The following is a 140,705-nucleotide window of genomic DNA, read 5'->3' as shown; positions in this document are numbered from 1 at the left end:
TTATGAAAGGTAAAAATCCATACATATCCCTAACAGACTAGATGACAGAAAGGACACCACACACAATAACGAAGAATTAAATCGTCATGTGTTATGCTTTTTATTCGAAGTGCCAAATCACTGATTGCAAGCACACAAAATGTATACTTGGGACGAAATTCCACACGATTGATGGTAAAACACAAGGATAAGCACTAAGTGAATGAATCCTGAAAGTGGCTGAATCAAATCTCGTGGAAAACTTTCATGACATAAACTCTTAACGGTCTCTAGAACTAATTACGTAAAACATACCAATGTCTGACTTTCAATATACAGAGTGTAATGTCAGAAATAGCGTTAGTGGAATCTTATCCTTTTTCACATTAAACATGATTGTGACCGAACTGTTTAACATAATTTATGCATTAATATAAAGATTTCAATAGATCATATGCTATGATGTCACCGCACCAAATTGGATCTAGTCTATTTTAATTTGTTATCAGACATCTTCGTCTCTTTACAAAAAAAATCTCAAGTCCCCTTGATAACTTTTAAAGTAATTGAGGGCACCAAAAACCTCAGGTCCCCCGTTTTTCTAACCCCACCCCGTCATCTAAGGAGAACTTATTATTCTGATTTGTCCTTTGCTACATTTCTACAACAAATTTGACAACATAGTCCTAACAGTTTCTTTAAGACATAGACCATCACTCCAAAGGTAAGTAATAAAACTAACATAACATCTAACAAAAAATACTGGAATATATTGAGTTGAAAGGAAGCTGGACGAAGATGATGACCACCATGTTTGATAACATGTTCAATCCAGAAGGCAGCAGACTCTGAGGGCGCCATTGGTGAATCTCTGTGAATTGCGGATAATCTCATCGCATTCTCTTTGTAACTGTAATATATCAAATAGGTCAAAGGTGATCTATTATATTTAGATTTATTTGGATTCAGGTAAAAAACCCTAAACGTTGTAACAGGTAAAACGTCAAACAAAACTGTAATATGTAACCAAGATTATGAAACAGGCAAACCAGCAAGCAAACAAACAAACAAACAAACAAACAAACAACAAAAAAACAAACAAACAAAATTAAACACAACTTGTTAGTATTAAAATAATATACACTACCTTTCATCCTGTATTATCGTTGTAACTGCATTATAAATCTTGTCCTGTGTTAGTGTCGTGACATCTATTGTAAGACACATCCCCTTATCAACTAGCCGTGCAAAGTTATCATAATGATCACCAAATATTGGAACTCCTACCATTGGTACACCGTGATAAATGGCTTCATATACACCATTCATACCACCGTGGCCTATGAAGGCTTTCGTTTTAGGGTGTCCTGTTTGAATAGAACGTTCCTAGAATTAGAGATACTTCACCTCTATTGAATATAATTAAATTAATTTAGACTCAAGCATTCAATATTGCCTCTAAACGAATATCAATTTGAAGAAATCTGAAGAAATGCGATAAATGAAGTTATTTGTCACCAACAGGAAGTGATAGTTCGCCATGTTGTGTGGAAATTATAATGAATGCTTAATTATAATCTCTTGCAACAGTTTGAATATTATGTTTATTCCCTTTCAAGCAAATGATAATAAAAATAGAATGTTTGTTCAATAAAATAATCATTTCAATTCTACCTATGAGATCATTTTGAGGCAACCACTTTGCAAGTTTGGTATTTGATCCGAGTCCAGGTGGGGGAGGGCCATCATAATGCATTATGACTTTCTGAGGAAGTCTAGCAAATGCTGTCACAAACATTTCAGCCATGCCCATGTTATATGCCAGGTTGGTCGTTGATCCCACTGCAAACACCACAATGCCATGCTCAGCTGATTGAACATATTCATCAAATTCCTATTACAGCAAATATAATTTAAATATGTTAATATCTATTCATGCTGACATTGTGTATGATGTATGTCAGAATCAAAGTACCACAAGCTGAGTTTATAAACCTTTTACTTAGTACTCCAATCTGGGAAAGATTCAAGAAAAAATAATTTTGAACAAATTTGATTTCGTAATGTTGTCTATTTTGGCATATTATGCAGTCCGAGTGTTGAACGTTTATTCCAACAACACCCTGCCCTGTAACAGTCACATCATAGTTATTAACATTGTGAAATTTGAATGGCTAGACTAGGTTAGTCATGCATTTATTAGTAACTATTTTATAGTGTCTCATACACTCTTAGCTTCAAACCATATTTCTTTTTCCTTGTTTTCTACTCTAGTGAGTGAACGAAAATTAATTTCATTTCAATGTTTATTTAATTAACAATTAATTTGCGTAATAGATGGATTTCTAATAATGCATTCAAGAAATTGGACGGCTGCCCTCAACGCTCATTCGCTGCTAAACTCTAATATTGGCTGACGTAGTTCAATTAAACTATACTAATCGATTTTACATTAATTGATAAGTACATCGTAATTTTCCTCTAACCAGCTGTTCAATTGTTACACTTTACGGGAGACATTCAGATAAGATCTGATTTACAAAGATCATAACATACAAGCAGTTCATAATAGTTGTTAGCAATTAGCTTTCGATCTGTATTTGTCTTCGTTGGTTGACGATCTTCATCAGAATGACAAATTCTATATAACTGGCCACTAGGTGGCGGTATGATCAGCCGATTGTAGGTAGTTAGTGCCCCCCCCCCCCCCCGTCTCTGTTGATTGTAGCGTCTGATGTTGATATCCTCCCTGATCTACACCTCGAAAAATCATGTGGGGATGTATCAATAATGTAATCAGAGTCCCAGTCGATATTATGATTGCAGCTACTGGCGTGTTCTGGTAAAGCCGATACTACGAGGAGTAGAGACGAGAGTCGGGGACGGGAGCAGCCACAGGCACTTGAATCAATGTGTATGATTTAAAAAAGTAAGTCTTATTTACATACATATTTTTTTTTAAATCATACACATTGATTCGAGTGCCTGTGGGAGCAGCGAACTAAACCTCTACAATCGGCTAATCATACCACCACCTAGTGGTCATTAGCTGTTCTGAAACTTTGGACTCTTTGTGTGTTGAAATATAACCTTTGTAAATCATTAGATTATTGGTCAGCTGTGTCAACATCATTAACACAGTATTGATCAGTATTCAACATCGTTCATAATGTTACCTTGTAATAGAGCGTAATGGTTGGTTTTTAAATTGATAAATATCACACGTGTGAGGAAAACTCTTAATAATAATATGGATGAGAAACGTGTAATGAGTGAGCTAAAATGTTCTCTGTCAGTAAATATCTGAAATACGAGTACAAGGCACTATTACATAAACACATAGCTACAAACCTCTTCAAGACGAGATGCCGGCTTTGCAAGTAGTCCGCCAATGTACTTGGTGCTTGGCATCAAGGGACGCGGGAATTCAAAGGCGAAATCAAAACAAAACAGAGCCACTTCAAAAGTTCCTAATAGTTCATGTAACGTTGCATCCGGTCTGATATTATATTTGATTTTCAAGTTTTCGAATGGCGCCGAAAGTACGTAATTGAAAACTAGATAAGACATAACATAGTGTCCAAAGTTGTTAAGCCGCTGTAAAAAGTTCATCTGGTCTGGTAGGCCTGAATACATAGCTGGAACATAGGATGGATAGGATGGAATATGATGGAGTGAACTATCCATCATTGGGAATATCCGTTGTGTTGAAACAGAAACAAACGGCAAACCAAGCTTTTGAATAATCAAAATATGACATAGGTTGAAATTGTTGGCCAATACAATGTCATAGTTGGAAGATCTTAACTGCTTGAAAAGCTCATCGTCCTGTAGAAGCAAATCACAATCACGTGACAAAGTTTGGATGATATCCAGTAGGTCCCAGATGGTCGCTGTGCCGTTTAAGGTACCTCCCATTGTCGATCTATGCGTTTCCTTAATATATTCGTCAGTAAAAGTGCCTTGGTACTTCACGAATGAGAACTTCGAATCGTCAGCTTTGATTTGCTTTGCTTGCATTATTTCGAATCCTTCATTGATCAACATGGTAGCATCGTGTCCCTTATCGACCATCGTTCGCCCTAGCTTTGACATAAACATGTAGTGGCTGCCTGGAGGAAACCCTGGAAGAATCAGAAGTTTACTACATGACGATATATGTACCAGTGACATACATAATAACAGGAATCCGAAAGACAAAACGTGTGCCATTTTTATAAGAACACAACTAAGGAAAAGGACATGAAAATGACCCGTGGGTACAAAGTATTACAAAGAGTTCATTAACTTCATTAACAGTACAAACTCATACCACTAACTACCAGGCAATAGTTCAAAGGTCATGCTGCAAACTGTGTAGTACGTACCTCATGGCTGTAAATGTGTATGGTCATTAAGTTAATTAAAAGTTTATTCAAACAGAACACTTGCAGCAAATGTAACTCAAGAAACACTCAAATCTCGAAAAATGTCAACAATAGCGCCAATAGTGTTATAGCACAACTCTAAATTTGTGATAATTTTAAAGAAAATGTTCATCCGCACTCCAATCCATTCATGTTGTTATTTTTGCAATATACATCACAATGTCGCTGTTGCTATGGGCGTGGTTTTGTTGCTAGACATCTGTGCATTCACTTTTTGGATGTTTTGCTGTCCACTTATAAACTAAACATTCATAATTTGTTATCTTTGCAATACACACCGTCATTTGGCTGCTGGTCTTGTTGCTAGGCACAATTGCATACATATTTTGAATCTGTGTTCCCTTGCCTATTAATCCCTGTTGATATCTTTGCAATACACAAATCAATTGACTGGGCCGGTTTTGTGGGTAGGCATGTTTGCATACATTTTTTGAATGTTTATTCACTTGCCTATTAATCCTTGTTATCGTCGCAATAGATGCCCTCATTTGGCTGTTTCTATGGGCGTGGTATTGTTGCTAGGCATATTTGCATACACGTTTTCAATGTATATCAACTTACCTATTAATCCCTGTTATCTTTGTAATATCCATCATCATGTGACTTTTGCTAAGGACGTTTGAACAATGTCTGCAGAATAACACCTCCAAAACATCCCTGCCAAAGTCAGCCCCATTCAACTTGATGTAGTTTTGGAATTAAAGATTTTTTACCAAAAAGGCACATTTTAGCCCTATGTTGTATGTCACTGATGGAATCATTATGTCATGTCATGAATGTGCTTTCATCTACACATCCCAAGATGCAGTTCCATTAATTTTTCAGAAATTAAAGATTTTTGACCAAAATACACATTTTTAGATCTAATTTCGATATTACTGATGAGATCATCGTGTCATAAGCATTTGTTAATCTGCACATTGCTAAGAATGTTCATGCCAAATTTTAGACCAATAGTTTTGGAGGTTACGTTTTTGACCAAAACCGCACATACCTGATGTGATCATTTCCATTTGAACAATTTTCCATCTACATATAATATTCCCACTAAATACCAAGGCATTTGGTCTGGCGGTTTATGACGTTTACACACACACGCGCACACACACACACACACACACACACACACACACACACATACACACACACATACATACATACATACATACATACATACATACATACATACATACATACAGATATATACACACACACACACACACACACACACACACACACAGATGTTGCAGGTTAAACTTGAACTGATCTAATTTCTCTCGAAATAAAAAAAAAATACAAAACTTTGTACATTGAAATTGCGTGTACACAAAAACTATGCTTAAATCTATCAACTTAAGAGTACACTTGAAAATTGTTGATGGCTGGTTGTGGCAAACATAACTACTGTACGTTCGCTGTTTAAAAGTCTCTTTTGCCTTGAAGTTGTACCGAATTGGTGTAATTGGAAACACTGTTGGCACTGCAACACACACAACTAGTGGATGATCTTGTCAATTGTTCTAAATGTAAAGCACAGTTCCACACAATTTATCACCTACTAACATTAGGCGTAAGTGCAAATCAGATTGAATCCGTAATAAGAACGGTACTTGCATATCTCTCTCCCATGGATTTAAAAGATGTCAATTTACCGAATAGATGTGCAGAGAATGAAAAGTGAAATTGGTCAGCTAGCCACATTGAGAGGATTAGTGGAATTGTCACACAGAGAGAAAATAATGATGTTGCATACATGACAAATAAAACTACAAAGGGTCAACTTGAATGGCTAACTCATAAAGTGGTTATGTCACCCAGCAATGATGAATTTGAGACAGGCTCTCGTAGCGTATTCACACTAGGTCTCATACAAATTGCAGGAGACAAGGCTAGTGATGCTGCAGATGATCTCCAGAATTTGCATTGCTGTGTGAACTTCAAAGGCTAGAAACAGAATTGAATGTAGAACAGGTTGAAGAAACCTACAGTATAATTGACTTTAAAACAAGAATGTCAGACAGAGCAGCAACAGAGGGAAAGCTAACAAAACTACAGTATGAAATGGAAACTAAGGCATTAGAACACCTGCTACCAACATTGGAATGAAATGAGCCAAGATGAAAGGAATGAAAACATTAAAGTACATGCATTCACATCTGGCAATTTTTATTTCAGGAATTTATTTATAGGTAACTATCTTCCAGTTTATTACAAAATAAATCATTTGGAGTCATTTGAACAAAATATATGTGATCCTAAAGTAGCTAACTTGTCTTGTTTGACACTTTCAGAGATTTTCCGGAAATTACACAATTCTTGATTTTGAGTCCAAATGTTCGCACATTTGTGGGTATTCTAGACTTGAGAATTACATTGAATTTACATTGATTTGTCCATAGTATAGACATAATAACAAGACAGTGTGAGTCAATGGTTCAATAATCTTATTATGTAAACTCATATGTGCAATTTTGTCTTGTTTTATACTCAAGCCATGGGCCTCCCTAGTATCATGCAGCTTCTAAAATGTTATGAAAATTGGCAAACCTGGCTGAGAAGAGATCTGCTATGCTTCATTGGAGTGAGGTATTCTGGGGAAACAAAAATGTTGGGAGTCTCTAATCTCTCTCTAAACACTAACCTCAGTTCTGTAATGAGTACCTAACTTCTGAGTGCCAATAACAGGCTAGCGTTTACCCATCTCAGCCAAATTCACCTTTTTATCTCCTTTTTATTTATTTAGAGGTTACATGATGTAAAGTTGCTAAATGTGACTTTTCTTGGTTGAGTACAATGAAATATAGCTAATATCAAATCCACCTGTTTTTCCCCTTTTACAAAAATGTATAAGTTTGGATGTCAACTTTGAAACAGAATGCTCCAGTTTATTGCAGAAGTGGTTTATTTGCCCCAAAATAGTCCCAATTTTGACCCAAGCTTTTCTTTGGTGATTTACATCATGTAAACCTTGTGTCATGTTTGATGCTCAAAAAATGAAGCAAAATGAACAAATTCAAGTCTCTAAAGGTACTGGAATTTCCTGACCCCTTTCTCATTACACATATGTTTGCAATGTGTGAAATGGTTTGATGAATAGCAGTACATACTATTCAATCATCTAAATCTAAACCAAGATTGCCATTTGCCAAAGAAAAGAAATAGGTTAAGGTGTCAGACTTTCTCATGCTTAACATTTGTTTTCCTTAGATTAGCCTTAATTTAATACATTTCACATAGAGCAAGTTATCACTTTAATTAGTAAAACACTGTAAACTCTTGAATGTACTTTATGAGCATATTCCAATGTACCACATATGGAAATACATAATTGTGAATAAACGCAAAGGAAAATGATAATTTATTGTGTTTCTCCTTTTGTACAATTAACGCGAATATAATTTTTTCTGCATGAAACAGTTTCTGATAAAACAGTACATCATTTTTCAGATCTTAAAGAATCATTGGTGTGCATATGTGTTTTGACATTATAATTCCGCCTCATGTTATAAACATCCTTTGATGTGAGAAAGTATCTTCTATCACCCAAATCATTTATACCCTTCTCTTCATTTCGCTTGATAATGCTAACCAGAATTCCGCTCGATGTTTTACCTCACCAAGTGTTCAGTGAAAGAAATCACATCAGGACCTAGCCCGCACAAACACCTTTCAGTTGGGTCAATAAGCAGGACAAGAGTTTACTCTTGTTGTTTGAGGGTCTCCATTTGACTGGTCACGTGGTTTGTTGCACCTTTCACACAGATATTGGAAAGACATTGTGTTGTTTTTTTCAGAGTAAGAAAGGTACCATTTCCACTGTTATCCAGGCCAGCCACATGACTTCTGATGAATCCTTCTTCACTCTCTTACAATAAAACAATATCACTGACATACATTGTAGGAATGTAATTCCAGGGATTGAATTTAACATTTAGACCGGGTAGTCAGATAGCGAGGTGAACTATTTGAACTACAAAAATGTAGTGTTCCTTAAAAAATTATTTTCTAGTTGGCCTAACAGACTACCATCTTTTGAACTTGGATGACAGGATACAATATTTGGTCGTCATATATATATATATATATATATATATATATATATATATATATATATATATATATATATATATATATATATATATATATATATATATATATATATACACACACATAGAGATATATATTGTGTAAGTGAAATGAACTACACATACCACCAAACAGACATCCAATGAACACCGCAAAGGCCACATCACGTGCCCATCATGGAGTGTTTGATAAGAAAAACAGTGTTGAGTATGTTGACTCCAAGAATTCTAGAAAAAATAAACTATTGGATACATGTAATTGCCTTTTTCTGGCCTTTATAACACACGAATACTGACAGAAAAAAAATACAGGAGGAAAGGTCATGTAAGTAGCAAAAGTTTGAAAATTCATTTTTTACACAATTTTGAGTGATGAAGAAAATTATTTTAGCCAGATCCACCGCGAGAGGGCGCGATTGCTGATGAACGTTTAAAAGGACCAACACACCAGTATAAAATTGACAGATTTATATACTAGTATCAAACCAAGGGTATTTTAGAATTATAATCGCCAAATTTCTATACCACAACGACGGAAATACGACAACAAACCACACAGTTTGTCATGAAAATTTTTAAATTTTGTACAGTTACCGCCGCTATTAAAGACATAAGAGTGTAATACTAATTGATTAACCCATCATCAGAGCGGATATCCCAATGGTGCACTAAATGTTGGTAGAGTTTTAACGTTTGCGAAAGAAACTTTGAGAAATAAATAGTAAACAGAGGCATTATAAACATTAATCCACTACCTCAGTCAAAAACGTTCGATTTGATGGAATAACGACATCACGTGATATATAAACAACTACATTCATTACGTCATTAATAAAAAATAAAAAATGCTTGTCAACGGGTAACCTAACCCATCACATTGGGTAAGTAGGTCGATTTCATTTTTTCACAATGCTTGACAAGGATAAAACAAACCATATATAATGACAGCAAAATATTTCAGGTCGAGTTTAGATAGAACTTATTCAGTCATCTTGATACTATCTCATATAATTTGTCTGCATAGCTACAGTTAGGAAATGTACACTATTTATGGTTAAACAAATGGTGTAGTTCCTCGCACCCTCTCTTCTCAAAAAATGTTAAGCCCCGCCAATTGAAACTCAAGCATTATTTTAGCCACCCCTACTCAAGCAAATTTACGAAATATAATGCGGAAGTGACTTGAATTGGAAATGAAAAGTATAATTTAAATATTGAAAGCGAATATTCAAATCGGAATTCCGTTTCGAATTACAGTCACTTCATCTTTATACTTCTAACCTTATAAACACTCATCTCTATGGGGTTAGACAACGCCAACAACGGCTGCTCTGTCAGTCTATGTGTATTTCTGCTCAGCAAAAAAAATGTAAACCGTGCTTTAGAATTATTTCTACGTATTCAGTTTCTCCAGCCGGGGGGGGGGGGGGGTTGCCATCCCATCTGTAAAACCAAAATGAGGCTGACCCCCATCACTTAATTCTAAAACATGATGACCCCCCCTCCATAACATATTCACATAGCAGGTATGTTTTTGATCGTGACTCAGTGTGGACTGCTTAACTGTCTCACAAATACTTTACAAGATCCTGGGATCATTATTGACATATAATTATTGACAACACAAGGTAAGTATATTCAAAGTGGAGTTTAATAGCATCTAGACCGTGAAAGATAGGGAAAGCTTGAGATGGGAATATGTACACCTCTCGTGGGGGTCCTAGGGGGTCTCCATAGAAGCTATACAGGTCTTTTTACCCTTAAAGCCCATTTGTAGCCTATTCAGAAACTTTCAGTCAATAATTTCCAAGCTTTACAAGACAACACCACATGTAAAAAGCAAATTCATAGGTTGAAATACTTTTAAAATAAAGTTTAATAGCATCTTGACAGTAAGAGGTAGGGGAAGAGCTTGAGACTGGGATAAATTATTTCCACCTCTTGTGGGGGGGGGGGGGTCTCCCCCCAGAAGTTCTGGAGGTTTTTCTTACTCTTGAAGCCCATTTTAGGCTATTACGACACTTTCAGGCAATAATTTCCAAGCTTTACAAGACAGCACCATCAAGTATCACAAAGTATCATCTATAACTTACATACTTACTTACGTGTCACTTACTTACTTACTTACTAAAGAGTTGAAATATGTTCTTAATCATTATAAAAAAAGGTCAGCACATCTAATGGTAATATCATTAGTAAGTGAGTTTGGAGTTTTAAGGCAATTTTTGACTATCTTGGCAAACATTTCACATCTTAAAAGACAATATTATCTCAAATTAGCATAGGGTGAAAATCCTTAAGAAAGTTTAATACCATTATGACATTAAAAAGGTTGGTTCGTCTGATTGTTGGTTGAATGCATGAGTGACCTCTGGAGGTGAGGGAGTTCTAGTGGTCTCCTCTAGCAGATCCGGAGGATTTTTGGTTCTATTAAGGCAATTTGTAGGTTATTCATAGCCTTTCAGGTAATATTTCAAAGCTTCGAAAGTTTTAAAGTTAATGTAAGTTCCAAATGAGTTTCCCATGTCACATAACAATGGGCCCGTAACATTGGTACAGTGGCATTAATATTGCATGTATAGTATTAAAAGTCACTGGTATGTTACAGAACTTTAGGTGGTCATACCTAGTGCATAATACTTAATAGAAACTGGAATCTGATGAGATGTGGTGTTTTATAGTGTCGATAACATGTAGTGTCTAAAATAGAAAGTGCATCTACTCTTTATACTGAAGAGTAGAACGATTTAGATAAACTTCTTTTATAAACTATCTCTGAAGTTTACTTACCATTACGAAACCTTCAAGTTCATTTTTGCCCTAAAGTGCAATATAAGTGAAGAATTAATGTGAAACAGTCAAGCATTTACATGACATGTTCTGTAACTATTGTGGTAGCTAGATAATACATGTATATGTATATATGTAGAGGTATGTTTGAACTCTTACGTGATCTGAAGTAATATATTAAAGAATTTATGTAAGAAACAGGGACAATAATAAATCATACATGTACCCAGTCAATTCAGACATTCAAGGCTATATATCATTGTAGAAAAGGATCGTCTTCTTCCATCACAATCCAAAACACAATGACCCCCCCCCCCCCATCCACAATTTTCAAAACAGCATGACCCCCCCCCCCCCACCAACTGCCAATTTCAAAACAGGGTGACCCCCCCCCCCCGGTCCCTTAATAATTTCTTTGATCTATGAACGTCTTCACCAAACCTCAGACCACTATAGAAAAATTTCCATGATAGTGGTCTGAGACGAAACTTACGTAAACAAGAAAATTGTAAAGGAGTGGTTTCTATAAAGAACGGGACAATATATCTGTATAGACATGCGTGTCTGTTTTGTATAACACATATGCATATACCGATGAATACAACTCTTGACCTTTGACCTGGGGTTATTCACTCACAAAAAATACTATACTTCCCCCTTGGACCCTGCATTGTACTTAGACCCTCTAAGTTTGTGATATCGGATATACTTTATCACTTACTGTATTGTTCCTGTATGCACTATTTTGATATCCTGTTGAGATTTATTAACAACAAATTAAGGTGCCTTATTGAAGCCCTATTATACGATTTGGTTGAGTCAACAAAACAACAACATGGCAGCGGCAGACGAGGCAGCTATTCTAGAAGAGATCGGTGAGGATTTGTTGTGTTGTACTATCTGTCTGGAAGAGTTGAAGACTCCCAAAATTCTACCATGTCTGCATACATTCTGTCAGCATTGTTTGATACAGCAATTCAGGAAGACGGGTTTACTAGTCTGTCGACTTTGTGGTTCTCGGTGTAAACTGCCAATTGGAGGAGTGCCAAAATTGAAATGTGACTGTTTTTTGAACGACTTGATTAACATGTATCACCGACTACCAAAAAACTCCGAGGCAACTCCTATCAGATGTGAAGATTGTAAAGATAACACAGCAATCCGCAGGTGCGTAGAATGTAAACATTTTCTCTGTGGTATTTGTGTGAGGGCACATCGGCGCTTTCCTTTGACAAAGTCGCATAGATTTCTGACAGTTGAATCACAGAAAGGAGCGGAGTCGAACGGAACAAGATCAAAACAAACACTTGAATATTGCCGTGTCCATGCATCGAATAAAGTCGAATTGTACTGTGACACCTGTGAAATACCGATATGTCTAGCATGTAAAATCGTAAAGCATCGCGTACGAGAACATAGTCATAGGAAACTGAAAGATGTGGCAGATGAACACAAGATAACACTACAGGATATTGTCTGGAAATTGAGAATCAAGGTGACGGAAGTCGATAAGAGTAAAGCTCTTGCTAAGCAGAAGTACAGTGAATTAATAGAACGACGGATGGGCGAAGATAAGAAGGTGAGAACGAAAGCGGATGAAGTAGGTGACAATGTGAAAAGTAAAGAAGAGCGACTAGTCGACGCGATGAATGTAGAACATGACAATAAAATGAAAACTGCTGAAGTGGATATTGCTGATTTGGAAGTAAAGCATGCTGGTATCAAAAGCACTTGCAGATACTTAGAAGCGTTATTGCGCTACGGCAGTGATAACCAGGTTATATCCACCAAAGGGTGTGACACACAGCGACTCAAATCACTGACTATGATGGACACCAGTTCAACCCTTGCCAATACAGTCATAGAGTTGCAGCCAAGTGACATTGTTATTGGTGATGGGATACTTGGAACAATAAAGGAACGACCAAAAGTATGTATATCACAAGGAACAGTTGAAAATATTCCTAAACATGTGGTGAGAGGGGAGTCTGTAAATCTAGTGATCACAACCAGAGATTCCAGAGGAAAGAAAATGGTCACAAAACAGATAGTTGAAGCTCAGTTAAGGAAACCCGATGGAACCCCTGAAGATGTCAAAGTAGTCGACAACAAAAATGGTACCCATACAGTGACAGTGCATGGACAGATGGTCGGTAGATACGAAGTTACCATGATGATAGGAGGCCAGGTATTACCCGGATGTCCAGTCATACTGACGGTGGTAGACAAAATAGTTAAGGCCGTATGTGGGAACAGTAGTGAAAGGCGGAATGGCAGTGTGAATAGTGTACAAATGAATACACCAAAACCTATCGGGAGACTGGTGAGGACCATCAATAGAAGGGGAAGTAAAGGGGCGAAGTTTTCTAACAGTGATTTATTTGGTGTAGCTATAAATCAATCTGGAAACATCGTGACTGCAGACAGAGGGGACAATAAACTTCTGATAACTGCAATCCATGGTAAAGCAGAGAAATGTGTACAATTTCCGCATTTTCCGAAGACATTTCGGCCATGTGATGTAGCCATCTCTAATGGGAACATATATCATTGTTTAGATGATGGTAATAACCAAGTTGTTGTAAGTGATGAGAATGGACAGATCATTAGATGCTTTGGACAAAATGAACTTAAAGACCCATATGGCATCGCAGTGAGTCCATTTAATGGCACTGTGTATGTGACAGACAAAGTAGGACATTGTATTCACATGTATACACAGAATGGAAAGTACATCAGGTCATTTGGGTCAGAGGGGAAAGGTCACGGTGAACTCGATTTTCCCTATTCCTTAAGCATTGAGATTTGCCAAGGACTGGTCTTCGTAGCTGACAGAAACAACCATCGCATCCAGGTGTTCATGGCTGATGGGCAATACTCATATACCTTTGGTAGTCATGGTGATAAAGATGGTCAACTCAAGAACCCTAGAGGAGTTATCGTCAGCGATGATGGAATCGTATACGTAAGTGATAATCATCGTGTAGTTAAGTTTACCAGCAATGGTCACTTTATCGGCCGTGTTGACAGCGACCAAGATGGGCTGAGCACACCAATTGGTATTGCATTAACCATAGATGAACCACCAAAGGTGATTGTTGCTGACCGAGACAACTGCTGCATTAAAGTGTTCGCACAGTAAATCTATGCAGTGTTTGACAGAGAAAAAAACAATATGCTCACAACTTCAATGTATTACATCACTTCTTATAAGTGAACAGTGACAGTTGTCATATAAGGCAATGCACAGTTTCGATTACAACATTTGGTGTAATGTCAATCTGATTAAAATCGAATGTGTTGAAAGCAGCTAAATGTCTTTCTTTACTTCCATTTCCATCCTGTCGTGACGTTTGTTTTGTTCCGGAACAAAACAAAGCACACAAAACGATGGAAATAGAAGTATTAAAAGAAAGACACTTAGCCGATGTAATGTCATCTTCCTAGATGTCACTCTTAAAAGTTTAATAATAATCTCAAATCACGACATAGTTTCTTCCTAATAGCTGACACATACAGTAATTCATTGAAATACAACGTAGAGAGTCAATGAACTTCCCCAATTCAGTCACAGTGTACAATGGGTTCCCAACCCATATCTGCTTCTTAACCAAGGTATGTTACATAGATCAAAGTCTTGTTAGCGTTTTATCACAGATTATCTGCAATTCAAAAGGTTGTAGACTATGGCTTACATGTTTGACAGAAAAACAATTCTCAATTGAATTCCAACACTTTCGTAATACAGTCTAGATCTATTGTCGATTTTTGTTATTTGCCAATATTAGTTATGTTTACAAATAGTATTGCCGTTCATCTTTGCCGGTTACCAAACTGCTGTAATTTCAGCGTTGTGATCACCTGAGAATCACACAGACCACCAATCTCAACAAACCTCAATCTGATGTGGTGAAATCGGCTAGATATGTTATTTACCTCTATTTCCATCGTTTTGTGTCGTTTGTTTTGTTCCGGGTGCATGATCGCCGCGGAAATTGATAGACCACAATACACTCATGATGACCACAGTCGTTTGTGGTCTAATATTTCATTCAAGGATGGTTGTAATACAAAATACATTGACGGTATAATTGACTATTTCAACAATTACCATTACAGGTATTACACGTAAAAACGATTTGTATGTGCAAACACCGGTGATGGTGGTTTTGTAAATTCGTAAATACCTGATAACGCGATTTATTTTGTATTACGACTATCCTTGATGAGAACATTAGCCCACAAGTTACTGTGATGATGACATTGCAGAAAATAGCCTCCGTCCAAGTTTTAAACTGCTGCTGCATTTATCCATCATGCATAGACGTCGGAGAGAGACTATCTCCAATGTCTGTGATATGAGATATATATTTTGGCATGGATTTCTAGAATTAATAATGTCAAATCTTACAGATTCTAAAAACTAACAAATGTCACAATAGAACTTGCATTTGTGTGTTTTAATACATTTGCTAATATTTGCATTTTAGAATATTATGTTGATATCCAAGTAAAAATGTTTGAAATCACAAACCTAACTGACTAAATCAAGTATCATTGTTTTAATTACACATTAAGTTTTTCAGCAAATTACTGACAGAGCTATTCACAATATCCAGACTGACTTGTCATTCTATTTCCATACAGTAGAATTAGTACCTTGCAGGTGCATCTTTCATTAAAAGGAATAAAGACAAATATTTTTTGTGTGTGAAATAGTTATTAGAATGTATATGTTGGCATGACTGGCATGAATGTGACGTAATCACGTGCATCTATTAGATATAGACTAATGATATCAGTCACTCGGAAAACCAACCAAACCTTGTATGTAACAATTGTATTGATACTACCACGGAAAGCATGTTATCAGCAAAATAAGATAGGCACAAAGAAGTAAATCTGTAATTGTTACATGAGGTAGACTACCAAGGTGGTTGATAGCAGTGCCTTGGTCATATGGATATTATTGTATCACCCTGTAATCATCATAAATTATTCTTAACTTATAATAAGCCTAGCCTGGGAGAGAAAGAAAACATCAGATTATTCCACCACCACCACATAAATCCCAGTAACCAATTTGCCAATTCTCGTATTAAAACGTCAACCATATTGATACGGTATTTATTACAATCATAATATATGCCATAAAATACGGTATTTATTACAATCTTAATATATGCCATAAAAATTCCTAGTAAACCAAATAAATTGGTCCTTAACGTCAACTCGGCACTTAATTCACGTAACTGTCAGACGTCGACTTTAGTTAAGAACAAATCAAAGCACCATTACAAGTGCGGACACTAAAGTTATGACAGGCTTATTATGAAAAGACCATTGTGGTGGCATACTGATAATTCCACTGACTCCGGCTCACATTGAGTTGTGTTGGTCTCTATTATGTAGATTAGTTCGTTGAACTGGGGATTGCACCAGACACGTCAGAGCTATGCATGTAAAATACTAGACTGACTTCTCTCTTTCTATTGGTATGCATTATACAAGTTTCAGTTTAGACGCGGCTGTAGAGAAACTGAAAAATGGAAAAAAATTACACAAAATATATTTTTAGTTTGATTTGCATGTTCGCAACGACGAGTGTTAAAATGATGTGAAAGCACTAAAAACATGTACAAGGAACCACAATTGAATAAAAATGAGTTTATCAATAAGGAAGTAACCCTTCAAAGTTCTCTATAGTGGTCTGAGGCCTAGGTCAGCCGAGACAGACACTGTTGCTATTTATATACATACGTATACTGTACAGTAATAATTATGTTATATGTATTGTCGATGAATCAAATGTAACAGTAATGTAATCTTACACCAAGAGAAGGAAAATAAAAACAGTAAAATGTTCTTATTTTTCATGAAAACATTATTTGTTCAGTTGTTTAGATACATATTTACATTGGATAATACTGTTGTCTTGTGTGGTTGTATCATAAATACGACTTTAAAATGTCAGACATGTCAAACTCGGGCCCGAGTGGCGGTATTACAATTATTTATATGCCGTGAATATAAGTGCCCTACACTACAGTCGTTATTAGGCCAACTTTATGTTAGTTATTAGGTACTTATTTGCTTTACCTTGAAAAGGGTCAAACCGGCATTATGAATGCAGAAAATAAATTACGACACTAGCATAGTGTTGTATTGTGGTGACATACTATAAATTCATGTGACTCACAAAAGGTAGACCTGTGTTATCTTTTAACAAAGGGAAATTGTCGACTGATCGATTTGGTCGTTCAAATTAGGTGATATCAGGGTACGTCATACTCGGATATGTCAGCGTGAATGGATTTGTTGACATGTACTAAATATATGATAATCAGTATAGTATAGACACGACCCACCACAGCCCTTACAGATATGTCACAAAGTTAAGTAGATTTATGTGTTTCTGACTGTGTTGGCCACGACATCGTGACTTTTTTCTCTGGATTGGATGGTAGAGTGATCATCTGGTTGAAATTTAGCATGACGACACATAGTGAATGGCGGGCATATATTGAGAAGACATTGAAAGCTAGCTTGATGTATTGGCTCGCTGATCGGATGTTATGTGAAAAAAAAACACCACGTGTATTTAGGCGTCTGTCCGTCCTCCGCTATCTAAGATCGGGATGAAAACAGGAGTAATGCCGTCCTATGGAAATATATTGTTAGACACACTATTCTTACAAGACAGACATGCATGCATTCATACATACATATATAGTACATACATTCATACATACATACATACATACATACATACATACATACATACATACATACATACATAGAGACATGCATACATACATACATACATACATACATACATACATACATACATACATACATACATACATACATACATACATACATACATAGAGACATGCATACATACATACATACATACATACATACATACATACATGCATACATACATACACACACACACACACACACATACATACATACATACATACATACATACAGAGACATGCATACATACATATATACACACATACATGCACAAAGTTACAGCTTGAAACATTCGTATTGATCATTCATACTAGAATGTTTCATTCTACCCCTGACATGACAGACCTATCACTGCATGTCCCATCCTGTCTCTCTCTCTCTCTCTCTCTCTCTCTCTCTCTCTCTCTCTCTCTCTCTCTCTCTCTCTCTCTCTCTCTCTCTCTCTCTCTCTCTCTCTCTCTCTCTCTCTCTCTCTCTCTCTCTCTCTCTCTCTCTCTCTAAAACAATAATAAAACTTATCTGCAATGTATGAACTCCAATTATAGTGACAGTGTTTATAACGACAATCTACTAATTTTCATGTAGTAATACATAATGAAATCTAATAAAAGTGGAACAAGCCAAAGCTGATTTTTATCCTAGCTGTATTCCTTTATATTGAAGGGACAAGCTAAAAAGTAGTTTTTATATATCCAGCATTACGCGACCTGTTCGGCAATAGAATTATAAAGTTAACAAATCTTACTTATTTACGGTCGGGGGGGGGGGGTCGGAGGAATATAATGAATAATTTGAAAATATGGGTAACCCAACCCCCTCATTTTGCTCAAAAAATATAACAACAACCCCCATCTGATATTGTAAATTTGAGTGACCCCCTCCCCACACACACACACACACACACACACACACACACACTCTTATACTGCATATACACGTATTAATAATATAAAATTATATCTTTTTAGAAGGCAGTGACACTTTGCTCTTTGACGTCAACAAATGTGATTTTTTCACAAGAGGGCTTAGACAGTATATGTTTTACTCGACCTGCTATGCTAGGTCGGCGCGGCTGGTAATGCGACGGCAGGGGGGGGGGTCAGGAGGGGGTGTACCCCTCCTGCTGTAGAAGATTTTTAACATTTTGTTCTGAAATGACAGCATTTAATGACACTTTTGCAACTGTTTTTAGTAACCATCAGTTCCCAAATACTTTTAAAATATTAATATCAACACTAGATTAAATACAACATTCTGTGAATTGTTTTAAGGAGGAAATTAAAAGTTGTGTTATTATAATTTATATACCATAGTAGATCGTAGATGCAGTACTGGTAGCGGTTTCGCTAGAACCGCGGTGTGTGTGTGTGTGTGTGTGTGTGTGCGTGCGTGCGTGCGTGCGTGCGTGCATGTATGTATGTATGTATGCTCTGTATGTATGTATGTGTGTGTGTGTGTATGTATGTATGTATGTATGTATGTATGTATGAATGTATGTATGTATGTATGTATGTATGTATGTTGAAGTATCAGTCATAGCAAGGAAGTTATGTAAATTACACAAAACATCGTTCTGCATGTAACTGTACCTGAAAACTACACTCATAACAACATTGTTAACATAAGCAATACATGTTATAGTAGGTAATAATATTCCAACAGACACTCTTTAAACTTACAAAACAACAGAACAGTTGACAATCGTAGTGAAAAGTGACGAGACGATTACTGGCAACATTATCAACGATTTTATCACCGACGTAATGGACTTTGGTAACACACGGACTAAAATTAACGACATTTTATCGAAATAATTATAAATTTAGACAGCACATCAGTGTACAGCTCTCATTATTGAACGCTGTATCCAACACTGAGGTATATCTCGTAGCAACGACAGCCATTTGGAAATGTTCATGCCCCAACAACGAGGGAATTAAAGCGATGAGTCACACCAGTGACAACAAGTTGCATATCCTATAGGAGTCACAACTAAGGAAATATTCCGGAAAGATTCAGGAGGTGTTCACGGTTACACCGATATTAAACAATCCCGACTCGTACAGTCCATCGCGAGTTTTATGGGAGCTAGTAGCAATCGCCACGCGAAATTGCACGTGCAAATGAAAGAGGCGCCCATTCCAGAGCGCATTCGATTTCTATCGACATTCTCTCGCTAGGGTCGTCGACTTGAAAAGTAAATGAATTTTCGAACACGCGTGTATGATTGTGGAAACGTGGCAGTTGGATGATTTCTACCAGTCGCATAAAAAGTTGGAAATGACATTATCTATTCAGTAACCGTTATGTAACACCTCATGAAAGAAAATATCAAATTATACATTAAATCACTTCACTTCGAATTCACATTAATAACGTCGCCATCGCATACCAGAACGACGTCCCTGAGTTAAATAATTTATACAACAACGGAAATGTTCGCGAGTGTTTTATACGGAGGTAAGTGATTCCGGGCATGATTTTATGCAATTTTAGACTATTTCCCTTGTCTGTGGCTGGGTACGGTATAGGTATTTATAGTCGTCAAGCACTGATTACCCACGACTACTGGATATGTTTTCTACTTCAATCGGTGATGTAATAATTCGATTGTTCTCGAGTCAGTGAATGATCATGTGCCCCATGAAATCATCGTGAAAACGTTTGATTTATTCTGAGATTTACAATAAAGGATTTGGACACATTTCTAGCGATAGCAAAATGTGTTAAGTTTGTCTGTAAATGGAGATAATGTTTATCCAAACTAATTTCTAAGCGGATGACATTATGACTGTGGTCAAAAAATAGACAGCGCCGTCAGCGGAAATGGACCATTGACTCACTGCTAACTGATTTTATTGTATACCAAACAAACAATGAGGCAGATGTAAAGTATCAGGGGGAAAATTATAATGAAAATATAAGTGACATGATTCAAAATTGATACTTCCATATGTAGATGGGCCTTTGAGAAGCGAAACAGAACACGTAATTTATCATACTCACAAAAAAGTACCGTGACGTAGTAGTGAGATACAACATTGGAAAACGATGTTCTCAGACTCGTGGAAATTCTCGTAGGAATATAATTAATCTAAATTTAAACACTACGTCGGTCATTTTGGATTAAATAAGGCCCAGAGCAAACAATTTACATCAACTGGCGGAAATACATTGAAATAATACACCCAGCGAGTAACAATGAATAGCGCCCTCTATCTCAGCTGTGGTTCACAACGTGGTGTATTTGGTATCATGGTAAGAATACTGACTGACATATCTTATTCAGTAGGTACAAAACCAGAGTCGTCAAAATAACTTGTGTGCTTCCAAGGAAACAAACACGGTCAATATTAGTAAATTGACGTCAATCAAATTTGTATCTACTTTTATTTCTTAACATGATCAATAGCCAATGAAAATATAACAATCGCACAATGTCGCACAGGCTCAACAAACGAGCTTCGTTTATAAAGGACACCCCCCCCCCCTCCCTCTAAACGAACCTTCACAAGTGCAACATCGACATGTTTATATATGATGTAAACCATGATGAAAATTGTGACGGTCACACCACTATGATTGATTGCACTGTAAAAACATGACTGTAAACACATTAAAATACTACCGGAAATCCAGCACTTTAACTCACATTAGAGGTAAATTTTAATCAACTTATCAACATCTCAGTAGTAAATACATAAGCTGTCATCATTGAAAGGCATGACAATTTTCGAAATTTGGTCAGAAGTGTGAAAATGAAGTTCATCAATCGGATTGACGTCAGACCTCCTGCTCCCGGCACCAAACAAGCGAAGTTCGTTTATTGAGCTTGTGTGACATTGTGCGATTGTATACGTACCTACTAGACGTAAAAAAGAGTTAATTCCTTACCGACCATTTACATAGATGCCAAAGTCAATAGATGTAGTGAAAGTTGCATTTTATGTGAAGACTTATTTAGAAAAATAGTTAGCACTGTTTTCACTTTCGTCTGACGATGATGTAATGTTCATTTAATACTGACAGACTGTCAGCGTTTGCTAATCAACATTCAGTGTGGTGCACGAAGTGTGATGGACTATGTCCTGGACCAATTGGAAGAAGACGACTGGGATGATAACAGTAAGTTTATGTGTAGAATGTAGAGAGTTGACCTTTAACCTGTAACCTTTAGAATTAGTCATGACAGGTATCGGTTTTATACTACCTTACCCATACTATTAGTAGCAATTGTATGTCCGCTACAGTTCCTGACTGTTTGTCTGTCTATCTGCCTTCCCATCTGTCTGTATGACTGACTGTTTGTTTGTTTGTTTCTTTCTTTCTTTCTTTCTTTCTGTCTGTCTGTCTGTATGTATATATGTATGTATGTATGTATGTATGTATGTATGTGTGTGTGTGGATGTGTGTGTGTATGTATGTATGTATGTATGTATGTATGTATGTGTGTGTGTGTGTGGATGTGTGTATGTGTGTATGTATGTATGTATGTGTGTGTGTGTGTATGTATGTATGTATGTATGTATGTATGTATGTATGTATGTATGTATGTATGTATGTATGTGTGTGTGTCACAAGGGACACAGGAACCGTGTGACAAACAAAGCAAAACAAACAATCAAACTATCAAATAAATGACAAATGAACAAGCAAACGAATGACAAGCATAGGGACAAATACATTAATTAAATAAACCAGCAAATAAACAGATACTCATGGGGGTATACTAGATATGTTTTTTTCTATACGTATACCCATCACTATAAAAATTATACATACATTTATACATGCATACATACATACATACATACACACACACACACACACACACACACACACATACATACATACATACATACATAATAAAGTGAAGTCTATTTTAATATAATATAATATAACAGTTCATTCATGGTGTTCTTGATTCCAATTGTCTACAGCATTGATAGATCTTGCTGACGAAGACGGACACTTGAAATACCTGCTATACCAACCCCCAATGTTAACACTTAGTAAGTTAATCAAACCTCGAAGTACACTCGTAGCGATCAAAATAGAACGTAAGTATCAGTGATAGAGGAGCATGGTATAAATACCCCCTCCTACTCCACCTCCCACTCCTCCTCCCCTTACACAGAGTTGCGTTGTGGTAACTGAAATGGATCATTTAGATACATCTTCTAATACGTAAGACGAGAAATATGAATAATTCCGGGTAGTGATTTCCATACAATTGAATTTCAACAGTAACGTTTACAGGAAACTACAATGTTTGGTAATACATGTAGACCGTAAGATACGTCTCAGTGTCGCTTCGTCCTCATTGGTGTCGGTAGGCCGATGAGTGAGGGCGCCCAACAGGACGTATCTTCCACACAAAGAAAATGTATAATAAATTAAACAGAATAGTTCCACCTTTTGAGGCGCGTTTTCTAGCACTTTGGTCTGAAATAGTGTCTGGGTTATTTTTCAAGCTGAAGAGTCTAAAGTGTATAGTAGTCCATTCTATATTATTTTCGTTTTTGCTTGGCCCAGTCTAAACTGTGGTCCGGTCCATTGACTTCTCAACTCTGCCATTAATTGCCCCGAAAATCTTGCCTTCTCTGGGGAAAAAAATACAAGAGTGAAAACTACATTTTGTGATCTACCATTTCCTTAGTATGGAACGACAATGTACTACAACTGTATTTTGTACTACAATCTGTAATGGTCTAAAACGTGGTATCAATTTTTGGTCAAAATGGGTATGAAATGAGGTGTGGAGTTGGCAGTATTGGCCACACACCCCTAACAGAGCTGGTTAGGGGTAACGCCCCTGGGAGTCTCACTCAGCAAAATCTTATAATGCTATATATTTTTTTTTACTTTGGAAAGAGAACGATATCGATCGAGAATGATTTTGAAATTCATGAGAAAATGACAAATTAAAAGCTACTGTTCGTAGTGGTCGGGTCCAGGCAAAATGAAAAAAATATATGCTGATGGAGTAATGGCAAGTTAGAAATAAAGACGTTAAATGCCATGAATCAAAACATTACCACACATTTAGTCTTATTTTCAGATTTTATGAGTTGATTTTTCCAGTCATTGAATTGAATATTTTTATCCTTTCAACCCCTACAGGTAATGAAGATGGTAGTTACAAACCGTTTGTTCCATTGACACAAAACATACCATTCAAACCAAAGTTTATGGGTAAGTTAGACACTAAACATACCATTCAAACCAAAATTCAAACCAAAATTTATGGGCAAGTTGGAGGATAAACTTATATAAGGCATACACGACATTATCAAAAAATCCTGAAAACTGTACGCTACAATGATCTTTATAATGGGTTGGCCATCGCGTGAGGGCGCACCTTATCAGCACATCTAACAGACTATTAAAGCAACTCAAAAATAAAAGTCTGTTCTATTTTGATGCTTTGATGTGATCTATAGGGTATTGTCAAATCAAGGCACTTACAATTAGCACATATATACATGATTGTATTGTTAATGTTGTTGATGTTGTTGTTGTTGTTGTTGTTGTTGTTGTATATCATTTTTTTCAAAAACATCCTTATGGGAATTTACATTCCTATTATCATTGTTTTCCCATTTACTTTTAACTTTAAGTTATTAGACTCTTCCAAATTGTGAAAGGAAGTGCCACAACCCCAACACCCCCTATGTCTCCCTATTTGGTGACTTCACAACCCCAACATCCCCTCTGTCTCCCTATTTGGCAACTGCAACCCCAACACCCCCTCTGTCTCCCTATTTGGTGACTTCACAACCCCAACATCCCCTCTGTCTCCCTATTTGGCAACTTCACAACCCCAAAACCCCCTCTGTCTCCCTATTTGGCAACTGCAACCCCAACACCCCCTCTGTCTCCCTATTTGGTGACTTCATAACCCCAACATCCCCTCTGTCTCCCTATTTGGCAACTGCAACCCCAACACCCCCTCTGTCTCCCTATTTGGTGACTTCACAACCCCAACACCCCCTCTGTCTCCCTATTTGGCAACTTCACAACCCCAACATCCCCTCTGTCTCCCTATTTGGCAACTTCACAACCCCAACATCCCCTCTGTCTCCCTATTTGGCAACTTCACAACCCCAACATCCCCTCTGTCTCCCTATTTGGCAACTTCACAACCCCAACATCCCCTCTGTCTCCCTATTTGGCAAAAGCATGCATTTCTTCACCAACTGCTTTTACTGTCATAATTATTTTAAGTTCACATTTCCTTTCCCTTTCAGAACGGCTGCGATTACAACGAGAGAAAATGGAAAAAGCCCGACTTGAAAGAGCAAGGAAAAGAAAGGAACAACAACTCCTGATGAGTAAGCGCCACCTAGAGTCAGTCAGAGAAACATCTGGTTCAAAGAAAACAAACTACGTCATGATCGGGGCTATCATACATAACGTGAAAAACGTTGGAAGTAGCAGCAGTTCACCAAAACAATCTACAGCCAAGGGATCAAAGAAACAATGAATCCGACTGACTGTGTGCATGAATTGAATCATGACGTGTTAGACTCTGTCACGTAAAACTTGAACTTGCAGATCACTGAGTGGACAAGTTTTGTGAATATTTTTTACACACTTTGTGATGTGAAATAACGTGAACAAAATGTAAAATTGGATTTCGTGTCTTTACTTTGGCAAGAATAAAAATTTTGACGTGATGCTATTCATCTAAAATAAATTGGAATAGACACAGTAAAACTTGAAGGCGAGGGGTTTGTCTTTGGTGGACTTTATATTGATCAGAAGTATATATTGTACCTTAGTACCAGAAGTTGGAGAAAGGGTTGCTTAGAGTTGCTTAGACCTGTTATACACAATTAAAAGATGTGCATAAAAGACTTGCCTAAAATTCAAAGCATCAAAAAACGAAAAGTCGATAGTTGTTCCTTGGTGACAGCACTTGGACTGAAGCCCTCAATGATTTTGTCATTACTGTACAGCTCCCTACAAGAGCGCCCTCAATGTGCCACAGGAACAGTAAATTCTGTCTTCACACTGTAACTCTAGAAATTACTAATGGTATGTTACATGGAGTGTGAAATCATTACTTTAGAGTTATATTAGATAAGGACAGAATTGGGTTAAAACTTACGATGGAAATCTCCTCAAGTCACTTGCACTAAACATAAAGTTCATATATATCATATATTTCAATGAAATGTGTTAATATGTGAAGTTATCAAAAATATTAATTGATCAAGGAAAGTAATGATTCTTAATACAAATGTTATATGAATGAATTTCATAAAGTTTTAATAAAGAATATTATTTCAATGAATGGGAGATAACAGCTGGTCTCAGTAAAGTAACACTATTAAGTTGACTATATCATATTTGATAATCACAAAAATATTAACATGTTGTAACATATTTCAGTGGCCATATGCAGCACTCACTACCTATGGCGTACAGAACCAGTAAAAATGACAACCTTTTTCAAGTTGACTGACCTCGTCACAAATATGTTTAGACTGGGAATTGAGTATTTTATCTCTATGTGAAATAAAATTGACATGTTTTCCAGAATGATGAAAATAGATGTAAATAAAGCCATCTTGCCACTTTCACCACATCAGATTATAATCAGATTGGACTTTGTCTACACTGCAGTTTTTGTAAAATATTCTCAAATTTTGGATATCTAACCACACAGAAATCATAGTTATAAAATCAATATACATTTATCACCATATAAATGTTCAATTATCAGTCAGCATGTAATAAAACTATTATGACCCAACACTGTGTTTGCATCTTCAGATCTAGAGGTTATCTTGCCCACCTCGTCAGGATGTTAGCTATAATTGCAAAGTTACAATAACCCTGACATTTCTTCATGTTACAATTCAGCTTATTGACAGTTTTTTCTTAGAAGACTTTCTTGGCGTTTTGACCTTCGGTTTTTTCCCTTCTGTTTTCTTGGACTTCTTTTGAGATACTGGTAATACAGTCTGCTGTGTTTGTTGCGCCATCATAAAGTGACTGGGTTCATCACACTTTGTCCACAGTTCTTGCATCAACATGGCTTCAAGTTCTGTCAGAGAGAAAGTCATAATATGAAACAATGCAAGCTTAGTAACATCTCAAATAGACATTTTGTTGGTTCTGAAAGCTTCACAAAAGGTCACAAAATAAAATGATGATAAAAATTACTTTGCTCACTACTTTTGTATGAATATTACCATTTGTGTCTTTGCATTATGCATGTGTGCAGTGGGAAGGGGGGAGGGGGTGGAGGTGCACATGCAACAGTGCTAAGGAGAGACTTGTCAGCTGACTGTAACTTGGATGTATGCACAAACAATTCTACAAATTCTTCTCAATTAAACAATAGACAAAAACATTCACATAATTATATCGTCATCATTTCAGGATGGAAATGTTATTGAAATATAATAAATACAATTAAGCAAAAAATCTCACAAAAATACCAATAATGTATACTTGTATGATTACAGTGACTCATTGACTTCATCATAATAGTCACAACAATCTATTTCTAGGTTCTGGAACAACTTCTGTGAGACAACGTCATTTTGTGTTGTTGATTTTGTTTGTTTTATCCTCATTACATTTAAAATAATATTCATCAAAAAACAAACAAAAAGATAAGTTGATCTCTTTAATTGACAGGAATAATGTACAAGGAAGACTAAACACTATAAATAACAAAAACAGTTTTTACATGTAAATCAAGGCTACAATCAAGTGACAACAATCCTCCTGAGTAACGTGTGTACACCCCTTAATGCAATACATAGCGTTGTATAGGGAACTGCCCAATGCAGCTTGGAACCGATAACAGGTCAATATGATTATTAACCTACCTGTTGATTTATGTACTTCTGCACTCTCTGCTGCATTGTGGGAAAACACTTTCAGGTTTATTGTGTATACATCATTCCTGATCAGAGATCCAAATTCTCCATACTTGTCTTCATTGGTTGGTAACATACAGTGCTGGGTTAGGTGCCAAAAGACAGCATTCAGGGTATTGAGAATATCATTGCAAACAATGGATTGTTCCTGTGTAAGGCTGTCTGATTGGAATGATTTCTCAACTTCCTCCTCTATTGTGACATCACTTCCTGTCACATGACTTGGTACATTAAACATACGACCCAACGTAAATGAGTAGACTTTGAGGAGAAGACTCACAAGGTCAGGTTCAACCTCTTTCAATAATAAATCCTTGACATCTTCAGAGTTTCTAATAATGTCACACATCCAGATCAGCTGTTGTAACATACACTGTGTCTGTATTTTGATATTTGACATTTCATATGTCCTCTGCAATGACCATCGTAGCAAGAAGATAACAGACAAACTTGGAAGCTGAGATTTTGTGAAACTCTGTGACCCTAAACAGTAAAGAGTTTGTAACAAGTTCTGTAAACACTCGTTCTGTAGATCACTACAAATCTCTTCTTCATCTGCTCTCTTCTCATCTTTATCTCCTGATTGCTTCTTTCTTTCCTTTCCAACGTTCTTTCCCTGTGACTTTCCTATCAAACCACTGGATTCTCCCTTCAAGTTTTCCAGTATTTCCTGGTCCTGGAATATCCCTCCATATTTATAGAGACATACAACAAAGTGATCTGGTTTGATGACATGCCATGTAACAGTGTCTCCATAAATCTTGTGTTGGTAGGACATCACTGAATGTATCAAGTCCATAAGACTATGTAAGAATTGTGGTGTAACCCTTTCTCTGAAAATAGAAGATAATTAATGTCAGTACAAGGATGTGTTGGTTTGAAATATACATAAAATATCAGTTTAAAGGCCAGGGTTTCAATACCAGGTTCTCACATTAGTGTTATCTTATCAGTTAAAGGCCAGGATTTCAATCCCAGGTTTTCACATTAGTGTTATCTTATCAGTTAAAGGCCAGGGTTTCAATACCAGGTTCTCACATTAGTGTTATCTTATCAGTTAAAGGCCAGGGTTTCCATCCCAGGTTCTCACATTAGTGTTATCTTATCAGTTAAAGGCCAGGGTTTCAATACCAGGTTCTCACATTAGTGTTATCTTATCAGTTAAAGGCCAGGGTTTCAATACCAGGTTCTCACATTAGTGTTATCTTATCAGTTAAAGGCCAGGGTTTCAATACCAGGTTCTCACATTAGTGTTATCTTATCAGTTAAAGGCCAGGGTTTCAATACCAGGTTCTCACATTAGTGTTATCTTATCAGTTAAAGGCCAGGGTTTCAATCCCAGGTTTTCACATTAGTGTTATCTTATCAGTTAAAGGCCAGGGTTTCAATCCCAGGTTCTCACATTAGTGTTATCTTATCAGTTAAAGGCTAGGATTTCAATCCCAGGTTCTCACATTAGTGTTATCTTATTAGTTAAAGGCCAGGGTTTCAATCCCTGGTTCTCACATTAGTGTTATCTTATTAGTTAAAGGCCAGGGTTTCAATCCCAGGTTCTCACATTAGTGTTATCTTATTAGTTAAAGGCCAGGGTTTCAATCCCTGGTTCTCACATTAGTGTTATCTTATTAGTTAAAGGCCAGGGTTTCAATACCAGGTTTTCACATTAGTGTTATCTTATCAGTTAAAGGCCAGGATTTCAATCCCAGGTTCTCACATTAGTGTTATCTTATTAGTTAAAGGCCAGGGTTTCAATCCCTGGTTCTCACATTAGTGTTATCTTATCAGTTAAAGGCCAGGATTTCAATCCCAGGTTTTCACATTAGTGTTATCTTATCAGTTAAAGGCCAGGGTTTCAATCCCAGGTTCTCACATTAGTGTTATCTTATCAGTTAAAGGCCAGGATTTCAATCCCAGGTTCTCACATTAGTGTTATCTTATCAGTTAAAGGCCAGAGTTTCAATCTCAGGTTCTCACATTAGTGTTATCTTATCAGTTAAAGGCCAGAGTTTCAATCCCAGGTTCTCACATTAGTGTTATCTTATCAGTTAAAGGCCAGGGTTTCAATCCCAGGTTCTCACATTAGTGTTATCTTATCATTGGAGCCATGAGGATTACATAGGCTAATTCTTCAATATTCTGGACCACCCTTTTCTATAACTTTGTCAGACTAGTTTTCAAACATAATGTTTTCAGTTAATACCCTAAAGACCGTAAAGAGGGTTAACTTTCCCCTTTTTGTCCACTTTCTCCCTCACCTTAGTCATCGCACTTTCCATTTATTTTTTAGTCCCCCCCCCCCCCCCCCCCCCGCCTATTGTCCCCTTTCCCTTGCAAGCTAAGTGGCCATACTACGTTTCTTTTTAAGCCCACCTAAGGCTACTCTCTTCATTCATATTCAGTTTACCATCCAGAAATACGTTCGAGGTTAGTGAGATCTTTTCACCCTGTAGTCATATTTTACTTCCATATCTGTAGAATTTTATTCCGACACTTTTATCCTGTATTCATTTTTAGCATTTTGTGACTTTCGTCTTTATCCATTTTATCTATTAGTTTTACCCTGAAGAAGACAACTGTTACATTGCCGAAACATTGGTTTTAATAAAGATCATCAGAAGATTATAGTGACTGGTCGAGACATCTTTAATTTCTACCTAACATTAGTATTATAAAACATTATTTAATTATTATTATTATTATTATTATTATTATTATTATTATTATTTTAAAACAAAAAGGATTTAAGTTCAGTGGGAAACAATTACAATGAATATTTAAGTAATTCTGACATAAAGTACTCATCTTATGAAAGTGCATATGTGTATGTATTACTGACAAACCGGTGATATTGTTTGGCGATTATACAAACCATGGTGATATTGTAACCATGGTGATATTGTCTGGTGATCATACAGACCATGGTGATATTGTAACCATGGTGATATAGTCTGGTGATCATACAAACCATGGTGGTCTTGTAACCATGGTGATATTGTCTGGTGATCATACAGACCATGGTGGTATTGTAACCATGGTAATATTGTCTGGTGATCATACAGACCATGGTGATATTGTAACCATGGTGATATAGTCTGGTGATCATACAAACCATGGTGGTCTTGTAACCATGGTGATATTGTTTGGTGATCATACAAACCATGGTGGTCTTGTCTGGTGTTCCCACTTTTAGTAAATATCTTTAGGTAATTACTCACTGTAATTGTTGGATAACTGCTGCACATATCTGTAGTACACCAACAATAGTACGTAGAGACACTGTACTCTCTTGCTTTCCCTCTCTTCCTGTATCTGTGTTGGTTTGCTTCCCTGGAGATGAAGACATTGTCAACCAGAATTTTGACACAATTGTCAGTGTGTCTTCTAAAAGGCTGCCATCACTGCAATGATAAAATGTGAACAGTGAAGTTATAACGCTCATTTCTCAATTTATCATATTCTATAAAAGTACCAATTATGCCATTTACTTTTAGGTACAACACACTGCAATACTTCTTAAATTCAAAAATGAAGCATTCTCCCTAAACAAAGTAACAAGAGTGGTGCCAAGAATAACAATTAGGCTATCTTGTAATTTCTAAGTACCCACTCGGTATATTATAACAATTAGGCTATCTGGTAATTTCTAAGTACCCACTCGGTATGATATAACAATTAGGCTATCTTGTCATTTATCTCACTGAAGTGTCCAATTCTATGTAGAACACTACAATGTATCTCACTGAAGTGTCCAATTCTAGGTAGCACACTACAATGTATCTCAGTGAAGTGTCCAATTCTATGTAGAACACTACAATGTATCTCACTGAAGTGTCCAATTCTAGGTAGCACACTACAATGTATCTCAGTGAAGTGTCCAATTCTATGTAGAACACTACAATGTATCTCAGTGAAGTGTCCAATTCTATGTAGAACACTGCAATGTATCTCAGTGAAGTGTCCAATTCTATGTAGAACACTGTAATGTATCTCAGTGAAGTGTCCAATTCTATGTAGAACACTGCAATGTATCTCAGTGAAGTGTCCAATTCTATGTAGAACACTGCAATGTATCTCAGTGAAGTGTCCAATTCTATGTAGAATACTGCATTGTATCTCACTGAAGTGTCCAATTCTATGTAGAACACTGCAATGTATCTCACTGAAGTGTCCAATTCTATGTAGAACACTACAATGTATCTCACTGAAGTGTCCAATTCTATGTAGAACACTGTAATGTGTCTCAGTGAAGTGTCCAATTCTATGTAGAACACTACAATGTATCTCACTGAAGTGTTCGATTCTTTCAAAATTTCATATTCCTATGTTAAGGAATCTTACCCTCGGATGATATTTGAGTGTAACCATGGCAACAAACCCTGATATCGACCAAGTTCCATAGCACCAGATCTGATAACAATTGCACATTCAAGAATCTTCAAGATTTGTTGCTGCATTAAAAAATGGAAAGAATAACATTGATGTTAGCTTACATCCCTGTAGAATAACATTGATGTTAGCTTACATCCCTGTAGCATGACATTGAGGTAAGCTTACATCCCTGTAGAATGACATTGATGTTAGCTTACATCCCTGTAGAATGACATTGATGTTAGCTTACATCCCTGTAGAATGACATTGATGTAAGCTTACATCCCTGTAGAATGACATTGATGTTAGCTTACATCCCTGTAGAATGACATTGATGTTAGCTTACATCCCTGTAGAATGACATTGATGTTAGCTTACATCCCTGTAGAATGACATTGATGTTAGCTTACATCCCTGTAGAATGACATTGATGTTAGCTTACATCCCTGTAGCATGACATTGATGTTAGCTTACATCCCTGTAGAATGACATTGATATTAGCTTACATCCCTGTAAAAGATACTGCAAACTAGACAGTATGCAAAATAAAAGTTTCCATAAATTGAATGAAATAATAGTCAATGCTGATTGGTGACAAGATTGCTTGAAACGGCAATTCTTCCAAAGACATTACAGACTCAATGCTAACATTGCAAGTTCATCAACTCATCAACAACAAATATGCTAAAAATATTCATTTCATTTACATATTTAATATTTCATTTGACATCAATCATCTCACCTTTGTTGCTTTGTTACATGTAGGTGAATTGTAGAAAGCCATGATTAATTTAAATAAATGACACTTCTTATTATAAATGTAGAAATCTGTATGGTCCTTCAAACCAGCCTCACAAAGTTGTAGTATCCAGGTATGCTGCTGTTTGTACTGAGATTTAAACAAATTATTAGAAGAAATAAGTGTTAACACTAATAAAGGAATGCCTTGTGAATTTAAGGCAGCCATCTTGAATTTAACAATGTTGTCAGATGTTGACCTTTGACATGAAGTGTCAGACTTGAATAAAATGCATGTAACTGTACAGTGTAGCAGGTTTTGACAATGACAATGTCTCTTCGAGTCCCTACTTTTACTTTTGTGAATATTTATAATTTAATATCTGGTGGAATATTATCGCTACATGATTGGTAAAGAAGTTGACCAGATTTACATTTTCCTTTTCTTGACTTTGCTTAAAATCAACACTAAAAGCACTTTTAATGTTATACTAGATAATACTGCAGAAACCATGCTGTCGACTGAGAGAGAAACGAACTACAACTACAACTATTGTTGTTTCATGTCTAGACTGGACAAGTAGGTGATTCTGTTGTGTGGATATAATCACACTGTAATCAAGATAGTGTTAACACAGGAAGTACCCAAACAAATAAACTGTATTCATGGAAGTCATAAGAAACGCCACCCTACTGTGAGTAAAAGTTTCAATAGCTAACATCAACATATTGCAACAACAAAAAAACAGTTTTAGTTTTTGTCTATCCTAGTTTAAAGTGAAAGCTTGGTTTCTGATGTCATAAGAGACAATAATGTCCAACTTACTTCCATGTCAGAACTGAACAGTAATCTCTGTAATTGTGGAATGGTATGAAGATTAAACTCAGGTTTGATGAGAAGAAACTTCTGCACCATAGAATACATGGCTGATTGTGGTGTCAGGAATAATTGGATAACCTTGGTGATAAAAATAGTCATAACGCTAGAAATCCTGGTGTTAGGTTCAGTGATGGAATTCTTCAAACAATTCAACAGATACAGAATCTGAAATAAATATCCAAAAATATGAAATCATGTCAATTTCACAGACAGCATTCATGAAAGAACAGACTTAAATGGTTTGAAAATTGTACATTTTGTACATGTATGTTGAGTCTTGTAAACTTTTGATAATAGTAATAATAATAATAAAAAAATCTTTATTTATACTGGATAGTTCTTTAAGTATATAAATACTTGTCTCCCAAGAAGTCCAGTGAGGGCCATCTCTCATGGGTTCAGTGTTAATGCAGGAGGAAACCGGAGTACCCAGGCAAAACCTGTGCTGTTTGGTAGAGTCAAACTGAATGACACTCTTCTTACTTACAGTGTGGTAAATTTAATCGAACCCTGAATGAGTTCAAACCCTTACTACAGTGGTAACATGCAAGTGGATTAACCACTCAGCCACCGACAACCCTGAATGGGTTCAAACCCTGACCACAGTAGTAAGAGACAATAAAAGCCCACGCACAGTCAGTCAGTCTTTTTAGAACACCCTCTAAACTATAATGTTCTCAAAAGTGTTCTTTAATCTCGCATCATAGGTGTTTTACTTGGTCTTATACTAAGTAGGTCTGTATTGTTATTGTTTGGTCGGAATACGTCCCTAACCCTAGAATTAAAGTATATAGAAATACATCATTACACTTTTGATGAACTGTGGTAATCCATTATGTAGAATGTCCACAGTGCTTGAGCTGTAGAGATGGTGCGGTTACACCTCCAGCACTGTGGACAGACTTGCTAATGGATTACATACAACTTATAACTCTCCCAAGATGGCATCCTTACCTGTCTTTGTTCATGAAATCTAGCACCTTCTAGATGGTGAAAGTAAGACATGATCACATGATAGGCAGCAGCTCTCATAGCACTGTCAATACTACTAAGTGTAGCCACTGCTAAACCAAGACCATGCCATTCTATAAACCGTTTACAGTCAACCACTGATTCTGTAGAAAGATTGAGTTAAAACTAATGTCATACATACGTACATACAATATTCCACACATCTAGTTTCTAGATGTGCAGTGATCATGTCAACTTTGTAGTATACCTATTGTACCACGTACTACTAATAGAGTTGAAAACATTCAGATTGAGATACACTTAAAGACTTAAAATCAAAATAAAAGAAATACTACAATGACATCTCTGTCTTTATTCTGGTGTCAACTAAAATGTGTAAGGTAATCAATGAAAGCCTAACCTTACCTGGTGTCAAAAGATGGCTGAACAAGGGCAGCAGGAAAGATGGATCATAGACTGATGAGTCTACAACTCTGTTGTCATGGTGACTAGCTTTCAGGGTCCGTCTCCATGGAAACTTCATCACTGTTTCATACATCTTGTCTTTATCAAGTAAATTCAAGATATCTCTCATATTGGGTTCATTCCATAGACTTCTACCAAATTTCTTCCTATTACTGTGATGGTCTAAGGCTGATGGTCCCCAGATATAAGGTCTGTATAATACACAAAATGTACACAAGCTATCAACATAACACTTAGTAGTCATACTTATGGAATTGATAAAAAAAACTGATATTTTGTTGTTATTGGGATGGTACAAACATAGAATTCAATAAATTCTTGTATTCTTGAATCAATAATACTTAGGTATCACACATTGCATAATGAATATTCATAAACTCTTACACCTGAGAACATTGTATTATCAACAAGAATAACTAGAGGTCTGATGATCAGGTTTAAGACATTTGATGTATCTATATTTATGATATTTGTAATTTATTCATTGGACAATTATCATCTTCTTGCAATGCCGTGGAAAAGACTCCCTAACTCATTAGAAATTAATTTAATAAGTACAAAAAACAAATTCTGTACCACTACAAATACTATAATGATGTGAAATAGCTATCAAATGACAATGAAACAATTAAGATTGTCATGTGATGGTCACATGTTAGGTAACTGTCACGTGATCATCATGTTACTTACCTGAACTCCCACATGATAGCATCATTATTCTCATAAATATTCATGAGGTACAACAGTAATTGGTCTGTTTTACTCAATGTAGCACCATAGGCACTTAGTAAGACACCAAAGTGAGCTGTTTCACAACAAACTGGATTTAAGTCGGCCATCAGAACTAGGAACTTCACCAGGGTTTCTACAATAATAAAGTTACATACAGTAAACAATTACTGTTTTCAACAACTGTGGTACATTTTACATCAGGTAACAGACAAAACTGGACTTTCTGGAAAACTTGTGAACTTTGATGTGAAATACTTTTCATCACACGTACACATTTTAGCAGGTTGACATATAGTATAACAAATATATCCACTAGTGACTTTCAGTATTCAAGACTATGAATATCCAACACATTTGAACTCATCTTGTCAATACTCACATGTGGGTGGACAGCGCCCTCTATGGTAGACAAATCTCATACACATAAATTTGACACACACATACCGGTACATACATAACTTTTTAAAATGAATGGAAAGGTTCTGGTTGTAGCTGCAGTAATGAAATAATGTTGATACAAAACATTCATGAAATGACCTATTGCTGCAGTCATTCAGATATATCAACTTGCTAAAAGTGACATGGGCCAACTTTAGACACAATATTTCATTACATGTACGTTGCTAAACACCAGTACATCTAATTGTCAGATTCACTCACATGTACTTCACAGTTCCAGGCTACAAATACCTAACCAGTAACTAGGGACACTGAAATAAAACTTTGTTTCTGGACAAAAGTTTTGGAGATTTATGAAAAGCTTTTCCCCAAAGTGTATTCACAGGTGTTGATATGGCTCTGACAGCTTACCTTTGATGTGACACCTTACCTTTCACTCTGACACCTTACCTTTCACTCTGACACCTTACCTTTCACCCTGACATCTTACCTTTCACTCTGACATCTTAACTTTCACTCTGACACCTTACCTTTCACTCTGACATCCTACCTTTCACTCTGAAATCTTAACTTTCACTCTGACACCTTACCTTTCACTCTGACACCTTACCTTTCACTCCGACACCTTACCTTTCACTCTGACACCTTACCTTTCACTCTGACACCTTACCTTTCACTCTGACACCTTACCTTTCACTCTGACATCTTACCTTTCACTCTGACACCTTACCTTTCACTCTGACACTTTGTTGTTGATGTTCTTCTGTTGCTAACATTGTTGATAAGAACTGTGAGTGACTGAGCACCATTTGATAAATTGTAGGTAGATATACCATGCCTCCTGTCTTGTTGTTATGGTTACTGTGGTACACTTTAGGAACCATTAACATCAATGTCTGTAGAAGTCTTTCATTTCGATAGCGACATTTCAATCCGGTCTTGACAAATCTGTTCCATACTGGTGCAAACTCCTTGCTGCTAGAGATAGCGTCCAATTCCTGTCAAGAAGTGAAATGGTTACCACTAGTAATGAATAATATCACCATGGCAATTACTAAGTTAAAGCTGATAATCTTTATCTATTATCAGTGCACTCTCCAAAATGGTTAATCTTGTGTTTTCATATTGTCTTAGAGTAGTGTCATTTAAAATGACAAGTGAAAGTAAGAGAGGGAGAGAGAGAGAGAGAGAGAGAGAGAGAGAGAGAGAGAGAGAGAGAGAGAGAGAGAGAGAGAGACAGACAGACAGACAGACAGACAGACAGACAGACAGACAGACAGTCAGAGAGATAGACAGAGACAGAGACAGAGAGACAGAGGCAGTCAGAGAGATAGACAAGACAGACAGAAAGAGACAAAGAGACAGAGAGAGACAGAGACAAAGACAGAGAGACACAGAGACAGAGACAGAGACAGAGACAGACATGGAGAGAAAGACAGATGAGAGATGTATCAACAGTAGAAACTGATAGTCATACAGTCAGTTGCATGCTTGTATTGTCCACATAATTTGAGACAATTCTCAGATAACGTAAATACTCACCATGGCAACAGTACTGACAGACTGATATAGTATACTCTCAAGTTGATCATCTTGTCTTTCTGCTTTGTGTTGAACATTCAGACATTGTAGACAACCAGTGATAAAAGACAAGGACATTGTAGGTAGCTTTCCTTTTGTAGATGATGACGATGATGATGACTCCAGACTTTGAAGAATCTTAAGAGAAGCCTCGACTTGATATCTGCATTTTTATGAAATGAACAAAGTATGATAGATCCTCTTTACTTTAGTTTTGATGAGTGACAACACTTGAGTTAAATTTTATTCTCTGCAACCTATCACAACTAACGATACGAATTTACTACAGTGCCCATATCTCCTTGAAATAAACTTAAGCCATAACTTCTGACATGCACCTTTAACACTTCTGTTGATGATAAACACAGGTTTGAAATGATGAAATAGAGAAAAGGCCCCCTAGTTACCTGCTCCATACTTGTTTAACTGTCACAGGTTTGAGATGATGAAATAGAGAAAAGGCCCCCTAGTTACCTGCTCCATACTTGTTTAACTGTCACTTTGTGTTGTAGTTTACGAAGAATTTCAATCTGAGTATCGGAGTCTGTACATTTCAATAGTTGACACCAAACTGTAAACTTAATATCATTCTCACTGCTGTTACCATGACTACCATCTACCAACCATGTACTCAACCATGTCTGGTATATTCTGTTAAGTTTTTCAATGACATCGCTTTTCTTCTGCTCTGTGAAAATGAAGAAAACAATTGCATGCAATTAATCAGTATTAACTTCAACATGGTGTACACAAGTAATACACATCTCAGATGCTAGACATTTGGTACCAATAACTGTCATAGGGTCACATGACTACAGGTATGATGTCATTCAAACTACTGGCATGATGTCATTCAAACTACCAGTATGATGTCATTCAAACTACTGGTATGATGTCATTCAAACTACTGGTATGATGTCATTCAAACTACCGGTATGATGTCATTCAAACTACAGATATGATGTCATTCAAACTACCGGCATGATGTCATTCAAACTACCGGCATGATGTCATTCAAACAACTGCACAATGTATCCCAAACATAAAAGATTGTTGTTCAAATGTACAAAGCAACCTGCAAATTAGATAAAAGTAAATGACAGACCAATCAATGGCAAAGGTGATTGTCACAAACTGAAAGAAAGTATGATGATGCATACGGTCACAAGTAGCTGTGTATATAAAGTGTTTAGAAATTATCTCTCAATTATTATCAATTTTTCAGTGACCACCCTCTTCTTCTCTCTTTAATACTGTCTTTGACAATGGATTATGAGGTAGTAGATCTTAAACCTACACTAACTGTAACAATGGATTATGAGGTAGTAACAATCAGACAACCAACAACATTTTCACTGAAAATTGCTAAAATATTTTAGCAAAAAGATGAAATCAGGATTTATTGAGGTTGCTCATTTTGGGTGTGGTCCTAAAAATCAATTTGCTTGGATATATTACAAGATACTATGTCATGAGTATGTGTATAGAGCTCTGCAGAATTATGTTTACCTACAGATTATTCAATAGTGTAAAGGGTGCATAGGACAGTACAATTAAATTATTTTATCTAACAAAACAGTTTTAACAAGCCATTGAGAATGACATAGTCCCCGCTATGATTGGGTTTCAAGGAATTAGCGCTACTCTGATCACGCAACAACACTTGTGAACCTAAATCAAACAGACTTAGATATGTTGTGTCTGCTTGTCGGACATGGAACATGCCTACAACAATAAAGGATTGGTCGGGTATGGGGGATCATATCAATATGAAAATGGATATGCAAATGTATGTCATAGAACACTGTCCTAATACCAACTTTGAATGAGATCTGTTCAAGCATGTCTGAGTTATGGCTTTGGACATGGAAAATTTGCAAACAAAATGGCTGCCAGGCAGCCATATTGGATCGTATCATGACGAAAATGGATATGCACATGTATGTCATAGAACACTGTCCTAATACCAACTTTGAATGAGATCTGTTCAAGCATGTCTGAGTTATGGCTTTGGACATGGAAAATTTGCAAACAAAATGGCTGCCAGGCAGCCATATTGGATCGTATCACAATGAAAATGGATATGCACATGTATGTCATAGAACACTGTCCTAATACCAACTTTGAATGAGATCTGTTCAAGCATGTCTGAGTTATGGCTTTGGACATGGAAAATTTGCAAACAAAATGGCTGCCAGGCAGCCATATTGGATCGTATCACAATGAAAATGGATATGCACATGTATGTCATAGAACACTGTCCTAATACCAACTTTGAATGAGATCTGTTCAAGCATGTCTAAGTTATGGCTTTGGACATGAAAATTCACAAACAAAATGGCTGCCAGGCGGCCATATTGGATCGTATCATGACAACAATGAATATGCACATATATGCCATAGAACACTGTCCTAATACCAACTCTGAATGAGATCTGTGTGAGCATGTCTGAGTTATGGCTTTAGACAGGGAAAATTCGCAAACAAAATGGCTGCTAGGCGGCCATATTGGATCGTATCATAAAACAAATTGACGTGCATATGTATGCCATAGCATGTTGCCCCTGTACCAAGTTTGAAAAAAATCGGTACAGGCATCTCCAAGAAACGGCTGCGGACGGACGGACGGACGCACGGACGGACGGACAGACGGAACCCAATCCATAAGTCCCCATTCCGGACTTCGTCCGCGGGGACTAAAAATGTTCCAGTGGCAGCTAGTGCAGCTTTAACCCTTTGTACAAGGTGGTCTTTATTACTAGAAATGTATGGACATCAAACAAATACTGAAATCAAGACATTAAATGAATGAAACATAAGACTATGTGATTACCTAGTGGAGTAGAAGTAGTTGCCCTCCTCATAAAGACACAGACAAGTGGTAGATATACATCTTTGTGATTGGTCATGTGATCATCTTCAGAATCTTGTAGAGAACACCATTCTTGGAACTTGATGTGGTGTGCCAGGCTGTGCGTCAGCAGTAACACGGCTAGTTGTATTCTGACCTGTAACATAGCGACAAGAATAAGATATTGTCATAACGATATGATATGGAACATGTAGGATAACAATCTGACAGATATAGTAGTTACATGTAACAAATCGTTGCATCAATGCAGAAAGGTCATATCCGTTATGCAATTGTATAGGCAGATATGACCTTTCTGCACTGACACGTTGATTAATGTCAATGCACTGGGAAACAACCATGGTCAGTGCATCATCTCAGCCAATTTGACATACCACTAATACACACCAACTTCTTGTAATATATCAATGCTATGATCCCCATAGTATCCTCAACTATGAAGTAACCAACCAGAAAACTCAGTTTAATCATTATGACTGACAACAAAATTTGTCATTTATTTCTGGACACATCGCTTACAACTTGCTCTAACTCTGCCCCATTCTAATCAAGAAGAAAGTTAAGATAATCCGTGACAACAGATGACTACTTTAATGATGATTCTGAACTATGAGGGCACAAAACATATTTTGAAGGATTATTTCAAAATAACCCATACTAACTTCTAACTGTATGCAGGTAAATTTCTGTAAAAGTTGTACATTTTCACATTTAGTTCCATTCATAAATCTTCAAACATTTCTATCTAAAATATTAGAATGTATTCATTAGATTGGTGAGCAATCCAATTCTGTTACAACCAAGACTTTATTACTACTTGCTAATAAGTTTCATTTATTTTTGTATCAAATCACTTTATCCAATAAAAGCATAATGATAAACATTTCAAAATCTAATGATTTCTATATATTATACATCCTGTACTATATAATAATCATGTTCTTTGTAAATGTTCATATCTCCCTCAAAGTGTATTTGTACAAAACGCTACAATAAAAGTTTACCTGTGATGGTGATTGCAGGCAATACTTCATAGTTGTCATGGTAGTGTTGAACACTAACTGTGGATTATTGTTGATCATGTTGAATACAGCTCTGTCAACTTCTACACACTTAGATCCATGCATCAATGTAATCAGCTTTCTGAAACTTTCACTACTGATATGACAAGACTCCAAAAATGTCAGCAGCGTTTCTCCTAGTACTGTGACCTTTGACCCATCATCAGTTACTGACACTAGCCTATCATGTGACATCTGTAGACACTTGTCAACCAATCCCTGCACATCACTAGCAGACCAAAACTGTTGTAGTGTAAGGAGTACTTTCAATCCTTGTTCAAGTTCAAGTCCATCTATATTTTGGCCTTTCTTGTCCTTCTTGCCAAGGTTCTGTATTGTATTTGAAACAAATGCAACAGTTGTCGTGATGTATGGAGACATAATTCTGGTTATCTCTGATTGTGTAGACTTATCTAAGATGTATTTGAGAAAATCAAACACAAATTCTGTGATTAGTGCACTCAGCTCACTCCTTTCTTCGGATGACATCATCACAGTACTGTTTGGCACTGAGTCAACACTAGGAAGAAACCATTCCAAGCAGAGGGGGTGTGAGAGAACAACTTCCAGCACTTGAGGAGCTTCATGCTTCTTCTTAGTTTGGGTTAATTCATTCAAATTAAGTTCACCTATAAAGTCATCATTCTTAGACTTCTCTATTAAAACATCATCATCATGATCTGTTTCATGAGTCTCATTCATTTGAAGATTTTCAACTACCTTGAGTGAACGTTGGTGAAGTTTTTCTACAAGTAGGAAATAAGTCTTTAGAAGTGTTTTCTTCTTGGCAATCTATAAATAAATCATGACATATGAATTACACATGAGTTCAAAATGGACAATTTTATTTCTAATCATGTTTTAACACCAAGGGTGTGGATAATGTTCAACAAACCAAGTATACTGTAAACCTGGTAATTTTCACTAAAGACTTATTTTTTGCTTATTTCCATGGACACCAAAAATACAAAAACAAGTAGAGACTAAAATGCCTTCTTCTTGTACATGAACATACTGTACCAGTCTGGTATATATATATAGAGAGAGAAAGTAAAAATTAGTCTAGCTGGAGACTAAAATATATTGGTTTACAGTATACAATGTGACATTTAGTCAGTCACTAATGCCATTATCATAGAAATGTAAAGGCCAATGTTAGATTAGGATTAAGGTTTGGGTATGAAAGGGACATGGTCTGCAACTTGTAAGTATTCTTTGTCATTATTGTTTTCAAATAAAAGGTTACTTATATTTTACCCTTCACTGTCACTTCTGTAACAACAAGTAGTCACTGACAAAACTCTCACTGTATCAACTACTGTCACAGTGATACTGTATTCTCACACTATATGAATGAAATGATGTTATTTTATTCTGATATATTACACTACAGTATCACAGCAGTTTAAACCGTGGGAGTTTTGCCAGTGGGTACTGGATTTTAGAAAAGTGATAGTGAAGGGTAAAATCTACTAAGTAAACTTTTATTTGGATACAAAAATGACAACAACTTCCAAGTTGTAGACCATGTCCCTTTTACTGGCAGGGGCTGTATAAAAAGTTGTAGACCATGTCCCTTTTACTGGCAGGGGCTGTATAAAAAGTTGTAGACCATGTCCCTTTTACTGTCAGGGGCTGTATAAAAAGTTGTAGACCATGTCCCTTTTACTGGCAGGGGCTGTATAAAAAGTTGTAGACCATGTCCCTTTTACTGGCAGGGGCTGTATAAAAAGTTGTAGACCATGTCCCTTTTATTGGCAGGGGCTGTATACAAAGTTGTAGACCATGTCCCTTTTACTGGCAGGGGCTGTATACAAAGTTATAGACCATGTCCCTTTTACTGGCAGGGGCTGTATAAAAAGTTGTAGACCATGTCCCTTTTACTGGCAGGGATGTATAAAAAGTTATAGACCATGTCCCTTTTACTGGCAGGGGCTATATAAAAAGTTGTAGACATGTCTCTTTTATTGGCAGGGGCTGTGTAAAAAGTTGGTTCTCAAATAAAAATAATCTGATTTTAATCAATCCTTATGGCTTCACTGATAAGATAGTAGCAATCCAAGACTATGAAATTGAACATTGGACTTACTACAAGTAACTGACAGAAGTTTGATTTTTTTTCTCAAAATGTATATACTGGTAGTACAGATAGAAAATACCTACACAAAATACAGTATACTTACTTTGTGAATTGTTGGACAAGTGATAACTGAATTAGCATAGAGTAGGACTTGTTTAACTGCTAGTATGATGTCATCAATAGATATTATCTTATCAATACAATTCTTTACTTCCTCTGTATTACAAAGTATTCCATCTCCTTGCCTTGTCTGAAAGCCATCATATATAATATCACTAAACTTCATCTCTTGGTCAAAGTTGGTTTGATGTTTCTCAGATTTCTTTTTCTTTGGAGTTTTCTGAAAAAAATCAAATAAACTTTGACAGAATTGTGAAAAAAAAACAATTTGGTAGCAAATGGACTCCATTCAATGTTATTAATTGAGTCTTTGCAATCTAAATGCAACTATTTAGCTTTCAACCAAATCTGTCATATGTCATTTAACGGTTTGGCATCTGGTCAAGTGACATGTCATGTCATACCACTGTGCCCTGCTGTGTCATGTCATACCACACTGTGCCCTGCTGTGTCATGTCACACCACACTGTGTCATGCTGTGTCATGTCATACCACTGTGCCCTGCTGTGTCATGTCATACCACACTGTGTCATGTCATACCACACTGTGCCCTGCTGTGTCATGTCATACCACACTGTGCCGTGTTGTCATGTCATACCACACTGTGCCCTGTTGTGTCATGTCATATCACACTGTGCCGTGTTTTGTCATGTCATACCACACTGTGCCATGCAGTGTCATCTTGTGTTGCACTGTGCCATGTTATGTCATGTCGTGCCACACTGTGCCATGTTGTGTAGTGTCGTGTCATGCCGTTATGTGCCGTGCTGTGTCATGTCACACTATTTGGCAGCACGCTGGTTAAGGATGAATGACATGACATATCTTGCAATTTAATGAACTGACAGCAATTTAAAGAACTGACAGCAATGTAATAAACTGACAGCAATTTAATGAACTGACAGCAATTTAATGAACTGACAGCAATTTAATGAACTGACAGCAATCTTGAAATGTTTAACTAGTGTTTCAATCTCTGTATGTAGGTATAAATATGCAATGTTGTGATGCAGAACAACAAGACAATATATCTTGTATTTTCTGTTCAAACACTTACTACTTGGCTTGTATGTGTTGTAAAGTCAATAACATGACTGTATTTATTTATTGCCAAAGAAACACCACATGTACGACAAACTCAATAAGAGAAAGAGCAATTTAATCAATTCAATTTAATTGCTATATCTAAATCTGTTTACATCATTCTATAAAATGTCTCACAGAAATCTGCCAACTTTATTTCCCCTTACCTCTACCTTCTTGTTACTTGGAAGGAACATAGCAGTGTATGTTAATAATTCTTTCTGATGGTTGGATAGTGTGGGTGGTGGTGCTTCCTGGTCAGGATTATCATGAGTAAAGATTTGTTGAACCAACAAACACAATGGTGCTGGGTTGAGCTGACCATGGAGAATGTCTTTGATAATCTCAAAAAGAAATTTATCAACACAACCTAAAAAGATTTAAAATATTTCCAGATAAGTTCAACATAATTATTAAAGTGGCATAAGTTGAGTGCATCAGTTTTTTTACTCATTGCAAGTAAAAAATAAAACCACATCCTAGTATGTTAATGTCAATGTATTATCTTCTAGAACATTATAATTGTATTCTGACATTGTCAGAACAGTTGATTGCATAGTTGGGATTTCCTTCACATTTCTTGATACATATCATAAATTATGTCATCAGATTGTTATATCTAAATACCATATTTGAATTCAGTCAATTGTGAGTGGCAGTTAATGTGTGTCAGTAAGTACAATACTGTGTGTCAGTAAGTACACTGTGTGTCAGTAAGTACAATACTGTGTAAGTACAATATTGCAAGTACCTTTTAAATATGCAGAAAACACTACACCTATACACGTATAAACTCAGTTTGTGCCCCTTTAATCATTGCATATCCTAACTGCTTACTGTGATAACTGAAGTTTATTACCAATTCATAAAATCTTGATACAGTGACAGTTCTATAAACACTTGGACCACTACTAGTATTTTTCTCTCCATTGACAAAGTCATAGTTTCACAACTTTGGTAAAGTATAGGCTAATGCAATCCAATTATCCTCCAATCAAAGACTCTATGTCAGAAATGGCGATCTCACCTGATTTGATGTTATCACTACCACCAACCCAGTCCTGTAACACTCCTACCACTAGAGGGCTGAATGGAAATGACTCTGAACACCATGCACTGCTCTTATTGGATAGTTCAGGTGATGACATCACACCACTTGGACCTGCTTCCATGGAAATATCTCCCATACTGAGAATAGCTAATCAGATAATAGAGAGATGATGAGTGATAGTGGTTAATTTTTTAGGAGGAATTTATAAGAATTTGTATGAATTTATACGAATTGCTTCAACAAAATTTGCTGTGATATAAACATGGACAGTATAAATTATCAGTAAATTGCTAAAATTTTTACAACAGCAATAAAATCAGAATTTTGAGTACATCTATCATCTAAATAGGTGAGTTGAACAACATAATCTCTTTACTTCCTAGAGTGTTTGTTCCCACCAAAGGTAGTGTTTTCTTTGCTTATGTTCAAATATATATTTACTACTATGGTGGTGCTGGTCTCATTGATCAAACTGGATCCACAGTATGACAAAATATTTATTTGACGACAGTTTTACAAACTACCCTGTGACTGTAACTGTGCTGTCACTTTAAAACCATAACACTGTAACTGTCTGTTAGAATAAATTTATCCCTTCATTTTGTTAGCCTAGTTTGAACTGAGTGTGGAAGATATGATACATGTGTACATGTTGTAGAGATACAGTTGGAAATGATGAAAACTGAGATTATAAACTTTTTCACTTGGGTGAAAATACTTTGGATAAAACCTTGATTTAACCCTTATTCTAAGTGTAATACTAACTGTCAATGTAAGACTTTGATAGCATTACAAATTGTCTTCCTGTGTTATTAAAAGTCACATAGCAGTGTTTCACTGACATTTCAGTATTCTACAGTATACGTATACCAGTAAATTGTTAATGAACTATATTATATACATATAAACTCAGTTTATGTTTCTTTAGCATACATACCAGTAAACTGTTAATGAACTATATACAGACATACCATCAATTCCAGATTCTCCAACACTGTGAGTATCGTCTCCACTATCACTATTCATAGTATTAGCTTCTGATACAATATCTATAATTCTATCTGTCAATGGGTATGGATTGAATACCACTTTGATGAGTAATCTCTCCATATAATCTATCAATACACTGGTGTCACTTTTATCTTGTCTTTCCAACTCTGACAACCATATACTAATCTCATCCTGAGTCAGTTCAAAGATTCCTGTTTCTTGTAAAACCTGGAAAGATCAAATTGGAAAGAAAAGACATACATATATAACCAAAAAAAAATTGATATCAGAAAAAAAATCACTTTTGTCTACATTTCAGAATGACAAAAAATTGAGGTATTCAAATAGTTATAAACAGACACGAAACTTGTCTGACAAAGTTCAGTGGACAAGAAGATATGAAAATAGTTGTTTAGCAGTGTTAAGTATCAATTCTACAGACCATGACTGAAACAGGATAGAAAGGCTTTCTTTGGATTTTCCAACTTTTGACTATCCAGCACCAGGGTCTGAATCTGACAGATTAAAGTGTTATACAAAGCCATTTTATTAAGATACTATTTTTATTACCATTCCTATAATGTCAGTTTACATATTTTAAAAAATCAATTCTGGTCTAATATACTTAGTATTCCATTCATGTTCCACTTGTAATTTACAAATTTCCTTCAATCATCATCCTTTTTTCTGTTTTTTTAATAATTAGCTCAGTTCAATTTCCTTTTCTTTCACTTTAGAGTAACAACAACTATACATACTTTATCTATTAGCTGTCTTGTGATTGACTTCAATTGTGGATGTTGTGTTGTAACTAGCAACTCTAATAAAATTGATATCCCTGTTCCTTGACCTTTCACCTGAAAACAAACAAACAATTCTTTTGTTATCTCCAGTGTCTCTCACATTTTAGCAGGCACATAGTATACAAAATATCACACTCAAAACATGGTAACATGTAGCCTTAGTATAAATAACTTTATCTTTCTCCATATGACAAATAACTATCTGAATTGAGGGTACAGTATCAAATATACTAGCTTATTGTCCAATAAATTAATTGCTAGATAAAAAAACATTTATATATCATTTGAATTCAGTACACAGTAAAGTTCAAAGATACTGAACAAGAAAACATAATAGTTGTTTTAAAGATGCACTGACTGCAACTACAACATTTGCTGAAAAATGTTTTGTTAGGTTCACATAACATCATACACTGTGAACATTATTGCATCACCTGTAGGTTAATATTTTTGTAGCTGTATACACAATAAATCTAATTAAAATGATTTTTGCAAAAATCGGTGCCCTCAGCAATCATCACTATTTCAACCTGTTTCTGTACTGCTAATGGATAATATCGACCACTGGTTAATGATTATTGGTATTTTGAACAATTTTCAGTGAAAATATGGAAAAATGATGTTCCAGTTACAACTACTAAAGTTTTAACAGACCCAAAGCTGAGCTTTTACTTAAGATTTTAATCTAGTCACTGCGCTATTTACTGGATGTAGTTCAACAGGTAGACTGGCAAACTTACATTTTTAAACCATCGAAATTTCCCAGGTGCTGAATGTAGTAATAATTGAAATGCAAAATACTGCACTGTAAGATGTGATGTATCATCCGTCATGTCTGTATGTGTGTCTGTACTTATCACACCATATAGCAATCTACTGAAATCATAATCACACTGGACAAAACTTTCAGGAAAAGTGTGTTGGTAAGAACACAAGACTTGAAGAATTTGGGCTTTCAGCACAGTCACTGGTGGTGCCTTCTCATCTGAAAAAGGTATTAAAAACACAGTTCTTATGTTTTCCATTCATCAATGCTGATATCGTTAAATTAATTTGAAATGAATCACAACTTAAGATGCAATCTTGTCAGTATTGAGATGAAAAACTGTGTATAAATACAATTTATCCTTTTGTTAAAGAGTGCTGGTCCATACTACATAAAGAGATAGTGACAGACAGCTAGACTTACATTTTATAGACAATCAGAGAATGATGAAGACACATTTACATACAAACAGACAGACAGACATACAAAGAGATAGTCAATAGATTTACACACACACACACACACACACACACACACACACACACACAGACTAACTGATTGACAGAAAGACATTGATTGATTGACTGACTGACTAACTGACTGACAGACAGACAGACAGACAAGACAGACAGGCGACAGACAGACAAACAGACAGACATAGTGAGAGAGTAAGGTGTTAGACAGAATATATCAAAAGCAAATGAGAATGAGACTTAGAAAACAAGAGAGAGATATTGACATGTTGCCTTATGAAAATAATGATGAGAAAAGGAGGAATTTATGTCTTTATTATAAATAGAGCATGTCTACATTTAACATCTTATAAGAGTACATGCTTGAAATAACAGGGTGCCAAACATTTTGACAGACAGATATAAGCATAGCTTAACATAGGCATGTACAATAAAGAAAGATCAACTATACCAGTTTCAGCTCCTTCAGGCTTTATTCCTGCTTTCGTTTCCATAGCAACATCCTCATGTACTCCAGTTTCCATGGAATTCTCCTTTTTGTCCTTCACTCCTCTTTGATTTTTCTTTGTCACTTTTTGCCAACAACTTGAAATGATATGTATTTCAGGTAAAATCTTTGTAAAAAATAAAATGATACACATTATGTTAAAAATATTGCACTTGCTAGCTAACAAAGAGATTTCAAATTTTCCATTGTCTATATTGATATAAATAGATGAAGACATTAACATCTGGAATAGTTATCACCCGACAACATACATTGAGATATTGTCAGTCACTGTGAGTGTTCCACACATTACTGTTACTTACAAACAAAACACTGTACATGTACATAATGTAGAGCACCACAACGACGAATCTTGCAGTCTATTGGTATGAACATTAAATGATTCTTACCTTGCACAGTGATTCTTGGTAGAGTTCAATGAACTTTTGTCTCTCCTCACCATTGTATACCGTACAGATCTTACTACTGTCTGGATGCTGGCAGTGTTCTAGGGCTGATTTCACTCTCTTTAATATCATGGACATTAGTTTTAAAGTGATGAATTGAACACGTCTACTAACACTCTGTGGACATATTGAAAATAAAAAGTTACTGAAACAAGTAAATAATGTTTGTAAATTTGCTGTTTTTGATCATTTAGTGTTCATTTAGTTGGTTTTTTTTTACCATTTTATGGTCAATCATTGGCAACTATTGCCATGGTATCATTCTTTATGATGTCATTGATACCATGGTAACCATTGCCATGACAGCCAAGGTTTTTAAGCTTTAATGAACCATGTACAATTGTAGTAATGTTGTCATGATGAGGTTTATGGTGTCACTGATACCATGGTAACCATTGCCATGACAGCCAAAGTTTTTAAGCTTTAATGACCCATGTGCATGTAGTAGAGTTATCATGATGAGGTTTATGTCATTGGTACCATGGTAACCATTGCCAAGGAATCTTACCTTTATTCCTTGTGACAGCATTGCTCTAGTTGCAACCACTGGTACTGTGGTAACCATTGTCATAGTAACAAGTTTTGATACAGGTACTTTGTCTGTTACTTGGAATGATGGTGGAACTTCAGGTTGGTTTTGATAAACCTGTTGGAGACAATTATTTTTAACATAATGACTCCCCATTTACCCTTCTCTCTTTTGATTTTTTTTTGTTAACAATATTTTGTAATCAATTTTATACGCTTGGGTAAATAAATTAAACTTATAATAGAATTTCAACTGTATGAAAAATTTGAAGAAACAACACACACAATGCATATATTTTTGGGCTGTTAATAAGTGGATTGAAATTTTCCATCGCAAATAACAACACACTGATTAATTTAATCAATTAATTAGTGGATCAGAAAAATACAGTTTGTAAAATAAACAAATTTTGACCAAAATATATGAAACTTATGAATTATATACTGCATATTATATTAATTTTTAAAAAATTTAATAAAATACCCTAGGTTCAGAAATGCAATAATTTTCAGAAAACTAGAAAAAAAGTGAACCTTGAACATCATTGATGATTTTTAATGAGATATGTAGTATGAAATATATCTGATAAATCTGACTTACTTTCATAAGTAGATCCATGTTAGTCAGCCATCTTTCTGATAGTCTTGGACTAAATGATTGGTCACTTTGTGTCAAATATTTACTAAGTAAATCAGGACAAGCTGTAAGGATTTTAATAATCAAATCTACAACCAACGGATCACTAGTAATGGATTTCAGAGACAGAAGGAACTTTAATAAGATGGTGTTTTGATTCCTAAAAGCAAGAAAAGGAAAAAATTTACAACTGTATGTTTATAATTCGATATAGTAAGAAGTGAATCTCAAATTTTTGCTGACATCACATCAGCATCGTCAGGGGTGTACTACAATGGGCTACGTGGAAACAGCTTGAAAGAAACAGCTGGGATCTCAATGCCTGCATCCTGGTTTAGGGTGGGCTTCTGTTGGTGAATATGGCTTCCTTCAATCTGCATCTGTAAAGTTGTTCTTCCTTATCCAAGATTTTGACATTCTTCATATCACATTTATGTTGTGTCTTCTTCAAGTTCTAAAGTGTGAGGACGGCAACTCTGACTATATTGGTGAGATGGCTTGTCCAATGGGCATTCACTTAAGAGGACATGTTAGTGGCTGTTAACCATTATAGGAGAACACATATGCAGGTTGAAGGAAGCCATATGTATTCACCAATGGAAGTCCAATTTAAACCGAGATACAGGCATTGAGATCCAAGCTGGTTCTCTCAAGTTCATTTCACAGGTCTCTTCTGAGATATATGACAAATAGCCAAATGCAATATACCCCTGACAAGACGTCATACACCCCTGACAACGCTGACAAGACGTCATACACCCCTGACAATGCTGACAAGACGTCATACACCCCTGACAACGCTGACAAGACGTCAGCAAACATTTGGGATTCATGTCCAAAAATGTTTTAACTGTGAATAGAAATATCATAACTAAGTTATTAAATATGAACATTCATTCTCACATACACTAGAAAAAAGGCACAAGATTAACTTGATGTTTCTCTGAAATCACAAGTAATTGTAGGTGATATAAAATCATGACATGACTCTTCAGAACCCATAGTTTAGGAAAATGACTTCATTTCCTGGACTGATATTCCCCTTTAATTGAATATTTACATACCTTCCAGATGTACCAATACTTCTGTCATAGAAATTAATACCAAATTTGTATGAACAGGTTAAGGTGATAAGGAAGTCCTGAACTAAATTACGTATGATACTCAGTCCTTCCACTCCTTGTATGTCTTCATTATCATCATCATCGTCTGTCTGTACAAAATAACATTTCACAAAGATGACATTTCTATGTATGTGAGCAGAGAAGTTTCACAACAAAGTTGAAAACCAATGCTGGTTGGCATGGCAATGGAAAAAAAGTGGAATTGAACGTCAATGTACACATCTTATGGCCTCTTTGATAACTACATGTATTACAGTATTACACCTAGTTATTTTTGCCACTAGAAAACTTTGTGATTTCACAGATTCCAACTTGTTCTTAAAAACTCATATTTATAAATTTCTAAGCCTGGTGCACTGTGCACTGTCTCATTTTTTGTTTTCGAAATAATTGAAAATGAGTTTTTAAAAGGGAAAATCTCCAGGTTTACAGTATATATAATAATAACTCCAATTATAATATATGGGAGTTTTGACTTATTAATCTGTCTGACATGCAAATGGTGGATAAAGTACTAAACCAAAATACAAATGCACACATTGGAATTGTAATATTTTATTTGCATGGATAGGTTAAAGTTTGTTTTGTGGCAGATATATAATCTATTTTTGTTGTAGTGAGTTTAGTCCAAATATATTGCTGTAAGAGTATTATGCACAGTTGCAATTTTGATTGGCACTACGTTCTCCGTTATATTGCCAACAGACAATATAAGGATTCACTATGCTGGCTGTTCCTACATGACTGCATTCACTATGCTGGTTGTTCCTACATGACTGCAATCACAAGATGTGATGTGTATATCGAGGCATCTTACATGAAATTCACTTGCACACTATCTTCCTTATTTTTCTGTTTTCATTTTTATGCATTGTGAAGCACCTCTGAACAATTATCATTTTGGATATTGGCACTATCTTTGTTTCCCTTGAAACATTGGCATGGTAATATGTGTATATTGAGATATGTAACCTTTGAATACTAACCTTGTTTTGGTCAAGTTCAAAGTCATACTGTCCTTCCCACTTGTACAAACTAACTAAATTCTGTAGTGTGTTTTCACTGAATAATCTCATCTTAGATGTCTTTGAAATGGCTGAATTATTGATAACCTGAAAATAAGAACAAACATCATTATATACATGTATGTATGTATGTACCAGAGACTACTTGTTGCATTGGTGCTTGTGCATACTAGTGGTAATATTACATATGTACAAAATGTACCATAGACTACTTGCATCGGTGTGTGCGCATAGTAGTTGTATCTACACTGCAGTGAAATCCAAAAAAACATTATTGCATACCTGTATGCAAATGATATGCAAATGATGGTATTTGTATCATGTATCAACGTTTTAAAGTATAGTTTAGATATATACCACATTTACTATGTACAGTACAGATTACAATCCAAGTGTATAGTGGAGGCTCTGTAGTACAGACTACAACCCTGGTGTGCAGTGGAGGCTCTGTAGTAAAGATTACAACCCTAGTGTATAGTGGAGGCTCTGTAGTAAAGATTACAACCCTAGTGTATAGTGGAGGCTCTGTAGTACAGATTACAACCCTGGTGTGCAGTGGATGCTCTGTAGTACAGATTACAACCCTGGTGTGCAGTGGAGGCTCTGTAGTACAGATTACAACCCTTACCTTTTCTTTCAATGTTGTAAGTAGTAAGTGTACAGTGGAGGCTCTGTAGTACAGATTACAACCCTGGTGTATAGTGGAGGCTCTGTAGTACAGATTACAACCCTAGTGTATAGTGGAGGCTCTGTAGTACAGATTACAACCCTGGTGTATAGTGGAGGCTCTGTAGTACAGATTACAACCCTAGTGTATAGTGGAGGCTCTGTAGTACAGATTACAACCCTAGTGTATAGTGGAGGCTCTGTAGTACAGATTACAACCCTGGTGTATAATGGAGGCTCTGTAGTACAGATTACAACCCTGGTGTATATTGGAGGCTCTGTAGTACAGATTACAATCCTGGTGTATAGTGGAGGCTCTGTAGTACAGATTACAACCCTGGTGTATAATGGAGGCTCTGTAGTACAGATTACAATCCTGGTGTATAGTGGAGGCTCTGTAGTACAGATTACAACCCTGGTGTATAGTGGAGGCTCTGTAGTACAGATTACAACCCAGGTGTACAGTGGAGGCTCTGTAGTACAGATTACAACCCTGGTGTACAGTGGAGGCTCTGTAGTACAGATTACAACCCAGGTGTATAGTGGAGGCTCTGTAGTAAAGATTACAACCCTGGTGTACAGTGGAGGCTCTGTAGTACAGATTACAACCCTGGTGTACAGTGGAGGCTCTGTAGTAAAGATTACAACCCTGGTGTATAGTGGAGGCTCTGTAGTACAGATTACAATCCTGGTGTATAGTGGAGGCTCTGTAGTACAGATTACAACCCTGGTGTATAGTGGAGGCTCTGTAGTACAGATTACAACCCAGGTGTACAGTGGAGGCTCTGTAGTACAGATTACAACCCTGGTGTACAGTGGAGGCTCTGTAGTACAGATTACAACCCAGGTGTATAGTGGAGGCTCTGTAGCAAAGATTACAACCCTGGTGTACAGTGGAGGCTCTGTAGTACAGATTACAACCCTGGTGTACAGTGGAGGCTCTGTAGTACAGATTACAATCCTGGTGTACAGTGGAGGCTCTGTAGTACAGATTACAATCCTGGTGTATAGTGGAGGCTCTGTAGTACAGATTACAATCCTGGTGTATAGTGGAGGCTCTGTAGTACAGATTACAACCCTGGTATAGTAGTGGAGGCTCTGTAGTACAGATTACAACCCTAGTGTTACTGAGTATAGTGGAGGCTCTGTAGTACAGATTACAACCCTGGTGTGCAGTGGAGGCTCTGTAGTACAGATTACAAGCCTGGTGTATAGTGGAGGCTCTGTAGTACAGATTACAACCAAGGTGTATAGTGGAGGCTCTGTAGTAAAGATTACAACCCTAGTGTATAGTGGAGGCTCTGTAATACAGATTACAACCCTAGTGTATAGTGGAGGCTCTGTAGTACAGATTACAACCCTGGTGTATAGTGGAGGCTCTGTAGTACAGATTACAACCCTAGTGTATAGTGGAGGCTCTGTAGTACAGATTACAACCCTAGTGTATAGTGGAGGCTCTGTAGTACAGATTACAATCCTGGTGTATAGTGGAGGCTCTGTAGTACAGATTACAACCCTGGTGTATAGTGGAGGCTCTGTAGTACAGATTACAACCCTAGTGTATAGTGGAGGCTCTGTAGTATAGATTACAATCCTGGTGTATAGTGGAGGCTCTGTAGTACAGATTACAACCCTGGTGTATAGTGGAGGCTCTGTAGTACAGATTACAACCCAGGTGTACAGTGGAGGCTCTGTAGTACAGATTACAACCCTGGTGTACAGTGGAGGCTCTGTAGTACAGATTACAACCCAGGTGTATAGTGGAGGCTCTGTAGTAAAGATTACAACCCTGGTGTACAGTGGAGGCTCTGTAGTAAAGATTACAACCCTGGTGTACAGTGGAGGCTCTGTAGTACAGATTACAACCCTGGTGTACAGTGGAGGCTCTGTAGTACAGATTACAATCCTGGTGTACAGTGGAGGCTCTGTAGTACAGATTACAATCCTGGTGTATAGTGGAGGCTCTGTAGTACAGATTACAATCCTGGTGTATAGTGGAGGCTCTGTAGTACAGATTACAACCCTGGTATAGTAGTGGAGGCTCTGTAGTACAGATTACAACCCTAGTGTTACTGTGTATAGTGGAGGCTCTGTAGTACAGATTACAACCCTGGTGTGCAGTGGAGGCTCTGTAGTACAGATTACAAGCCTGGTGTATAGTGGAGGCTCTGTAGTACAGATTACAATCCTGGTGTATAGTGGAGGCTCTGTAGTACAGATTACAACCAAGGTGTATAGTGGAGGCTCTGTAGTAAAGATTACAACCCTAGTGTATAGTGGAGGCTCTGTAATACAGATTACAACCCTGGTGTATAGTGGAGGCTCTGTAGTAAAGATTACAACCCTGGTGTACAGTGGAGGCTCTGTAGTAAAGATTACAACCCTGGTGTATAGTGGAGGCTCTGTAGTACAGATTACAACCCTTACCTTTTCTTTCAATGTTGTAAGTAGTAAGTGTACAGTGGAGGCTCTGTAGTACAGATTACAACCCTTACCTTTTCTTTCAATGTTGTAAGTAGTAAGTGTACAGTGGAGGCTCTGTCAGTCTTTATCCCTCTCAGGATACCATTGAAAAAACCTGCCAAGAAAACATAGAGGTGTATCTGATGGGGGTAAACATAACTTTATTTGTGTATGGCTGTCATTTGCTGTTGTTGACAATTTGACACAGAAGGTGCTGTGGGGAGGGGGGGGGGTATTAAATGTAGGTTAATGTTCATGTATATGTCAATATACAGGGGAAGATGCCAGCAAAGACAATGATACAATTGTTGACATTTATAAACAAACTAATACTTTGGTAGATGTGGAAGAGTCAATTTAAATAATTGGATGATAGCAGTATCTTTAGGTGTGTGGATATAATCACCATGCTATCTCACTGGCTGTCAAAATGTCATTACCAAGAAAAATTTGTTTAAAACCACTCTTATTATACCATCAGCTGTGGCTAATTTGAATGTAATGTAACCGTTTCAAATGTTTGTTTATTTTACCAGTATGCTATATTTAATGCACTATTCTTTGTTTTCATCAATGTACAACAGTTGCATATATTTTTCTAAAATATCTTTTGACAATTTTCTGTGGTTTTCATATGCAGACAATAAAGTGTTTGAATTGAATTAGTTTTCCTCCTGTTAGGACTATGCCATTATGTAACAAACAATGGTTGCTGTTAGGACTATGCCATTATGTAACAAACAATGGTTGCTGTTAGGACTATGCCATTATGTAACAAACGATGGTTGCTGTTAGGACTATGCCATTATGCAACAAACAATGGTTGCTGTTAGGACTATGCCATTATGTAACAAACAATGGTTGCTGTTAGGACTATGCCATTATGCAACAAACAATGGTTGCTGTTAGGACTATGCCATTATGTAACAAACAATGGTTGCTGTTAGGACTATGCCATTATGTAACAAACAATGGTTGCTGTTAGGACTATGCCATTATGTAACAAACAATGGTTGCTGTTAGGACTATGCCATTATGTAACAAACAATGGTTGCTGTTAGGACTATGCCATTATGTAACAAACAATGGTTGCTGTTAGGACTATGCCATTATGTAACAAACAATGGTTGCTGTTAGGACTATGCCATTATGTAACAAACAATGGTTGCTGTTAGGACTATGCCATTATGTAACAAACAATGGTTGCTGTTAGGACTATGCCATTATGTAACAAACAATGGTTGCTGTTAGGACTATGCCATTATGTAACAAACAATGGTTGCTGTTAGGACTATGCCATTATGTAACAAACAATGGTTTCTGTTAGGACTATGCCATTATGTAACAAACAATGGTTGCTGTTAGGACTATGCCATTATGTAACAAACAATGGTTGCTGTTAGACGATGGTTGATGTGCCATTCACTGAAGTACATGTACATAAATCCTCAACATACGATTAGTCGCTATTTATAACAGACTCCTCCTGGATGTAGAATCAGTTCCACACCACTCCAAATGGGGAGTAAACAATATCGATAAACTGTACAGTTGCAGTTGAAATGTGAACTTGAAATCTGCACAGGCGTGCACCAAGGAATGACATCACATTCTGGTCCTGCTTACCAATTTGCATGCACAACCTGTGGGCTTGCTATACTGATAGCAAACCTATGCTGTGTGATGAAGTCATCAAAACAGACTCTTCTCTTCATAGTGATCATCTCGTCAAGAAAAGCACTTTCAAATGAGACAATGATTGCATGACGATCAAGCAACAAAAAACAAAGGAATTTTCAGCATATGGCAAGTATATTTTGATTGCTCATATCTGATGAATGCTTGAATCTAATGAGCTGAAAATCAACAGATTTATAAAGCTGTCCATCATTGAGATGTTTATGTTCTAACAATGTCCAAGATATGTCTCTAGAGCTATGGACCTAGGCAGAAATGTACTCATAGCAGAACCTTCCTTAAGCTAAGTTCAAGACTTCCATATTATCTCATTAATATTTCTAAGTTCAGAAAATCTCCAACTTTGGAGAGATTGTTTCTTCCCATTTTGGAGTGGTGTGGAACTGAGAATATTCAATAGTTAGTATGTTTGAACAGATCATCGATTTGCTAGTTTCATTGGCAGTTACTTTTGTTCTCCTGCCTCCTGCCAGACTCAGTACTAAAGTCCCTCACTTCTCGCGGCTTCGTCGCTTGGGGTACACTTCATGTGCTTTACAGAGGGACAAACTAAAGTCCCATACATCTCACGGCTTCGCCACTTGGGGTGCACTTCATGGGCTTTACAGAGTGACAAATGTCACTAAGTCTGGCAGCGAGACTACCTACCTACTTACCCTCCCACCTACCTACCTACCCTCCAACTTATCTACCTACCTACAAAGTACCTATCTATCTATCTACCTACCTACCTTCCCTCCCACCTATCTACCTACCTACAATGTACCTATCTATCTACCTACCTTCCCTCCCACCTATCTACCTACCTACAATGTATCTATCTACCTACCTACCTACCTACCTACCTACCTACCTACCCACCTACCTACCTATCTACCTACCTACCCACCTACCTACCTACCTATCTACCTGGGTACCTACCTACACAGTACCTATCTACCTAACACCTACCTAGCTATTTATAAACTATCTACACACTGAAATAACAACCTGCAATGTACCTATCTAATGTGCCTGCCACCTCCCTATCAACAGTCAGAGACAGACAGACAGACAGACAGACAGACAGAGACAGACAGACAGACAGACAGACAGATAGATGGACAGACAGTATTTCAATACCATTCTTTGCACACAAGGATGTGTCTATACAGTGTATGGGCACTGTACATGTAGATGGTATAGATTTCACTATAAATCATAACATGTGTGAGTTTCGAAAAGAAAGATTATTTACACTCGTCAGTTTCCTGTCCTTGTTTGAGACAAATGTAATTGAATAGCATATGCAGCTTTACAGCTGGAGATTTTTGGAATCAATTTTTAGAATCTGGAATGGCACTTAATTATTTAATTTGTTTACTGCACAGCTAGGCAGTGAATTTACCGGTACTTGACTATTTCCACAACACAGTGAAAGCCTAGACACAATGTAATGCAAATGGTTTTTAAGTATCAGTACTGAGAGAGGTTGACCGATGTGTGAGGGCGCCCCACTACAGAGTATCTTATAGACTACACTGACAGTGACTATTAATAACCTTGGCATTACACAGAATACAGGAATGTATAGATGAAGTAAATTTAAGGCACATGAATTATTATACATGTAGAACATAAAACAATAGAACATATTACACAGATTTCCATAATTTCTACATTCTAATTTGCTGGCTAAAAAGTCTGTTTGTTTTTGAGTGCTATTTTAGCCCAACTAAACTCATAACTTCATAAGGTTCAGTACTGTTATACTTATAGGCACAGTACGGTGTCTGTCTGTCTGTCTGTCTGTCTGTCTGTCTGTCCGTATCTGTGTTGACAACTTTACCTCAAAAACCACCAGACCGATTGCCTTCAATTGGTATTTGGAGGGGACATTACTTTTGGTGTCTAGTTTTGAAATTGTTCAAAGCAAAATGATTGCATCACAGATATGTGATTTGGGTCATAAATGTCATTTTGGTCAAAAAACTTAAACTAAAAATTGTTTACGCAGATTGGTCTGAACTTTGGTAGGAACGTTCTAAGGGGTGTGTAGATTAAGATTTGTTCATGACATGATTCCATCATTGGTATGCAAATTAGGCCTAAAAATGTGTCTTTTTGGTAAAAAGATTTTAATTCCAAAACTTCTGAGCAGATTGGGCTGAAATTTAATGGGGATGGATCTGGGGGTGTATAGATTAAGAATATTAAGCATACTTAACATCGATCAGCATGTGGATAAACATTGAAAAACTGAACAGTTGTGCTACAACACCACTTGTGCTATTCTTTCAATTTTTTTAAACCATGCGATATTTTAGCATTGTTATCTCCTTCCTGTTCTATCAAAATAAAGTTACAATGTAATTTAATCACTACCCCAATATGCTCTGACACTGACAATGTTCTTTGCTTACTTTAAACATGATACATGTATGCCTACGAACCATTTTCCAGGCACTTAAAATTGTTCTGAAATCCTGCCGAGACTAGCTACTGTTGAAAGTAAATTATATGTATTCGTTGTTCCTCTTTATTGTACTAGTAGATTTTCTGACAAAGATAGCATGACCCAGATAAAACATGATATCTGTATTGCAATATGTAAATTGTTCTCAAGTGTTCAGTAAAAACAAATTTGCATAATTTTACCGAGTGGGAAAACATGGCTAAATATGGTCACAAAAATTAAATGAACTTTCTTTTCTTACCCATTGTGGGAGTTGGCACATATTAATATTAATCAGAAACACATCTAGTGCACACAGCCTGGGTTACATTCAGATAAGAAACTGACCAAACATATTGCACAACTTTCTTTCCAGCTCTCACACACTGCTTGACAGAGTTTGGGGAAAAAGACACGTAGCTCAGAGACACAGCGAAGATGAAGATGTCTATGTTACTAGTACTAACAATGATGGCAGTCTCAGTGAGTTGGATCACTGCTCAAGATTCACCCTGTGTTCAATGTTGTGATTATCAACCAACAACTACACCAGGAGTCTTTAGTGTTATCAGAGGAGAGAAAGGTAAGACAAATTCTACGACTGTATTTAGTTACCTTAGTTAGAGTGTATCTTTGAATGTTGCAAGTCAATTTATTAGAAATATCAATTCTGTGCAAGTAATTAAAGGTCTTCATAGAAGACCCCCCCCCCCCCCAAAAAAAAAAAAAAAAAAAAAAAAAAAAAAAAAAATTACTTCTATGTGACTGAATGGAGACATGATTTAAAAGAAATTTGTGGCAACAAATCAAAACTGTAAAGTGTCTGATAATGCAGGAAGTGGCTGAATTTTAACAATCAAACCTGAAGATCAGAGTTAAGGTCAAAGGTCAATGTCTCAAAAGAAAGTGTAAACCTGGCAATATGGGTGTAGACACTTGAATATAGTCTCTATGTATTAACATTTTTGAGTTATGTGGTAAATTATGATTATTCACTACAAATATGGCTTCCATTGAGTAAAAAGTGATATGAGCGCCAAAAATAATGTATGTGTATGTTTTATCTGGTTCTGCATTATCTATAGACATTAGCCACACATAATTGCTACAAAATGTCTGCAATATGTAACAGCTTAATTTTAATGATCTACTCTGTAGGTCAATATAAAGGTCAGTGGTCATTCCTACAAGAAAGATTGCAAGTGATTATATGGGTTAGACGCTTGAATAAAGCTTTCGAGTTATGCAGTAATATAATTTTACTATCAATATGGCTGCCATTCAGTAAAAATTACATCAGCACCAAATAAAATGCTTGTGTATAGTTCTTTTTTTCAATATTACTTGTAAACATGATTTAAAAGAAATTGGCAATATGTAAAATATTACAATATGTCTGTGATAGGCAGGAATTGGCTTGATTTTGATAATTGGCCATGAAGGTCAAGGTCAAATGTCAAAGGTCTCCAAAGATAGCTTGCTTGTGATAATATGGGGGTAGACACTTGAATGGCATCTCTATGTATTACAGTTTTTGAGTTATGCAGTAAATAATGATTGTTAACTTCAAATATGGCTGCCATTCTGTAAAAATGATATGAGCACCAAAATTAATGCTTGTGTATAGTTCTTTTCTCTAATACTGTATTACTTGGAAACATGATTTAAAAGAAAGGAGTGTCTAGTGACCGGCGCCTGTCAACAGCATGACGTGCTGGTGACAGGTCTGAGATTTTTACGGCATCAATTCAATGTGTATTGCCTATGAAAAATATGCACTTTGAAAATGATTACCTTCTAAAATACACTGAATTCACTGAACTCTAAATCTTGAGCAAGCGTGAAACTGAGATAACAGTTACATCTAGGGGTTACATGTCATTGGTCATAGTCATGCTTGCAGATGGTGTATGGGTCCAGATCACTGACATGACATGGGGAATGGTTACATTTCGTTGGCCGATACAATGTAGTATGACATATATACATTGTACTGTATTTTTTTAAACTAAACCAGTTGTTTTAAATCACTTTCTAACGTTGTTATTGTTGTTGTAAATATTCAGTTATATAAATATGGCTACCATTTGGTTAAATTTGCATGTATCAAAATATAAATTGATGAACATATGTCCCATATGATATGTCATCTTTGTATCAGGTTTGAAAGAAATCGGATATTGCATGTCTGAGAAATGACATATTACGGACACATGGACAGACAGACGGACGGACAGAGTCCATCGCAATAGTCCCAACTTCAGGGGCTAAAAAAACAATTTAAGTCATTCCTCATTTGATTTGTTCCTGTTCAACTTTTCAGGAGATACTGGTGAGCCTGGAATAAGGGGACAAATGGGCAAAGCCGGTCCTAAAGGAGACAGGGGATTTGACGGTGAAAAGGGAGCTTTAGGATACCCTGGCTTACAAGGTGAAAAGGGTTCTAATGGTGAAAAGGGAGCTGAAGGAAATCCTGGTATGCAAGGTGTCAGGGGACTCAGAGGTGAACAGGGATTTCAAGGTTACAAAGGCCAAAAAGGAGAGCGATACAACTTTCAGAATTGGCCAGCTTTTTCAGTTGCCCGTAATAGCAGGGTAGAAGGTCAAAGTTCACATATAACCATGACCTATGATTACACATTTGTAAACAATGGGAATGACATGAACATCAACACTGGCATATTCACTTGCCATACTCCTGGAATATACTTCTTTACTTTCACAACTTTGAAACAAAACAACAAATATGTTGCAGCATTTATAATGGTAAACAGTCAAACAAAAGCTCGAATATATGCCGACAATAAAGACTGGCAAGGTATGGTTAGTCAAAGTATTACAGTTAGTTTGAATAATGGTAATACTGTATGGGTACGAGTTGACAAACATTCAGAATATCAGAATGTTATGCTGGACAGTAATGATAAACATCATACAACATTTAATGGTCATTTAGTAAACCCAACTACTTAAAGGCCAATGTCAGATTGTAAACCCAACTACTTAAAGGCCGATGTCAGATTGTAAACACAACTACTTAAAGGCCAATGTCAGATTGTAAACACAACTACTTAAAGGCCAATGTCAGATTGTAAACCCAACTACTTAGAGGCCAATGTCAGATTGTAAACACAACTACTTAAAGGCCAATGTCAGATAGTAAACCCAACTACTTAGAGGCCAATGTCAGATTGTAAACCCAACTACTTAAAGGCCAATGTCAGATTGTAAACCCAACTACTTAAAGGCCAATGTCAGATTGTAAACCCAACTACTTAGAGGCCAATGTCAGATTGTAAACCCACCTACTTAAAGGCCAATGTCAGATTGTAAACCCAACTACTTAAAGGCCAATGTCAGATTGTAAACCCAACAACTTAAAGGCCAATGTCAGATTGTAAACCCAACTACTTAAAGGCCAATGTCAGATTGTAAACCCAACTAATTAAAGGCCAATGTCAGATTGTAAACCCAACTACTTAAAGGCCAATGTCAGATTGTAAACACAACTACTTAAAGGCCAATGTCAGATTGTAAACCCAACTAATTAAAGGCCAATCTCAGATTGTAAACCCAACTACTTAAAGGCCAATGTCAGATTGTAAACCCAACTACTTAAAGGCCAATGTCAGATTGTAAACCCAACTACTTAAAGGCCAATGTCAGATTGTAAACCCAACTACTTAAAGGCCAATGTCAGATTGTAAACCCAACTAATTAAAGGCCAATGTCAGATTGTAAACACAACTACTTAAAGGCCAATGTCAGATTGTAAACCCAACTACTTAAAGGCCAATGTCAGATTGTAAACCCAACTACTTAAAGGCCAATGTCAGATTGTAAACCCAACTACTTAAAGGCCAATGTCAGATTGTAAACCCAACTACTTAAAGGCCAATGTCAGATTGTAAACCCAACTACTTAAAGGCCAATGTCAGATTGTAAACCCAACTACTTAAAGGCCAATCTCAGATCAGGATTAATATTTGGATATAATAAACAATTCTTTGGAAGTGCTATAAAAGTTTAAAGTCCTTATGTGAACACAAGAATGATCCGATGTATTTCTTACATCTCCACTGATAAGATAACACTAATCCAAGTCTGTGAGATTCAAAAGTTAGGGTTTCATTTTAATACAGAATCAGATTCCTGACTAAGAGATTGATATATTAAGTGAATGTAGTACATGAAGTTAGAACTTGTAAGTCTCTGCTGACACCATTTCAAATTGAAAACGACTTCAATTTAGAATTGACACATCTAACTCTTTGAAGTGACATATTTTGATATTTGTACGTTAAATCTTGATATTGTCATTAATATTACAATAATCTGTTGGTTTTCAGCTTTCATTTGTGTAACATTGTAACTTGATACTAATTTCAATAGCAATGTACTATGTGTATACCTTCATTATGTAGCACAAGCAAAGTGAAATCACTTGCATGTGCAGTTACATCACCAGTTTATGTAGCCACATTAGTGACATCACCAGTTTATGTAGCCACATTAGTGACATCTTCTAGGGGCGTATTCAATTTGCACAATCATGGGGTGTGTTCGATTATGCAGCCCAGGGTGCCTTGAGGCATCTAAAGTTGCCCCAAGTTGTGTTCAATTACTACATGACGTCACACTTGGGGCGCCCCAAGTCGACCCTTCTCATGGAGCAGGGGCAGCTTGGGGATTGACCTGACCTGACTTGACCCAAAATGGGGACGACATGTGATTGGTTATTGTTATCAATTCCGTAAGAATTATACCGTATTTTGAGGATATCTTTCCACATTTAGTGAGGAAATAATTTTTCACTTCAAATTGTCTAAAATATTTTTGAAAGACAGACCAAATTATTTATCGTGAATCACGGATTTAATTATGGGTTCCCAAATGCAATAAAATATGTTCGATTTTCACACGACCTGAGGTGCCCAAGTGACGTCACTTACCCTGGTCTGAGGCTCCCCTGGGACAAATAATCGAACGCACCCCTGATTGTGATTAACCTGATGTCATTTTTCAAAACGAGGTTGTAAACAAAACGCTCAATCACGATCATGATTACTTACATGTAAACTTTTTTTTAAAGTTTCGCACATTTCTTAAAAATTAAATGATTTCAAATCGTCAAAATGATAACAATGACAACAAATTACCAATCTGACCAGACACAATTTATTTACACAATTTATTTACATCATGCTTTCCATCATTTCTAACTTGCCATTAGTCATACGTGTGTTCCCCTCATGATATTACATTGTCTGCCATTTTGTAATCATGACAGTCATGGTTCAGGGTTTGATTACTGTGATTACCAATCATGTCAATCATTGTGATTGACACTTATCAAACATGAAATCCTGATTGTGATTGTGCAAATCGAACACACTCAAGTTTATGTAGCCACATTAGTGACATCACCAATTTATGTAGCCACATTAGTGACATCACCAATTTATGTAGCCACATTAGTGACATCACCAATTTATGTAGCCACATTAGTGACATCACCAATTTATGTAGCCACATTAGTGACATCACCAATTTATGTAGCCACATTAGTGACATCACCAATTTATGTAGCCACATTAGTGACATCACCAATTTATGTAGCCACATTAGTGACATCACCAATTTATGTAGCCACATTAGTGACATCACAACTTTATGTAGCCACATTAGTGACATCACCAATTTATGTAGCAATATTATAGTGACATCGTCAATTTATGTAGCCACATGAGTATCATCACCAGTTTACATGTATGTAGCCACCATTTTGATGACATTAGCAGTACTTTCTTGAATGCAGCTATTATCAATTTGCAGTTAAAATAATAAATTACATGTAGCGTATCACATTGCAGTTTTACTTATTCTTGATATACATGTAGCGTATCACATTGCAGTTTTACTTATTATTGATATACATGTAGTGTATCACATTGCAGTTTTACTTATTATTGATATACATGTAGTGTATCACATTGCAGTTTTACTTATTATCAATATATATGTAGTGTATCACATTGCAGTTTTACTTATTATCAATATACATGTAGTGTATCACATTGTAGTTTTACTTATTATTGATATACATGTAGCGTATCACATTGCAGTTTTACTTATTATCAATATACATGTAGTGTATCACATTGCAGTTTTACTTATTATCAATATACATGTAGCGTATCACATAGCAGTTTTACTTATTATCAATATACATGTAGTGTATCACATTGTAGTTTTACTTATTATTGATATACATGTAGTGTATCACATTGTAGTTTTACTTATTATTGATATACATGTAGTATATCACATTGCAGTTTTACTTATTATTGATATAAATGTAGCGTATCACATTGCAGTTTTACTTATTATTGATATACATGTAGTGTATCACATTGCAGTTTTACTTATTATTGATATAAATGTAGCGTATCACATTGCAGTTTTACTTATTATTGATATACATGTAGTGTATCACATTGCAGTTTTACTTATTATTGATATAAATGTAGCGTATCACATTGCAGTTTTACTTATTATTGATATACATGTAGTGTATCACATTGCAGTTTTACTTATTATTGATATAAATGTAGCGTATCACATTGCAGTTTTACTTATTCTTGATATACATGTAGTTTATCACATTGCAGTTTTACTTATTATTGATATAAATGTAGCGTATCACATTGTTGTTTACTTATTATTGATATACATGTAGTGTATCACATTGTAGTTTACTTATTATTGATATACATGTAGTGTATCACGTTGCAGTTTTACTTATTATTGATATACATGTAGTGTATCACATTGTAGTTTACTTATTATTGATATACATGTAGTGTATCACATTGTAGTTTACTTATTATTGATATACATGTAGTGTATCACATTGCAGTTTTACTTATTATTGATATACATGTAGTATATCACATTGTAGTTTACTTATTATTGATATACATGTAGTGTATCACATTGTAGTTTACTTATTATTGATATACATGTAGTGTATCACATTGTAGTTTACTTATTCTTGATATTATAGAAATAAATAGTATAATCAAGGAATCATAAAAAGGTTGTAAAGTTTGTTACTTTGTATCGTTCCTACCAAAACCCCTCCAAACAAATGACAATATATGTAACATTGTCTTCCTAACATCTTGCCATAATGACTTCAATAATTATACACTCACCTCTAACTTCAATAAGTTTCTGAATAACTTGGTCATCACTACTTATAAGGAATGAAGTAGCAAACCTTGCAAAGCATATTCTGACATCCTCTGTTGCCTGAAATAGAAAAAATAGACAAACAAATATAAATACAATATATGAAATGTCAGTGTCCTCTGATGATGGCACAACTGATACATACATATATGTACATGTACATGGTGATACAATAACATACATGTACACATGGTGATACATCATGGTGATACTCATGGTGATACATGAAAAGATATCAACTCTACTCACCATCCCCAGCTTATAGTTTAAAAGCTTACTCCAAAAAGTTCTAGTGGCCAAAGTATATTTTGTCTTTCCAGATAGCACTCCTAGTGGCCAAACTACACTATATTTTGTCTTTCTAAATAACACTCTTGGTGACCAAAGTATACAATCTTTTGTCTTTTCAAATAGCACTCCTAGTGTCCAAACTATACAATCTTTTGTCTTTTCAAATAGCACTCCTAGTGGCCAAACTATACAATCTTTTGTCTTTTCAAATAGCACTCCTAGTGTCCAAACTATACAATCTTTTGTCTTTTCAAATAGCACTCCTAGTGGCCAAACTATACAATCTTTTGTCTTTTCAAATAGCACTCCTAGTGTCCAAACTATACAATCTTTTGTCTTTTCAAATAGCACTCCTAGTGGCCAAACTATACAATCTTTTGTCTTTTCAAATAGCACTCCTAGTGGCCAAACTATACAATCTTTTGTCTTTTCAAATAGCACTCCTAGTGGCCAAACTATACAATCTTTTGTCTTTTCAAATAGCACTCCTAGTGGCCAAACTATACAATCTTTTGTCTTTTCAAATAGCACTCCTAGTGTCCAAACTATACAATCTTTTGTCTTTCCAAATAGCACTCCTAGTGGCCAAACTATACAATCTTTTGTCTTTTCAAATAGCACTCCCAGTGGCCAAACTATACAATCTTTTGTCTTTCTAATAACAGGAATATATGGCATGTTATCAGCACTATTAATTTTATGTAGGTCCTTATGTATTTTTTATATGACACCCTTTTTCTAAATCAATACACATTTACTAATCATACAATTTTGATGGAACATTCTGACAATGGACACAACTCATTTCCATCATGTACTTACTTCCCCCTTTAACAGAATTGGCACACAAATCCCAAGACAAAGAGAAGTCTTTACCTTAGAATCTCGCCTGTTCATAATCGAAACAAGACTTGGAAGCTGAAAGTTGAAATGTGTCTGAACTTCCCTGGCTGTGAGAGTGTCTTGCATCACCATGGCTGTGAGTAGTCGTAGACATAACTTGAGATATCTACTGGTTGAACCAACACTTAATGCATTATAAATAGGTTTCATGTGATTTTGTAACATTCTTTGTACAATCTGTAATGCGGTGGCTTTGTGATGTTTTAAACGGTCAGTGATTCTCACCAGGATGCACTCTAAGGCCTCAAAGATGATTTGCATCTGTCAAAAAGATGAAGAGATAATTTCAATACATGATATAACATAATAGCTTATTACTCTGGTAGTTGAGACTTGGTTTACTAAGATAGACATAAACTACAACTATTGTCACAACATGTTGATACAACAGTGATAAGGTATTGAATGAACATTGGTTTAATTTGAGTCTCAGTAGGGTGGTTCTATGAAAGCTATTTCCATAAACTTGCAGTGACTGTTTTGGGACTTACAATGTTTACACTATATTGATCACAGGGTAATTAGAATCACATAAAAAAAGAGGAACCACTACCACCCACTTGGGTAATCTACCACATTGAAGAACATTGAAGTTTTAGTTTGTGTCTATCTTTAAGTAAACTGAAGTCTCAATACCCAGAGTCTTATCAAACCATGTGGCAATGAATGTGTACAGACTCTGGGTTCCATAGATGAAAATTTCTGATCAGTCAACTTTGTATGTTAACAAGTAGAACTCCCTTGGTGTAACATAATGTGTCTTAAACAAGATGTTGAAAATTACAGATTGATATGACAGATATGTCCTGATTCTGTGAGGTAGAAATTATCATATATAGCAATACAATAAACCTAGGGATTAGTCTGAATGATTTGATGTTGTGTGGTTACATAGGGATTAGCCTGAATGATTTGATGTTGTGTGGTTACATAGGAATTAGCCTGAATGATTTGATGTTGTGTGGTTACATAGGAATTAGCCTGAATGATTTGATGTTGTGTGGTTACATAGGGATTAGTCTGAATGATTTGATGTTGTGTGGTTACATAGGGATTAGCCTGAATGATTTGATGTTGTGTGGTTACATAGGGATTAGCCTGAATGATTTGATGTTGTGTGGTTACATAGGAATTAGCCTGAATGATTTGATGTTGTGTGGTTACATAGGGATTAGTCTGAATGATTTGATGTTGTGTGGTTACATAGGGATTAGCCTGAATGATTTGATGTTGTGTGGTTACATAGGGATTAGCCTGAATGATTTCATGTTGTGTGGTTACATAGGGATTAGTCTGAATGATTTGATTTTGTGTGGTTACATAGGGATTAGCCTGAATGATTTGATGTTGTGTGGTTACATAGGAATTAGTCTGAATGATTTGATGTTGTGTGGTTACATAGGGATTAGCCTGAATGATTTGATGTTGTGTGGTTACATAGGGATTAGCCTGAACGATTTGATGTTGTGTGTTTACATAGGGATTAGCCTGAATGATTTGATGTTGTGTGGTTACATAGGGATTAGCCTGAATGATTTGATGTTGTGTGGTTACATAGGGATTAGCCTGAACGATTTGATGTTGTGTGTTTACATAGGGATTAGCCTGAATGATTTGATGTTGTGTGGTTACATAGGGATTAGCCTGAATAATTTGATGTTGTGTGGTTACATAGGAATTAGCCTGAATGATTTGATGTTGTGTGGTTACATAGGAATTAGCCTGAACGATTTGATGTTGTGTGGTTACATAGGGATTAGCCTGACTGATTTGATGTTGTGTGGTTACATAGGGATTAGCCTGAATGATTTGATGTTGTGTGGTTACATAGGGATTAGCCTGAATGATTTGATGTTGTGTGGTGACATAGGAATTAGCCTGAATGATTTGATGTTGTGTGGTTACATAGGGATTAGTCTGAACGATTTGATGTTGTGTGGTTACATAGGGATTAGCCTGAATGATTTGATGTTGTGTGGTTACATAGGAATTAGTCTGAATGATTTGATGTTGTGTGGTTACATAGGGATTAGCCTGAATGATTTGATGTTGTGTGGTTACATAGGGATTAGCCTGAATGATTTGATGTTGTGTGGTTACATAGGAATTAGTCTGAATGATTTGATGTTGTGTGGTTACATAGGGATTAGTCTGAATGATTTGATGTTGTGTGGTTACATAGGGATTAGCCTGAATGATTTGATGTTGTGTGGTTACATAGGGATTAGTCTGAATGATTTGATGTTGTGTGGTTACATAGGAATTAGCCTGAATGATTTGATGTTGTGTGGTTACATAGGGATTAGCCTGAATGATTTGATGTTGTGTGGTTACATAGGAATTAGTCTGAATGATTTGATGTTGTGTGGTTACATAGGAATTAGCCTGAATGATTTGATGTTGTGTGGTTACATAGGGATTAGCCTGAATGATTTGATGTTGTGTGGTTACATAGGGATTAGCCTGAATGATTTGATGTTGTGTGGTTACATAGGGATTAGCCTGAATGATTTGATGTTGTGTGGTTACATAGGGATTAGTCTGAATGATTTGATGTTGTGTGGTTACATAGGAATTAGCCTGAATGATTTGATGTTGTGTGGTTACATAGGAATTTGCCTGAATGATTTGATGTTGTGTGGTTACATAGGGATTAGCCTGAACGATTTGATGTTGTGTGGTTACATAGGGATTAGCCTGAATGATTTGATGTTGTGTGGTTACATAGGAATTAGCCTGAATGATTTGATGTTGTGTGGTTACATAGGAATTAGCCTGAATGATTTGATGTTGTGTGGTTACATAGGGATTGGCCTGAATGATTTGATGTTGTGTGGTTACATAGGGATTAGTCTGAATGATTTGATGTTGTGTGGTTACATAGGGATTAGCCTGAATGATTTGATGTTGTGTGGTTACATAGGGATTAGTCTGAATGATTTGATGTTGTGTGGTTACATAGGGATTAGCCTGAATGATTTGATGTTGTGTGGTTACATAGGAATTAGTCTGAATGATTTGATGTTGTGTGGTTACATAGGGATTAGCCTGAATGATTTGATGTTGTGTGGTTACATAGGAATTAGTCTGAATGATTTGATGTTGTGTGGTTACATAGGGATTAGCCTGAACGATTTGATGTTGTGTGGTTACATAGGGATTAGTCTGAATGATTTGATGTTGTGTGGTTACATAGGGATTAGTCTGAACGATTTGATGTTGTGTGGTTACATAGGAATTAGCCTGAATGATTTGATGTTGTGTGGTTACATAGGGATTAGTCTGAACGATTTGATGTTGTGTGGTTACATAGGAATTAGCCTGAATGATTTGATGTTGTGTGTTTACATAGGGATTAGCCTGAATGATTTGATGTTGTGTGGTTACATAGGGATTAGTCTGAATGATTTGATGTGGTGTGGTTACATAGGGATTAGTCTGAACGATTTGATGTTGTGTGGTTACATAGGAATTAGCCTGAACGATTTGATGTTGTGTGGTTACATAGGAATACGGCGTATTCCGGTTATCGAACTTCCGGTTGTTTCGCAGGAAAGTATCGCGAGAGGGCGCACCATATCTGACAAAGTGAGGGCCAGAATTTTCGTCATGGCATCTAATAGTATGGCGATGTATGAAGCTGTCAACAAAATGGGCGTAAAAGAACTCCGTGCATTCATAAAAGAGTGGAAAATTACTACTTCTAAATCTACTAGATATCGCCAGAAATGCTGTCAACCTTGGTCTTGAAACACTAGAAAATGATAATTTTCTGAGAGAACGGAAGAGGAGACGAATAGTGGATGTCAAGCATCAAAAGATAGAACTAATCGACAGCGGAAACATTGAAAGTTGGACAGAGGACCTTCGAAATATACCCGATGTAGACATGATAAACATATTTCTTTACCTTACTGGTGTCTGTTGCTTGACAAAAGAACGATTAGAAAATTACAAATCTGACAACAGCTTCCAATCTGATTAAAATCCGATGTAGATGTTTGCTGATCGTTCATTGCTATTTTACCTTCGTTATTTTGCCTGAATTGACCTTCTTGGTACATGTTTACATTTTTTACCTTGCCTGATCGCCTCCTCTACGATCAGGCTAAAAAATGTAAACATGTACCAAGAAAAATAATATCAGGCAAAATAACGAAGGTAAAATAGCAATGAACGATTAGCAGACATCTACATCGGATTTTAATCAGATTGAACAGCTTCCAGCTACAGTCATTGCAATATTGAGAGTTCGGTCGACAACTACCAAGCCACATGTTTATATTGTAACTGATGTCGCCGCATACTTAGGCCTTTCTTGTGTATTAGAACAGTGGTGTAGCACCACGGGTGAAATCATAAAACTTTGTCCGGAAAAAAACATTTCATGTACTGGTTATAAGTTGGCATAAACATATTTGTATTGATATACTCATCTTTACTATCACACTTTGGTTAGCTTGCTATTCTTCATTCAGGACCATCAGTGTATAAAAAAAACCATTGAAGTCGGCAACGAATCATAAATATTGTTATTGTGATTGATGTACCACATCGCCCACCCCTTCAATGAATCGGCCTTCCATGTAACGTTTACGTGGTTCACTCATCATACCATGTCTTATACCGATCTGATTAAAATCCGATGTAGATGTCGGCTGATCGTTCATTGCTATTTTACCTTCATTATTTTGCCTGAATTGACCTTCGTGGTACATGTTTACGTTTTTGTCCTGATCGGTAGAGGAGGCGATCAAACATGTACCACGAAGGTCAATTCAGGCACAATAACGAAAGTAAAATAGCAATGAACGATTAGCCGACATCTACATCGGATTTTAATCAGATTGGTTTTATACAAGTTGCAATAACTGTAGCGTATATTGTGATTTTGAGGGTTCTTTCCTCTGTTTTTGTACCTTTTTCCGTTCCGATGTTTGACTGGAAGCAATCGCTACAATTTCTCCAACGGTAACTCAAATGGACGAGGTCACACTGAAAACGTGAGTGACATGTCAGTGTACTACCCGTTTCAAAATGTTGCTACTTTTGGGTTTTCCTCACGGTCGAATTGCAGAGCCAAACTTACGCGAAATATTAGGAGAACAACAGGTTAATTTGCTATTTCGTTATTTGATGGGCGATAATGCAATATTATAGCGTAAAGTTACGGGGAATGACAGAAAATCTTTAGTCAGTGGTTACGATGCCTATAGACTCTATCCTTTGCAACAATGCTCTACAATTCTGGCCCTCACTTCCGGTTCTAAAACAGCGCCCCTAGTGGCCAAACAATCATATCTTTTATCTTTTCGGGGCTTCTTCGATAACCGGAATACGGCGTATTAGCCTGAACGATTTGATGTTGTGTGGTTACATAGGGATTAGCCTGAATGATTTGATGTTGTGTGGTTACATAGGGATTAGCCTGAATGATTTGATGTTGTGTGGTTACATAGGGATTAGCCTGAATGATTTGATGTTGTGTGGTTACATAGGGATTAGCCTGAATGATTTGATGTTGTGTGGTTACATAGGGATTAGCCTGAACGATTTGATGTTGTGTGGTTACATAGGGATTAGCCTGAATGATTTGATGTTGTGTGTTTACATAGGGATTAGCCTGAACGATTTGATGTTGTGTGGTTACATAGGGATTAGCCTGAATGATTTGATGTTGTGTGGTTACATAGGGATTAGTCTGAATGATTTGATGTTGTGTGGTTACATAGGAATTAGCCTGAATGATTTGATGTTGTGTGGTTACATAGGGATTAGCCTGAATGATTTGATGTTGTGTGGTTACATAGGAATTAGCCTGAATGATTTGATTTTGTGTGGTTACATAGGAATTAGTCTGAATGATTTGATGTTGTGTGGTTACATAGGGATTAGTCTGAATGATTTGATGTTGTGTGGTTACATAGGAATTAGCCTGAATGATTTGATGTTGTGTGGTTACATAGGAATTAGCCTGAACGATTTGATGTTGTGTGGTTACATAGGGATTAGCCTGAATGATTTGATGTTGTGTGGTTACATAGGAATTAGCCTGAATGATTTGATGTTGTGTGGTTACATAGGAATTAGTCTGAATGATTTGATGTTGTGTGGTTACATAGGAATTAGCCTGAATGATTTGATGTTGTGTGGTTACATAGGGATTAGCCTGAATGATTTGATGTTGTGTGGTTACATAGGAATTAGCCTGAATGATTTGATGTTGTGTGGTTACATAGGAATTAGTCTGAATGATTTGATGTTGTGTGGTTACATAGGGATTAGTCTGAATGATTTGATGTTGTGTGGTTACATAGGGATTAGCCTGAATGATTTGATGTTGTGTGGTTACATAGGGATTAGCCTGAATGATTTGATGTTGTGTGGTTACATAGGGATTAGCCTGAATGATTTGATGTTGTGTGGTTACATAGGGATTAGTCTGAATGATTTGATGTTGTGTGGTTACATAGGAATTAGCCTGAACGATTTGATGTTGTGTGGTTACATAGGAATTAGCCTGAATGATTTGATGTTGTGTGGTTACATAGGGATTAGCCTGAACGATTTGATGTTGTGTGGTTACATAGGGATTAGCCTGAATGATTTGATGTTGTGTGGTTACATAGGAATTAGCCTGAATGATTTGATGTTGTGTGGTTACATAGGGATTAGCCTGAATGATTTGATGTTGTGTGGTTACATAGGAATTAGCCTGAATGATTTGATGTTGTGTGGTTACATAGGGATTAGCCTGAATGATTTGATGTTGTGTGGTTACATAGGGATTAGTCTGAATGATTTGATGTTTTGTGGTTACATAGGAATTAGCCTGAATGATTTGATGTTGTGTGGTTACATAGGGATTAGCCTGAATGATTTGATGTTGTAGAATGTTTAATGGTTGAGACTGAACACAATCATAATTTCTGCTTACAAACATATAAGTACATATATGCAAATTGTCAGTTTCCTACTACTGGGGAACTACTATCACATACATGTAAGGTGTACATGAATAGAAATCACCATGAAATTGACATACACATTAGTCTAGTTCCTATACAGTATCATTATGATTTATACCTTCACTCACACTGTGGTTGTGGTTAAGGTGCTGTTAGAAACCCTGTGCACAGTCTGGTCATCCAGACTACATAAAATACAAAAAATCACAATTTGATCTTCTACATGTAATTAGTAAAGATTGATTAATAACTATGTACAGCAACACTACATTCTACATTACCTCTGTTCCAGGTCTTCTTTCTCCTTCCATGAGATTAAATATTTCATTACATTCTCCTGAAATCTTCAAATAGGAATCTACAACATCATTTGAACTGTCATCCTCTTTCACCAATTGGATAAAATTTGTAAGTGCTATAAAGAAAATCCATATTATGTTAATGAGAAACCACTGCCGACTGGTAATGAATCAAATGACAACTCCACAACTCCGGTAAACATAGCATTTTCCATCCGAGGTGGCATGGTAGTACACATACCTGGGTACCTATTTCCCCATAGATCTACGCAACAATTTAACATGACTAAAGAGATGGGGTGCATCGTCGCAAACCACGGCCTGTTTTACGGCAACGTTCTTAACGAGTCTCCCACATTTCGACGTGTAGTGGTAGAAATAATAACAATATAATAATTTTCACATCAATGCTATTGTATTGAGGATTTCGATCGTGACATGGAATCACGTCTTTCAGCAAAGCAGTTCAACAATTTGAGGTTTTCAGGATTCAACTCACAGAAAGTCTAGGAAGACCATAGTCCTGCTTGCATACGGAGTAATCCGGGACTCGATTCTGATAATTGTCCCTCCTACCTCCGTGTTTAGAGTCGAGTCAGCAATATAGACCCGTGCACCGCCTGTAAGCAGGGCTAGGAAGACGACCACTGAACAGCTGTATTATACACATATATACTGTAGAATTGAACGTACCTGGCAGTGCTTTGGTGTGTTCTTTTAATTTGGATTTGAACTCAAAAGCATTAAATTCTCCCTTCGATCGCTTGCTTGGTACACGTTTACCATCTCCATCATGTGGGTCCTTCCCCAATTTCCTCTTTAAACGTGTATTTCCACTCATATTCAGTCAGTTCAACATCGATACAACTCTAGCTCCAGCTACAGTACAGCTGACGAAAACACGTGTGGTAATCAGACCCCTTAAGTTACATCAGAAAGAAAGCGAACGTATCAATCGCACTGAATGCTGGGAGGGACTCTGTTGCGCATGTGTATATTGGAAGCGGACATTTTGAAAGTTCGCTACGGTTATTTGGATTGTAGTACGTTTTCCACGAACAGTATACTATAATATAGCAAAATGCAAAAAACAACGTTTGGTTCAAGAGGTAACTTTGGACTCGGAGCAAGTGGTCGTGTGTCGACAGGAGGTAGAATGTCTACAGGTGCCTTACGAGTTCGAAATGATGGTATGTACACATTTCAAAATTGTGCTTGTTGTTTGCAGTCGCCAGTCGGGAGCTGGAGTTGAGAATTGATTCTGATTGTCCCTTTCACCAGACCCTCCGCTGTTGATGGAGGGTCTATGCTTTCACGCGGTCCTTTCACAGGGCGCCCAGGCTTAGTTAGTTATGTTTACGAAAAGAAACTGAAACAGACAGACGGACAAATATTAAATAAATAATGACAAGTACATCAACAACAGTGTAATTACAAATCATTCTCGACAACTAGAATGTTGTCGGGGGAAACAGGTCAGTTGGACCACCCTCCACTGTCTATGGTTGGACCCCTCGTCAATTGGACTCTTATTCGACACAAGCCAAACACATTATTATTAAGAAATAGATAGCACAAATACGAGTGCACTCGAGTGTAGTCTGTTTGCAGTTTGGGTGTGGGAAAGGTATCCACCGTAACATTAACAAGAGTAAAGTGTAGAACGGGAGCAGTCTTGCGCTGGAGTCTTGCGAACGGTTTCTAGACACCTAGCTGGACCCTTTGCCATCTCGACCCCCGTCATCTCGACCCTCTATTGGAATGGTACTGGACATCTCGACCCTCACACCCTGGTCATTTCGACCCCTTTGATAGAAGCTTTCACAAAATAATTTAAACATATATTAATTAAGTAACAGTATAGAAAGCAGTCGAGTTTGAAGAAAATATCTTTGGAATTCGGAATGATGGAATCGTTATGAACCTAAAACTTATGAACACACCCTCCTAGGAGGCGATCAGGCTAAAAAATGTAAACATGTACTACGAAGGTCAATTCAAGCTAAATAACGATGGTAAGATAGCAATGCACGACATCATTAGCCGACATCTACATCGGATTTTAATCAGATTGGGGTCGTCCCAATAGAGGGTCGAGATGACGGGGGTCAAGATGGCAAAGGGTCCTTTGCGCGAGTATATTTACATTGTATGAAAACCGGGAATCCACTCATAGAAACCTACATGCAAAATCCGTAAGCAAAGTAAGACCTATTACAATATTACATGCAATTTGTGCCTATGATCGTTCATCTCGATTTCCAACCGATCTTGGATCTATTATCTCTATAATAGATCCATGAACCGATCAAAAAGCTCTATTAATTATTGTGTCATCACAGCCTAAGATTCAAATGATAAAGTACAAACTTTGACATGTTTGATAGGATTACCATTGTTACCCAGTGAAGTTGCATTAGAGTTACTATTAGTCCTGCTTTCATACATGTACCGTTGTACCTCAGACAACTAATGAAGCAGTGGTCTGATGTTGTATGGAGTAAGTCGTCCCTTCCTTGTCAGTACTATAGACCACTCATGCACCGTCTGCAAGGAGGACTAGGTTACTAATAGTGTGATGTAGTCATGATTGCGTTTGCTGATTTTAGTTATAAATATAGATGTAAAAACACAAGTGTAAAGTTGGTCTCAGAATCAGATTCTGAATCAGATTCACATTGGAGGACAATATGAGGCCAGCTCAGCTGTAAATAAAAAACGTAAGTTACAAATTATTACAGCTAAATGTGTTGTTGTCTTGTTTTGAACACAGCAGCTAGTCTTACAGAGCTCAGAAGGCTCATGACAACATACATCATTCAGAGACATGCTCAGCTAGCTCAAGTTCAGTATTTGTTTTATTTTGTTATGTCAGGTGCAGTAACACGATCAGCTACCAAATCAAGTCTTGGTCCAGGATCATCAGCAAAACGTCGTTCTGGTACTGGAAAACCATCGTCCTTAAGGAAATCCAACATTCCAAGATTTGGTTTAGGACCAACAACTAGCAGGTATGAATGTCATACCATGGAAGTGGGTGACCCTTCCATGTTCACATGATGTATACAGCACATGTACATGTTACTTTGTACATGTATGGATAGCTCTGGAAATATACGCTACAGGGTTTCGACACTTCTTCTCCCCTCTGTTATGGTTCCTCCCTATCTCTAACAACTAGACCACCCATACCCTTGCTAATGACTGTAAAATACAGAATTTTAAATGACTAAATTCAACCTATGTCATGTCTATTCTGTCAATTTTTGTCTTCCGTTTGCTTGAGCCACAAAACTTACAATACATGTATGACAGCTGCTGAAACGTGTACAAGGTTGTAAGCATGTGCAAAATTGAGCTAATCTGTTTGCATGACTTAACTTTGTCTGTTTGCATGACTTAACTTTGTCTGTTTGCATGACTTAACTTTGTCTGTTTGCATGACTTAACTTTGTCTGTTTGCAGCGGTAAATTTACAACTTGTACTGTAATAGTTACATACATGTATAATATAGCATTATTTTTTGCGTATGTCTGAGTTTTTTTTACCCTTTCTTGGGTTTGCAATTTTTGAGTGCAAACTATAATGTCATCGTAAATAGATCAGAACCAAAAATGAATGTGACAGTAAGTTATTGCAGCTATGGACACTACTATGATTGTGAGTCCAACAAGTCGAGATCTAAATGCTCCTACTAACAATCACCATTGTATATTGACTCAAAACACTGTATTTCTGGTTAATGTTTTTGTTTCAGTTGCCAATATTGTTGCTAACACAATGTCTGGTATTATGTACCTAGTCCTCTTTCTATCAGGGAGGTATTTCTTTTTACACAAAATACTACTAGTCGGGAAAAACAGGACCAGCTACAAATGTAGCTTATCCAGGCCAATAATAGTAAATATACAAATGTAAACTTGCAGTCATAATTCAAATGGTAAATAAATAAATAAATAAATAAATAAATAGAACCATAACAACAACTAAAACATTTATAGAATACTTACTTTTATCTCAGTGATTACTATATTTGTCAGCCAAAGCGTGCAAAAAAAAAATATGCCAGTGTTAACAATAAAAAACTGCATGTGTGATTGTATGATAACTAAGGGTTGTAATTACATTGTACTTACAAGTAATACTTTGGCTTTTCAGGTCAGCACTCTTTATCAAACTGTCAATTTGTTGGGTTCACCACTAGATTGCACCATGGTGACGACATGAATTGATGATCGTAAACATGATGCAATTGGCATTCCCCTTTGTACCAGTAAATGATGTAGCCTCCCTGTCTTCTAATGTGTATACCATGTGACTGTTGTGTTATTTTACATTCATAGTACTAGACGGTCAAGTACATACAGTACAGGAGGAGGTACTTATGCCAACCCAGGTATTGTGAAAGACACTCGCCCACTGAGTAATAAAGACTACATGAGACAAAACATTAAAACCCTTCTTGAGGTAAGTCAATCAGTTAGGAACTTTGGTTTACTCATCATAACAACTTGTTCATTTTTGCAACGATTTTAAAACCTTGATAACAGAAAGTAAAACTCTGGTGAACTGAGCTGTGTACATACTCTACTGTGCAGTGTTCTCCACAATAAACTATCATTTTAAGCATTGAATCATTACCTATAAGATACTGTACTTTTACATGTACATGTACATCTGAGTAATTATTACATGTACATTGTACATATGTATATGAAAATAATCAAATAAACCTCATAATCTACATGTACAGTGTACCTACTGTTTCTACATGTGTTGTGTTAAATATTGTCACTGAAAGGTAACTTGTAGTTTTAAATATCGAAAATATTTACCCTAACAATAGTGACAGTAAAAAGTTTAAATCTGTTGAGTTCTCGCATGTTTTTACCAATTCCCTTCACCAGACATTATGATACAAAATATGGATAACTATGCAATTTGTATGAGGTCCCCATCCTCACCCTCCCCCACTCCTATTAACAAGTACCCAAAACATTAATTAGCATAATAACATAGTGGTGGGCAACCTTGGTAAAATGATTTCAAAGAATGAAATGAGATAGTACTGGTATACATGCATTCACTATTCTAATTAGATTGGAAGATTCACTTTACTAGTTACCAGGGTTTTTACAAAATTACAAAATTGTGTAAACAAAATTGAAGTTCAGAGTATGGTCTAACTTAACGTCATTCCAGTTTAATATTGTTGTTCCCTATCCTCAGCAAAACAGTATCTGTATCAATGGATAAAATGACATGACATTTGTGTGTGTTTTTTTTGTATATTTACAAAAAAATTTGTTTTTGTACATCTTTGTTTTAGTTCTTGTCAGAGAGAGGTTATCATCACACACTGTCTCCAAAGAAATTGATGAGTGGCCCAACCACCAAAGACATTGTTTCTATCTTTGAGTTTTTGTTTGAGGTGATGAACAATACTTGTAATCTTAATGGCAAAGGGGTCAAGTTTGAAGATGAAATCCCAAAGCGATTAAAATTGTTAGGGTGAGTACTGAAAGTCAGTTCTATGCATAATAATGATATTGGCTGAAAACTTTTACAAAATATAGCTAAAAAAAACTCACTGACCCAAAAGATCTATAAAGCTAGGAAATTTGCAGGCTGTACATTTGTATCTCAGGTAACATTGTTGAACAAAGAATTACTAACAACTCAAAGTGCTTTGAAATGGACAACTACTCAATATAAACAGTCATTCTTTGTATAAAAAAATTAAAAAACACTACTAGACTAGACTGGAACCAACTGGACAATAGTATTGTGTGCACTAAATCTTGTGACACCTTTAAAATGGCAGTCACTGTCAAAAACCATTCTGACTAAATACTCTCCCCCGGTGTGTTATTCCTTACCCAGGACCTACCGTAACTATACAGATGCAGATACTGGTTAATCAAGGCTGACTATTGGCTGAATAATTTTAGCTACCCAAGGCTGGCTATTGGCTGAATAGTTTCAGCTAAGCAAGGCTGTCAATTGGTTGAATAGTTTTAGCTACTCAAGGCTGGCTATTGTTTGAATAGTTTTAGCTAAGCAAGGCTGTCTATTGGCTGAATAGTTTTAGCTAAGCAAGGCTGTCTATTGGCTGAATAGTTTCAGCTAAGCAAGGCTGTCTATTGGCTGAATAGTTTTAGCTAAGCAAGGCTGTCGTCTGAATAGTTTTAGCTAAGCAAGGCTGTCTATTGGCTGAATAGTTTTAGCTAAGCAAGGCTGTCTATTGGCTGAATAGTTTTAGCTACACAAGGCTGACTATTGTCTGAATAGTTTTAGCTAACAGAGGCTGACTATTGTTTGAATAGTTTTAGCTAAGTAACTATGGCTGACCCTGTTCATACCAGTACAGTAGTGTTTAATTGTAACAACATTTTTATATATAGCCTGTTAGTGGAAATATAAAATGTTACTGTATTCTATCCTGTCAGAGACCCTCCAGTGTAAAATGTTACCATACTTTATCCTAACAGATATCCTGTAACCATCAGTAAGAGTTCAATGTTCAACATGGGAAGTCCTCACACCTGGCCTCATATCCTGGGAGCTATCATGTGGTTAGTGGATCTGATCAAGGTATGAAACTAGCAATGTATTCTCATCTAAGGGTATTATGTTAGTAGATCTGATCAAGGTATGAAACTAGCAAGGTATTCTCATCTAAGGGTATTCTGTTATTACATCTGATCAAGGTACATAGCAATGTATTCTCATCTAAGGGTATTCTGTTATTAGATGTGATCAAGGTATGAAACTAGCAATGTACTCTCATCTAAGGGTATTCTGTTAGTAGATCTGATCAAGGTATGAAACTAGCAATGTATTCTCATCTAAGGGTATTATGTTAGTAGATCTGATCAATGTATGAAACTAGCAAATTATGTATTCTCATCTAAGGGTATTCTGTTATTACAGGCAGCACTGTATTTCAATGTATAACACTGTCTTTATTTGTACATTCTTACAGGCAGCACTGCATTTCGATGTTGAAAGTATACTGTATGCACCAACTAAAGGATTTGATGTTGATGACGAAATGCAAGATCGTAAAGTAAGTCTCTTTTTATCTCTAAATTGTAAGTACATGTACATGTACACCCACTAACACAGTAGGATGGTTTCTGTCATTACACCCACTAACACAGTAGGATGGTTTCTGTCATTACACACACTAACACAGTAGGGTGGTTTCTGTCATTACACACACTAACACAGTAGGGTGGTTTCTGTCATTACACACACTAACACAGTAGGATGGTTTCTGTCATTACACCCACTAACACAGTAGGATGGTTTCTGTCATTACACCCACTAACACAGTAGGTTGGTTTCTGTCATTACACCCACTAACACAGTAGGATGGTTTCTGTCATTACACCCACTAACACAGTAGGATGGTTTCTGTCATTACACCCACTAACACAGTAGGATGGTTTCTGTCATTACACACACTAACACAGTAGGATAGCTGTTTCCCATCTCACAGAGTTTATATTACATGTTTGCCACCTTTTTGAAGTGGATACTGTGACGCGCAACTTTCGGGATGTTGATAGTAATTAATGTAAAAATACAATAGTCAATGCGCTGGTTCAATTTTGAAATACCAGTATATTCTGTTAAGTACGGTTATTAACAATTCCACCAAAAGCTAGTGCAGTGTATATATACAAATAGGTGTATGTCAACCAGTGTTTCTGTACATACAATGTACATGTAACTTCCAAGAAATTGTTCTATTAATATAGAAATTTCACCAAACAGAAAAAATCATTCATATTTGTATTATTTATGAACAACGAATCTGCCCTTTAATACAATGTTTATAATTTGTATTTGAATGCTATGGTTTTATGACAAAATCCAATATGCCCCACCCCACACACACACACACACACACACACACACACACAGACACAGACTGAGTGAATGAATGCAGCGCTACTTTGGAAACTTGGATCGGAAGTTGTGGAGGTTGACGTTTTTATGCTAGCGCTGCCTAGGAGCTTAGGGTTGGATAAGAAGTGGATGAACCCATTCCTTGACTAGTCAAGATGGGTGATTATATGAATTATTGATTAATTCTATATGCCTCTATTTTGGCAATGCAATCTACCCTTCAAATAGGGTTTTGTAAGAACACCTCCACGCTAGTCTGCAGCATTAGAAGTGTGTAAAACTAGGCACTCAGTGTATGATGTAATCACTTTCTTTTCCCTCAGGCTCTGTTCACTTTCTTTGAGAGAACTTATGATGACTTTATGAGTGGTACGGACACGTTTGAAGTTCATGAACAACAACTGGCAGATAGTATGAGTAAGTACAAGTATTTATCATGTATTTCTACCATGTACAATGAAAAATGTGTGTATTAGTACAGTTTGTAGAATGAAAAGTGTGTGTATTAGTACAAGTATTTATCATGTATTTCTACTATGTACAATGAAAAGTGTGTGTATTAGTACAGTTTGTACAATGAAAAGTGTGTGTATTAGTACAGTTTGTACAATGAAAAGTGTGTATTAGTACAGTTTGTACAATGAAAAATTTGTGTATTACTATTAGTACAGTTTGTATAAAAGTGCTAATACCTTGTCAAATGTTACTTTTGAACAGTAATTGGAAATGAATACAATATTTTGATCTGTCCACTACCAGACCTCAATGATTGATCACACAATAATGTTATTATTCAATATTAATTAATGTTTGTCTCTAAACTTATGCAATAATGCCATTAACACTGAAATCATTGAATGATCAAGGTCTATAGTACTAGTAGACAATAGACAGATCAAAACGTTGTGTTCATTTCAAACTTACCATTCCAAAGTAACGATATTGTACTGTACTATTGATTCTTGTAACCATTAACAATATACATGTATTCTCATAGGCAAAAGTTATTTTTTCCAAATTTTTTCTTCTATGTTTGACTGATTGAAATTGTCAAAATCAATATAGTCTTATGATGTGATTGATCATTGATGTCTATATTACCTTTCATTTCTATAAAGATATCACAGTTGCCTAAATATTTATTATTGATTGTAGACAATACTGAATTTATGTTTCTGATGTTGACTACTAATACATAAGGCAATAAAATACATGCCTTAGATAATTACTAAGGTTGCAGTGTTTTCACTAAACATCAGCAGATTTGTAACTCTTGTGTTAACATAACTTATTGGTCTAATTGCCTGTGGGGTATTTAGAACTCTGGTTTGTACTGTCTTGTATTAAAATTTATTGGTCAAATTGCACCTGAGGTATTTGTAACTCTGTTTTGTGTTGTCTTGTATTAATAGAACTTATTGGTCAAATTGCCCCTGGAGACTTGGATCAGTTGGAGAATGAAGTCAGAGGTTTATCAGCTGAACTGGAAATATTAAGTGTAGAACCTGTAAGTCCAATATGTCATAATGTCAGTATGTTTACAGTCTTGTTTACTTGATACTTAAACTGGATATGTGTTTATTTGAGTATAAAATGCAGAGAGCACATTGTATACTGGATATGTGTATATTTCAATATAAAATGCTGAGTGCACATTGTATACTGGATATGTGTATATTTCAATATAAAATGCTGAGAGCACATTGTATACTGGATATGTGTATATTTCAATATAAAATGCTGAGAGCACACTGTATACTGGATATGTGTATATTTCAATATAAAATGCTGAGTGCACATTGTATACTGGATATGTGTATATTTGAGTATAAAATGCTGAGTGCACATTGTATACTGGATATGTGTATATTTCAGTATAAAATGCTGAGTGCACATTGTATACTGGATATGTGTATATTTGAGTATAAAATGCTGAGTGCACATTGTATACTGGATATGTGTATATTTGAGTATAAAATGCTGAGTGCACACTGTATACTGGATATGTGTATATTTCAGTAAAAAATGCTGAGAGCACACTGTATACTGGATATGTGTATATTTCAATATAAAATGCTGAGAGCACACTGTATACTGGATATGTGTATATTTCAATATAAAATGCTGAGAGCACACTGTATACTGGATATGTGTATATTTGAGTATAAAATGCTGAGAGCACACTGTATACTGGATATGTGTATATTTCAATATAAAATGCTGAGAGCACATTGTATACTGGATATGTGTATATTTGAGTATAAAATGCTGAGTGCACATTGTATACTGGATATGTGTATATTTCAATATAAAATGCTGAGAGCACATTGTATACTGGATATGTGTATATTTCAGTATAAAATGCTGAGAGCACATTGTATACTGGATATGTGTATATTTCAATATAAAATGCTGAGTGCACATTGTATACTGGATATGTGTATATTTCAGTATAAAATGCTGAGAGCACATTGTATACTGGATATGTGTATATTTCAGTATAAAATGCTGAGTGCACACTGTATACTGGATATGTGTATATTTCAGTATAAAATGCTGAGTGCACATTGTATACTGGATATGTGTATATTTGAGTATAAAATGCTGAGTGCACATTGTATACTGGATATGTGTATATTTCAATATAAAATGCTGAGAGCACACTGTATACTGGATATGTGTATATTTCAATATAAAATGCTGAGAGCACACTGTATACTGGATATGTGTATATTTCAGTAAAAAATGCTGAGAGCACATTGTATACTGGATATGTGTATATTTCAATATAAAATGCTGAGAGCACATTGTATACTGGATATGTGTATATTTGAGTATAAAATGCTGAGAGCACATTGTATACTGGATATGTGTATATTTCAATATAAAATGCTGAGTGCACATTGTATACTGGATATGTGTATATTTGAGTATAAAATGCTGAGTGCACACTGTATACTGGATATGTGTATATTTCAGTATAAAATGCTGAGAGCACACTGTATACTGGATATGTGTATATTTCAGTAAAAAATGCTGAGAGCACATTGTATACTGGATATGTGTATATTTCAATATAAAATGCTGAGAGCACATTGTATACTGGATATGTGTATATTTGAGTATAAAATGCTGAGAGCACATTGTATACTGTATATGTGTATATTTCAATATAAAATGCTGAGAGCACACTGTATACTGGATATGTGTATATTTCAATATAAAATGCTGAGAGCGCATTGTATACTGGATATGTGTATATTTCAGTATAAAATGCTGAGAGCACATTGTATACTGGATATGTGTATATTTCAGTATAAAATGCTGAGAGCACACTGTATACTGGATATGTGTATATTTCAATATAAAATGCTGAGAGCACATTGTATACTGGATATGTGTATATTTCAATATAAAATGCTGAGAGCACACTGTATACTGGATATGTGTATATTTCAGTATAAAATGCTGAGTGCACACTGTATACTGGATATGTGTATATTTCAGTATAAAATGCTGAGTGCACATTGTATACTGGATATGTGTATATTTCAGTATAAAATGCTGAGTGCACACTGTATACTGGATATGTGTATATTTCAATATAAAATGCTGAGTGCACACTGTATACTGGATATGTGTATATTTCAATATAAAATGCTGAGTGCACATTGTATACTGGATATGTGTATATTTCAGTATAAAATGCTGAGTGCACACTGTATACTGGATATGTGTATATTTCAGTATAAAATGCTGAGTGCACACTGTATACTGGATATGTGTATATTTCAATATAAAATGCTGAGTGCACATTGTATACTGGATATGTGTATATTTGAGTATAAAATGCTGAGACAATATTGGGTATTCAAGTGATTGATGTTGTTAATTTACAGGACCAGTTAGCAGAACTGAGTAACAAGAAACAGTTATTGAAATGTGATTTGGAAAACTTCAAGACCTATGTACATGAAATGGAGGCTCATAAACAAAGTCTAGATCAACGACTACAGGAAAAAGAAGAAGAATTTCAGAGAGCAGGTAAGATCTTCTAGGAGATACTTGTAGGAGAAAGCAGGTAAGATCTTCTAGGAGATACTTGTAGGAGAAAGCAGGTAAGATCTTCTAGGTGAAAAGGAAATTTGAAGAAAACTGTCCAACTATTGTGTTTCTTTCTGAAGAAATCTGAAAGTGTATTTTCAGGAGATGAACAGTAAAATCCAAGTTGTACCAGTTTATGGATGAACAGATGGAAAATGAGGGAAGCCAAGTAATATGTTATACATTGAATATTTGATATCTCTATCCAGAGCTTGGAGAGAAGCAACAGTTGGCAGAGATTCAACGCCTGCAGCATATCTATGATACACAGGAATTCTCTGCCGCTGATGTAGAGAGAATTAACCGAGAGAAACGAGACTTGGCGAGACACTTGGAAACACTGGATAAAGAGAAAGAGGAAGTAGACAAACAGATGTGGGCAGAGGAGATGGAGATTGCTAAGCAACATGAGGAGGTATGTGAAGCAATCTTAGCTTATTTAGACTTTATATACTCAGTGTTCAATGTGTGTTTTGTTGGTTTGATAGACTTTGGAAGGGGGTAGGTTAGTCCACTAACTGTACCATTTCATTTCTGTCAGCAGAATGACATTTCTATGTATATTTTGACTACAGACTGAGAAACATGTACAAGAATACAATAGCCTGGCAAGACAGTTGAAATTGATCCCAGTCACAGCTGAGAATGCCCATGGCATTGATTATGAAATGAGATCACAATTCCACAACCAGCATCCTGACTTTGCCGGTATTGATTTCAATGGAACTATAAAGGTAGGTTTATGTTTGTTGTTTAACACGGACAGTGGATTTGATATCAGACTATATAGTAGAGGTAAGATGGTACAACATGAAGCCTTTAAAGGCCTATGTTTCAGTACCAGTCTTGGTATTACTACTTATTATCTTGTCAGTGAAGCCATACAGATTACTGAATGAGACTATTCTGTTGTTCAGGACCAACTTTTTCTGTGGCTCTGACAGACAACTGTTTTTCACTCCTCTAATTCAAAGTTGGCCTTTACCTTAATAAGGTTTAATCTGTGATTGGTTTGGAAACTGATTTCACAGACTTCTATCAAATTATGTTACTAGTAGAATCAGTTGTGAGTAATTTTATTGAGACTTCAGCTTTATTAGTGTTTGCTTGTTACAATCAGAATGGCACAGTCAAGTACTTTGCACAGTTGATGCAGTTTTTCTGTTTTTGGTTTGCCCATCACAGCCAGCTTTGATTCAACTCAAGAAGCAAGTGAGTGATGCAGTACATGAGACACAGAATAGATTCATATCTGAAGAGGAGGGACTTGATCAGGTACAGTATGCAAACTATAGTACTACAGACACAGACTTTGTGACTGACTTTGATAACATGCACTACATATTTTGATATATTAATCAATTATGTGTTGTCATTGACACAGAACTGAAGTGCTGATCGATGTGACTGTCTGCACACCACCCCACTCCCATACTTGCATAACACACTTTTTGTACTTTGTACTACAGTTGGTTGATATGACCAATGAGAGAGAGGAAGAGATTGCTATGTACACCACCAAGCTGAGAAGATTAGAAGCTGAGATTGAATCAGTCAGAGAGGTTAGTATGCATAGCTTGTCTCCATGGCAACATCTAACACAGTCCCTTACACTGTGCTATGTTTACAACAGCGCAGTATTCAGGTACAATTCTTGATACTGCATTTTACCTCATGCTAGAGAGTCCAAATATAACAAGAAAGTTGAGTTATTTTCATGTGTGTATCTATAGTAAATGCATGTGTAGCATGAAGAGTGGAAGTTATGATGTCAACCAAGGAATTGAGTGTTCATTATTTTTATGATGTGCCTAGAGATTTGACCAATCCACTAATTGTTGGTGGTCTGAGATTTGACCAATCCACTAATTGTTGGTGGTCTGAGATTTGATCAATCCACCAATTGTTGGTGGTCTGAGATTTGACCAATCCACTAATTGTTGGTGGTCTGAGATTTGACCAATCCACTAATTGTTGGTGGTCTGAGATTTGATTAATCCACCAATTGTTGGTGGTCTGAGATTTGATCAATCCACTAATTGTTGGTGGTCTGAGATTTGACCAATCCACTAATTGTTGGTGGTCTGAGATTTGACCAATCCACTAGTTGTTGGTGGTCTGAGATTTGATCAATCCACTAATTGTTGGTCGTCTGAGATTTGATCAATCCACCAATTGTTGGTGGTCTGAGATTTGATCAATCCACTAATTGTTGGTGGTCTGAGATTTGATCAATCCACTAATTGTTGGTGGTCTGAGATTTGATCAATCCACCAATTGTTGGTGGTCTGAGATTTGATCAATCCACCAATTGTTGGTGGTCTGAGATTTGACCAATCCACTAATTGTTGGTGGTCTGAGATTTGATCAATCCACTAATTGTTGGTGGTCTGAGATTTGACCAATCCACTAATTGTTGGTGGTCTGAGATTTGATCAATCCACTAATTGTTGGTGGTCTGAGATTTGATCAATCCACTAATTGTTGGTGGTCTGAGATTTGATCAATCCACCAATTGTTGGTGGTCTGAGATTTGATCAATCCACCAATTGTTGGTGGTCTGAGATTTGACCAATCCACTAATTGTTGGTGGTCTGAGATTTGATCAATCCACTAATTGTTGGTGGTCTGAGATTTGATCAATCCACTAATTGTTGGTGGTCTGAGATTTGATTAATCCACCATTTTAAAAAGTTGTTTAGAGATGGCAACATTTCAAACCCCATTTGAGCTAGGTCCTGTTCCATAGTTTTGTGTGTGTATTGACAATATTGACTGTCTAATTTGTGTACAGAGAACAAGCCAAGACTGTAAAAAGAAACAAGATGAATTGCAGTCCATGTTACAAGAAATACAGACTTTACGTACAGAACAACAAATGACAGTAGAAGATGCCGAGAGAGATCTAACTGAAACAAAGAGAAGGTAATTGAAATGAAAATCTAGGCATTTCATTTGGTTTAATGTCCATTTCAATTGATTTGTATCTGTCACTTGAACTAATACTTTTTAAAGTTTCATAGTGTTCAATTACTTCAAGTTCAACATTCATTTTAAACAATTACAGTAAATACAGTGTTATAGTAAACCTGTAACTCTGAAATTGAGTAATAGTCCAAATAAAACTGACATAACAGTCAGAAATTTTCATCATAAATTTGACTTTGGACTCTGAAGACATATTTTTCATATATTACTCTCAGACTGGTAATTGAGCCTTTAGTTACTAAGATAGACACAAACTAAAACTATTGTTAATACAACAGTGATTGAATGGACGTTGGTTTAATTATAGTCTCAGTAGGGAGATTTCCCAGAATTTAGTGACATAGCTCTATAAACTTGCAGTGTACTGTTTTGGGACTTCCAATGTTTACACTATCTTGATCACAGGGTGATTAAAATCGTACAACAGAGGAACTGCTATCACCCACTTGTCATATGTAATCTACCACATTGAAGAACAATAGTTTTAGTTTGTGTCTATCTTAGTACAACTAGTAACACTGAAGTAAAACACTTCCTCTATGTGCTACACTCATTTATAGTAGTGTAAAAGTATACTGTTTCAATTGGTTTATTTAGAAGCCTAGTATGTGGCCTTTCTAATGTGGTCAATTAGTGAATGAAACAGTATAGTTTTACACTTAATATGGATGCTATAAATGATTGTGGTACATGGAGAAAACACTTTAGTTTGGTGTTAACCGAAAGCTGAATTACCAGAGTTGTATTGACACTTTTTACTTGTAATTTCTAATCAAAAGATTTGATTGATTGATTGATTGATTGATTGATTGATTGATCTAGTGATTACTTACTGGATACTGTCTGTAAATAGAAAGTAGTCACAGTGATACCAACGTTTATACTATGACAGAACCCCATAGCGTGAGATTACAAGTTAGGCATACTTGGGGTAGTTACATGATTGCTTGCAGTGTTCTATGCAGTCATACTTAAAAAAATGGCCCTGGCTTTCTTGTACACAAATGATGTGTAAATTGATTTTTGCCAAGTGTCATACAGAAACAGCTTTAACTGGAATCCTGAAGGCATATATAGATAGATAGTGAGGTCACAGCACTTGTATAGATTTTAAACTAAAACTATATAAGGCAATATACATGTACATGTATGGCTAATATTATCATTTCTATCTCCCTAGATGTGAGCAGAGAATGGCTGAAATGAAGCAGAAACTAGAAAACTATGGATTGTTTATGGTGGAAGCTACCAGAATTGTACTCACTCACCATACTGATATTACAGTAAGTATTGTACTCACTCACTACACTGAGATTACAGTAAGTATTGTACTCACTCACTACACTGAGATTACAGTAAGTATTGTACTCACTCACTACACTGAGATTACAGTAAGTATTGTATTCACTCACCATACTGAGATTACAGTAAGTATTGTACTCACTCACCACCCTGACATTACAGTAAGTATTGTACTCACTCACTACACTGAGATTACAGTAAGTATTGTACTCACTCACCATACTGAGATTACAGTAAGTATTGTACTCACTCACTACACTGAGATTACAGTAAGTATTGTACTCACTCACTACACTGACATTACAGTAAGTATTGTACTCACTCACTACACTGACATTACAGTAAGTATTGTACTCACTCACTACACTGACATTACAGTAAGTATTGTACTCACTCACTACACTGACATTACAGTAAGTATTGTACTCACTCACTACACTGATATTACAGTAAGTATTGTACTCACTCACTACACTGACATTACAGTAAGTATTGTACTCACTCACTACACTGATATTACAGTAAGTATTGTACTCACTCACTACACTGATATTACAGTAAGTATTGTACTCACCACACTGAGATTACAGTAAGTATTGTACTCACTCACTACACTGACATTACAGTAAGTATTGTACTCACTCACTACACTGACATTACAGTAAGTATTGTACTCACTCACCACACTGACATTACAGTAAGTATTGTACTCACTCACTACACTGAGATTACAGTAAGTATTGTACTCACTCACTACACTGACATTACAGTAAGTATTGTACTCACTCACTACACTGATATTACAGTAAGTATTGTACTCACTCACTACACTGACATTACAGTAAGTATTGTATTCACTCACTACACTGAGATTACAGTAAGTATTGTACTCACTCACCACACTGAGATTACAGTAAGTATTGTACTCACTCACCACACTGAGATTACAGTAAGTATTGTACTCACTCACTACACTGACATTACAGTAAGTATTGTACTCACTCACTACACTGATATTACAGTAAGTATTGTACTCACTCACTACACTGACATTACAGTAAGTATTGTACTCACTCACTACACTGATATTACAGTAAGTATTGTACTCACTCACTACACTGATATTACAGTAAGTATTGTACTCACCACACTGAGATTACAGTAAGTATTGTACTCACTCACTACACTGACATTACAGTAAGTATTGTACTCACTCACTACACTGACATTACAGTAAGTATTGTACTCACTCACCACACTGACATTACAGTAAGTATTGTACTCACTCACTACACTGAGATTACAGTAAGTATTGTACTCACTCACTACACTGACATTACAGTAAGTATTGTACTCACTCACTACACTGATATTACAGTAAGTATTGTACTCACTCACTACACTGACATTACAGTAAGTATTGTATTCACTCACTACACTGAGATTACAGTAAGTATTGTACTCACTCACCACACTGAGATTACAGTAAGTATTGTACTCACTCACCACACTGAGATTACAGTAAGTATTGTACTCACTCACCACACTGAGATTACAGTAAGTATTGTACTCACTCACCACACTGAGATTACAGTTATTATTACATATGTACCATTGTGTACGTTGGTGTACAGTCAAAAATAAAACCGGTATTTTCACTGTTGGCTATGCAAATGAGATAAATTGAGATAAAATAGATCCAAAAGTAAAACCAATTCCTGATGAAAATAAGCAAATAAATGCATTTTTTAAAATGCACATACGTGTCTTTCCTGTTGTTACACACTTTTTGAACAATTTTTTGTTGGTTCATAATGTATTTCACTATTTTTCTCGACCATCGCAAGTTCTGGGGTATCAAATAACTATGCAAATTAGTGCCTTACCTATCAAATAACTATGCAAATTAGTTAGGTATTTTCACTGTTCATTATGCAAATGAGTAAACAACCTTTCGAACTACTTTATGTTTGTAAATATTGCCGGCAACCACTACTTTACAAATGGAAGATATTTCGGTGGATTCTGAACACAACGATTTGTTTAATTTGAATTATTTTGAACTTTCTGAGAGTGAATTTTATTATGATCAACAACAAAATAAAGCTGACCCGAGGCACGCGCCCAGCGACTACGGCCATCGATGCTTCGTACACATCAACAACGCCCAACAAATGCAGCCGATGGGAGATCGTGCAACACAATCCTCAGGACCATCAACCAGCCAGAACGCAGTCAATCAATTCCCACAGTTATGCGGAATGTTTTGAAAATACCCGTATTAGCGGTGGATCTTTCAATTTCACATTTCATGTCGCCGGAAACACCTCTGTCAAAGTTCTTGTCAGTGTGTTTACAAATTACATTATAAAACGCTGCAGACAATCCGTAATCTTTTCCGATTCTGATGAAGACTAACTTTTATAATATTGTACATTTTGAAAGATTTTACTGAAGTACTATAATATAGGACACTAAGAATACCACGCTGTTGAATTGTAAAATAATCGTGTATGCATTTCTTCTGATCGGTTTTGTGAATGAATCACAGCGGAGCTAGCTAGCGAGAGCAGGTCAACACGTAATTTGCATATCAATACTTATTGTTGTTGAAAACCAATCATCGCTCATAATTCACGTCTGTGACCTCTGCCTGACCTGAATGACATGAGCTGGTGACCTGATACATATTCATGCGAATATGTTGTTCGCCCTTCCCCACCTGCATTTTAATGCGTTTTTGGTGTACATATGTAATAATAACAGAACCCCATGGCCTCGCAATGGACGGCAGGGCATACAGAAGTTATTTTCACTCGTGATTCGGTTTATTCTGCTGTATTTTCACTCGCTATCGCTCGTGAAAAACGCGGCAGAATAAACCGAATCACTCATGAAAATAACTTCTGTACGCCCTACCGTCCATTGCGAGGCCATGGGGTTCTGTCATATTATTGTACTCACTCACTACACTGAGATTACAGTTATTATTGTACTCACTCACTACACTGAGATTACAGTTATTATTGTCTTTTATTAGTTGTCTACTACATTTCATTTCCAGTGGCACCATTCAACTGAACTTTGACAACCCAACTTTGACTCTATTTATTCAGTGTAATAAAATAAATAACACTTGATATGTAAAGACGATATCGTGATTTTATTGCCTACCTAGTACCCTAGGGCTGGTGATCACGACTCTCATATTCATGATACCCAAGCAGAAGGTGAGGGCATCATCAATATTGTGATCACAAACATCATCCCTAAATCATGTTATTATATGTCACGTATATTTTACCACTCCATTATGCATTGTTTTCAATGGAGAAAGTGATGATGATGTAGTGGTCCGTATATTACGGTACTGACCGAAATCGACCCGGAACTCTTTTTTCATATTGACTGAAATCAACCTGGGACTATTTTGACATGTAGAAACAAAACACACATTTCTATAAATCAAAATCAACATTTATTTGTGAGGACTACATGTTTATAAATGGAAATTCTGCTGTAAAAACATACTCACACTGCTACTATCAATTGCAACTTTGCAACAATGTCAGTTCATATAAACTTTGTAACAATGTGTAATGTCATTCCTGGTGTTGTCGCACACTGTGACAGTTCACGCTGCTTGCAGCTCATGATTTCTGGAAGAACGGCAAGTTATCCTTAATACAATGATGGTGACCAAAATGATTGACACACGACTGTGTTTGGAAGATTATGCAAATTAGTTGACCACACAACAATGTGTTCAAATAGTACTCATGCTATTTTAATATTAAATGTAAAATCTTGAAAAATCACAGTTCTAGTAAAAAATTCAGTTTTTTATTCAGCTTTAAAGTTCTCGACATTGACATTCCTTGCATGAAAATGAATTCCCAGGTGACATATAATAGAATATGCCAAAGGTGCAAGAATATGATGCATAGCAGAGTGCTGATCGAATCCTTGCACCAAGGGCATATTTTAATTTCAATATCAAGGCAATGAAATTGGCCTTGCTGGCATTTACATTATGTGTTTCACTATAGAGGTGGATTAAGTTGACTATGATTTCAACTTACTGACATTTTCCATCTTTACCTTTCAGGAACATTTCAACAGGCTTCAATCAAACGCAGAGAACATATTGGAACATACAAAAGCTATTGAAATACCTAAGTTGGATCATTCTGTATTTGATGAATAAGCTGAACCTGTAACCTTAGATTGGTTTTAAGTATTACAATCCAAATATAACCATTTACTTCAAACAAACCAAACACATCATGTACACCATCCCAGTTGTTGAACCAATTCTGGTCTTTTCAGTCAAAAACAGTGGACAAGTCAAGTCATTCACTGCATATGAAATTTGGTATTTTTAATGATTTGTATGGAAATTTGTTGTTTTTAGATAAACATATGTAATAATAACAGAACCCCATGCTACATGAGTTCCAATGTGGGTACTCACTAAACTCATGAAAATATGGGCACAGAGAACACTACAACTGAGCACTTATGCAAATTACCTGAGTACATCACACTTGCACTTACATGTTATACAGGGTTATGTCACAATATACATACACAATTTGTTGTACTATTCTGTGAAATGTCATAAACCACTGCCAGACACGTGTCATAAAAAGTGTAAATATATCATGTTATAATCAATTGAATGCTATGTTTTATATACTGCCAGATTTATTACTAATCTGATCTCTATCTATTCTACTGTCATCTTTTCCCTTGTCACTGCCAGATTTATTTACTACTAAATATTTATTTGTCTTTTTGGTTAGTAGTGATTTAGAGTTGAGTTGTTAATTTAAGTAGTTTAGTTGCATTTTTGTAGTAAGTAAAAAGCTAAACTTGGTTTTAAAACTTCTTGATGATGTAGTAATCTGTAACTGCCATTTTTTCAAGCTGCCAGAAATATTCATAATTTTCATGTCACCAGAATTTGTTGCCAATAGAGCAATTTATTTATCTTTCTTGTTACTAATAAATAGTTATTTTTTCCAATGTGTTTAGAGTAAATATGCTGAGTTTATAAATATACACTACACTGCCATTTTTTCACAGCCAAGTAATCATTTTGTTTAGAGTTTCTCTTACAAAATGAGTTTTTCTTGTCTAAAATGTGTATTTTAGACTCTAGATGTATATATATGTAGGTATTATAGTATAGACATGTACATATATTTTGTTTTGGTTGACAGAAATACAGAGTAAATACAAACAGTCCATGTTTTTAAGTGTGTGTAATTCTTGGTATGTTTTGTCTGTCATGTGATATGCATTGATCAAGACATTTGACCTCCAGAATGTATGTCAAGGTCAATACAATATTTTGCAAAGAAAATTCAACCCCTATAATGAGTACAGAAACTTCAATTGAGTGGATATTTTATTTTTATTTTTAAACCCAACCAGCCCATGAGGGTGATATAGAAATACCTCCTGCCCCATAAAAGTGCATGTGTACTACACCTACACTATATTATTTTCTGGTGAATTTCCTGACGTAGGCATAGATTATAAAACTCTTGTATGCTCCAAGAACTAAGGCGTTTGGATTGGGGTATGCATGAGAAAAGAAAACAAGCAAGAGATGAGTGTGACGAGTCAATATCAACTTATGAAATAGTTCTGACTAGCAGGCACTAATTAGTCCTCTCTGTCTGTGTGTCTATTGTACTAGTTGAAGTATATAAATGATAATTAAATGTATCAGCATCCTCTCCTTTGATACACAAAGATGTGACAAGGATGTTAATAATTTAGCCATTATCCAAGTCATTGAGACATGTTTTAAAATGACAAGATTGAATCATGCAAACATGCATACATACACGCACATACATATATACATAGAAATGCATAAGGAACTAATAAACCAGTCCGTATATATTGCTGTTAAATCCGACGTTTCAAATAAATATTCTTTTTCAAAGGAAAAATTGGCGAGACAGAGAAATGCCAGGTGAAAACCCGAACATTTCTAAATATAATGGAACAAAACCGCGTGTGATATAAATAAACGGTTATACGTGGGATAAGTTCTTAAATTTGCACGCACCTAATTGAACCCAATAGAATACGCCTAGAATAATCTATACATACATATATACATACATACATACATACATACATGCATACATACATAGACAGACATGCATGCATTCATACATACATACATACATACATACATACAGAGACATGCATACATACATACATACATACATACATACATACATACATACATACATACATAAAATACATACATACATACATACATACATACATACATACATACATACATGCACAAAGTTACAGCTTGAAACATTCGTATCGATCATTCATACCAGAATATTTCATTCTACCCCTGACATGAGAGACCTATCACTGCATGTCCCATCCTCTCTCTCTCTCTCTCTGTCTCTGTCTCTCCCTCCCTCCCTCCCTCCCTCCCTCCCTCCCTCCCTCCCTCCCTCCCTCCCTCCCTCCCTCCCTCCCTCCCTCCCTCCCTCCCTCCCTCCCTCCCTCCCTCCCTCCCTCCCTCCCTCCCTCTCCCTCTCTCTCTCTCTCTCTCTCTCTCTCTCTCTCTCTCTCTCTCTCTCTCTCTCTCTCTCTCTCTCTCTCTCTCTCTCTCTCTCTCTCTCTCTCTCTCTCTCTCTCTCTCTCTCTCTCTCTCTCTCTCTCTCTCTCTCTCTCTCTCTCTCTCTCTCTCTCTCTCTCTCTCATATATACACAATCTGTCTCCGACCTCTCTTTCGGTCTATAAGACTCACAGACTGTATAAACTTAAAAAAATACTTTATTCCATGATTAGTGATACTATACATGAAAACAGACTACAGCACTAGATGATAGACATATCTGTAACTTGACTACATATAGAGTGATAGGTATGGTATGCATGGAGTACAGGTGAATACACTATAGTGCAATATTAATATGTAGTACTGGTTATAATGTCAACTAAATAGCTACATCAGAGAGACAATATGGATCCAAATAATATTTCTTATGCTTTCTGTCCTAAACTTGACATATGCCCAGTTCTTGTCAACTAATACAGTAGCATAGCTAGCAGTCTCAAATTTATTTTCACAGTTTGTTTTCAACTCCAAATGATTATTCAACTTGTAAGTGTTAGAAACATACATGATACATTCCCACAAGCCCCTCTTTCTTCAGTGATGCAATGACAGAGGCATCTTAGACAGTGCTTGTGGTTTTTACGATAATGGCTAACAGAGTGTCTGTGTCCTTGGGGACAAACATACCTACTTTCCATCAAAATACTTTCAGTTCAGTAACATATACAAGGCAATGTGAAAAATAAAACATCATTTATCCATATTTTCTCTCTGAGAAAAATCAAGACTTTTTGTTTTTTAATGTTATATATACAATGGAAGTTCAATATGTCAAGTGTAAAGAGTTTTGGCCTTCTATATAAACAGAATAGTATTTTATACAATAAGTCACTATTATGGTAATGTACAGACTTGTGAATTCATAAATTTTGATTTAATATGTTTGTCTATTATCACATTCATAGGTGGTCTCTGACACTGAAATCAATTGCAATAGCTCATATGGTGGATTTTCATTGGCTGTGAAACACAGAAACCATGGCATCAGCCAATAGGTAGCCACGTCATAAAATGTCAAATGCTGATGACCAAATATGGAACATGATTTTCATAATTAGACTACTTAACTATGTGTAAATTCAGGTTATCATTTTCATAGATTTTATTACAGAAGGCAAGAATAGAAAATATATAAGACTCCCTGTTTTAAAAAAAAGTCCAGATCACAAGCCAGCAGCATCAATATTTTTGACAAATAATGAAATTAAGAAAATAAATGAAAATACAGAAAACTTGAAAGCAGTCTCTCTCTCCAATTCAAATGATTTACATTGTATGGATTAATTATAACTACTGTGGTATGTAAGAAAGTCAATTTTATTTTTAAAAAGGACAAACTTAGATAGTTATATTATTTGGGCTGTATAACGTGCAAAGGCTGTACATTCAGAAATCATGCAAGTTATGAAATACAATATCTTTGACTACCGGTAAATCTGTATTTGAAGACACATAACTTTTCTTACAATTTTAATAAAAAAGAAGCAAAATAAACAAAGGCAAAAAACTGCTGATCCTGTTAAACCTAATCAAAACAAAATTCAACATTTTGTCGTAAAGAAGCATTCTAAAAATCAACAGTTTTATTAACAGATACATTTTTAAAAACATAAGAGAGACTGAAATGTACAGAATGTCAGAAAGTTCTCTTTAAAACGAAAATATTTAGAGTACATAGCCACATACAAATATAATAAACCCCAAATTAGGATTTGAAAATGGTATTGTACAATGCTTGATACCCAAATCATTCACTACTGACCTTTGAACCCAACTTCCAATGAATTGTGGGAAATCACAATTTGAACACAACTGTGGAAAATTGTGTCTGACATTCATTTCTCATTTTTAGATGCACTTTCGTACCCAAAATTAAAAATATTTCCACATTTTCGTCCACTAGGAACAAATGTCAAAGACTGAATATTTATTTAATACACCATGTTGTATTTTTAGGACGTTGTCGGTAAAAGCACTTTTACAAAGGGTTTGAGGAAGACAAGAGTCCTTTTAATCGGTGGTTAATAAAGAAATTAGGTCAAAGGTCACAACAAAGTCAATACATATATTTTGCCATGGGAAGAGTTGATAAAATTTGTAAACCCACCCTCCCCAAAAAAAACTATTTACATGAAAAGCTAAATATAGGCACAGGATTAATACATCATTCCTATGTTGCCATGGTAAAATGACAAAATCTAAAAATACAAACATTAAATAGACAAACCCCCCTACTTTTTCTGTTTTGTACAAATTAATAGAGATAACAACTAGTGCTGTATAAATATACAATGTACATGGAATTACTCCTATACATTTATATTTAAATGTAAATTACCTGAATCTTCGAAGAAAAAAAAAAAAGTTATTTTTTAGTATAAAGGAAGCAAAAACCTTTTCATTAATATCATTTCTTTTGGCACTAAAGGCTTACCAAGAATGTGAAGCCTCAGTGAAGTCATTCAGTTATACCATACACAAGATTCAAAACCAGAATACTAACTCCATGCCATGGTTACGACATCAGACTGACATAATTCTGACTGTCTACAAATCTGGTTATCTTACATTGTATGTGGTATAATTGCACTCTACTGTGACATACTATAAAGGCCAAAATATTATTATATCAAAGTGGCCATATGGATGAGGATTGAGTATTTATTAATAAAACAATTTTATCATGGTTTCCTACAACTTGGAAAATCAATCTGAAACACTGTAGACCCAGTCTGTGTTTGTAACTCAATACATTGTAAACAGCTATTGCTTTTGGAATTTACTGAGTTACAAACAAGGACTTGGTATAGGTTGTTTCACATTCATTTTGCAAGTAGCAAGCCATGTTGATAAAATTGTTTTATAAATTAAAAATCCAAAATAAATACCCAATCGTCATCCATATGACCTTTTTACAATGTGTCATTCAAAAGACAAGTCATTGACAGCTACTGTAATTGAGACTTTTTAATATCACATTTATTGTGATATTATAGAATATAATTATGTACTGTTAATCTCTACAAATTAAACATTTGGACCAAAAATTACTTTTTCAAACCAAACTTCTTAGATTAAACAAATCTGTTTTGTGACTACAAGTTACAGTTGAAAGGTTACAGTAGTCCCCTTTTGCTTGATGCACTGACAACTTGTCTTTGGTTGATGCAGGGAGAGAAACTACACAATAGTCATGTACATTTTTTAGGGAAGTAAATATCTCTAAACAAAGCGAGTTGCACCAAAAAGTAGATGTTACATGCACGTTGAGGTCTCCTTACAACACATACATTTTGGCCTTTATAGTATTACAATAACCTAAGGGACCTTGTCACTATTACATAGACCTCTTATGTTACTTGTATTTCTTCATACTGGCAATAATATCTTACTATTCAATTTCATATCCTTTAAATCTGGACTTCATCTTGTCTGAAAAAAATAACCACACTACATGACCTAAAAAATCCAAAATGGCTGCCATTCATATGTGCCTAACAACTGTTCTCAAGAGATATTTGCACCATTTCTGTATACTGTACGAGTTTAATTATTGGCACAAAAAGGTAAATACTTGTGAATTATCTTGTAAACAAGTAACTGATGCAACCTATCTAACTGTGTGAAATACACAAAATATTGATTTTTATATCTTAATTCAAATTATCCCTTGGCACTTATAATTTTTTGATATTTTCAAATATTTTTTTCATGATGTACATTAATTAATCACATACATGATGTAATAAGGGTGGTACATTTATACAAATGAAATACAAATTAATTTTACAACCAAGTAAAAATACTTCTATTCCTTGACAAACAAATAATTTATCTCTCAACTAAATTTACAAACATTTTTACAAGCTTTGTTGATGTTGCACACTATCACTTGATATTTGACATCTAGTTTTTGGCAAATATTTTAAAATAAAGTTTCCTTGACAACATGTCAAGTGTGCATTCCATCTTGACCCTTTAACCCAATCAGAGTTCAGAGTTCAAAGTTCAAAAAATACTGTACATGTTCTCAATATCTATAACCATAGTAATCTGTATACTTATATGTTTGTGCTTGACGGATAGCTTTTGCTAAATTCTGTGATTTTCTTGATTTCCTTGCCTCTAGCTTTCTTCTCAAGTTCTGTGATCGACTCATTTGCTTTTGTGCTTTCAGCTGACTACTTTTCTTTTTCAGCCATCTACAAAATAAAAGAAAAAATAAATAATGTTCCACAATATACATTTTTGCTATCTATATAGTATGAAATACTAATGACTTTGATAATGTACATTTTCAGTGAATACTTCTCTCAAATGGCAGGCTAAAATACATCAGTACTGCCCTCACATAGCAGAGACCACAATACTACAAACTCTTTCAGCAACACACATTTACAGTGAATACTGCCCTCACATGGCAGAGACCACAATACTACGAACTCTTTCAGCAACACACATTTACAGTGAATTCTGCCCTCAAGCAGGGCTCGAAATTAACGCCGGCCCAGTGGCCCAACCTGTTAAAGTTGCTGTTGGGCAGATGAAATTTGTTGCAATCAGCCTAGTTGGGCAGCTACTTTTTTTAAAAACATTCTGAAAACCTAGCTTAAAATATTCAATTACCATTATCCTTTGATAAATTAAATAAAAAAATCTACACTCGCTATTTCTCATTAATTCAAATGTAACCAGGATCAAAGATGCTAAGGCACCGATCTCTGTACTTGTGCATTGAATAACTAGTTATGTGATGACCTCTTGACCTCAGTGCAACTTTCTATATGTGGAAGTGTACGTCGATAAAACGCATGGACAAATTTGAATATCAGTATTCATGTCAACGACATCTTGCCGTCACCCGAGTTGATCCCACACTGTTAAATAATCACGAGTTTGTTGAAGTTTGGATTCACCAAAAGTTCGAAAGAAGGACTTCCTAAGGAAAGCAGTGAGAGTTAAAAGACAACAGGCGAGAAAAGGCAAAGAGAAAAAAGTGGTGATGGTGGTGGTGAGAATGTTGTTGTTCGATTGTGTGAGAGTACGAGTGAAGATTTAGTGGCTGTACCAAATACATCACAGGAAAGTGAAAAAGATGACGTAGTAATAGTAAATCTGAGAGTTATTGGAAAATGTATGAAAGGAAGAGAAAACAAGAGTTTTGTGAGGAGTGGGGGAAGGAGTTCAAGTGAAGAAAACTAACTATGACAGTGTTATCTATTTGTGAGTATTGTAGGGCCTACCTGGGGCTAGCCAACAAAACATCAGCGTTATTCGTATTGTAAGGTTCAACACACCACAGAAAACATTAGACTGGTGGCTAAGTAGTGGCACACACACAAGGAGACTAGACTTTAAGGAGTAGTGACTAGAAGTTGCCAGGAAAATATGGGCAGGTAAAATATTTGCTGGGCAGATAAATTTCCAACTTACCTGCCCAATGGGCAGGTGAACAGAAAAATTAATGTTGAGGCCTGCAAGTGGCATAGACTTACTACGACAGCATACATTACATGCACTTGTCTTGGAAACATTCATTCAATAACATTGATGGACTGAATATACATTTATGATGGGGAGGGAATGCTGCCCTCACTCGGGCTGAAGTTGCAGTTTGATGTGTAGCAGTAAACAATGCAACGAATACTGTCAGTATTTATACCAGTTACATATAAATTAGATATTAGTCAACTGTCAATTGTTAGGACAAAGCAAACATTGCTTGACTGTTTAGAGTAGGAGAGAATTACCATTACTTCAGAGTTGAACTAGTGAGTTCCCACCCCACCCCCACCCCCCACTCCGAACTGAACACACAGTCACCTTACACTGAAACATTCATCACCGTGTGTACTACTCCTTTAATCATTCCCAACAAACATGTTAGCATGACATTAATTAACAGGACCATCTAGCATGACATTAATTAACAGGGGTGTGGGGGTAGGTGCTCATTGGGGTGTGGGAATAGGTGCTCATTAGGGTGTGGGGGTATGTGCTCATTGGGGTGTGGGGGTAGATGCTCATTGGGGTGTGGGGGTATGTGCTCATTGGGGTGTGGGAGTAGGTGCTCATTGAGGTGTGGGGGTATGTGCTCATTGGGGTGTGAGGATAGGTAAGCATGCAGGTGTGTGTGGGGGGGTCACTGGGGTGTAGGGGTAGGTAAGCATGCAGGTGTGTGGGGGGGGGGGGTCACTGGGGTGTAGGGGTAAGTATTCTAGGTCTTGTTGATATCTTTCCAATGCACAGTACAATACCATGTCATAGTATTAAAGTCACTTACATCTATAAAAATTACCTTGAAATCAACAGTATATAGTACTGTTATCTGACCATGTGTACATTGTGCCCTAGTCTCAGTTACCCAGACTCTCACCACTGAGGGCTCTACTACAAGACCACCTAGACGAGAATCTGGGGAAACATAATCCAAAGTTGTGTGCACCAGATCTCTTCCCCAGAGCAGTGCATGCTGGGGAACATTTCATGTCCAACATTGCAGGCTGAATGATCCAGGTACCTTTGAGACAGGTTATCTTGTCTCAAGTGACTGATACATGTACATCTTAATTACAACATACAGGTCCATTTTTCATGACTTGGAAGAAATGTACTGTGTGACCTCCGGTGCGGGCAACTTTGGATTACGTTTCCCCAGACTATCATTGGGTGGTCTCGTGGTACAGCCCTCAGTGGTGAGAGTCTGGGTAACTGAGACTATATTGTGCCAATCAAGCACTATCAGTAAAGTAAAAATCACATTGGTTATTTCACGCCATACAGTATAATTGTACAGATTGTATATACCAGCTTGGGTAAACTATTTGATAGCTAACAATATCCATTTTAAACATTGTCACCAACATAATACCAGTACAATAATACTCTGTGCTTCATTCTGCACACATCTTTATCTGACTCCATGGATAATCACTGAGCTCTCTGGAAACACTGTTTCTCACAAAGGTTGTCATGACAATGTCATGGTAACATACAGCATGTTGGCAATGCATGGTAATGTACAGCAGCCATGTTTGATTGTGTTTCATTCATGTACACAGAGCAGCATGTGAGGGCAGTATAGCAAGGGTTACAAATGTAGCACTAATTATTGTTGTTAGCATTTAATGAAGGAAGCTGAATGGAAAATAGACCTGCAGCCAAACTTTCAAGTAAAGAATTTAATAAGTATGTACATGTAGTAGGTATACTTTATAAACTCAGTTTGGCATTTGAGGACATGTTCCAAAAATACTAGTAATACTAGTATATAGCACTGAGGTTGCTACATTTGTATGGTGACAACAGATATCAAATGTAACACCACAATGGCAAGTATTAGAGGGAGCTTTTTGTTCGTTTTCTCTTTTTTTTTCAATAATTTTTAGATTAACTTACTCATTATGGTCCAGGGGCCGTGAGCTACCGCTGGATAAGCTACCATTTGAATTGGATAGTTCTTGGCTGCAGATCAGAAGGAGGAAGATATTATCAAAACACACACACAGGCAGTGATAATGGTCAGATATGGATGACAACAAGCAGTTATGACTTTATGATAGTGACAATGTACAATGTTCGGTGTGAAATTCAGTTACTGCTTACTTTTAATAGTGACTGTGCATTTATACATTAGCCAGAGAGGGTGACGTGAGAGGTGGACAGTTATTTGTGCATTACTATAGGGGTAAATACTACTACAAGAAAGACATGAATGGGAATTTATTTGAGGAAGGTAATCTAGGGTAAAATATCAAGTTTAACGGGACCAAATGCTTTCACAATACAGTTTGAAGGGTGAAATACATTTGGTTTTACAGTACTTGGACAACAACAACAACAACAACAACAACAACAACAACATACACACTACACATGATATGTACATGACATTATGTACAAGGTAAAGAAAACCGTTTCTATAAAAAGTATGTATTACATTTATATTCAAGTAAACTTTCTGTATTGTTTGTAAACCTCACCAGCAAATAACCTGTCAGGTCAAAGGCAAAGGGTCATGCTCGCAGGATCATAGGATGTGATGGGGGGGGGAGGGGGGTCGTTGCAATATTTATTGTTGAAGTACACTATGCTAAGCAGTGTTATTTGTCAAGTGTACCTGTTAATGCAAGATTGGTGTTTCCAAGACCACATAGGCACATGATCCTGACATGACGTCCTCAACGTGGTTTGGGCATACTGCGTTTAGCCCCCATTGTCTTAGTAACTATAAAGGTAACCATGACAATTTAGGACTCACAGTTGTGGATATGACCTGTCTTGGCAACAATGTAATACATGTATCCAACAAAAACAAATCAGAAAATATAGTTCCAAAAACTGCATTATTTCACTTACTCTTTATAGGCTCTTTCACACTCTCCTCTTTCCCTCAAAGCATAACCGTTATTTTGTTCTTCCTCTCTCTGTTTTTGTTCTTGTTTCTCTTTCTTTTTTTGACACTTCTTGGTTTTCAGCCAACTTTTATATGCCCCATTTGCATCACGTTCCTCCTGTAATTTCATAAACACAAATCATGTATGCATGTATTTTACAAAGTTTGAATACAATTAGAAAAGTTACACATAAAATCTAAAAGTGATAAACTTCTCAAATAATTCTTGATTTATACAATAGAAAGAGAGAGAATATTTACATGAAATCCATTGAGTTCAAAATTATATTTATACTAACATCACATTTTTAATCAAGATTATTTGTTTCTCTTCTGAACTTTGAACAAAACTTGGTATTTTGAATCTGGGTTGTTCTATAAATTAAACTCTGGACAAAATCTTCATGTTTAGTTTCTGACTTGTTTTACCAATGCTGAAATCTCTTCAACACTAACTTGCAACTTGCACATACCAACACTACACTAACTTGTACATATCCTTACCAACACTACACTAACTTGTACATATCCTTACCAACACTACACTAACTTGTACATATCCTTACCAATACTACACTAACTTGTACATATCCTTACCAATACTACACTAACTTGTACATATCCTTACCAATACTACACTAACTTGTATATATCCTTACCAACACTACACTAACTTGTACATATCCTTACCAATACTACACTAACTTGTACATATCCTTACCAATACTACACTAACTTGTACATATCCTTACCAACACTACACTAACTTGTATATATCCTTACCAATACTACACTAACTTGTACATATCCTTACCAACACTACACTAACTTGTACATATCCTTACCAACACTACACTAACTTGTACATATCCTTACCAACACTACACTAACTTGTATATATCCTTACCAACACTACACTAACTTGTACATATCCTTACCAACACTACACTAACTTGTATATATCCTTACCAATACTACACTAACTTGTACATATCCTTACCAACACTACACTAACTTGTATATATCCTTACCAATACTACACTAACTTATACATATCCTTACCAACACTACACTAACTTGTATATATCCTTACCAACACTACACTAACTTGTACATATCCTTACCAACACTACACTAACTTGTATATATCCTTACCAATACTACACTAACTTGTACATATCCTTACCAATACTACACTAACTTGTACATATCCTTACCAATACTACACTAACTTGTACATATCCTTACCAATACTACACTAACTTGTACATATCCTTACCAATACTACACTAACTTGTACATATCCTTACCAATACTACACTAACTTGTACATATCCTTACCAATACTACACTAACTTGTACATATCCTTACCAACACTACACTAACTTGTACATATCCTTACCAACACTACACTAACTTGTACATATCCTTACCTGATTTTCTTTTTCTCTTTTCCTTCTTTCTCGTTCTTCTTTTCTCCTATCTTCCTCTGATTCCCTCTTTTTTTCCAGCCAGGCCTGGAAAGCACTCTCTGCCTCTTCTCGTTTCTGTTGTTGTTTCTCTTTTTCCTTCTCTTCCTCTTCCTTTCGTTTTTGTGCCATTATTCTGGAATGTTCTTTTTTATATTCAATTTGTTCTGGTGTAAGACCATACCTACTATGACCTTGATAATTAGAACTATCAAACACATCATCATTGTCCTCCTCATTATAACTGTTGTTAGTTTGTCTTTGTGTTCCAGCAGAACTAGCTCTCTGTGAGCCAGATGAATTTACAATTTTCCGCCTACTTCCACTGCTTCCGGTGGCCGTGGCAGGACGTGGGTGTGATGGTGGAGCTGGCTGCATGGAACCACTACTACTGGTATTACTACTAAGACTGCTAGAACTGCTATTACTACTAGCTGGTTCAAGTCCATGTGCAGCTCGTTCTTCTGGAGATAGATCACTAACTTTCACAACTTCAAATTTTCCATTTCTTTCAATAACAATTCCTTCTTCATCTTTGTGGTCATGTGATTGTTTTCCTTGTTCTTTGGACTCATTGTCATCATCTATTGTTAAATCTTTCATCTTCTCTTTATTATCATTCTCAGTTTCATTTTCATTTTGTTCATCTTTTTGCCCCTCCCCCTCGTCATCAGAATCTGGGTGAACTTCTTCAATCACTTCCTTAAATCCCACTTTTCTATCTTTTTTCTCCTCTATTTCTCCTTCCCTTGCTAGTTCCTCATTTAATTGTTTGATTCTTTCTGTCACATCATATTCTGGAGGGTCTTCCGTGGGAAATGATCCTTCTTCTCGCATTTTTTGCAGTAGTAGTTCTGCCTCTCTCTGTTCATCGGTGAGTTCATAATCATCATTTTCCTGTTCATCTTCATCTGCATCTAGTCTGGATGGGGATCGTGAATAAGGATCTTCTCCAACTTCTCCATTCTGAGGAGAAGATGCCCTAGGAGGAAGATCACTATGATCTCCTGGTTCTGGAGAAGCTGTCCTTGGAATGAAGTCTCCATCTGCTATTACATTACTGTCTAACTTTAGTTCATCACCATTCTGTAAGGATGACAACAAATCAACTCTGTTAACGTAATCTGGCAAAATGTCAGTAACTGTTCTATACAAAACCTCTATTTGTATTATATGGTTCCTTTCCTAGTTTGCAATTTCTTTCTGCAATTTATTCAGTCACAAACACACAATTAGTCTATGTTGAACCACATTATTTTTTTGAGTAGAAAAAGATAGTATAGTTGTTTTCTTCAAACTAAATACCTATTTGTCATCCACATTACCACATTAAGTCTAGAATCCAGTGGACATTAATAGAATCTATGGTTTTGTAATGTTGATCATAGACCCTCCAGTCTATGTGTTGACATGGTACATTGTAATGTATATATGTTGCCTGGCTATGACAATGCTAGGGTAGTTACGGTTGTGATAATGCTAGGGTAGTTACCGTTGCTGGTCAAAGGATATGATAAAGGTTGACAAGAGTCTGAATGCATATACATGTAACATTCAATTGATTTGTTTATCACCCCTCCCTACAGCTGTATGGTTGGAGACAACAATCATAATGACATCATCTATTGTCTTACCTTGGAGTCATCTGTCTTGTCAATCAGCCAATCTAATTCTTTATCTACACTGTCGGCATCACCATGGCTACTCTGGGTGACATCACCGTTTCCATGGTTATCGTGACTGATGTCACCATTCATGTTTGTTGCCAAAGCTGAAAAACTCATTGTGGCACGACCTCAGGTTGACTTCAAGCTCCTGTAAGAAGATATCCATGTAGATAGAAGACATGAGTCTATAGAAAACCCTTATCTTTAGAATATCCACTCACATTTATACGTCATCACATACACTGTACTGCACAATGGAGATCAAATTTATTGTACATTACTTTTTTCTCTCTACATCAAATAGAAGGTATTAATACACTGTTTGCTTGGCATGTTTTTAACTGATTTATTTGTTGACAGTTTTGACATCTACCTAAGTCCCAATCAAAATGTTGAGACAAGATAAATGTGATTCTTACCAATCAATAACAAAATCAATATTTCATTTCTTTTCCAGGTACAATGTACTTTAATAAATTTGGTTCAATGATTTAACCCTCTAAAGCCTGACACCCTACACGTATATTTAGGGTGTAATTATAATTTATATAGCGTTACAGAAACCAAGTTATTAAAAATACTGTGAAATATGAACATCGTCAAGAAAAATGCAAATTTCATCAAAATGACCTCTTCTGTAAGAAACATCCAACATTCACAAAAGCACCACAATCATCTCAAATATGGACACCCAATATCTTTCCTATTTACACATACAAAATGGATTTTGTAGTACTGGAGTGGGGTGGGGTGACTAGGTTTTACTACTAGTACTAGACAGATTAATTCAAATAATCTTAGCCATGGATTGTATGATATTAGGTGAACAGTTGACTGCATTTATAATGTGTTAGTAACAGTTGTTGTATCATAGACATTACTGGGGGTAATGCCACTCAATGCTAACAGATTTCAAAATAATTCCTACATATACAAAACTTCAATCTTCCTAGAAAACTCTGAGACTTATTTATCAAATTCAGACATGTATGGAATTTATTGATGACACATTTTGATAAATCTACATCTGTATATAAAAATCCACAGGCTGGATTAATTCCTGGGAAACAGTAGCATGGCAAATGTCACAATTTGATATCAAATTGGCAAATGGTCAACATTCAATGAAACTCTTAGAAACTATACAGTTTATAGTCTAGACGTGAATTATGCCATGACTACCAGATATGTGAAGTAATATGGCCACTTTAAATTCTTTGTTCTATTCGCTGTTAATCAATATTGGCAGCAATTTATTACAAAGGATTAACTTTATGACTGCACTCAATGATAACAATGAAACATGTCTGATAACCTCATGTAAGACTAATTCAAAAAATGTCAACTGGTACTGTATAATTAGAAATATCATCCATTATAATCTACATTGTATATAGAATAAAATCCACTGATACTGTCAATTCTTGTACATTTGTTATTTCATTCATGAGTAAACTGAAAGTCACACTAAATGCTGAATAACAATAATTTGGTCCATGATGTGTATACTGCAGCATCCAAGAGCAAACATCTCGGACAACAATTGAAATTGTTAATTCTGTACTGTAATGTAAAGCTAACATTTGGTTTTGAATCAAGGCTGTCACATATGGTATTGTTAAAACATACAATAAGTCAATAAAGCTGTTTGCTAAGAGTATATGAAGGCATCCATGCAAAACATGCAATGTTTTCACATCTGTATGTCAAACACTGTGTCAATATAAGCATGACTACTTTCTCCATACCAACACAGTGTACATTCAACTATGCAATATGTAGGGTGGGCTCCAAGTCTAACAGATTTATATGCAATCGGACTGGCCGCCTAGTAACATTTGTAGTCAGGGATCCAGTTAGATTTATTTGCAGTTAGACTGACATCTAAAATGTGTTTATAGGATTACTGTCAACATGATATTACAAATTACTGTACATAGAGACTAATCAATTAATATATATTATTAGGATAAAATTATAGAAAACAATCTTTGTGGTTTAGATTATGTGATATACATTTTGGTGTCATACACTGTGGTATCATAAAACAGGGAATGTTTTACAACAATTTTATCTTATCACTTTTGTGTTTGTGTATTTTATCAGTTACATGGTGGTAGTAGTATTAAGTTTAAAGATTACATTATTGTTAAGAGTGGACAATTAATAAACGACTGATATCAAGTATTTTTAGAGTATCATTTTATGTTAGTCTATTTAATTTATATGCTGATACTATCAGCATACATGTATATACATTATACATGTAAGTGCCTGATTATATTATCACAGCAGGTGACACAATATACCTACATACCTATACATCAAGGGCTATCCTATACATCAAGGGCTATCCTATACATCAAGGGCTATCCTATACATCAAGGGCTATCCTAGGTTATCATTTCAACTAATGTCAAGGTACAGTGTACATGTAAAACTATCAAATTATTATTATCTATCATATACACATATGTAGACCCTCATATTCACAGCCTGTGAAGTCAAAAGTAAAGTAATATAAATATGTTAATTTCATACTATTTGTGTGATTCAGACAAATGATCCCCCAAATGTCTGTATCCCTCCACCTATAGGCTACCTGTACGGTATGCATGGCAAGATATGGGTGCAAGCCTGTGATCAACTCCAACTTCAAGGGATCACAACAAATGGCCAACCTCTATATAACATGTAGTATTTATTATCATGTTAAACCATGTCATTAAACAGATTTTATTCTGTTTTACTGCGATTTTACTGTATTCATAGCATTCATTTTATTGAATATAAAAAGTAATTCAATACTGAATTTGAATAAATGACATTGACAACAACCAATGAAGTGTGCAGTATCAACTCAGGCATAGCAATATGGGAAAATAATGAAGTGTATAGAATCACTCAGGCATAGCAATATTGGAAAATAAGGAAACCAGTCAATCAATAAATACACAGCAGGAAGAACTTTTACTTCATCAAAAGAAAAGAGAAATGAGTGTACAATGGCAACCAATAACAAGGAACATAGTATAATTTGGTTCTTTATATAGTGACTGATTAAACCAGATTGCAGGAAATGTTTGAAGCGGAATTGACTCTTTCTTAGATGTCAGAACAATTTATAATAATTGTCTATAGGATAATGACTATGGGACACACTAGGAAACAAAATTGGGGCTTTTTTTCGTATAAAGCTGAGAACTGCTTTTTCATTGCTATCATAGGATCTGTATAGATGTCTGATGGTACATGAATTCAGCCAAAATTAAAATTGTTAAAATGTATAGAAAGTAGAACAATAACCATTGTTCAAAGTATGCTACCTGTACCATACCATATTTCATAATGACTGTTTTTAGTCTGTGACGTACATGTACAACATTCATGCCACGCTATCAGTCTGTGATTGTTAAGTAAAGGCTGACATGCACAACATATGTTACAGCCTACTTTCGTATATGATACTACCATGATGCCTTATGATAGATTGTCAATACATACATTGTACATACAGACAGTCATGTATTTTTAGAAATTATCACATAGATATGTATATTTAGAAAATATGATCACTTGAGTCCTTACTTTAACCTTTGAACTTGTGTTTTTTATCATGGTAGATATCATGTCCATTGTCTGACCCCATATATCAAAATGAACTGATAACAAACAAATTAATTTCACATTTGAAAATACAGCTTGCCTACAGGTTACTTAAACACTAACAGTAAATTGCAATATACACATTTAGGTGTTATTCCCCAATATTTTTTTTTGTTCTGCTTAGGAAAATATGAGTGACCTAGGGGTCTTTGTCACTACAAGTTGCTAGACGAGTAATCATTACGTCCAGCATTGTAGTGACAAAGGCCCCCTAGGTTATGACAACCTTTAGGCCACAATTATTTTCCAGCTGAATTAAGAAAAATGTTGGAGAACAACATAATTATACCAGCGCCAGCAATGTCAAAGAAAAATCAGGGAAAGTAATGGCAATTTTGAACATTTCGACTCATATTTTTCGAACAAAGCAGAACCAGTGATGTAGACACACATTGTCGTGGCAGAGATGCATGTTGACCTTTGATATTTCTCCCAACTCTGTCATTTCGCTTTTCAACTCACTATGGGAAGCATAAATAATTAATGATACAGACCTTTTGAACTGTTTCTAATGACCTTGCACATCAATATAATCAAGTATTTCATTATGAAAATGAGCATAATTCAAAATTTGTCTGGTCTCTGAATATTTCTATATTGGCTATCTTAAATTAATATCATCTATTTCTTGTTTACATTTAACCATGAAATAATTAGGAATACCGTACTACATGTACAATGAAGTAATCTTTTAATCATTCAGTAATTTAAAAAAAAAAAAAAAAAAAGTGTATATTTGCAATAACCATGCAACTACATGTATGGCTATTCTAGAATATACAAAAGTAAAAATTGATAACACTGACTGTGTCAATATATATCTATATTAATTATGATGGCAGTTTGACACAAAACTATTTATACATTTATGAGGACAAACACAGCACTCTTTCATGGTTCACTCATATTGAATTAATTTTGTACTTTAAAGTAGGGTACAAAATCACCTTTATATATTTGTACTTTTATAAATCCACTTACTATCTATAAATATATTTGTATTATGTATGTTGAGGGGCAGAGACCTTGAACATTGTTTAAACTAGTGGTCAATTACAATACATGCTATAATCAACATGGTATATGTCTATATTTGTAACCATGTACCACATACAATGTATATAATCCATACCCAATATTAAACTGTTTGAACAGACTCTCTATTTTGGTAAATCTTTAGCTGAACTAGCGCTGCTGCAACTCAAACATTTTTTGAAACTCTTTTGTTAGATATACTGGTGATGACTTACTCATAATATCACACACCCTGAACAGTATTGAATCTCCTGTGGGTGAATATACATGTATTTGTATAGTAGTACATATACATTTTGTAATATGGTGCAATATATCCAATCAAAATAATTTTTGGTTCCAACCCAAATCATCATTGAATCACACATGTTCAACTTATTACTCTACTACTTACAGATGAAATAGACCTGCAATTGACATGTACATGTACAATGTCAAATTATTGCTATTTTAACAATTTTCAGTGAATATGTTGTTGATTTTATGATCGAAAAATAATACACCAGTTGTTGATTTTGAAATGTAAAATTGATGTGTTTATAATTCATGGTGTGGTTTGTTTTAGCATCTTCAGATCAATTTATTCACTGGCTTAAAACATAGATCCACAAAATTATGCATACCAATAAATGGAAATGCAGCAAATTTTTTATCCGATATCAAATATGATAAAACTGTTATTGTTCAAACCTCTCTGGGGACATGAATTTTGTTCAGATACATGTATGCACACAATTCAGTTAATTAATTTTGTGGGTGGGAAATAATCATTTGTGTCTGAAACACACACACACACACATCAATACCATAAATTTTCTACAAAATCCAATAACAAAATATTAATGTAACCATGCACTGACAGCAGAGTAACTGGACTGTTTACTTTACTCATTGAAAATGAAGTCACAACAACGACAAGTAGTTTTGTAGCACTGTTCCCAAAACATGTTACCACTGTCCATTTTAGTGAAATTAAATTACATTAATTTTTCTAGGTTTCCACTTCTCTGTTACCACGGGTTCACAACCTCAGAAACACTATGTAATATCAGGTATATGAGATATGCCATACATGAGATTGGAACATGGACATAATGACTTACTAGGGACATGGTTTGTACATCAATCATCACATGTCATTGCATTGTTTAACTTGTACAACAATAGATGAAGTCAAGCAGCCTAAGGTTGGTTGCCACCAACAATACCATTGTCATAGTACATGTAGTGTGACCTTGCATATATCATTGGAGTTACATGTAGTCAGGGGTCTTTACACTAGAGTTATAAGTCTCACAGTACACTGTAATTGAATGCTTACAACTACTTACACTTGTGTATGCAGTCACATAAAAGGTCATAAAAATTAAATACCTGTGTCTCGTAAAATGCATACCTTAATTTGGCACACTTTAAGAATACCTATAAGAACAGTTGACCCGATCATTATACAGTAAAAACTATGATTTCAATATGCTGTTTGTTTCTGATTTATGTATTTTATATTTTGACCAATAATTGTTCACAACATTTAATGGAATTTGGTTTTTTTCATCACACCTTAGTCATAAAGATTAACTGTTAATACAAGTATGACTGATAGTAATCAGGGTGATTTACATCTAATAGTTATCACTCAACTAAAATACTCAACTCTGTATTACTGCAAAGAAATTTAATAATAATGTTAGCTTTTATACAAGTAGCACTTTCCCACTTTGTGCTAAACATGCTTTATAATTATAACTCCTGGTATGGATCTATAGCGTTACAATGGTCCTTTATACTTCCTGAACTCCCTGGGGAGCATACAATCCATCGCAGTCATTGGATTAAAGCATTCATATTACAACCTCTATCCTACCAGGTCCCCCAATTATACAGCTGTGTTGACTGAGGCACAGTCGTGGTTCAAATCTTGCTCAAGGACTTTAGCCATTCAGAAACAAACATCAGCGATGGCCGGGGCTCAAACCTGCAACCTGCAGATTCAAAGCCAGCCACACTAATCATTCACCCATCATGACTGACAACTTTATAACTTAATACTGCATAAATTTAAAGATTCAAAACTGCATTTCTAGAGAGGAATTGCCCATTCAAGATGTTGTCAATTGTTTATACAACAACATACATTACTTTGTTGACAAAGTTTACACAATGTAATACTCAGAAGTTATTCTCAGGACATGTGGGTAAATGAAACATTGTGGGTAAGATTTTCAGTTGTGACTGTTGGAGAGTATAAAACACCTTGCAATTGAATATCGTTTTTATTTCAGTACACACAAAAATTCCCAGAATTACTAAAAGTGTATATTGAAAAATAGAGAGTAAACAAGCACAAATAAACTATACTACAACAATCTAACAAGTAAATATGACTTGACCCCCTACCCCACACCCCCCAACACTGTAGAGATACTTCCTGTGTATGGTTGTCAGGTAAAACATCAATAGAAAGTTCTCCGAGTGCAAATTTCCAGAGCTAACAGAGATGCCAACAATCAGTAGCACACAGAGATGTCAATAAACTACACTTTATAATCTGTGTTGAATGTTACTACTAAGGTAACAGCTGATGTTACACTTATAAACTTAACCCCTAATCATTACTTCTAGTGATAACCCTAACACAAGTTACATCTACATGTAGTAAGTTAAACTGTAAATATGTTGAATATTCACTGAATACAGATTTCACTGACACAAATTTGGTACTGAACTTGTTCGTCAAGAGTGTTTCAATGCCATAAATCCAAAACAACTCTTTAACTTTCACTTTCTGGATCATTGCACATTTCAAAAATGAAAACAACCACATAATAATACAGTATTAAATATGGGGATATATATTTGTATATTACAATGATGAATGTGAAACCAATATTTGGATGACGCAATGTACAAATTTGTAACTGTACTCATAAATATTCTCTCAGTTCTCCCAAAAATAATGTGATATTTAGTACTACAGTTTATCATAAATTCATTGACTACAGTACACTTTTGAAATCAACCTATCGAGTTCAAGGCTACTGAGCCCAGAGGCATGTTATGGTCATAGAATGTCATTGAAACTACATTCTATGACTGTGGCCCCAACAAGTCTCTAGGCTTAGCTCTATAAGTCCTCTATTTTCATGAAATATTTTGTAGGTTTAGAAAACCTTGTAAGAATTCAATACAGCTGTTGATGTTGGAATCTATCCTAAAGCAGTACACTTCATTTCATTTCATTTATAGTGGAAATCAAATCCTGGTTGGATGGAATTTCTGTTAAAAGTCTTGGGGCAGTGTTTGTCGTTTCCCTTATAGTTCCTATTCCTTCTAATACAATTTATTTCATTTCCATTCCAGAAATGAGGGAATGGCCTGAAGGCAGGACTATATCTATTACTGTTCAAACTTATCAGCTCTGTTTTGTAAAGACACGGTTATGTGATAACCCACTTATGTCAGAAGTACGTGTTGTGTATAAATTTTCATAACAACACTGTGCTTGAAATAACAGACTTGCATATACTCCTGATTTTTTTTATCATATCATATATACTTATTAATTTATATTTACACAGTGATAATCTTCCATGGTTTAAAATGAATATGCGTATTTCCTGTCTAATATCAGTTGTACTTTACCTGGGGCTTACCTGTCTTTGTTTCTCGAGTTATCATTTCTACAAAAAATTCGTGTTAGTACACTATTCTTCATCATTTCGTTATCTACTTTTTACTAAAGATATATGTTATAAGGATAGTTAGTTCTTTCCCGGAATGATCACATTTCAGATGTGTTTATTTTATGCCTTAGATATAAAAATCAATCGCTCGATAGCCGTAAATTGACGCTGCTCTTAAAATAAAGATGGCTACTGTCCTACTCGACACCTGTGACCACACACATTCGGTCGGTGTGTTCACAAACAACTCAAATTTAAAGATTTAAATTACGAAATGATGCGACATCTGGAGACCACTAAGTGAAATTTATGTCGATTACAGTTTTGTCATAACTAAATTAATACGACATAATCTAATTATTGATAAATGAAGCCCTTGAAAATTGTCGAATTAGGCATTAAATTGTTCCGTTAACGAGGCCCCATGTGTAACAAATAGTCGTGATCATTTTTGTCCATAAATCTCGGATTTTTACGTCAAAGGACTTACCCTGATCACATCCAGGATACTCTTGGATACAACCTGTATCCTCTTGACTATATTTGTGGTGACAGAAGTCCCAGGAAAGGATAGAATTCCCGGTGAGAAAATGGCAATCGTCTAACCCTTGTATCCAAGTGTGACTGTTGTTTTCTGTGGCAACCTGGATTTTGGAGGCGGGGCATAAATTGATTGATAGGTGAGGGAAAAGGTATAGGAAGATACTATTCTTTTATGGGGATGTTCTAAATAGTAGACGATATATAGTTATACTTTAAGCGGAATATTTTCTACTTTTTACATCTGTTTGTATTTTACTGAAGTATTTTTTTTTTAAATAATTATAAATGTACGCAAACGGCTGGAGGAGGACTCTATCTCTCGTTTCCACCGCAACAAAAATAACCTATTCAGTGTATTGATCTGTCGCAATTTCCTTATGGACAAATGTTCAATTTTAACCAAAAGTTATAACATATTTCATCATTCTAACCGCCTTATGCTCATGATTTCGTTATAATTACACCTACAGTTGGTCGTTTCAATAGTAGAAACAAGTTTGACGGATAATTTTGTATTGTTTTAATGACCTTGGATTGACCTGTTTGGGTCGAAACTTTTATATAAACTTGGGGAGTCAAAAGTCTACGTGGTTTCAAGATGGCGACCAACGTGATTGTAAGTGCGCTTCTTCTCACCTTTGCAGTTTCCACTCTGTCTCAAGAAACATGTCCAACATTTGCCACACTTTATCCATATCCCTCTGGTGATAGGCAGTCAGAACATGCACTCCATTACAGTAAAGCGCAAGGTAAGTGATACCAGATGTTTATCGGTTGCAACTAATAATCTGTAATCAATTTGTTAATAACTGTTTTGAATAGCCTAGCCCAGACACACCTGTTTATTACTCTCTCTAAAATAACGTTTCACGCTTTGCTTGCGCAAATTGTATTTTTTTTTAATTTAGAATTCTTAATAATAAAGATTACGCCGGCAAGTAATTTCTACACAGTGTATTCTTGAACTTATATATATGTACATGAAAAATGAAACAAAATCAAAATATTGTAACTGAAATTAATACTTTTGTAAATTATATTCATGTTATTATTGGTCAATCGAAATTACATGTAATTATTTTAAAACTTTTTAAAAATGTGAACACTGTAGAGCTTCCAACATAAGATGTGTATAACTATAAATCTTTATTAGGTAATTTCATTATAATTGCCTTACCCTTCAAAACTGAAGATTTGAAAGTAGAAATACATAAACACTTGTGATAATGCTGGAAATGGTAAAGATACAGTAGCAAACAGTAAAACAATACTGGAAATTTTGAAAAAAGTAGATAACAGTCAATTCAGTGAAATAGCAATACACCTGGACAGTGACTGTATAATTAGATTTAAAATTTCAACAAGAAACAATTTCTCGTTTCATAACTTTTGAGCTAATAGCATATATCAATTCAGGCAAGACCGAAGACATTTTTTACTACATGTAGATTAGGAAAATAGGATGCACTGGTCAACAGTCATTCAGGAATGTAGATAATTTTAGTGACAGAAGGCAACAATATCTTGACAGACGACATCTGTCATGTATTTGTGTCTGGTCTGCAATCATGGGGGAGGGGGGGGGGGAGGTCTTCCTCCTCCCATGGTTTGGACTTTGTAATTCTGAGGACCCATTAGGTCCATGCTGTAACCATTTTAGCAAATTTTTATAATTCTCTGGTTGCTACAATAAAGGTAAGGAAATTCAACATATCTTAAGTTTGATCGTGGGGGAACATTTGATGCAATCAAATTACATTTTTAGGTTTCAACAAGAAAAAATGCAAAATATTTCAGCATTTCGATAGAATTATCGATGTTTCAGAATTTTGTCCATGTTTTAGAATTTTCTCAGCCAGAAATTTATCATTGATGCAGTTATTTTTTCTGCCATCTGGCTATTTTCTACATCACTCACAGTTACATGTATTGTCAACTTTCCAATGGATCAACTGTTATCACTCTACACCTTTTAGTCTTTAGTACTTTGAATATTTGTAACTGATAACTTTTTATTTTAGTACTAGTATAATCAAGACTTCATAATTCTAGTATTTATTTCTATACTTTGTAGATTTTATTGCGAAAAAATATTTTTGTCAAACTTCAAATGGTATGTTAACATATATGAACATAGAGCCAGTACATGTATATGCAATTTATAAAGGAGATGCCAAACATTAGTACCACTTTTGTTGAATTTGTCTAGAATATAATCAACTTAGGATTCAAATTTAAACCAGAAAATGTAGACAACCAACCCAATTACAATAAATTTATGATTTTAATGAGTACTGCTAACTCAAATATCTTGCTCAGTTTATGTCAATATGGTGCTAACAACTTCCAAAGTAACTACTATGCAATTTTATTTAATTTGTCTAACGTCTGCTCTGTACAACAGATATGTACTTTTCAGTTAATAATTTTTGCACATGGGCCGATGGTCAAAAAACACCATAAATATAGATTATTATGTAAATGAGCTATTCATGAAGACATCTAATTAATAATAATGCATACTGTCAGCTTATTGAATGGGAAAAAAAACAACAGTTAAATGAAAATTTTTATGCACAGAACCTATTTTTTGGAACCAATAATTCTCCTCTCCCCCTCAAATATAAGTCTCTCAAGTATGAAATTTTTATAAGTAAAATGATTAATATCTATAAAGCTATGGGGTCCAATAAAACATTCATTATTGCAGAAATAAGATTAATTGTTAATTTTCTAAATTGCTAAATGAGTGATTACCTCTCACCATCATACCGAACTCATTAAAATTTTAAATATCTACTCAGCAAATATTCCTTGTGATATTATTCCAAATGGAAACAGTTTCATGTCAATTGAAGGACGTGTTATTAACACTGTAAAACAACATTGCTGTGTGTTTGTTTTATTGGAGTCAAAGTTCATGATATGTACATGTACTAAGTGTGTTATCATTGATCAAACAGGTGAGAAATGATAGAGAGAATTTTATGTAGTTGATCTAATCTAAATAATTGATCATCTGACCTGTTGAATACAACTCATGAAAAAATACTAGTGCATTTGTTTGAATGCATTGAGCTAAGGGAAGACTTTAGGCAATGACAGAATTAGGTAAAAACAACAATACAACTGACAAAAAAAAACAGGGGTGCCTATGTAAGTTCAGGAGATTGAGACACTTTGATCAAAAAACTTAAACTCAAAAACTACTGGGCAGATCAGTCTGAAATTTGGAAGAAACATTCTTAAGGGTATTTAGATTAAGAATTGGACATGACATTATGATCTCATCAGTGATATGCAAATTCGGGCTAAAAATGTTATTTTTTGGGAGAAATCTTTCATTCCAAACCTACTGAGCAGATTAGGCTAAAATTTAATGGGATGGATCTAGGGGTGTATGGATGACAAAGTATTAAACATATAATGATCTCATCAGTGATATGCAAATTAGGTGTAAAAATGTGAATTTTGGTCAAAAACTTATATCTCAAAAGTTCTTGATCAATGAGATTGAAACTTGGTTAGATGTTTCCAGAAGTGTTATTCTGTAGATTTTTGTCAAAATATTTTGACACAATTGGCCCTAGCAACAATGACCACGCCCTTAGCAACAACCAAATGCTAGTATATTTTGGTTAAACAACATGATCTGGTAGGCAAGTGAGTAAACATTCAAAAAATGTATGCAAATATTCATAGCAACCATGACCACTCCCATAGCAACAGCCAAACGCTGGTGTTTTTCACAAAGATAACAGGGATACATGTAAATAGACAAATGAACAAACATTCAAAAAGTGTATGTAAATATGCCTAGCAACAAGACCATGCCCATAGCAACAGCTAAATGATCACGCATATTGCAAGAAAACGACAGGGATTAATAGACAAATGAATAAACATTCAAAACATTTATGTAAATGTGCCTAGCAACAAGACCATGCCCATAGCAACAGCCAAATGATCACGTATATTACAAAGATAACAGGGATTAATAGTCAAATGAATAAACATTCAAAAGATATTTGCAAATATACCTAGCAACAAGACCATGCCCATAGCAACAGCCACATGATCACATATATTGCAAAGATAACATCAGGGATTCATAGATAAGTGAACGAACAATAAAAAATGTATGCAAATATGTCTAGCAAGATGACCAGCCAAAAGATCACATATATTGCAAAGATAACAACAGTGTTGGATAGGCAACTGGATAGTCATTCAGCAAATGAACACCTATACCTAGCATGGATCAGCGTGTGGAAAAATATTTTAAAAAACTGTACAGTTGTGCTACAACACCATTGGCACTATTTTTGCAGGTTGTAATCCAAGTATTTTGTCTTCCAAAAATTTGAGCAAATATAGCATAAACTTTGTACAAGGAGTATTTTTGAGGACCATGGATTGACATAACAAAGACAACTTGGATTGACAACTTCCATGTTGTAATTACAATTTTTAGTAGATGCTGTATCTCTTATCAATGATATAGAATCATTTAGGTCAACATTGCATGAAGTGAAAAAAGGAAAAAATCATTTTAAACATGATAGGGTTAAAAGTTTTAAAGTGAGATTTTATTTCCATACATTTCAGTTGCCAAACCAGCACCAGATTGGAAGGGTACAGCTGTTGTCAGTGGGCAAATTAAAGAACTCAAGTTGTCAGACTATGCAGGCAAATATATTGTACTGCTGTTTTATCCACTGGATTTGTAAGTGATCTATCTGTATTGTATTGTATTAGAGATGCAAATGTTGGACAAACATCAAAACAAAGCATTTCAAAATATGAAACGAGACACATATCTACTGTTTACTTTTATGACAAAGTATTGTTATAGATAGCAATCCACTTTTAATCAATTCGTTTATTACCATATCTCAAAGTATTATCATACATGTAGTGTGAGAAATGAATGAAAAGTGTTACTGGGGGGATGAGAATAAATGCATGTTTTCAACCAATGATATATAGCTGCATTTAGTGAAGTAGAGAATGTGAGATACATTGTGTTGTTAAGCCCTATCAGGTGTCTCAAATCATGTACAGCATAACACAACACATCATAAACACTACATGTATGTACAAGTAATCTATTCTATCAAACTAGATCTATAACCACATTGTTGTATTTTTTATTTCTGTATTTCAGTACATTTGTGTGTCCAACTGAAATAATTGCATTCAGTGATCATATTGAAGATTTCCGAAAGATCAATACTGAAGTTGTTGGTGTGTCTGTAGACTCACAATTCACACACTTGGCATGGTAAGTCATCTACAAAAAACCAATGGTATTGTGTCAGATGTATGTAACGAGCACACACAAAAGAACAATTGACAGTAAACGTAACAGCCAAAAAGAAATTACACTGTGTACACTGCATCGGATTTTAGTCAGATTGAGCAGCATTTCGGACTTACTGAAATAAAAACAAAAACAAAGACACATACATCCTTTTTTTCCATTTTACAGGATAAATACTCCACGTAAACAAGGTGGTTTGGGAGAAATTCAAATCCCTCTGTTGTCAGATCTTACCCATCAAATATCTAAAGATTATGGTGTTCTGCTGGAAGACCTTGGACATACACTCAGGTATTGGTGATTCTACTATATATTGGGTAGATTTTATCCTCATTGGTGATTCCATTATATAACGGGTAGATTTTCCCCTCTTTGTAGATTTCATTATACAATGAGTAGATATTCATTTTGTAATACATTTTGCATGTTCAGTGAAAATACGAGAGCACTGCATGGCTGACTGTTTTACTAAATGTGTCAGGTTTGTTTTTGTCATAACATCAAATCTTGGCTTTGTTTCCCAGGCTGCAACTCTCAAAACATAATAAAACTGTCTGTAAAACCACTGGGTAAGAGCATACAACATAGTATGTTACATTTTACTTACATGTCATGCTGTATGGTCCGGCATGTAACTTTGCATGTGTACGGTTTGTAATACAAACACTGTAATAGGGTATAGTGTTACCTACCCCTTGTATTCTCCATTTGTATGCATGTACATACTATCAAAAGTGATTGTTTTGTTAATACATCAAACCATCTACAAATAGCTTTGAAAAATATCAACTATATAAGGAATAATGGTGACTAACTCATAGAATAAAGAAACAATGTATTATTACATATATACCAGTGATTACTTGCACTGGTGCATGCACATACTAGTGGTATTTGCACAGCAGTACAATACCGAAAACATTATTGCATACCTGCATGCAAATGAGGACACAGTCATTCTCTACACACGAAATGGTGTGATCACACTGTATGATTTTTATGGAAATTTTCCTCTTCAGATAAGCGTATGTAATGATAACAAAACCCCATGCCACATGAGTTCCAGTGTTGGTACTATGGGGTATTTGCACTGGTGCTTGCAGTATTTTCTGCTGCACTGTCACTCGCTATGCTCATGAAAGTATGGGTGCAGAGAACACATACTGCAAAGACTCGTGTGTATACCTCGAGCACACCACACTTGCACTGACTGTAATCTTATCAGTCATTCCATAAACATTACATTAGAATCATTCTTTTGTTCCAGACCAACTTTTTCTGAAAGGTCTGTCAAACCACCATTACTGACATCTAGTGTTGACAACCCATGAAATGATACAAACCACCATTACTCACATCTAGTGTTGACAACCTATGAAATGATACAAACCACCATTACTCACATCTAATGTTGACAACCCATGAAATGATACAAACCACCATTACTCACATCTAGTGTTGACAACCTATGAAATGATACAAACCACCATTACTCACATCTAGTGTTGACAACCCATGAAATGATACAAACCACCATTACTCACATCTAGTGTTGACAACCGAAGAAGAGATACCGGTGTATTTGTTTGAATGAAGTGAGCTAAGGAAAAATTTCACACTGTAAAAAAACTAGATAAAAGCAAGAATACAACTGATACAAAAACAACAGTGGGTGACTCTGATCAGGGGCATGAGGCAACAATTCTGGTGAAATCTGAAAATGATAATGATGTCATACAGGTAATAAAGGCCCAAGTTAGCTATGAGTCACATTTACATACTTACTTCTTTATTTATAGTATATTTTAATAAACTAATTAGACATGCCTACATATATTTGTTATTTTGTGTATGAGGCCAGAAATGGAATGATTAAAAATTAATATTATATGTATGTACTAGTACACTTTCTGGTCTTTTAAAAAATGAAACATTTTTAATAATCGCAGAAAAAGTTTATATAAATATGGGAGACTCCAAAAAAGAATAAAGGAAAAGAAAGTATATGGATAATGCTTTATCTGTTACCAACATTAATGGAACATGATCATGGTGCAAAATCGATGCTCAGTGCACTCGCGACAGCTGACGCGCTGCTTACCGTGCTTGAGCTCGAACACATTCCTTGCTTAAACTAGTAATACAGAGGGGTAGGACATGGCATCGAATAAGCCAATCAGGACGCTTCAAATTGACCATGTGACCCATGAATTTTCTCTCGAAGCTTGATACCACCTGCTGTCCTCTTGTGGTGAGATGTATATTTCGCAAGTTGCAGTACATTGTGGAGTTTGCGGGACATTAAAACAGATTGCCAAAACAGCATATTATTTGAAGTGAAGCTCCGAAACGTCGCATCTTTTGCGTGGGAAATAAACAAAAACACAATTGATAACATTTTACTTTAATCAATATTTGGTGCTGAAGAATTGCAGTAGGCTCGAACATACAGTTGATTCTGGTCTATATTGTTTCCATAAAATTACATAAAAATAATCAGTAGTCGTCATATCTGTGTCTCTTCAAATATACACTTTGAATGAAGGAGAAAACTTACATCATCTGACTGATTAAACAAATACTCGTAAGTTTGCCCGAAACAGAAAGCGTCTGTGAACGAGGGCGATGTGGTTTCACACATACGACAAAAAAGAACACTAAAGTGTCCTACCCCTTCTTTTTTAGCAAATGAGCAAATTGAGCTGAGCTCGTGGAGGTTGAATTTTCAAATTTCGGTACTTTCATGGACGTTTGCCAAGAATCGAATCATGTGAGTTCGTAATCGCGCGACCAAACTGAGAAGTAAATTCTCCGACCATTGGGGATGCTATTCAATCGGTACACTCCACAACAGCGTCTCATATGTTCTATTTGTATTCCAGCGTGATTCGATCAAATTAAATGTAATTATGTATTTCTCTGTGTATTATAATTAGATATTATTTAGCGATTCAAGATACTGAACTAATTATAAACAAGAACTTGACGGAACATTCTGATGTTGTCTTTATTCATGTTATTCAATATTGTTATAGACACCAGAAGTGTTGCCTCATGTACCCTTGCTCTGATGTAGGTTAGGTGATACTTTTATCAGTTTGTTTATATCTGTCAAAGTTATGAAGTAACACTAACAGTTGTACTTGATTGTTCTACCACATAGTATTCTACCAGTAAACAAAGTCATGGCATCCTGCTGGCTCTTGTAGTGTTTATACTTTGATAAGTTACCAACACTAATTACGTTGTATGTCTTTACAAGAACTTTGCCTCATTCCTGCTTACCATAAGGAAGCAAACACACCGATATTTTTTCACGGGTTGTAATCCTATTCTGATGTGAGCCTTTAAGTTTCTGTACTTATTATAAGTTTTCCACATTAATATATCAGTTGATCAGCTGAAAAAGGACAAAAAAGACATGCATTCATCTCTTCCGTTATATAGCTCAGAATACAGTAATCACAGCACAGCAGTCACAGTTTGGGTGAAATTTATTGCAAGAAACAAAAATTAGCAGTGCTCTAACGAATTTGAAAATGAGAATGAAACTATTTGTATTTGTTGCAAGTGTGGTACATTGATGACTATCTATTTGTTTTGTAGAGGTCTGTTTATTATCGATGACAAAGGTATCTTACGTCAGATTACCATGAATGACTTGCCAGTGGGGCGATCTGTAGAAGAAACGCTACGTCTGGTAGCAGCATTCCAGTACACAGACCAACATGGTGAAGTGTGTCCATGTGAATGGAAGCCAGGCAGTGATACTGTAAGTTAAACCTATATTTCAAAAGTAAACAAAAACTTGATATCATCTGAAAGTGATTGACATGGGTATAATATTGATATCCTAGTGACTGACATGGGTATAATATTGATATCCCAGTCACTGACATGGGTATAATAGTGATATCCCAGTGACTGACATGGGTATAATAGTGATATCCCTGTGATTGACATGGGTATAATAGTGATATCCCAGTGATTGACATGGGTATAATAGTGATATCCCTGTGATTGACATGGGTATAATAGTGATATCCCTGTGATTGACATGGGTATAATAGTGATATCCCTGTGATTGACATGGGTATAATATTGATATCCTAGTGACTGACATGGGTATAATATTGATATCCCAGTGACTGACATGTGTATAATATTGATATCCCAGTGACTGACATGGGTATAATAGTGATATCCTAGTGACTGACATGGGTATAATAGTGATATCCCAGTGACTGACATGGGTATAATAGTGATATCCCTGTGATTGACATGGGTATAATAGTGATATCCCTGTGATTGACATGGATATAATATTGATATCCCAGTGATTGACATGGGTATAATAGTGATATCCCAGTGATTGACATGGGTATAATATTGATATCCCAGTGACTGACATGGGTATAATATTGATATCCCAGTGATTGACATGGGTATAATAGTGATATCCCTGTGATTGACATGGATATAATATTGATATCCCAGTGATTGACATGGGTATAATAGTGATATCCCTGTGATTGACATGGGTATAATAGTGATATCCCTGTGATTGACATGGGTATAATAGTGATATCCCTGTGATTGACATGGGTATAATAGTGATATCCCTGTGATTGACATGGATATAATATTGATATCCCAGTGATTGACATGGGTATAATAGTGATATCCCAGTGATTGACATGGGTATAATAGTGATATCCCAGTGACTGACATGGGTATAATATTGATATTCTAGTGATTGACATGGGTATAATATTGATATCCCAGTGATTGACATGGGTATAATAGTGATATCCCAGTCTGAAAGTGAGAACTGTCGGGGAGGATGCTGTCATGACAATTTGTAGAATATTTAAATTTCTACTGATATTATCATCTTCATGATAGTCTGAACAGAACATGGCTCTGGAAATCGGTGTTATAGGAATTTGATTGCTTAATTGATTGATTGATTGATTGATTGATTGATTGATTGATTGATTGATTGATCAAAGTTTGAGAAATATTTAGATGAATATTGATTTCAAATGAGTTTGTTTTAATCTTCATTGCTATCAAGGCATAATTTGGTGTTTGCCACATCTCTGTTTGACCTTTGACCTCTCCCTATAAAACCTAATGTACGTATATAAATTGTGATTGTATATTTCAGATCATACCAGACCCTGAAAAGAAGAAAGCATACTTTGAGAAACATGGTGGTGATTTGTAATATTACAAGCTCATCTCAGCTGTCAATATTTCTTGTCCAATAACTCACTAAAATATTCTGTGTTTTTTCCACGTCTTGTTTTAAACTGACTTGTATCTCTCCCCAATCTTTTCTTTCATTCCAAAGTTTTGAAAACTCAGTGTCTACATCATCAGAGAGACTAAAAATAAATGAAACAGTTAAAATGTATAATTTGGTTTAGAGTACATAGAGTCCTTTCTCCATTCAATGGAGGTTTGATTCTAGTCATGAGAGTTGCCTGTAACACACAATACTATTGAGAGTAATCCCTAAAACATGTTTTTGATACAATTTGACGTAAAGTTCCATAAAACAATAAATTGAAATATACGGTAATTGAACTTAAAAATCTGAAACTAATAAATGCAGGCCAACTACAGGCAAGTATACCATTGGGATGTAAGCAATGCAAGTTCTGTTTTATGTCAATGTTAGGTGGTCTTGTTATTCTCTATTCTTATTCCAGCCTTAATCTTATCTCCCTAGCCTGCTTACAATTAAATAGTTGGTCACCAAACTACATATTATTCACTGTATGTAGTAATTGGTCGCTAGCAGTTCCGGCAAGTTTAAGTTTTAGATTTACCCTGAACACACAACAGAGTACAGTGGTTTGCAAGTACATGATATATTCTAGCATGTACATGTACTTTTGCCATCACCAAAATATTTGTTATGAACACAACAGTGATGTAATTTCTTACTGTTACAGTGTTTGTTTTCTAACATGTACTTTTACATTTACCATCACCAAAATATTTGTTGTGAAGATAAAAGAGTACAGTAACTTCTGTTATTTGCATAGCTTTATTTCAAGCTATGTCATTACCAGTTTGCTAAATTTATACAAAATTGAAAGATCATGTTCACTTCATACCAGAGAATACATATACGTTTCTCAAAATTATTTTCTTGTTACACTGGATTTTCTGAGCACTTTTTTACAGAATAAATACATTAATTCTTCTAATTAAGATATGAGTCTGTCCTTTTTAGAGTCCCCCCCTCCCCCCCCCCCCCCCCCAGTGTCAGTACAATAGGCTTTGTCCATCTGTCCATCTGTCTGTCTGTCTGTGCATAATCTGTGCTTTCATCTGTAATGTATCATTTCTCTGACATGCAATATCCATGTATAATGCAAATATCCACGACATATTTGTTGTAAAAATCATGAAATTAGATAACCGAGGTGAGTTCTACGTTAAAAAAACTAATACTTAGAGACTTCATCTTATCATGTGTAAGCTCTCTTTTAAGACTAAGACCTTGACCTTCAGGGCCAATCTTCAAAATCAAACATTTTTCTTTCATATCACATATATTTCATGGTATTTAAGTGTGACCAGTTTTGTTATTTAAATCTTGCACACAAGATTAAGAGAAATTCAAACATGCATTAATTTTGGTGCTCGTGATTATTAGCCCCAAAAGGGTGAAGCCCGACGGGGGCTACTACATTGGGTCCCGTCCGTCTGTTTGTCCTTCCGTGTCCACCTGTATCTCCAATATGCATGCGCCAATTTGAACCAAACCTGGTATAAATGTCAGATGTTACAGAGGGCATATGCATGTCACTTGGTTTTACAACCCTCATGACAACAGCGAAATGACAGCCATATATGTCATAAATAATCACACTTTGCCAAATAACTTGAAGTTTAACAGATAGAGACCTCATTCACGTGTCTTCACCCATGCTTTTTAATGGCACATTGACTTTTGACCTTGACCTCCATCTTCAAGGTCAAATAGCCATATTATTGTCAAAGTGTGCATTCATATCTCAGATATGCATGGACTGATTTCAACCAAACCTTGTACAAATGTCAGCTGCTATAGTCTACATATGCACATCACTTTGTTTCACAACTCCCACAATAACAGCAAAATGGCGGCCATATTTGTCATAAATATTCACATCTTGGCCGATAACTCTTGATGCTTAACAGAGAGACCCTATTAAAGTGCCTTTGTCATGGTTATCAATGATGAGCTTTCTAATGACACTGACTTTTGACCTTGACCTTCAGGGTCAAATAGCTATGTCTTCCTATTTTGAAATCATTAAGATAATACAACTATTAATGCAAATAGATAAGAAATGAACAACCCTTTCAGGTGTTGTCAGTGTATCTTTTTGATTTCCTTAACCATGCCATAGTTGTTGTCCTTTTTGAACTGAAAGCCTGCAACATAATGCACAAACTAAAGAACCTGTTGTAGTCAATACAAGAAATACTTTTTTTGATGTGGGGGGGGGGGCCCTATGTCTTCCATGAAGACTTGTGTTTACTAAATGGCAGTTATATTTGGTGTAAAAATTAATTATTTCACCTACAGCTCCAAAAGCATAAGACAAAGCCGTCATTAATGTGTCTATTATATTATAAGGTGTTTTGACCTTTCTGCTGGTATCATCATATTTGACCTCAGTTACCCAGACTCTCATACACTATATTTGACCTCGACCCTGACCTCTATGGACAATAACTGAATGGCAGCCATGTCTGTTGAGAAAATATCTTTTTCTAAAGAATTCAAGAACTAATTCATAGAGACTGCATTCAAGTGTCTTCTCCGGAATTATTAAGGCAAGCTTTCAAAAAAAAATATGACTAGACTAGTCAGGTCTACGAGTGGCTACTAGAGGGCGCTGTTCACCCGGCAAACTTTACACATGGGAGCCAGGATTGCATTGTTCGCTTTTCGGCTACTGAAGCTTGACCCTCGGGAATTCTACTAACTTTTTAAAAGCGACAGTAGATCGCATAGCTTAATGCTAACAAGTTGTCAAACCAAATCCTAAGGTATGTCATGCCAAAATGTGAGAATTGAACACTTAGAAACTTAGACTATTATTAGCAGAATATGGACTATCCGACCGTATAGTCAGACAAATTTCAAGTTTTTTATTGTCTACTGTTATAATTGACTTCTCCTTTATCAGATTAAAGTAAAACCAATGAAGGCTTTAAAAAATTGCATGGTTCCGATTTACGCTCAATTTTAGAATAGGCGGGGTAGGTAGATTTTTTTTCATGTTTGTTCTATAACTACATGAACTAGTTCAGGTATTTTTTTTTCTGTTGTTTTCCATATGGTCTCTGTGTTATTGGTTTCTTCAGATCAGATGTACAGCCATTATAGATTGGAAGAACAGTCTGATATTGTCTTTGTATGTTGATGTCAGTTTCCGCATCCACTATTTCTCGCAAGACTTCACAATTCTCGCAATTTTATTGTTCTCAAATACGTTGTTTTTTTTTGTGGTTTTTTTTAAAGTTTAGTGTCGGAAGTGAAAGTATTTTAGGCCTAATAGGAAAATATTCTCAAAATTCCAATTTAAGTTAAATGATCGTGAACATTCTGTGAATCAACGTTTGAAATGAGTCTTGACGGAGGTGACTACACTCCTGGCTCTGTTGACGACTCCTCAGCGAAGGTTTTACAATTAATGAGTACCTTACTCGAACCTTACCACCATCGTCAGACTAAAATAATTGAGCATTTTACAAATGTAGGTATGTGCCTAGGTCAATGAATTTTATAGTGCCATAAGTGGTATGATGAAGACACTTGTTGAGAAAAGGGCATTAAATAAAATTAACATATTTTATAACTATTTTGCCACCTGTCTTTATCTAGGGATCTGTTACGATGTAGACGAACAATTGCAATAACGTATGGACATTTGTCAAATCAATATGCATAATAAACATATATAATACGTATATGAATTCACAGATCAACATTTCCCAGCCAGATAAAAGTTTCTCTAAGCATATATATTTACTACATTGTCAATCTTGAATCATGCATAGTATGATTAGATCATTAGAGCTATCAATTTGAAAGATAAGTGTTGTAGCAGTATCGGCGTTGCACAGTCGCTTGTAAACTGTTATTCCTTTCCTAAACGGTTTTATTCTTGTCTATGACGGTCCTAATACAGAACAATGACGTTATTATAGGGATTGGCGATATTCTTATAAAATCGGTAGCGATGCCATACCGTCCTACGTACATACTACACAAGTTCGGCAACCAAGCCATTACCAAAACGGTGACACCATTTTTCATCGATCCAAAAGGATTGCCAAAACACCAAATATAACCAAAACATAACCACCCATGCCACGCTTGCATGTTTAACCAGATTTAAACAGAATGCCTCCCGTAAGGGAATCACTAATTATGCAAATAACTCATTAAACTAAAAAAAACTATGGTAACAGGCTTTGTTTTTTGGACAAGTGTACTTTCTTAGGTTAATGTATGTAAGAGTGTATGATACTGCTTAATTACTGAATATCGTTCATTATTCAAAAACTCATTAAAGGAAAAAGTTGTAGCAACAAACTTCATAGGACAGGTGCGTATTATTATGGTTGATGTACGTATCATATTATACGAAATGTGGAGCTTGCATTTTTAAGATACAACCTAGTTACCTAAAATCATTAATTATGCAAATTTTTCATTAAAACTAAGCTATATAAAAGATTTTATCGGACATATCCGCTTTGTTACGGTTAACGTATGTACTAAATTGTATTGAAATTGAAGTATGCAGTCTTAAGATATAGCCTAATTACCGAAAATCATTAATTATGCAAATTATTCATTAACACTGTAAGGTACATCAACTAACTTTATAGGACATACACAATTTGTCATGGTTAATGTATGTACTGAATTGTATTGAAATTGAAGTGTGCAGTCGTAAGATATAGCCTAATTACCAAGAATAATTAATTATGCAAATTAATCATTAACACTGAAAGGTACACCAACAAGCTTTACAGGACATATGTGATTGTAATGGTTAACATGTGTACTGAATTATATTGGAATTGAAGTATGCATTCTTAAGATATAGCCTAATTACCAAAAATAGTTAATTATGCAAATTATTCATTAAAGCTGTTAGATACATCAACGAATTTTATAGGACAAATGTATGTTGTTATGTTTAATGAATATAATAAATTATATTGAAATTGAAGTATGCAGTCTTAAGATATTGCATAATTAGTTGATTTCATTAATATGCAAATTTCTCTAATTAAACATTAACAGATCTGGCTCAAAACGTAATCAGGTCTAGCTATTACCCTAACGATTATATATCCCAAATTTCATTACAATTGAGCCAGCCGATTTTTAGAAAATGATGACACAGACAGACAGACAGACAGACAGACAGACAGACAGACAGACAGACAGACAGACAGACACACACACACACACACACACACACAGACACACATACACACCTTCCCCTTTTAATACCTCCCGTACCCTTACGGGAGGTAAAAATAACGTAGTGTTATTGCACCACCTCATTAACTGTCTGTAATTGAGTGGGAAACCACCGTCATAGTCATAGGTTGAAGTGTTCCTGATGTAAAAAATGTACCGTTTATGATTATTGTATAAAAGTACTCAATAAGTACGTTATTTTTAAACATGTAAATGAATGAATATATCATGCTAATTTAACATAGTGACGTTGCAACACCTCATTAACATAGCAAGTCGACCTGATTCCGCGGTATTTTCAAACTATGGGGGTATCGTTTTTGAAACGCGATCGTAAACGCATTTTAGATCAATGTTCAAACTTCACATGCAATTTGTTGATTTCTTAAACACGTATTCATGGTTTGAAATTACGTCAAAAACGAATCACATCATCTCTGGATAGATTAGGATTTCACTTGGACGTCGTTTAGTCACGCACCTTCCTGGCCTCACTTCTTTGCCGTCACATGCGTGAATACGCAGTCATCAAATTCAATCTGTAAGTCAAGTGTATCAGCGCATTTCGAATATCCAAATTCACATTTGTTATATGTTAATGGTGAAATCAAATTTAGAACACTAAGATTGAAGGTAGTGATGTTGATTTGTAAGATAAAATGTTGAATCCGTAGAACCGTGAAATCAAAATGTCGAACTGAGAAATAGAATGTTGAACTATGAAATACAATGTTGAACTGAGAAATAGAATGTCGAATAGTGGAACCCTGAAATCAAATGTGTAACTGTGAAATTGGGTTTAGAAGAATGAGTAGTCGAATGAAACAGGAAGCAGAGTAATCGAATGTCGAACTGTACAATAGAATACAGAATTAAACATGGAAAATAGAATACAAAATTAAAAAATGGAAAGTTGAGTTGTAAAATTTCATTCAGAAATGAAAGTTCAGTTGTTTAATTGCACTCAGTTTTGGAATGACGAATTGTAAAATGGAATATAGAACAGAAAAATAGATATTTGATTTGTAAAATTGAAATAAGAATGGCAAAATGAGGGAGTTGTAATTTTGTCATGGATTGGACACCATACACAGGGGCGGGTCAGTGTCTCAATGAAATCATATTTTCAGTTAACAAAGCAATCAGTTCATGTGACACGTTTGACAGACAGTTGTCATTGGTATATATTGCTGGATTGATAGTTTAAATGTTTAAATCGTCTTAAACACTTCTAAATTAAATCCTCCTCACAGACAGAAAGAAGCGACCAACAATTTGACTGCTCATATCGTGATTGAATCCCGAGAAATCAACTGTCTTATGAAGCTTTCCACAGTTAATAAACTAGTTGTCTTGCCATTTCTTGCCCTAATATGTGGATAATGTTGTTCCACCTATTTTAGACAGAGTATATCTGGCCTGAATTACATTTCCGCGCAAATGCAAACCGAGGGAACGAACAGAACTTAGGGGGGGTTAAGGGGTGGGGGCTGATGAGAAAATATTTTGTACAAATTGTTTCCCAGTTCCCTCTTCCATTCAAGCTCACAAAAAAAACGTTGTCGCTGATTTTCATTTGTGCAGTTATATGGCATACTTCCCGTATTCTGGAGATGTACAAATGTATGATACACTAGTATAAAATAACAGTGATAATCGACTTCAGTGTTCATACATAATAAGAGATTTCTTTACAAATAAGTGTGGGATTTGCAAGGAGAGGTTGGATCGTAATCTATACTTGGAGATACTTAGCCAACCCCATTCAATTGTGGTTTGGCGCAGGAACAGCATCCATTGATCACCCATGGGGAGTATTCTGGAATAGGGCTCAATCATTTGGTCACCTTGCCAAAATAAACCACAGGTTAGCATTGAAAGGGTTCTGGAAAATTCATTAAACGGAATCATTTTTAACCGTCACAATATGCACATTTATGCAGGTTTTTCGATTTGCCAATCCCCTCTCAGCGCGGCGGAGGATGTTCTTAGACATGGTATTCTTATACAAGTGTGTAAGTAATGTTTATGATAGTCCGTATATTCTCTTCAAGTTACATTTTAAAGTTCCACAGAGGCCGGATCAGAGAACTAGAAAGTTTACAAACCTGATGCCAATAAATTTAATGTTTTTAAACACTGTACCGTTCACAGATGTACATGTATAACAACGTATAGTGGTCTTTGTTGTAGTATTTTGAATATTGACTTTAATGTGTCAAATTTAATTTTCCAGATTGTCCACCTGACAATGTTGATTTTATATATTTGCCTCGTAATGTGTTTTTAATGTGCATTAAGTTAGTTTTGTTTGTTTGATATGCTTGTGTGTTTTGTATTCTTGATTTTTGCATTTTTAGGAGCCTGTAAATGGGACTTGCCGGCCTTCCGTGAAATAAATAAATAAACTATATGTCAACAAGTTGAGTAATTGGTAACAAAATGCAACACCTTATTCCAAGACAATAGCCCCCGTCACCACGTCCTGGTTTTCGCATAATTTTATACATTACACTTTCATTCAAACGGGGGTCAACACATACATTCATAATTCATCAACAATACCAGTGCTTATCCGTCATTGCACGCATTTAGCGAGGAACGCTACAGTCTATACCTTCATTACACAGTGTTCACCCCCTGTGTACGTTACATAAGTTTGTATTCCTGTAAAATAAAAGAATGTGGAGAAATTAACTCTGGACTTTTGATTGGTTGTCTGTCAAATGTAACACGTGTACTCCCTGTCAAGTGATTGACCAATTTGAAACAAACAACACCTAACTAGTCTTACAAACACAATAGTTTTCCCTGCCACCACCTTTAAAGTGCACCTGGAGGGGTAGAGGAAAGTTTTGATCCTCTAGGTCTGATTGGTTCATGGTTCTCGACAGGAATCTAACATCTTGGGTTGGGTATATAAATGACGCGTGATACATTTTCAAACTGTCTTTGCGACTCCAGCAAACGATAAAGAAAGATGGATACTGGTTCTCCGTGTGTTGTGCTGCTAACCCTGGTCTATGTCGTCATAGTATATATCCGAAGCCTTGTACTGCTGAGAGTGGATGATGATAGAAGAATATTCCGATGTTTGGTATGGGTCCTGGATGCTGTATGCTGTCTACTTCGCTCACTGGTCGAAAAGAGGAAGTTGGAAGGAAAAATTGCAATGTGTATCACCGTATGGATGCTGTGTTTGGTTCAGATGTTTGTTCGCCGTACAATAGAGACTGTTCGAGAATGGAAGTCTATGGTTTGCGCATTGGTTCGTCAATTCATCATGGTATGGTCCCTGCGAGAACGTCGACGGATGGTATATGAGATAAGTCGGTTTGCAATGTTAGTTCTTTTTGCTGCATTTGGGCCCGTTGTGTTGGAATGGGGGCAATTTCGGCGCGGTACCTTTTTTGGCGGGAGGGTGGCGGCCCGGGTTGGCAGGTTAGGATTTAGAAGGTTTTGTCAGGAGGAAAATTTGTCATTGGTTGTTCAAGTGGCAGAGACTGTAATATTCCCCATTTTCGAAAACATTAAGAACGCAAAACACAAATACAAAATACATATCAAAATTTATCTGCGAATAAAAAATACAAATAAAAATTTATCGACAAACAAATTTGAATAGCTAGTCATGTACACAAAGTTGTTCTCGGGTACCCAGATTCCTCTAAATTCAGCTGAGGCCACCTCCGGTGTACACATTTCTTTCACAACCTAAACAATTGTATTTTGTCATGTTCAAATGAAAAATCATTGATGTTTATATTAGACTATTTACCAAACACAAACTTGAAAACCATAATTGCGTATAACCACCGAACACCACTTCTATTTAGGGTCCCATACTAAAATTACCCTAAAACTAGTTAACCAAATGTAAACTTGAAATAGATTGTTCCTCGAAATACAGACTGTGCCACTTCTATTTAGGGTTCCCGTACTAAAATTATCCCCAAACTAGTTAACCAAATGTAAACTTAAAATAGATTGTTTCTAGAAATACTGACTGTGCCACTTCTAATTAGTGTTAAAGTTTTCGCAAAATCTAGTTAGCTAGTTTTTTTTTTCTAGAAATACAAAGTTGAATTGAAATATTTCTTTCATTAAAATGCTAATCATACAAAATTAAAACCTGTGTATTTTGCTCTGCAGCGCATATTTTTTTTCATTCATGTTACAAATTTAAGAGTTATTTCCGTAAAGACATTCTTCTTTGAAGATGATGAAAAAGATAAGTTTGTTTACAATATTACAAATATAGCTAATAACCGCATAACAACCAACAATGTGTACCAAATTTATTTTTCGTTTTGTGATGGTCAGAACATTCATAAATTACAATACAAAATAATGTCACTGCTTCAGTTATACTCATGATATAGTGATCAAATATGTGTCTCAAAACCAAATTAAGGCCTATGATTGCATCTTTTTGGTCAAAAGTCTATCATTAGATTAAGATGTATTCTTGATACCATGACTGCATCAATGATATGCAAATTAGGGCTAAAAGACTAAAACTAAAAGTCTATATTTATAAAAAAAAAAAAGTATAACAAGATGATCCAATCAGTGATATGCAAATTAGTGCCTAAAATGTGTCTTTTTGGTTAACAGTCTATACTTTAAGATGTTTTCTTGATATGATCTCATCAGTGATATGCAAAGGCTAAAAGGACTAAAAGTATACATTTACAAAAGGTCCTTAACACAATGGTCCAATCAGTGATATGCAAATTAGTGGCTAATAATGAGTCTTTTTGGTCAAAAATCTATCATTGGATTTAGATGTAATCTTGATACCATGATT

At 35.7% G+C, this 140,705-nt stretch overlaps 7 protein-coding genes across 9 annotated transcripts; 4 read left to right on the top strand and 3 right to left on the bottom strand.

Moving 5' to 3' along the window:
• Nucleotides 1–612: 612 nt before the first annotated feature.
• On the bottom strand, nt 613–4,191 carry LOC144432669 (2-hydroxyacylsphingosine 1-beta-galactosyltransferase-like). Its single transcript, XM_078120932.1, has 4 exons — nt 3,331–4,191; nt 1,654–1,873; nt 1,127–1,346; nt 613–889 (listed from the first exon to the last, which is right to left on the bottom strand). The coding sequence occupies exons 1-4, from the start codon at nt 4,189–4,191 to the stop codon at nt 613–615; spliced, it is 1,578 nt and encodes a 525-aa protein (XP_077977058.1).
• A 15,726-nt stretch (nt 4,192–19,917) lies between these two features.
• On the top strand, nt 19,918–26,177 carry LOC144432894 (uncharacterized protein CXorf65 homolog). Of its 2 annotated transcripts, none has more exons than XM_078121195.1 (5): nt 19,918–20,503; nt 22,073–22,168; nt 22,984–23,103; nt 24,167–24,238; nt 25,294–26,177. In XM_078121195.1, the coding sequence occupies exons 1-5, from the start codon at nt 20,479–20,481 to the stop codon at nt 25,527–25,529; spliced, it is 549 nt and encodes a 182-aa protein (XP_077977321.1). In that variant the 5' UTR covers nt 19,918–20,478; the 3' UTR covers nt 25,530–26,177. The 2 variants fall into 2 exon arrangements, with proteins under 2 accessions (XP_077977321.1, XP_077977322.1); XM_078121196.1 differs by lacking the exon at nt 19,918–20,503 and adding an exon at nt 21,244–21,301.
• A 169-nt stretch (nt 26,178–26,346) lies between these two features.
• On the bottom strand, nt 26,347–77,461 carry LOC144432668 (nucleolar pre-ribosomal-associated protein 1-like). The gene is made up of 32 exons (XM_078120931.1): nt 77,314–77,461; nt 76,603–76,736; nt 69,327–69,614; nt 69,180–69,182; nt 68,123–68,219; nt 56,806–56,888; nt 53,606–53,731; nt 52,560–52,708; nt 51,460–51,655; nt 50,839–50,976; nt 50,274–50,447; nt 49,828–49,990; nt 48,878–49,122; nt 48,093–48,191; nt 47,316–47,562; nt 46,321–46,491; nt 45,461–45,663; nt 44,194–44,430; nt 41,954–42,802; nt 40,900–41,085; nt 38,552–38,757; nt 38,039–38,240; nt 37,227–37,494; nt 36,056–36,230; nt 35,306–35,556; nt 34,883–35,043; nt 33,875–34,093; nt 33,053–33,199; nt 32,281–32,390; nt 31,158–31,340; nt 27,892–28,775; nt 26,347–27,098 (listed from the first exon to the last, which is right to left on the bottom strand). The coding sequence occupies exons 1-32, from the start codon at nt 77,459–77,461 to the stop codon at nt 26,911–26,913; spliced, it is 6,930 nt and encodes a 2,309-aa protein (XP_077977057.1). The 3' UTR covers nt 26,347–26,910.
• LOC144453989 (complement C1q tumor necrosis factor-related protein 1-like) lies at nt 61,236–67,694 on the top strand. The gene is made up of 2 exons (XM_078145368.1): nt 61,236–61,488; nt 63,229–67,694. The coding sequence occupies exons 1-2, from the start codon at nt 61,344–61,346 to the stop codon at nt 63,876–63,878; spliced, it is 795 nt and encodes a 264-aa protein (XP_078001494.1). The 5' UTR covers nt 61,236–61,343; the 3' UTR covers nt 63,879–67,694.
• A 240-nt stretch (nt 77,462–77,701) lies between the features above and the next one.
• LOC144432665 (kinetochore protein NDC80 homolog) lies at nt 77,702–97,173 on the top strand. The gene is made up of 16 exons (XM_078120929.1): nt 77,702–77,810; nt 79,496–79,631; nt 80,971–81,088; nt 81,951–82,132; nt 83,113–83,215; nt 83,607–83,690; nt 84,862–84,955; nt 85,951–86,045; nt 88,438–88,582; nt 88,852–89,057; nt 89,218–89,376; nt 89,828–89,917; nt 90,112–90,204; nt 91,437–91,567; nt 92,811–92,913; nt 97,041–97,173. The coding sequence occupies exons 1-16, from the start codon at nt 77,702–77,704 to the stop codon at nt 97,137–97,139; spliced, it is 1,947 nt and encodes a 648-aa protein (XP_077977055.1). The 3' UTR covers nt 97,140–97,173.
• A 2,564-nt stretch (nt 97,174–99,737) lies between these two features.
• LOC144454017 (uncharacterized) lies at nt 99,738–120,144 on the bottom strand. Of its 2 annotated transcripts, XM_078145420.1 has the most exons (6): nt 120,007–120,144; nt 111,100–111,280; nt 109,430–110,551; nt 107,959–108,113; nt 106,999–107,064; nt 99,738–103,802 (listed from the first exon to the last, which is right to left on the bottom strand). In XM_078145420.1, exons 2-6 carry the CDS (start codon nt 111,247–111,249, stop codon nt 103,631–103,633), a joined length of 1,665 nt encoding a protein of 554 aa, XP_078001546.1. In that variant the 5' UTR covers nt 111,250–111,280; nt 120,007–120,144; the 3' UTR covers nt 99,738–103,630. The 2 variants fall into 2 exon arrangements, with proteins under 2 accessions (XP_078001546.1, XP_078001547.1); XM_078145421.1 differs by lacking the exon at nt 106,999–107,064.
• Nucleotides 120,145–120,657: 513 nt separating this feature from the next.
• Nucleotides 120,658–131,569, top strand: LOC144454018 (peroxiredoxin-2-like). Its single transcript, XM_078145422.1, has 6 exons — nt 120,658–120,808; nt 124,668–124,785; nt 125,227–125,343; nt 125,551–125,673; nt 128,989–129,154; nt 130,553–131,569. The coding sequence occupies exons 1-6, from the start codon at nt 120,658–120,660 to the stop codon at nt 130,610–130,612; spliced, it is 735 nt and encodes a 244-aa protein (XP_078001548.1). The 3' UTR covers nt 130,613–131,569.
• The last annotated feature ends 9,136 nt before the right edge of the window (nt 131,570–140,705 follow it).

Source organism: Glandiceps talaboti, chromosome 3 (genome assembly GCF_964340395.1).
Source record: "Glandiceps talaboti chromosome 3, keGlaTala1.1, whole genome shotgun sequence".
In the NCBI taxonomy this organism is placed as follows: Eukaryota; Metazoa; Hemichordata; class Enteropneusta; family Spengelidae; genus Glandiceps; species Glandiceps talaboti.
Note: the sequence above shows the minus strand (reverse complement) of the source record. Positions and strands in the feature narration are given on the sequence as shown.

Excerpts from the sequence above, each read along its gene's own strand:
- LOC144432669 (XM_078120932.1), bottom strand. The coding sequence starts at position 4,191 with ATGGCACACGTTTTGTCTTTCGGATTCCTGTTATTATGTATGTCACTG. Across the intron at positions 1,874-3,330 it reads CGGCATCTCGTCTTGAAGAG|GAATTTGATGAATATGTTCA; the intron begins GTTTGTAGCTAT and ends TTGCTGTAATAG. Across the intron at positions 890-1,126 it reads ACGATAATACAGGATGAAAG|TTACAAAGAGAATGCGATGA; the intron begins GTAGTGTATATT and ends GATATATTACAG.
- LOC144454018 (XM_078145422.1), top strand. The coding sequence starts at position 120,658 with ATGGCGACCAACGTGATTGTAAGTGCGCTTCTTCTCACCTTTGCAGTT. Across the intron at positions 125,674-128,988 it reads GACCTTGGACATACACTCAG|AGGTCTGTTTATTATCGATG; the intron begins GTATTGGTGATT and ends TTTGTTTTGTAG. Across the intron at positions 129,155-130,552 it reads GGAAGCCAGGCAGTGATACT|ATCATACCAGACCCTGAAAA; the intron begins GTAAGTTAAACC and ends TGTATATTTCAG.
- LOC144432665 (XM_078120929.1), top strand. The coding sequence starts at position 77,702 with ATGCAAAAAACAACGTTTGGTTCAAGAGGTAACTTTGGACTCGGAGCA. Across the intron at positions 84,956-85,950 it reads ACAACTGGCAGATAGTATGA|AACTTATTGGTCAAATTGCC; the intron begins GTAAGTACAAGT and ends TTGTATTAATAG. Across the intron at positions 89,377-89,827 it reads ATTTCAATGGAACTATAAAG|CCAGCTTTGATTCAACTCAA; the intron begins GTAGGTTTATGT and ends TGCCCATCACAG.
- LOC144432894 (XM_078121195.1), top strand. The coding sequence starts at position 20,479 with ATGTTCGCGAGTGTTTTATACGGAG. Across the intron at positions 20,504-22,072 it reads CGCGAGTGTTTTATACGGAG|ACTGTCAGCGTTTGCTAATC; the intron begins GTAAGTGATTCC and ends TAATACTGACAG. Across the intron at positions 24,239-25,293 it reads ATTCAAACCAAAGTTTATGG|AACGGCTGCGATTACAACGA; the intron begins GTAAGTTAGACA and ends TTTCCCTTTCAG.
- LOC144432668 (XM_078120931.1), bottom strand. The coding sequence starts at position 77,461 with ATGAGTGGAAATACACGTTTAAAGAGGAAATTGGGGAAGGACCCACAT. Across the intron at positions 76,737-77,313 it reads ACACACCAAAGCACTGCCAG|CACTTACAAATTTTATCCAA; the intron begins GTACGTTCAATT and ends TTTTCTTTATAG. Across the intron at positions 42,803-44,193 it reads CTTGTCCAACAATTCACAAA|ATTGCCAAGAAGAAAACACT; the intron begins GTAAGTATACTG and ends ATTTATTTATAG.
- LOC144453989 (XM_078145368.1), top strand. The coding sequence starts at position 61,344 with ATGAAGATGTCTATGTTACTAGTACTAACAATGATGGCAGTCTCAGTG. Across the intron at positions 61,489-63,228 it reads TGTTATCAGAGGAGAGAAAG|GAGATACTGGTGAGCCTGGA; the intron begins GTAAGACAAATT and ends TCAACTTTTCAG.
- LOC144454017 (XM_078145420.1), bottom strand. The coding sequence starts at position 111,249 with ATGAGTTTTTCAGCTTTGGCAACAAACATGAATGGTGACATCAGTCAC. Across the intron at positions 110,552-111,099 it reads ACAAGACAGATGACTCCAAG|AATGGTGATGAACTAAAGTT; the intron begins GTAAGACAATAG and ends TCATCCTTACAG. Across the intron at positions 103,803-106,998 it reads CGGCCCCTGGACCATAATGA|ATGGCTGAAAAAGAAAAGTA; the intron begins GTAAGTTAATCT and ends TTTATTTTGTAG.